Source organism: Oncorhynchus mykiss, chromosome 2 (genome assembly GCF_057628025.1).
Source record: "Oncorhynchus mykiss isolate SJ-2025 chromosome 2, ASM5762802v1, whole genome shotgun sequence".
Classification (NCBI taxonomy): Eukaryota; Metazoa; Chordata; class Actinopteri; order Salmoniformes; family Salmonidae; genus Oncorhynchus; species Oncorhynchus mykiss.
Window position 1 is genome coordinate 96,324,634 of NC_143023.1, and position 144,179 is coordinate 96,468,812.

The following is a 144,179-nucleotide window of genomic DNA, read 5'->3' on the forward strand; positions in this document are numbered from 1 at the left end:
GCAGAACGACAGATTTGTATCTTGTCAGCTCGGGGGATTCGGTCTTGCAACCTTTCGGTTACATGAGGTTCCTTCCCACTGGTTTGGTTCTTCTTCTTCTCTGAGATAGAGGTTGAGGAATCAAGGAGTCAAGGACCGGAGAAATCTTTAGAGATTCATCCCTAGTCTTCTTATCTTCTTTCATCTCCATTGATCTAAAGGGTGTCACCACTACCGTCGCTGTGTTCCCAACACAAGTGTCCCTTGATCATTCTTTTTAATAACAAGCGTATTGGCCAGGTATCCAGACTGAGATGGGGGACCTGAGGAAGCTGTGAAAGGAGAAACCAGTCAGTATTCCAAATTGTGAAGATGTGTCTTCAGTTCCATCAGTATGGAGAGGTCAGTGGCACATCCATCTGGTTCGCTTGTGGTTCCATCCCTGACTCCCCCCGATCACATCCATCATCTTCTCATTTCCCCATCCCACAACCCCTTCCATGGCTTTTAATCTCTCCTCATCCCTCTCTCTGTCTCTCCCTCTCTCTCTCTCTCTCTCTCTCTCTCTCTCTCTTTCTCTTTCTCTTTCTCTTTCTCTTTCTTTCTCTCTCTCTCTCTGTCTCTCCCTCTCTCTCTCTCTCTTTCTCTTTCTCTTTCTCTTTCTCTTTCTTTCTCTCCCTCTCTCTGTCTCTCTCTCTCTCTCTCTCTCTCTCTCTCTCTCATCTACTCTCATCCTGCTTTCTTTACAAACCTACCTCTTCTAGTTCTGATCTGATCACTCTCTCTATCCAGCCACAGACTCAGGAAGATTGTATTACCCAGCCCCGTATGGTGTCTCTACTGTATTAGGTCAGCCAACATTCAACTGTAATTCTGCTATCAAGGAGAGAGAAGAAAGTCAATTGAATGATTCAGCCAGACTGCACAGTCCAAGCGTGACAGATTGTTTTTCATGGACAATTTCAAAATGTCTCCCTCCCCATGAGACCTGTAATATGGAGAAGAAAGGAACTCTATATAAATTAGATGTAACTTAATAAAAAAATAACTTTGTGACCATCCAAGTCTATTATGGCTGTATAGAAATGGAGTCTTAAAATCAAAGTCTGATTCCCAAATTGCACCGTATTTCATATAAAGTGTACTACTTTTGAAATGAGCCCCACCGGCCCTCGTCAAAAGTAGCGCACTATATAGGGAATACGGTGTCATTTAAGACTCAGTCTATGGCCATGGAGAAATGGACAGTTGAGATCAAAGGCTAGCAGATGAAATGGAGTGTGACCTCTAGCAAGTGTGACCTTAATGACATCATTGAGTGGCAATTTCAAAGCAGTGATGGTGAAGTTGACCTCAACGGTTTCAACGGTGCCCGGTTCCTCGGTGCTCTGGTGGAAAATAGTGCAGTACACAAGGGACAGAGGGCCATTCGGCATGCAGCCCTGGGTTCTCCACAGCTCTATCAGTTTACCTATCTACATTTATACACTATATTTTGAACCAAAAAGGGTTCTTTGGCTGTCCCCATAGGAGAACCCTTTTATGAACCCTTTTTGCGTTCCGTGTAAAACCCATTCCACAGAGGGTTCTACATGGAACCACAGAGGGTTCTACCTGGAACCATTTTTTCTAAGAGTATATGATACCGCTGTATAAGTTTACTTATCTTCATTGATATAGGCTTTATATAGGGTTTATAGGATTTATACAGGGTTTATATAGGGTTTATGGGATTTATACAGTGTTTAGATAGGGTTTATAGGATTTATACAGGGTTTATATAGGGTTTATAGGGTTTATAGGATTTATACAGGGTTTATATAGGGTTTATAGGGTTTATACAGGGTTTATATAGGGTTTATATAGGGTTTATAGGGTTTATACAGGGTTTATATAGGGTTTATATAGGGTTTATAGGGTTTATACAGGGTTTATATAGGGTTTATAGGGTTTATAGGGTTTATAAAGGGTTTATATAGGGTTTATAGGGTTTATAAAGGGTTTATATAGGGTTTATAGGGTTTATACAGGGTTTATATAGGGTTTATAGAGGGTTTATATATGATTTATATAGGGTTTATAGGGTTTATACAGGGTTTATATAGGGTTTATAGGGTGTCAATAGAGTTTATCGGCTTTACATAGGGTCAATATAGGATTTATAGGGTTCATAAATGGTTTATAGGCTTTATGAATGGTTTATAGGGTTTATATAGGGTTTATAGTGTTCAAATAGGGTTTATATATGGTTATAGGGTTTAAATCGAGTTTTTAGTGTTTATATAGGGTTTATATAGGGTTTATAGGGATCATCAAATCAAAACAAAATCAAATGTATTTATATAGCCCTTCGTACATCAGCTGATATCTCAAAGTGCTGTACAGAAACCCAGCCTAAAACCCCAAACAGCAAGCAATGCAGGTGTAGAAGCACGGTGGCTAGGAAAAACTCCCTAGAAAGGCCAAAACCTAGGAAGAAACCTAGAGAGGAACCAGGCTATGTGGGGTGGCCAGTCCTCTTCTGGCTGTGCCGGGTGGAGATTATAACAGATGTTCATAAATGACCAGCATGGTCGAATAATAATAATAAGGCAGAACAGTTTAAACTGGAGCAGCAGCACGGTCAGGTGGACTGGGGACAGCAAGGAGTCATCATGTCAGGTAGTCCTGGGGCATGGTCCTAGGGCTCAGGTCCTCAGAGAGAGAGAAAGAAAGAGAGAATTAGAGAGAGCCAATGTGGGGTGGCCAGTCCTCTTCTGGCTGTGCCGGGTGGAGATTATAACAGAACATGGCCAAGATGTTCAAATGTTCATAAATGACCAGCATGGTTGAATAATAATAAGGCAGAACAGTTGAAACTGGAGCAGCAGCACGGCCAGGTGGACTGGGGACAGCAAGGAGTCATCATGTCAGGTAGTTCTGGGGCATGGTCCTAGGGCTCAGGTCCTCCGAGAGAGAGAAAGAAAGAGAGAAGGAGAGAATTAGAGAACGCACACTTAGATTCACACAGGACACCGAATAGGACAGGAGAAGTACTCCAGATATAACAAACTGACCCTAGCCCCCCGACACATAAACTACTGCAGCATAAATACTGGAGGCTGAGACAGGAGGGGTCAGGAGACACTGTGGCCCCATCCGAGGACACCCCCGGACAGGGCCAAACAGGAAGGATATAACCCCACCCACTTTGCCAAAGCACAGCCCCCACACCACTAGAGGGATATCTTCAACCACCAACTTACCATCCTGAGACAAGGCTGAGTATAGCCCACAAAGATCTCCGCCATGGCACAACCCAAGGGGGGGCGCACCCAGACAGGATGACCACATCAGTGAATCAACCCACTCAGGTGACGCACCCCTTCCAGGGACGGCATGAGAGAGCCCCAGTAAGCCAGTGACTCAGCCCCTGTAATAGGGTTAGAGGCGGAGAATCCCAGTGGAAAGAGGGGAACCGGCCAGGCAGAGACAGCAAGGGCGGTTTGTTGCTACAGAGCCTTTCCGTTCACCTTCCCACTCCTGGGCCAGACTACACTCAATCATATGACCCACTGAAGAGATGAGTCTTCAGTAAAGACTTAAAGGTTGAGACCGAGTTTGCGTCTCTGACATGGGTAGGCAGACCGTTCCATAAAAATGGAGCTCTATAGGAGAAAGCCCTGCCTCCAGCTGTTTGCTTAGAAATTCTAGGGACAATTAGGAGGCCTGCGTCTTGTGACCGTAGCGTACGTGTAGGTATGTACGGCAAGACCAAATCAGAGAGATAGGTAGGAGCAAGCCCATGTAATGCTATGTAGGTTAGCAGTAAAACCTTGAAATCAGCCCTTGCTTTGACAGGAAGCCAGTGTAGGGAGGCTAGCACTGGAGTAATGTGATCAAATTTTTTGGTTCTAGTCAGGATTCTAGCAGCCGTATTTAGCACTAACTGAAGTTTCTTTAGTGCTTTATCCGGGTAGCCGGAAAGTAGAGCATTGCAGTAGTCTAACCTAGAAGTGACAAAAGCATGGATTAATTTTTCTGCATCATGTTTGGACAGAAAGTTTCAGATTTTTTAAATGTTATGTAGATGGAAAAAAGCTGTCCTTGAAATGGTCTTGATATGTTCTTCAAAAGAGAGATCAGGGTCCAGAGTAACGCCGAGGTCCTTCACAGTTTTATTTGAGACGACTGTACAACCATTAAGATTAATTGTCAGATTCAACAGAAGATCTCTTTGTTTCTTGGGACCTAGAACAAGCATCTCTGTTTTGTCCGAGTTTAAAAGTAGAAAGTTTGCAGCCATCCACTTCCTTATGTCTGAAACACATGCTTCTAGCAAGGGCAATTTTGGGGCTTCACCATGTTTCATTGAAATGTACAGCTGTGTGTCATCCGCATAGCAGTGAAAGTTAACATTATGTTTTCGATTAACATCCCCAAGAGGTAAAATATATGGTGAAAACAATAGTGGTCCTAAAATGGAACCTTGAGGAACACCGAAATTTACAGTTGATTTGTCAGAGGACAAACCATTCACAGAGACAAACTAATATCTTTCCGACAGATAAGATCTAAACCAGGCCAGAACTTGTCCGTGTAGACCAATTTGGGTTTCCAATCTCTCCAAAAGAATGTGGTGATCGATGGTATCAAAAGCAGCACTAAGGTCTAGGAGCACGAGGACAGATGCAGAGCCTCGGTCCGATGCCATTAAAATGTAATTTACCACCTTCACAAGTGCCGTCTCAGTGCTATGATGGGGTCTAAAACCAGACTGAAGCATTTCGTATACATTGTTTGTCTTCAGGAAGGCAGTGAGTTGCTGCGCAACAGCCTTTTCTAAAATTTTTGAGAGGAATGGAAGATTCGATATAGGCCGATAGTTTTTTATATTTTCTGTGTCAAGGTTTGGCTTTTTCAAGAGAGGCTTTATTACTTCCACTTTTAGTGAGTTTGGTACACATCCGGTGGATAGAGAGACGTTTATTATGTTCAACATAGGAGGGCCAAGCACAGGAAGCAGCTCTTTCAGTAGTTTAGTTGGAATAGGGTCCAGTATGCAGCTTGAAGGTTTAGAGGCCATGATTATTTTCATCATTGTGTCAAGAGATATAGTACTAAAACATTTGAGCGTCTCTCTTGATCCTAGGTCCTGGCAGAGTTGTGCAGACTCAGGACAACCGAGCTTTGAAGGAATACGCAGATTTAAAGAGGAGTCCGTAATTTGCTTTCTAATAATCATAATCTTTTCCTCAAAGAAGTTCATCGTAAATGGTTTATAGGGTTTCTATAGGGTTCAAATGGTTTATATAGAGTTCATAGGGTTTATATAGGGTTCAAAGGGTTTATATAGAGTTCATAGGGTTTATATAGGGTTTATAGTGTTTATAGGGTTTATAGAGGGTTTATATAGGGTTTATATAGGGTTTATAGGGTTTATATAGTTCATAGGGTTCATAAATGGTTTATAAACTTTATACAGGGTTTATATTGGGTTAATATGGGGCATATATAGGGTTTAAAGGGTTTAAAAAGAGTTTATAGGGTTTATATAGAGTTTATATAGGGTTTATAGGATTTATATAGTTTATAGGGTTCATAAATGGTTTATAGGGTTTATGGGGTTTAAATAGTTTACAGGGTTCATAAATGGTTTAAATGGTTTATATAGGGTTTATAAATGGTTTAAATGGTTTATATAGGGTTTATAAGGGTTTATATGGTTTAAATAGTTGATATATGGGTTATATAGGAGTTATAACATAATGGACAGCGGAGACGAGTCCTGAAACATTGATAAACAAGGGAACAAATTGGACAGCGGAGACGAGTCCTGAAACATTGATAAACAAAGGAACAAATTGGACAGCGGAGACGAGTCCTGAAACATTGATAAACAAGGGAACAAATTGGACAGCAGAGACAAGTCCTGAAACATTGATAAACAGGGGAACAAATTGGACAGCGGAGACGAGTCCTGAAACATTGATAAACAGGGGAACAAATTGGACAGCGGAGACGAGTCCTGAAACATTGATAAACAAGGAAGCAAATTGGACAGCAGAGACAAGTCCTGAAACATTGATAAACAGGGGAAATATTGGACAGCAGAGACGAGTCCTGAAACAATGATAAACAGGGGAAATATTGGACAGCGGAGACGAGTCCTGAATCATTGATAAACAGGGGAACATATGAACAACTCTCTTTGCCTGCAATGCTGACATGTGAAGGACACAGAGAGCTCAGCAGAATGTAGATTTGTCTAGCAGAATGTACAGTGCCTTGCGAAAGTATTCGGCCCCCTTGAACTTTGCGACCTTTTGCCACATTTCAGGCTTCAAACATAAAGATATAAAACTGTATTTTGTGAAGAATCAACAACAAGTGGGACACAATCATGAAGTGGAACGACATTTATTGGATATTTCAAACTTTTTTAACAAATCCAAAACTGAAAAATTGGACGTGCAAAATTATTCAGCCCCTTTACTTTCAGTGCAGCAAACTCTCTCCAGAAGTTCAGTGAGGATCTCTGAATGATACAATGTTGACCTAAATGACTAATGATGATAAATACAATCCACCTGTGTGTAATCAAGTCTCCGTATAAATGCACCTGCACTGTGATAGTCTCAGAGGTCCGTTAAAAGCGCAGAGAGCATCACGAAGAACAAGGAACACACCAGGCAGGTCCGAGATACTGTTCTGAAGAAGTTTAAGCCGGATTTGGATACAAAAAGATTTCCCAAGCTTTAAACATCCCAAGGAGCACTGTGCAAGCGATAATATTGAAATGGAAGGAGTATCAGACCACTGCAAATCTACCAAGACCTGGCCATCCCTCTAAACTTTCAGCTCATACAAGGAGAAGACTGATCAGAGATGCAGCCAAGAGGCCCATGATCACTCTGGATGAACTGCAGAGATCTACAGCTGAGGTGGGAGACTCTGTCCATAGGACAACAATCAGTCGTATATTGCACAAATCTGGCCTTTATGGAAGAGTGGCAAGAAGAAAGACATTTCTTAAAGATATCCATAAAAAGTGTTGTTTAAAGTTTGCCACAAGCCACCTGGGAGACACACCAAACATGTGGAAGAAGGTGCTCTGTTCAGATGAAACCAAAATTGAACTTTTTGGCAACAATGCAAAACGTTATGTTTGGCGTAAAAGCAACACAGCTCATCACCCTGAACACACCATCCCCACTGTCAAACATGGTGGTGGCAGCATCATGGTTTGGGCCTGCTTTTCTTCAGCAGGGACAGGGAAGATGGTTAAAATTGATAGGAAGATGGATGGAGCCAAATACAGGACCATTCTGGAAGAAAACCTGATGGAGTCTGCAAAAGACCTGAGACTGGGACGGAGATTTGTCTTCCAACAAGACAATGATCCAAAACATAAAGCAAAATCTACAATGGAATGGTTCAAAAATAAACATATCCAGGTGTTAGAATGGCCAAGTCAAAGTCCAGACCTGAATCCAATCGAGAATCTGTGGAAAGAACTGAAAACTGCTGTTCACAAATGCTCTCCATCCAACCTCACTGAGCTCGAGCTGTTTTGCAAGGAGGAATGGGGAAAAAATGTCAGTCTCTCAATGTGCAAAACTGATAGAGACATACCCCAAGCGACTTACAGCTGTAATCGCAGCAAAAGGTGGCGCTACAAAGTATTAACTTAATGGGGCTGAATAATTTTGCACGCCCAATTTTTCAGTTTTTGATTTGTTAAAAAAGTTTGAAATATCCAATAAATGTCGTTCCACTTCATGATTGTGTCCCACTTTTTGTTGATTCTTCACAAAAAAATACAGTTTTATATCTTTATGTTTGAAGCATGAAATGTGGCAAAAGGTCGCAAAGTTCAAGGGGGCCGAATACTTTCGCAAGGCACTGTAAATGCTTCACAGAGTTCAAGTAACAGACACATCTCAACGCCAACTGTTAAGAGGGTACTGTGTGAATCAGGCCTTTATGGTCGAATTGCTGCAAAGAAACCACTACTAAAGAACACCAATAATAAGAAGAGTCTTACTTGGGCCAAGAAACATGAGCCATCGACATTAGACTGATGGAAATCTGTCCTTTCGTCTGATTTTTGGTTCCAACCGCTGTCTTTGTGAGACGTAGAGTAGTTTAATGGGTGATCTCTGCATGTGTAGTTCCCACTGTGAAGCATGAAAGAGGAAGTGTGATAGTGTGGGGGAGCTTTGCTGGTGACACTGTCTGTGATTTATTTTGAATTCAATGCACACTTAATTGGGCTGAGATCCCGCTAACGGGATCGATATGACAACAGCCAGTGAAAGTGCAGGGCGCCAAATTCAAACTACAGAAATTTCATAATTACAATTCCTCAAACATACAAGTATTTTACACCCTTTTAAAGATACACTTCTTGTTAATCCCACCACAGTGTCCGATCTTAAAAAGGCTTTACAACGAAAGCAACCCAAACGATTATGTTAGGTCAGAGCCAAGTCACAGAAAAACACAGCCATTTTTCCAGCCAAAGAGAGGAGTCACAAAAAGCAGAAATAGAGATAAATGAATCACTAACCTTTGATGATCTTCATCAGATGACACTCATAGGACTTCATGTTACACAATACATGTATGTTTTGTTTGATAAAGTTCATATTTATATAAAAAAAAACTCAGTATACATTGACGCGTTACGTTCACTAGTTCCAAAACATCCAGTGATTTTGCAGAGAGCCACATCAATTTACTGAAAAACTCATAATTAACATTGATAACAGATACAACTATTATGCACGAAATTATAGTAAGAGTAGGGGTGTTAACCCCGGTGTCCTGGCTAAATTCCCAATCTGACCCTCAAATCATCACGGTCACCTAATAATCCCCAGTTTACAATTGGCTCACTCATCCCCCAGGTCGTTGCTGTAAATGAGAACGTGTTCTCAGTCAACTTACCTGGTAAAATAACGTATAAATACACTTGCCTGCCATATGAGTTCTGTTATACTCACAGATATCGTTCAAAAGTTTTTGGAAACTTCTATCCAAATCTACTAATAATATGCATATATTAGCAACTGGGCCTGAGTAGCAGACAGTTTACTCTGGGTACCTTATTCATCCAAGCTACTCAATACTGCCCCCAGCCATAACAAGTTAACCAGCATGTCTACCACAGCATTCTGCAGCACTACATCATCCCATCTGGTTTGCGCTATCATTTGTTTTTTAGCAGGACAATAACCCAACACACCTCCAGGCTGTGTAAGGGCAATTTTGGAAAGCTGTCATCAAGGCTAATGGTGACTACTTTGAACAATCTCAAATATGAAATATATTTAGATTTGTTTAACACTTTTTTGGTGACTTTTATTTTTGGTTACTGCATGATTCTATATGTGTTATTTCATAGTTGTGATGTCTTCACTATTATTCTACAATGTAGAAAATAGTAAAAAAAACTTGAACGAGTAGCTGTGTCCAAATTTTTGACTGGTGCTGTATATATTTGCAGCTGTGTGTGTGTGTCAAACTGATTGTTTTATCAGTGAGTGACAGTGTCTGCTGTGTGAGAGGATCAGTGTCCTCCAGCCTCTCTTAGGTCTGACTGGTGTCTGATTACACACACCGTCTCTCACACATACTGCACACTCCTCTCTGAACGAATGGAGGGACAGGGAGTTGCTGCCTGGAACAGAAGAGACAGACTGTCAACATACGTGGAGAGGTGGAGAGAGAGGGAGAGAGAGAGAGAGAGAGAAAGAGAGAGAGAGAGAGACAGAGAGAGAGAGAGAAGAGGAGCTGCAGCCATGTTGAATTCCCTTCATGCCTTTCTCTGTCCCCTTCCTCCCCTGGTACACTTTAGCCAATACATGCACACTCATTTTCCCTCTGGGGTATCTGAATTCTCAGAGTACAGAGCTGGAATGATCAGAGTAAACAACACATTACAGTCAATTGATATTACTTTCAAGAATGGACCAGACATTAAACACCTTAGCCTACCAGAAGACGGCCTGACCATCTGGTGATTGTAAAAACATTTTACGATCTGTCTGTGGTGAGGAAGGGAATACAAACACATCAAAGCACATTCAACTTGTTTTTTAGCAACAAAAAAAAGCAATCTCAGAGCACAGCTGAAATGGGTATTCACTCAGCCTTTCAGCTCTCTAAAGAGGTGCAGTGTAACCATTTAGAGAAAGAGCCTAAATGAATGCAGGTGACAGAGAGACAGAGACAGAGACAGAGACAGAGAGAGAGAGAGAGAGAGAGAGAGAGAGAGAGAGAGAGAGAGAGAGAGAGAGAGAGAGAGAGAGAGAGAGAGAGAAAAACTATACATACCTCGGGCGAAACATCAGTGCCACAGGTAACTTCCACAAAGCTGTGACGAGCTGAGAGACAAGGCAAGAAGGGCCTTCTATGCCATCAAAAGGAACATATATTTCAACATACCAATTAGGATCTGGCTAAAAATAATTGAATCAGATATAGAACCCTTTGCCCTTTATGGATGTGAGGTCTGGGGTCTGCTCACCAAGAATTCACAAAATGGAACAAACACCAAATTGTGACTGCATGCAGAATTCTGCAAAAATATCCTCCGTGTACAACGTAAAACAACAAATAATGCATGCAGAGCAGAATTAGGCCGATACCCACTAATTATCAAAATCCAGAAAAGAGACGTTAAATTCTACAACCACCTAAAAGGAAGCGATTCCCAAACCTTCCATAACAAAGCCATCACCTACAGAGAGATGAACCTGGAGAAGAGTCCCCTAAGCATGCTGGTCCTGGGGCTCTGTTCACAAACACAAACAGCACCCACAGAGCCCCAGGACAGCAACACAATTAGACCCAAACAAATCATGAGAAAACAAAAACATAATTACTTGACACAAGGGAAAGAATTAACAAATAAACTGAGCAAACTGGAATGCTATTTGGCCATGAACAGAGAGTACACAGCGGCAGAATACCTGACCACCGTGACTGACGCAAACTTAAGGAAAGCTTTGACTAGGTACAGACTCAGTGAGCATAGCCTTGCTATTGAGAAAGGCCGCCATAGGCAGACCTGGCTCTCAAGAGAAGACAGGCTATGTACACACTGCCCACAAAATGAGATGGAAACTGAGCTTCACTTCCTAACCTCCTGTCAAATGTATGACCATATTAGAGACACATATTTCCCTCAGATTACACAGATCCATAAAGAATTCGAAAACAAACCCAATTATGATAAACTCCCATATCTATTGGGTGAAATTCTGCAGTGTGACATCACAGCAGCAAGATTTGTGACCTGTTGCCACAAGAAAAGGGCAACCAGGGAAGAACAAACACCACTGTAAATACAACCCATGTCTATGTTGATTTATTTTTCCTTTTGTACATCAACTATTTGCACATAATATGACATTTGAAATGTCTTTATTTTTTTTGAACTTTTGTGACTTTAATGTTTACTGTTCATTTGTGATGTTTATTTAACTTTAGTTTATTAATTACTTCACTTGCTTTGGCAATGTTAACATATGTTTCACATGCCAATAAAGCCCTTAAATTGAGAGAGAGAGAGAAAGAGAGAGAGAGAGAGAGAGAGAGAGAGACAGAGAGAGAGAGAGAGAGAGAGAGAGAGAGACAGAGAGAGAGAGAGACAGAGGGAGAGAGAGAGAGAGAGAGAGAGACAGAGAGAGGAGAGAGAGAGAGAGAGAGAATGTATTTTTTTTGTAATGTCTTTGTTTTTGCTATTGAACAAAATATTCAAGTAAAAAAATTAATCCAAAATAAATTGATATTCACAAACATCTACTATACAACACATCCAGTGACATGCCAGAACTTGTTCACAATCATATACATTCTTTGAGATGGTCCACAAACGGGTTCCCTAATTCTGTCAAATTTCTACATTTTTTATTTGACTTTATAGTCTATATAATTTAGTGGGATGTAATTACATTTTTTAGTTCTCCAGTTTGTAACTGAGGGTGAATATGAGGCTTTCCAATTGATGACAATACAAATATTTTTGCAGCAATTGGAATACAAAACTTTCTCTGACATTGCTTAACTATATTTACGTTTCCCAACAGACATAGATAATGGTGTTGATGGATGGATAGAAATTCCTCGACACAATGAAACGACAGCACATACAGTACGCCGACATGGTGTCACAGGACCACAGCGTGTGTATTTAAAAAATAACTATTAAACCTTCATTTAACTTGGCAAGTCAGTTAAGAACACATTTCTTCTTTACAATTAAGGCCTCCCCCAGTCAAACCTGTTCACCGCTGGACCAATTGGGGCGGCAGGGTAGCCTAGTGGTTAGAGCATTGGACCGTGCAACCTGAAGGTTGCAAGTTCAAATCCCCGAGCTGTCGTTCTGCCCCTGAACAGATCCCCGGCACTGTTCCTGGGCCATCATTGAAAATTATATTTGGTTCTTAACTGACTTGCCTAGTTAAATAAAGGTAAAATAACAACGATAAAAAATTGTTTGCCACCCTAACGGACTCCCAATCACTGCCAGGTGTGACGCAGGTAGGATGTGATAGGGTTGCAGAGATATGGTTCCTCTCTCGGTTTCTCCCTAGGTTCTGGCCTTTCTAGGGAGTTTTTCCTAGCCACCGTGCTTCTACACCTGCATTGCTTGCTGTTTGGGGTTTTAGGCTGGGTTTCTGTACAGCACTTTGAGATATCAGCTGATGGTAGAAGGGCTTTATAAATACATTTGATTTCATACTTTGTGCATCTTCAACAGAGATGTGATACTTCCCTGTGTATTACATCCATTCTGGCAGGAGTATAGTAATTCCTATAAACTGTCTTAAATTGCAGTAGTTTATGTCTTAGGTTGTAGGAGCAGGTAGGAACATTTTCACAATGGTTCTCCTCAATTTCTTCCTTTACATTCGTTTCCCATTTTTTCCTTACAGGTCCTGAACCAGCAGCTAGAGTTTCAATCAACCCTTGATATAAGTTGGTAATAAACTGATTTGGCGTACAGTAGACAGCTTCTTTCAGTATTTTATTTCTATGCTAGATGCCTTTAGTTCATCCAGATGCTGTTAAAGAGATAGAATAAGATGTCTGAGCTGTAAGAGTTTAAAGAAATCGGATCATTCAACTCTTTCTTGTAATTGTATTGAATGACAGTAGAGAGGCACTTTAGTACACATGCTCAACAGGACTTAAAGGTGCTGTCATTTACCTCTGAAGGTCAGGTAAGGTAAGGTAAGGTGAGGTGAGGTGAGGTGAGGCGAGGCGAGGGGAGGCGAGGCGAGGCAAGGCAAGGTAAGGTGAGGTGAGGTGAGGTGAGGTGAGGTGAGGTGAGGTAAGGTAAGGTAAGGTAAGGTAAGGTGGGGGGGGGGGGAAAGGAGTATTTCAACTATTGGTGGCAAATTTCCATTTCACCTGAGAATAAGGATTAGGATGGAGATCTTATTTTTTTGAGAGCCTTTTTGATTCGTTATCCAGTCTAAAGTTAGACTATAGCATCCTCTTCTGGACAATTTACAAAATGTCTTTGCAACATGTTGTCCCCAGTGTATATAGTATAGAGATAGGCCTAATGCATAATGTCATGTATACAGTACATTCAGAATGTATTTTTCCACATTTTGTTGTGATATAGCCTGAATTTAAAATGGATGAAATTTTGATTTTGTGTCACTGATCTACACACAAAAACCCATAATGTCAACGGGGAATTGTGTTTTTAGAAATGTTTACATATTAATTAAATATGAAAAGCTGAATTGTTTTGAGTCAATAAGTATTCAAATCCCTTTGTTATAGCAAGCCTAAGTAAGTTCAGGAGTAAAAATGTGCTTAACAAGTCACAATAAGTTGCATGGACTCCATAGTGTTTAACATGCTTTTTGAATGACCACCTCGTCTCTGTACCCCACACATACAATTATCTGTAAGGTCCCTCAGTCGAGCAATGAATCTCAAGCACAGATTCAACCACAAAGACAAGGGAGGTTTTCCAATGACTCGCAAAGAAGGGCACTTATTGGTAGAATGGTAAAAAAAAATCATGATGAACTTATTCATTTGACTTTGGATGGTGTGTCAATACACCCAGTCACTACAAAGATACAGGTGTCCTTCCTGCAAATGCAGGAAAGTGCTGTTTGAATGAATGCTTACGAGCCCATTGCTGCCTACCACCGCTCAGTCAGACTGCTCTATCAAATCATAGACTTAATTATAATATAATAACTCACAGAAATACGAGCCTTAGGTCATTAATATGGCCCAATCCGGAAACTATCATTTTGAAAACAAGACGTTTATTCTTTCAGTGAAATACAAAACCGTTCCATATTTCCTCTAACGGGTGACATCCCTAAGTCTAAATATTGCAGTTACATTGCACAACTTTCAATGTTATGTCATAATTGTGTACAATTCTGGCAAATTAATTACAGTCTTGTTAGGAAGAAATGGTCTTCACACAAGTTCACAACGAGCCAGGCGGCCCAAACTGCTGCATATACCCTGACTCTGCTTGCACAGAACACAACAGAAGTGACACAATTTCCCTAGTTAAAATAAATGTATGTTAGCAGGCAATATTAAATAAATATGCAGGTTTAAAAATATATATGTGTATTAATTTTAAGAAAGGCATTGATGTTTATGGTTTGGTACACGTTGGTGCCACAACAGTGCTTTTTTCACGAATGCGCTTGTTAAATCACCCGTTTGGCGAAGTAGGCTGTGATTCAATGATACATTAACAGTCACAGCATTGATTATATGGAACGCAGGACAAGCTAGATGAACTAGTAATATCATCAACCATGTGTAGTTAACTAGTGATTATGTTAAGATTGATTTATTTTTATTAGATCAGATTAATGCTAGCTAGCACCTTACCTTGGCTTCTTGCTGCACTCGCATAAAAGGTAGTCAGCCTGCCACGCAGTCTCCTCGTGGAGTGCAATGTAATCGGCTATGATCGGTGTCCAAAAATGCTGATTACCGATTGTTATGAAAACTTGAAATCGGCCATTCCGATTAATCGGTCGACCTCTAGTTGAGATGTTATGTATCTCAGTGTTTAGGTTGAGCCAAGACATCAGCAGCTTTATTTGCAGTGAAATGGTTAATATCTCTATATTATATCTGATCCTAGAGCCTAGATCCTAGAGCCTAGATCCTAGAGCCTAGATCCTAGAGACTAGATCCTAGAGCCTAGATCCTAGAGCCTAGATCCTAGATCCTAGAGCCTAGATCCTAGAACCTAGATCCTAGAGCCTAGATCCTAGATCCTAGAGCCTAGATCCTAGATCCTAGAGCTTAGATCCCAAGTCCACAATCTAAATGGCAATGCCTTAATACTATGATATACATATGAAACACATTCAAGTTGAACCTTATTTATTAGTTATCATCAATACAATGACAGCGGTTTACTTTCAGCTTAGAATACCGCATGGTCATGGCTTTATTTATGGGCACAGGGATCTTGTTCAAGTTGTTCTCAGGTGACGTCAGAGCTTAAGAGGCCGGGCATGAACAGCTGTTGTGCAGGGCGGGTGGGTGGGTGGGTTCAGAGGAGGGGCTGGGGGTATGTTCCGTCCTGGTCTAGTTCTATTCTACCATATTTGTCGGGTAAGATTCAAACTCTATTTCTGCTAGTTTGGGTGTGTCGACGTGGTTCCCATGTACAGTATAGAAAGCAAGATAACGTTGATTTGACCTAATGATCTTTAGGTGGTCAACTGTGGCGAAGTTCGAAAATAACTTGAGATATAAATAGCGTTTGGCTGCACTGTATTTGTAAATGCATGTTAACAGTGTGCCACTCATGCCGTAGAGCAGTAGGAATAGTTATAGACTATTTCTGGTGTTTCTATTGTCTTACCAACACCAATGTTTCGGTATACATTGTTATGATATCTCCACAGTGCCCACACTGTTACGTAGCTAAATAACCAGTAGTTTCTCTACTCGTCAGATTAGGGAAATTTACTCAGTTGATTAGATGTTTAAAGGAACTCGTAAAGGTTTGCATTCGGTTTAAATTCCATTGATATTTCAACATGGACTCAGTGATAGGAAATAAGAAAGTCAAAAAAGTAAACACTAAACAAAAACAAAAGTAAATTATATTAAGGTAACAGGTATGTTATGTTATCCCTCTGTAATAACTTGTAATCATCACATCACTGTTACCTAGTATAGATTGATAAGAAGTGAATAGTCAGTGTATTGTTGGTCTATCGTCCCTCGCAGTCTTTTTCTGTCAGAACCATATGACACAAACACAGATTCAGGAGACTTGTGATGTTTTGTACATAAGAACCAAAAAAATCTAGCTCAGTTTTGCCTGCTGTATATTGAATTGTGCATTTTATGTATGTATTTACAGCGTTGTTGTTTATCCACAGTGGACTCCCAGCATAAGATGACTCTCCAGTGGACTGTGGTGGCTATCTTCCTTTATGTGGAGATAGCTGTCATTCTGATCCTTTGTCTGCCTTTTATATCTGCCAAGAGGTACTGTGGGGAATCATATCCTAGCATTTAACCAGGTTGAAGTGTCAAGCCTTCTCTTGTGACATTTGGCCAAAACTGTAACATTTACAGTCCAATCCCAAATTATTGGCACCTTTGATGTTTTTTTAGCAATATACAGTGGGGCAAAAAAGTATTTAGTCAGCCACCAATTGTGCAAGTTCTCCCACTTAAAAAGATGAGAGAGGCCTGTAATTTTCATCATAGGTACACTTCAACTATGACAGACAAAATGAGAGAGAAAAAATCCAGAAAATCACATTGTGGGATTTTTAATGAATTTATTTGCAAATTATGGTGTAAAACAAGCAGACTTCCAAAGTTGTGGCAAAATGAGGACAACAAAGTCAAGGTATTGGAGTGGCCATCACAAAGCCCTGACCTCAACCCTATAGAACACTTGTGGGCAGAACTGAAAAAGCATGTGCGAGCAAGGAGGCCTACAAACCTGACTCAGTTACACCAGCTCTGTCAGGAGGAATGGGCCAAATTTCACCCAACTAATTGTGGGAAGCTTGTGGAAGGTTATCCGAAACGTTTGACCCAAGTTAAACAATTTAAAGGCAATGCTACCAAATACTAATTGAGTGTATGTGAACTTCTGACACACAGGGAATGTGATGAAAGAAATAAAAGATGAAATAAATCATTCTCTCTACTATTATTCTGACATTTCACATTCTTAAAATAAAGTGGTGATCCTAACTGACCTAAAACAGCAAATTTTTACTAGGATTAAATGTCAGGAATTGTGAAAAACTGAGTTTTGGCTAAGGTGTATGTAAACTTCCGACTTCAACTGTATATACAATTCAAATACTGAGCTATAATGTAGCAAATTGGGTAATTATATTGTTTTATACTAATAAAATTAATCAAAGAAAGACATTTTATTAAACAAATCACCAGTTTTTGTCTCAAAAAGTTAGGGGTCAAAATTATTGATACCCCTAAACATTCTTATAAATAAAGTAGTCAAATGTTGAGTATTTGGTCCCATATTCCTAGCATGCAATGACCACATCAACCTTGTGACTCTACAAACTTGTTGGATGCATTTGCAGTTTGTTTTGGTTGTGTTTCAGATTATTTTGTGCCCAATAGAAATGAAATGGTAAATAATGTATTGTGTCATTTTGCAGTCACTTTTATTGTGAATAGAATGTTTCTAAACACTTCTATATTCATGTGGATGCTACCATGACTATGGAATATCGGGAATATCGGGAATATCGGGAATATCGGGAATCGGGAATATCGGGAATCGGGAATATCGGGAATCGGGAATATCGGGAATATTGATGAGTGAGAAAGTTACAGAGTATGAAAGATCATCCCCCAAGACATGCTAACCTCTCACCAGGTCAGCATTTCTTGGGGGTGTGATCTTTGACCCTCTGGAACTTATTTACACAGACATATACAAAGAACCAAGTAACTTTGGTACAATCCCTTGTTGTCTATAACTACTCATTCTCTAAGTTTCTAACTCTTACTTGCGCTTTTGCAGATGGCGATCACTGTTCAACCTGAGTATATGGAACTGGTTCGCTCCGTATTGGAACAGGGGATTCTTTACCATGATACTCATCCTCATCATTCTCTTCTGTGGTAAGTCATCATACTTGAAGTATATTGGTTGGGTGTTTGGTATGGCAACACTGAATCTGTTGTAGATAGATAGTCAGAAAGTTTTCCATAATGGCACCTTTTTTTATAGGATTGTGGGTTATTCTCCTTGTTCTATAGTTTCATCTCATGGTCTAGTGACATATTATACACATTACAAGACATACAACTTTTTATTGTTGGACATAAAAGACCAGAAAACCAGCTCCAAGGGATTTTCATTTTGGAAATGTGTTCCAAAGTATTCCCAAGCGTTACAGGGAGATTTACAGTATGTGATCTTATACAAATGTAAACAAGGTCTGAAATTATTATGTTTTTGTCAAATATTACATCTGTCTGGGCTTCATGCAGTCAATTGCAGGCTGGTCCCTGTTACCGTAGCGATGGCCACCTGGTTTATGAGAGTCAAATTGTTTGTAATTATTTTGCGGCCCCCTGACCATCGGCAGCTGAATCTAGTGATGATCCCTGCTGTAATGTGTTATAGTTGCTACACGTCACTGTTACACCTGTTCCCTGTTTCCACCCTAAGATGCTCTGAGAGAGGTGAGAGTACAAATCTGTCGTTCTGCCCCTGAACAGGCAGTTAATCCTAGGCCGTCATTGAAAATAAGAATTTGTTCTTAACTGACTTGCCTCGTTAAATAAAGGTAAAATAAATACAGAAAAAATACACTGTCCCCATGTGAGAACCCTTTGAATAACCTTTTTTTTTTTTAAGAGCGTAGCTATAGACACTAACACAACTGTGCCCTGTACCTCCCTCCTAAGATGCTCTGAGAGAGGTGAGGAAGTACTCCAATGCAGAGCCCATGGGAGAAGCCAAGCTGAACCCCAACCTGTTTGACCACCTCCACATGAAGCTGTTCAGAGCCCAGAGGAACCTCTACATCTCTGGCTTCTCCCTCTTCCTCTGGCTGTGAGTCCTACTTTATATCATCACACAAGAAAGTCAGGTTGGTTTATCATAGATGACATGCAACAACTTCCTGGGGTTAGGGTTGTGGTTGAAGCTAGTTAGGGTTGAACTGGGATGTGACCATTAAGTTAGGGTTATGGTCAGGGTTGCAAAAGGTTTTCCAGAAATCCAGGTGGAGGATTCCTGAATGTTCTGCTCATTCCTTCCTGATTCCACAAATCTTCCAACCGGGATTTCTGGAAAACTAGGGAAAACTAACTTTTTGGGAAAGTTCCCAGAATGTTTTAACCTTAGTTATGGTTGAGGTTAGGGTTAGTTTGGGTTAGTGTGTCACTCATTTATCACTTCTTGCCCCTGTAGTGTGATGCGGCGTGTGGTGACTCTGATAAACCACGTGGCCGTCGCTACGGTAACAGGGACCAGCCTGCAAACCCAGGCGGAGAGCGCCAATCAGGCAGCCAAGAAGTACCAGGAGGACAACCTGCTTCTGAAACAGGTGAACACCAGAGTCAGGAAGAGGGCCTGGAAGGGGCATTATCTGACTTTATATGTACAGTAGAGAGTCATCTCTCCTGGAAGACTTAAAACATAGTTAGAAAAGTTTAGAGTTAAGCTAGCCAAGGAGTTGTGAAGGGTATTTTTGTCAGATGATGTCATTGTTGTGTTTCTTGTTTGTGTGCACTTTATTGCACCATTATGTCACCATGTGATGTACAAAATTGTTTTCCTAACTGACATATAAACCATTAATTCATTCATGAGAACCTTTACCTCACAATAAAATAACTAACAAGAAAGTGCTGTCTGCTCAGGCTCTGCTGGATGAGGAGAAAAACACAACTGCAGGCAAACGGCTACTGAGGAAGGAGGCAGAGAAGTTGATGGAGGAACTGAAGACTGCAGAGGATGGTGGGTAAATCAGGAAGTGAATCAAGAATTAAACTGTTTAATGTTTACTTTGCGTTTTTTTTTTTTTTAACTGAATTTAAATGGAATTGACCGCCGAACCTGTCTTCAAATCAAGTTGTGTGTCACCTGCTTCATAGACTAACAGTGAAATGCTTACTTACGGGCAGCAGTGGAAAAAGTACTCAATTGTCATACTTGAGTAAAAGGAAAGATATCTTAATAGAAAAAGTAAATGTAAAGTCACCCAGTTGTAACGGCTTTCTTTAGGTGAAGTAGAGGCAGACCAAAATGCAGCGTGGTGGTTATTCATGTTCTTTAATTTATAAAGACACTACACATGAAATAACTAACAAAAACAACAAACGTGAGAAAACCTCAAACAGTCCTATCTGGTGCAGGTACAAAGACAGGAACAATCACCCACAAACACACAGTGAAACCCAGGCTACCTAAATAAGGTTCCCAATCAGAGACAATGACTAACACCTGCCTCTGATTGAAAACCATATCAGGCCAGACATAGAAATAGACAAACAAGACATCCAACATAGAATGCCCACTCAGATCACACCCTGACCAACCAAAACATAGAAACATACAAAGCAAACTATGGTCAGGGTGTGACACCAGTAAAATAGTACTTGAGTAAAACTATTTGGTTTTAAATATACTGAACTATCAAAAGTAAATTGGATTGCTAAAATATACTTAAGTATCCAAAGTCAAAGTCAAATTACACATCATTTTGAATGACTTATATTAAGCAAACCAGATGGTGCCGTTTTCTTTCTTTCTTTTTTTTCAGAAAGCCAGGGGCACACTCCAACACTCAGACATAATTTACAAAAGAAGCATGTCTGTTTAGTGAGTCCACCAGATCAGAGGCATTAGGGATGACATGGGGTTATTCTCTTGATAAGTGTGTAAATTGGACCCTTTTCTTGTCCTGCTAAGCTTTCAAAATGTAACGAGTACTTTTGGGTGCCAGGGAAAATGTATGGAGTAAAAAGTACAATGTATGGAGTAAAAAGTACAAAGGTACCAGTACTGAGTCCATGTGCAGGGGTACGAGGTAATAACTTGGCTATATACACAAGGTACCAGTACTGAGTCGATGTGCAGGGGTACGAGGTAATAACTTGGCTATATACACAAGGTACCAGTACTGAGTCGATGTGCAGGGGTACGAGATAATAACTTGGCTATATACACAAGGTACCAGTACTGAGTCGATGTGCAGGGGTACGAGGTAATTGAGGTAGATATGTACATATAGGTAGGGGTCTCGCATAGGGCTGTTGTGATGATTGTATTACCACCACACCAGTGATCTCGAGTAATGAAGGCTGTTAAATTCCACATGACCATTTAGTCACGATAATTAGGTTTCTCCAAGCTCTGATGCTACTGGTGCTCATTAGTAGCCTACCAAACGTGCTAACTGCCTGGTACTCAGCACTCCATTGTCCCTCTAATCACTCTGACATCAATGTAAATGTTTTCAAAATCTAATCAAACACTTCACGAGAGCCCATGAGCTCATGTTGTGCAACATTTCAATAGGCTTTGCAATTGCGTGAGAAAACAGAGTGATGGTCTCTATTAAAAAGAGGAGGATCCTATCAGCTTTCTATAGGCTAGGCCGACTACATTTATTTCTCAACTTTCCTAATACTAAGCACATTGCTTATCTTTTCAACAGGAGTATAGCCTACCTGGCTGACATGAAAATGATCCATGGGAAAAGGGTTCTCCATTTGCTATTTAAATCCAGAGATGACATGTATTTTTCCCCTGCCTCTGTTTCAAGACAGGTGCATGATAATGGCCCATTCTAAAATAAAAACAAATGTCACACATACTATATTATTTAGTATATGTAAAGACAATATTAAATCAAGAATAGTCTGATAGGTGACAATATTAGCCTATCACTTGTGAATTGTATATTAGCACTTCACTTCCCAAAGTGTCTGTCTTCCCCTTTAGCCTGTGGAGAGCCATGTGAGTGAGAGGTCCTTCAGAGCACACAGCACGCAAAAAAACAAACAAAGCAGAGCTTTCAATGCCTTTCAATGCCTTTCAATGCCTTTCAATGCCTTTCAATGCCTTTCAATGCCTTTCAATGCCTTTCAATGACTTTTCTCAAATCATCAACAGAGTCGCATTATGCAGCCTTACAATGTATTAAACATCTATAACATATATATCTATATATATAGCCCAGCGTTTATAGAACGACTAACGTTACATTAATAACTCTAAATGAAGCATATAGGAGTATCTGTGTCTTTGTCAACCGCTCAACACAGAAAAGCCGCATGTGCAACACTCCCTCAAATCGTTTGGAGAAAATATCCTTTCTTTTTTATACAGTTTTGTTCAATTGTATTCTTCATACTATAAAATATTATAAAATAATACCACGGAATTCTAACTAAATCTTGTCTGCTAAATGAACTAGTGAGGCCCACAGCCGTATAGCATGGACAGATCAGGACCTAAGGACAACTCAGAGTAGGCTATTCTGTTCTTCTAAAACAGACTACCTTTTATTCATATCATGTATCTTTAGACCTGTCTAATTTTTTTTACATTTATTGTGAAGATGGAGGCTGTATCACATGGATTTATTAGACTTTTTTTAAATGTAGATGTTCTACAAGTCTGCATCAGTGGCTTGTAGGCTGTGTGTGTGGAAGCCAGGAGATGCTAAATGTGTTTATGTTAATTAACTGTCAATTACCGTGAGACTGACAGTTATTTGATTGACAATCACCAGGCTGACGAAATTGTGTGACCTAAATAGCCCTAGTCTAACACATCAGAATAATAGCTTAACTTCTGCATATGTATGCTGTTGTATCCAGTTTCAAAGACAGTTGTTATGTATAAAAAAATCTATATGTCAGTATACGTGAGTGAAGTGTGTGTTGTCTGTGCAGCTGTGCGTAAGTCTAATGCTGAGGTGGAGGCCATGAAGAGGCAGGCTAACGGTCTGACAAAGGAGTATGACAGACTCTTGACAAAGCACAATGAACTACAGGTAATACACACACAGTCTTGTAGAACTAACCTTGTGGGGACACACAATTCAGTCCCATTAAAAATCCTATTTCTCCTAACCCGTACCCTTAACCTAACCCTAACCTTAACCTTAACCCTAACCTTAACCTAACCCTAACCTAACCTAACCTAACCTAACCTAACCTAACCTAACCTAACCTAACCCCAAAACCTTTACTCTAACCCTAGCTCCTATCCCTAACCTTAACCAAAACCTTAAGCCTAATTCTAACCTTAAGCCTAATTCTAACCTTAAACCTAATTCTAACCTTAAACCTAATTAAGCCTAATTCTAACCTTAAACCTAATTCTGACCTTAAGCCTAATTCTAACCTTAAACCTAATTCTAACCTTAAACCTAATTCTAACCTTAAGCCTAATTCTAACCTTAAGCCTAATTCTAACCTTAAGCCTAATTCTAACCTTAAACCTAATTCTAACCTTAAACCTAATTCTAACCTTAAGCCTAATTCTAACCTTAAGCCTAATTCTAACCTTAAACCTAATTCTAACCTTAAACCTAATTCTAACCTTAAGCCTAATTCTAACCTTAAGCCTAATTCTAACCTTAAGCCTAATTCTAACCTTAACACTATTTCAAACCGTAACCCTAAACCTCCTTGTGGGGACCAATAAACTATCCCCAGTTGGTAAAATGTTTGTTCATTTACTATTCTTGTGGGGACTTCTGGTCCACACACACAAAACACACACACACGCACACACACACACACACACATGTCAATGCATCATGGTAGGCATATTTGTGATTGGTGATTGGTGCTTCTACACCTGCATTGCTTGCTGTTTGGGGTTTTAGGCTGGGTTTATGTACAGCACTTTGAGATATCAGCTGATGTACGAAGGGCTATATAAATAAATTTGATTTGATTTGATTTGGTTTTCAATTAATTTGACCCTAATCTACCCCCAATAAATGAATCGCAAATAACTTTTCACCAACATTGGTAGGACTGATTTCACCACTTGACTGTCTATTTTTATTGACATTTATTCATTTATACTGTATTTTGTTTATGACTATTTGAAACGCAGAATCTTCAGGCTGGAGCTGGAGACAAGAAGGAGCAATAAGGACTAGATCCAAATCGTTGTTCCAGATGACTAGTGTCAAAGACAGAAGGTAGCCAGCCACAGCTGTTATGACTTCACATGGAGACCAGCTTTTCAGCCGAGCAACTCTTCATTCATCTCTGTCTTACGTATACTGTACTGTGCATGGGAAAAGGAGCAGTTATTCAACACTTGTTATTCAATGTTTCCACGTGGTATTTGTATTGTAACTAAGATAGGGAGCTAAAATTGTGTCATGTTTGAAGAAGGAACCGAGGATTTTTTGCGTCTGTAAACGTATAGTCTTAAAATTCCTTCTCTGGAGCTTGTGTAATGTCCTTGGTTAATTGCTTTGCCGTTTTAAGTCATAGCACAGAGTACATTAGTACTTTAAAAGTATAATACTTGTGTCGTATATACTCAAAGTACATTATGCTAATATGCAGAGCTTTCGGCTTATGAAATGCTACATCCTGTTTTACATCTGTATCCAGGGGGGCAAAATGGGTTGCAATGATGTCACAGTTTACAAGCAGAACTGGTTACGTGGAGGGTATACCCTCAGATCAACTGTGAATATGTTTTTGCTGTGTACCATGAAGTGGCATGATCCTCTTGTGTTCAACGATTAAAATACAAACATTTGAACAAATCTGACACTTGAGGCATTATGTACAGTATAAGGAAAGCACGTGGGAAGACAGGACAGGTATTTGGTGATGAGATGTGGGAAGACAGGACAGGTAATGTAGGAAGACAGGACAGGTATTGTAGATGAGATGTGGGAAGACAGGACAGGTAATGTAGAAAGACAGGACAGGTATTGTAGATGAGATGTGGGAAGACAGGACAGGTATTGTAGATGAGATGTGGGAAGACAGGACAGGTAATGTAGGAAGACAGGACAGGTATTGTAGATGAGATGTGGGAAGACAGGACAGGTATTGTAGATGAGATGTGGGAAGACAGGACAGGGAATGTAGGAAGACAAGACAGGTATTGTAGATGAGATGTGGGAAGACAGGACAGGTATTTGGTGATGAGATGTGGGAAGACAGGACAGGTAATGTAGGAAGACAGGACAGGTATTGTAGATGAGATGTGGGAAGACAGGACAGGTAATGTAGATGAGATGTGGGAAGACAGGACAGGGAATGTAGATAAGATGTGGGAAGACAGGACAGGTATTGTAGGTGAGATGTGCGAAGACAGGACAGGTATTGTAGATAAGATGTGGGAAGAGAGGACAGGTAATGTAGAAGACAGGACAGGTAATGTAAATGAGATGTGGGAAGACAGGACAGGTATTGTAGATGAGATGTGGGAAGACAGGACAGGCAATGTAAGAAGACAGGACAGGTATTGTAGATGAGATGTGGGAAGACAGGACAGGTAATGTAGATGAGATGTGGGAAGACAGGACAGGTAATGTAGAAAGACAGGACAGGTATTGTAGATGAGATGTGGGAAGACAGGACAGGTATTGTAGATGAGATGTGGGAAGAGAGGACAGGTAATGTAGAAAGACAGGACAGGTATTGTAGATGAGATGTGGGAAGACAGAACAGGTATTGTAGATGAGATGTGGGAAGAGAGGACAGGTAATGTAGAAAGACAGGACAGGTATTGTAGATGAGATGTGGGAAGACAGAACAGGTAATGTAGATGAGATGTGGGAAGACAGGACAGGTAATGTAGAAAGACAGGACAGGTAATGTAGGACGAACACTAGTCACTTTTTTGTTTATTTGAAATACCAACTTTTCAAATACTCAAGGTAGTCAAATATAGGCAATTGTTTATTTAAAATAAAAAACTAAAGACAATTGTTTATTTTGATATTCAAACACAAGTCTCAGAAAACAATGAATTCTTGAAAGTATTTGAATATATGAAAGTTATTTGAAAACAACAAAAATAAAAATAAATTTAATGTCTGACAGATATTTTATGAAAAACCAAAAACTACAACAGTTAGTTGAATTAGATCATTAGGAGATGAACTGGAGAAAAATACATTTTAAGATTCTAAAACATTAACATGTATCGATCTAAATAATGGAAGTAATGTAAACCAAACCAAAGGTATTTAGCTAGATCTAGGTATTTAGCTAGATCTAGGTATTTAGCTAGATCTAGGTATTTAGCTAGATCTAGGTATTTAGCTAGATCTAGGTATTTAGCTAGATCTAGGTATTTAGCTAGATCTAGGTATTTAGCTAGATCTAGGTATTTAGCTAGATCTAGGTATTTAGCTAGATCCAGGTATTTAGCTAGATCTAGGTATTTAGCTAGATCTAGGTATTTAGCTAGATCTAGGCATTTTTTCTATAAAGGACATGGACTCAACTTCTCAACATCAGAGTAGAAACACTTTTTCATTTTCAAAATAACTCTTAATACATTTTCATAATGAGTGACATAAGGTAATGCAGTAACACTTGACATCAAGTTCTTATAAACATGTAGTAACTTTGTGATCATTACAACGATAGCAACATGGTTGATACATAGGATAGGACTTTAGAGATAATGGAGTTTATTACACAAATGGAATAAGGAACAGTCACGATTGCTTTTGTGTACAGTAGTTACAAAACCACTCAGCTCATTGCTATGCAATTTAAACGCATCATGCTAATAAAATAATGACAGTGTTGTTACACAGGCTCAATATCAGTTTAATATTACTGAGAAAGCTAACAACAACTGTTGAATTATGGCTATTAAGTGTAAGGGGACTAAATATCCCAAAACTGCGTTCTTGAAATCAATGACAGCCAAATAGTTGGAAAATCATGTTCATTTTGTATTCTAAGTAAACTAACCCTTTAAAAGATAGTACAGTGTGTGTTTTGAAACAAGAACATTGACATGGACAAAGATGTTTAAATGTGTTGTTTTTTTTTGCTAAGCATCCAACTTTCTGTTTGCAGTTTTTACAAATGGCTTTTAATTACTCTGCAGTATTTTCAGGTGTCATAATATGAACTGCAACTTTCAACCTTATCAGTGGCATGTTGAAAGAGCCATGCAGTAATTCATTGTCATAACCTATTCATATTTATCTGTACAAAATATTGTTGGTTGGTTGGTTTGACTTTGTACACCTGTGGTATGTTCAGGAGAATGGATATTTACAGAATGTTCCGATAGAAATGTGTTGTGTAGATCAAATATGACTATCAGATAGACTGGAATAGAATAGGAGATTGAGTTTGCTCTATTCATTCTATTTCTATCTGCAACATGCAGTTCCTGATACAGCCCTGCCTTTAGTTGAAGGCAACCAATCCAATAGTTTATGTTTCAGATACAACCCTCCCTTTAGCTGAAGGCAGCCAATCCAATCATTTCTGTTCCAGATACAGCCCTCCCTTTAGTCAACGGCAGCCAATCCAATAATTTTTTGAAAAGTTGTCACTTCCAGAGATCTGTATTCAAATATATTTGTTGAAGTAGTAATTTTGGGGGGGGGGATTTGTATTCAAATAGTCACCTCCAAAGTAACAATTTATCCCCCCCTCCCCCTAAAAATAGATACTTTCCGCGAAGCATGTTAAGAATGGCAGTTATCCCAGGTCTACAATCAGATAGGGTAATAATACAGTGAGGTATTGGTGTGCTTTCTGGCCAACTCCTATGATCGTTGTGGTAAACAGATCTGGGGCAGGCTAGAATCAAGTTAAGGTATGGACTTAAAATGTAACTTTTGTGCGTGAGGTCATTGCATTTTATCTGGTCATTGCACACCTGAAGTGATCAGTCTATGTACGGAACTAGTGTATGGAACTAAAGTATGGAACTAATGTACGGAACTAGTGTACGGAACTAAAGTATGGAACTAAAGTATGGAACTAAAGTTTGGAACTAATGTATGGAACTAAAGTATGGAACTAAAGTTTGGAACTAATGTATGGAACTAAAGTATGGAACTAAAGTATGGAACTAAAGTTTGGAACTAAAGTATGGAACTAAAGTATGGAACTAAAGTTTGGAACTAATGTATGGAACTAAAGTATGGAACTAAAGTATGGTACTAATGTATGGAACTAAAGTATGGTACTAAAGTATGGAACTAAAGTATGGAACTAAAGTATGGAACTAGTGTATGGAAATAATCTATGGAACTAATCTATGGAAGCCGAACTGGAACTGTTCTCACACATTTTTACATTCAATAAATAGAAAATACTAGATAATACTGACACAGTCATGTTGTTCAGATTTTAAACCAAAGCCAAGAAATGAAAAACAGGACCAACCCGTAGATCCCATTTAAAATACAGACATAAAACAACAATTTCTACATAAACCATTAACAAACTAAAAACAACATTATTTTCTACAAAACCAAACTGGTTCCATTTAAGTACAGTGGCTTGCAAAAATATTCACCCCCCTTGGCATTTTTCCTATTCTGTTGCCTTTCAACCTGGAATTAAAATTAATTTTATGGGGTTTGTATCATTTGATTTACACAACATGCCTACCACTTTGAAGATGCAAAATATTTGTTATTGTGAGACAAACAAAAAATAAGACAAATTTTTTTTAAACTTGAGCGTGCATAACTATTCACCCCCCAAAGTCAATACTTTGCAGAGCCATCTTTTGCAGCAATTACAGCTGCAAGTCTCTTGGGGTATGTCTCTATAAACTTGGCACATCTAGCCACTGGGATTTTTGCCCATTCTTCAAGGCAAAACTGCTCCAGCTCCTTCAAGTTGGATGGGTTCCGCAGGTGTACAGCAATCTTTAAGTCATACCACAGATTCTCAATTGTATTGAGGTCTGGGCTTTGACTAGGCCATTCCAATACATTTAAAATGTTTCCCCTTAAACCACTCGAGTGTTGCTTTAGCAGTATGCTTAGGGTCATTGGAAAGTGAACCTCCGTCCCAGTCTCAAATCTCTGGAAGACTGAAGCAGGTTTCCCTCGAGAATTTCCCTGTATTTAGCGCCATCCATCTCTCCTTCAATTTTGACCAATTTCCTAGTCCCTGCTGATGAAAAACATCCCCACAGCATGATGCCTCCACCACCACGCTTCACTGTGGGGATGGTGTTCTCGGGGTGATGTGAGGTGTTGGGTTTGCGCCAGACATAGCGTTTTCCTTGATAGTCTCCATATGTTTTTGGGAGTTTCCCACATGCCTTTTGGCAAACACCAAACATGTTTTCTTATTTTTTTTCTTTAAGCAATGGCTTTTTTCAGGCCACTCTTCCGTAAAGCCCAGCTCTGTGGAGTGTACGGCATAAAGTGGTCCTATGGACAGATACTCCAAATCTCCGCTGTGGAGCTTTGCAGCTCCTTCGGGGTTATCTTTGGTCTCTTTGTTGCCTCTCTGATTAATGCCCTCCTTGCCTGGTCAGTGAGTTTTGGTGGGCGGCCCTCTCTTGGCAGGTTCTTTCCATTTTATAATAATGGATTTTATGGTGCTCCGTGGGATGTTCAAAGTTTGATCTTTTTTTATAACCCAACCCTGATCTGTACTTCTCCACAACTTTGTCCCTGACCTGTTTGGAGAGTTCCTTGGTCTTCATGGTGCTGCTTGCTTGGTGATGCCACTTGCTTAGTGGTGTTGCAGACTCTGGGGCCTTTCAGAACAGGTGTCTACATACTGAGATCATATGACAGATCACGTGACACTTAAATAAAGTTCACCTGTGTGCACTAATTATGTGACTTCTGAGGGTAATTGGTTGCACCAAATGTTATTTAGGGGCTTCATAGCAAAGGGGGTGAATACATATGTACGCATCACTATTCCATTTTTTTCATTTTTTCTTTTTTTAAATACCTTATTTTTTTCATTTCACTTCACCAATTTGGACTATTTTGTGTATGTCCATTAACATTTAACACTCCAAATAAAAATCAATTAAATTTAAATTACAGGTTGCAATGCAACAAAATAGGAAAAACGCCAAGAGGGGATGAATAAGGCACTGTAGTAAAACACAAATGTTGACATTCAAGAAATGTATTTTTGTTCCATACAGTCATGAGTCTACACACCGCAAGCAGTCTTCTTTTGCTGCCTAAAAATACAAAACAAAATGGATGAAATCAGATGGTTTCCCCCTATCGATCTACACAACCTACTTCAAATTTATAAGTGAAATAAATATTACAAATTTATTTTCCAAATGACTAAGAAATATAAAATGAGGATGTTGTGATTTAAAAAAAAAAATAAGATTCTACCAACCTTCCAAACTCTTAGGGCAACATTTATCTATTGTTGTTGTAAAAATGGCTCAAGCTCAGTAAATATTTACACTGAACATGTTTCATGAGCTGAAATAAAAGATCTAAGAAATGTTCCATATGCACAAAAAAGTGTATTTCTCTCAAATGTTGAGCAAAAATTTGTTTACATCCCTGTTAGTGAGCATTTCTCCTTTGCCATGATAATCCATCCACCTCACAGGTGTGGCCTGCCAAGAAGCTGATTAAACAGCACGATACACAGATGCTGGGGACAATAAAAGGCCACTCAAACATGTGTCACACAACAAGATGCCACAGATGTCTCAAGTTGAGGGAGCGTGCAATTGGCATGCTTTCTGAAGGAATGTCCACCAGAATTTGTTGCCACAGGTGAATGTTGTTTTAGAGAAGTTGGCAGTACAAGCACAGACCACGTGTATGGCGTCGTGTGGGCAAGCGGTTTTCTGATGCCAACATTGTGAACAAAGTGCCCATTGGTGCCGGTGTGGTTATGGTATGGGCAGGCATAAACCACGGACAAACAACACAATTGCAGTGACAACATCCTGAGGCCCATTGTCGTGCCATTCGTCCGCCGCCATCACCTCATGTTTCAGCATGATAATGCACGGTCCCATCTTGCAAGGACATGTACACAATTCCTGGAAGCTGAAAATGGCCCAGTTCTTCTATGGCCTGCATACTCAGACATGTAACCCATTGAGCATGTTTGGGATGCTCTGGTTCCCGCCAATATCCAGGAACTTCGCACAGCCATCGAAGAGGAGTGGGAATGATTGCGAAGGAGATGTGTCTAGCTGCATGAGGCAAATGGTGGTCACACCAGATACTGTTTTTCTGATCTACGCCCCTTTTTTAAAAGGTATCTGTGACCAACAGATTCAGTTCTGTATTCCCAGTCATGTGAAATCCATAGATTAGGGTCTAATTCATTACACTTTCCTCATATGAACTTTAACTCAGTAAAATCTTTGAAATAACTTTCGTTCACTTTTTTGAAAATATGGAGTTGTATAGATCTGGAGGAAAAATATCTAATGTAATCCCTTTTTAGATAAAACATGTAATGTAGCAAAATGTGAATACTCTGCAAGGGGTGTGTATACTTTCACTAGGTACTGTATAAACAAAAAACATCAATTTATTTTCACATCATCTACAGGAGTACAGTACAAATATACTTTATACTCTTCTCTCCTCGCTAAATCACTTGTATTCAGGGTGGAAAAATACCGTAAAAGGAGATGTCAGGGCATGTATTGGGTCAGTGGAGCAGGTACACAATGGTATGGAGTACCAGCGCAGGGTACTGACACCTTTCACAAAAAATATTTGTTGAATATTCACCCCAAAAATAATTAACACTGGTACTGTCGAAAATGATTAGCGTTGTAGTGAACGGTGACAAGGAAAACATGGGCTTCTTAGACTGTTGGCTAACTTGCTAAACACAGTCTACTCCGACAGGGTTAACCCACTTGGGGGAGATCACAACTAGCTTTATGTAGGCAAAAGTTGCTCCCCCCGACACCTGTTTCATTCTGTCTTGGAGTCGAGCTATGTTGAGATATTGAGGACCATCAAAGCCGTGTCTCCCTGTCAGGGTTACAGTCCAGCGCTCTTACAAACTGGTCAGAGTGGATAGAGTTGTTGCTTTCCTCTTTCCTGAGAGACTCGAACTCCATCTCTACATTCCCATTGGTCAATGCTATTTTCTCTTCCTGCTTGACGTGCCTCCTGAGTAGAGCGAAGCCCAGTATACACAGGAAGAAAGAGACAGTCCTTAGGCCCATAGTCAGACCTAGGTATACTACCCTAGAACAGAACAGAGGAGAGATTAAGGTTAGGGTTAGGGTCAGAGTTAGGGATAGGTTCAGAGTTAGGGATAGGGAAAGCCAGTATACACAGGAAGCAAGAGATAGTAGCCTAGCGGTTAAGAGTTTTGGGCCTGTAACCGAAAGGTCCCTGGTTCGAATCCCTGCACAGTCAATGTGGAAAGATCTGCTGTTCTGCCCTTGAGCAAGGCAGTTAACCAACAAGAACTTCTCCTCGGGCGCTGACGACGTAGTTTAGGCAGCCCCCTGCATCTCTCGGAATCAGAGGGGTGGGTTAAACGTGGAAAAAACATGTCGGTTGAATGCATTCATTTGTACAGCTGACTACAGTCGGTATCCCCTTTCCAGTCCTTAGGACCCGAGTCAGACCCAGGTATACTATCCTACAACAGATCCAAGGAGAGAGTGAATCGGGGCGGCAGGTAGCGTTGGACTAGTAACCTAAAGGTTGGAAGATGGAATCCCCAAGCTGACAAGGTAAAAATCTGTCGTTCTGCCCCTGAACAAGGAAGTTAACCCACTGTTCCCCTGAACAAGGAAGTTAACCCACTGTTCCCCTGAACAAGGCAGTTAACCCACTGTTCCCCTGAACAAGGCAGTTAACCCACTGTTCCCCTGAACAAGGCAGTTAACCCACTGTTCCCCTGAACAAGGCAGTTAACCCACTGTTCCCCTGAACAAGGCAGTTAACCCACTGTTCCCCTGAACAAGGCAGTTAACCCACTGTTCCCCTGAACAAGGCAGTTAACCCACTGTTCCCCTGAACAAGGCAGTTAACCCACTGTTCCCCTGAACAAGGCAGTTAACCCACTGTTCCCCTGAACAAGGCAGTTAACCCACTGTTCCCCTGAACAAGGCAGTTAACCCACTGTTCCCCTGAACAAGGCAGTTAACCCACTGTTCCCCTGAACAAGGCAGTTAACCCACTGTTCCCCTGAACAAGGCAGTTAACCCACTGTTCCCCTGAACAAGGCAGTTAACCCACTGTTCCCCTGAACAAGGCAGTTAACCCACTGTTCCCCTGAACAAGGCAGTTAACCCACTGTTCCCCTGAACAAGGCAGTTAACCCACTGTTCCTAGGCCGTCATTGAAAATAAGAATGTGTTCTTTAACTGACTTGTCTGGTTAACAAATAAAAATCCTCAGAATAAACTAAAATAGGTTAACATGAAAGCGTTTGAAGTAGACTATTCTAAAGTAACACCTTACAATTAGTGTACATTAATGTTAACTGTTGCCCTAAAATAGAGCAGAGAGCACGAATACTAAAAACATGGCACGGTAAAACAAGAATAGAAGTATTTATAGCCTACATCATCATTCCGTTTAATTAAATTGTTTCATTTATCTTCATTTGGTTCCTCTGTAAGTGCTCTCACAGTTCACGGTTGTGTGGTTGTTGCTGACGATAATTAGTAAAAGTTGATCATATATATATGGGGCGGCAGGGTATCCTAGTGGTTAGAGCGTTGGACTAGGAACCAAAAAGTTCAAATCCCCGAGCTGACAAGGTACAAATCTGTCGTTCTGCCCCTGAACATGCAGTTAACCCACTGTTCCTAGGCCGTCATTGAAAATAAGAATTTGTTCTTAACTGACTTGCCTAGTTAAGTAAAGATAAAAAATAAAAAAAATATATATATACACACACAGTCGTAACAGTTTGAACCGACACATGGCGTAATACTTGGCCTTGTATTAGTACAGTTCTGTGGTTAGTGCAGGCAATAGAACAGGCTATAGCCAACCATTGTACACTAATCTCTCTATTATAATTCTATGTACACTAATCTCTCTATTATAATTCTATGTACACTAATCTCTCTATTATAATTATCTATATTATAATTCTATGTACACTATATCTTCAGACATTACCATGAGCTGAAGAAATGAATGTGGCAATTTTCTGAATTAATCAAACCACAGTTTAATTTATTTCATGCTCTCCAAACCTGTTTATGATTCATTAGTACTTTCCTAACCCTAAAATCTGAGAATTTTTCTAAAAATTGGTTCTGAAACGGAGAAGAATATGCATATATTTAGATGCCTTTCTTTCATTGGTCGAACGAAATCGAACTACAAAGGTGTATTTAAAGGGATGGCCTTGAGATAAATGGACTGAAAATCCGATTGAATGAAAGCCGCAAGAGATAATCTGTTGGCCAGCAAGTGGGAGGGTTTTATGTTTTGATCGCTGGAGAAAAATGTAAAACCAGTCATATGGTATCAAACTGAAACATATCAACATCCCACTGGGCACACACTGGTTGAATCAACGATGTTTCAACCTCATTTCAATTCAATTACGTTGAACCAACGTGGAATTATATATTGAATCATTTTTTTTTCACAGTCAAATTTATAAAATACTGTCTTTATAACCTGCTAGAATGACATTCGGAGAGCCAAGCTATAGACTTCTTTAGCCATGCGTAAGAGACAGTACAGTGCCAAACTTACTGAGTTGATTCATGATTTGAATTATATGCATAGACTTTTAACTGAGGAAGAAGTCTGGGTACAAAAGCATTTCTGTGGAACCCAGCAGAACGGTATCCTAGTGGCGTCCCTTAGTCAGACTAAAAGGGAGATTGGCAGTCGTCATGCTATCAAACTTCGGTTATTGCCATAAATGATTATGCATAGGTTAATAACGCATTACTAACACTTGTCATCTTCTTTTGTTTTCTTGTTCTTTTCAAGTCCCTCACTCTCTTAGGAGCCTGAGGGAGGAAGTCAAACGCTCCAAATCCAACTCCAACGATCAGTAGTTCAATGGGACGGGTAATGGCAGGTAAGAGGGGGGAGGAGGGGGGGGGGGGGGGTAGAGTGTTCTTAGTGTGATTATAAATTCAGACCAGGGCCTTATGCCATGGAAGCAGATTACATAATCAGAGCCCATAAGTCTTGCAGGTGTGAACATACAAATTAATTGTGAGAATATTAAATCATGTTGTTTTCTTTTCTGTTCATTTATAAAGTCATTTCAAAGTTTGTATAATGTTGAACAGTATGGATTTGGATTCTAGCTTGAAATAGGCCTAGTGGTTAGAGCGTTGGGCCAGTAACCAAAAGGTTGCTAGATCAAATCCACAAACTGACAATGTAAAAATCTGTCCTTCTGCCCTTGAACAAGGCAGTTATCCCACTGTTCCCAAGGATGGCTGCCATTGTAAATACGAGTTTCTTCTTTAACTGACTTGCCTAGGTAAATAAAGTTTGAATTATAAAAAATGTAATGAGAGATGTGGAACTCAACTCAAGATAAGGTCAACAGATGAAGAGAGAAGCCACTGCTGGGAGGGGGGGCACAGGGGCCCACCCTGCACACCATCTGATTATAGTCCTATTTCCACACCCATGAGGGTCCTAGACTTAGTCGTGGCCATGACAATACCAGTAAGAGGAACCTGCTAGGAGAAGTCTCCGCCTAGTTGGGAGGTATAAAGATGTGTTGATGGGTCTTTGTAGCTGTATGTCCCAGTGGGTGAATACACTTGGTTAGAGGTTTTCCTTTCCTGTTTCAGTTTTTACTCTGTTTGTTTAGAACCTAGCAACCGTCAGCCACCGTAGCCACCGTCAGTTATACCCACAAACATTTACAACTGTCACTGACTTTAGTGTTAGTTTCCTCACATTTATAACTGTCACTTTAGTGTTAGTTTCCTTACATTCTGTCTCTTTAGTGTTAGTTTCTTTACATTTATAACTGTCTCTTTAGTGTTAGTTTCCTTACATTTATAACTGTCTCTTTAGTGTTAAGTTTCTTTACATTTATAACTGTCTCTTTAGTGTTAGTTTCCTTACATTCTGTCTCTTTAGTGTTAGTTTCCTTACATTCTGTCTCTTTAGTGTTAGTTTCCTTACATTTATAACTGTCACTTTAGTGTTAGTTTCCTTACATTTATAACTGTCTCTTTAGTGTTAGTTTCCTTACATTCTGTCTCTTTAGTGTTAGTTTCCTTACATTTATAACTGTCACTTTAGTGTTAGTTTCCTTACATTCTGTCACTTTAGTGTTAGTTTCCTTACATTCTGTCTCTTTAGTGTTAGTTTCCTTACATTCTGTCTCTTTAGTGTTAGTTTCCTTACATTTATAACTGTCACTTTAGTGTTAGTTTCCTTACATTCTGTCTCTTTAGTGTTAGTTTCCTTACATTCTGTCTCTTTAGTGTTAGTTTCCTTACATTCTGTCTCTTTAGTGTTAGTTTCCTTACATTCTGTCTCTTTAGTGTTAGTTTCCTTACATTTATAACTGTCTCTTTAGTGTTAGTTTCCTTACATTTATAACTGTCTCTTTAGTGTTAGTTTCCTTACATTTATAACTGTCTCTTTAGTGTTAGTTTCCTTACATTCTGTCTCTTTAGTGTTAGTTTCCTTACATTTATAACTGTCTCTTTAGTGTTAGTTTCCTTACATTTATAACTGTCTCTTTAGTGTTAGTTTCCTTACATTTATAACTGTCTCTTTAGTGTTAGTTTCCTTACATTCTGTCTCTTTAGTGTTAGTTTCCTTATATTTATAACTGTCTCTTTAGTGTTAGTTTCCTTACATTCTGTCTCTTTAGTGTTAGTTTCCTTACATTTATAACTGTCTCTTTAGTGTTAGTTTCCTTACATTTATAACTGTCTCTTTAGTGTTAGTTTCCTTACATTTATAACTGTCTCTTTAGTGTTAGTTTCCTTACATTCTGTCTCTTTAGTGTTAGTTTCCTTACATTTATAACTGTCTCTTTAGTGTTAGTTTCCTTACATTTATAACTGTCACTTTAGTGTTAGTTTCCTTACATTCTGTCACTTTAGTGTTAGTTTCCTTACATTTATAACTGTCTCTTTAGTGTTAGTTTCCTTACATTCTGTCTCTTTAGTGTTAGTTTCCTTACATTTATAACTGTCTCTTTAGTGTTAGTTTCCTTACATTTATAACTGTCTCTTTAGTGTTAGTTTCCTTACATTCTGTCACTTTAGTGTTAGTTTCCTTACATTTATAACTGTCTCTTTAGTGTTAGTTTCCTTACATTCTGTCTCTTTAGTGTTAGTTTCCTTACATTTATAACTGTCTCTTTAGTGTTAGTTTCCTTACATTCTGTCACTTTAGTGTTAGTTTCCTTACATTTATAACTGTCTCTTTAGTGTTAGTTTCCTTACATTCTGTCTCTTTAGTGTTAGTTTCCTTACATTTATAACTGTCTCTTTAGTGTTAGTTTCCTTACATTTATAACTGTCACTTTAGTGCTAGTTTCCTTACATTTATAACTGTCTCTTTAGTGTTAGTTTCCTTACATTCTGTCACTTTAGTGTTAGTTTCCTTACATTTATAACTGTCTCTTTAGTGTTAGTTTCCTTACATTCTGTCTCTTTAGTGTTAGTTTCCTTACATTTATAACTGTCACTTTAGTGTTAGTTTCCTTACATTCTGTCTCTTTAGTGTTAGTTTCCTTACATTTATAACTGTCTCTTTAGTGTTAGTTTCCTTACATTCTGTCTCTTTAGTGTTAGTTTCCTTACATTTATAACTGTCTCTTTAGTGTTAGTTTCCTTACATTCTGTCTCTTTAGTGTTAGTTTCCTTACATTTATAACTTTCTTTAGTGTTAGTTTCCTTACATTTATAACTGTCTCTTTAGTGTTAGTTTCCTTACATTCTGTCTCTTTAGTGTTAGTTTCCTTACATTTATAACTGTCTCTTTAGTGTTAGTTTCCTTACATTCTGTCTCTTTAGTGTTAGTTTCCTTACATTCTGTCTCTTTAGTGTTAGTTTCATTACATTTATAACTGTCTCTTTAGTGTTAGTTTCCTTACATTCTGTCTCTTTAGTTTTAGTTTCCTTACATTCTGTCTCTTTAGTGTTAGTTTCCTTACATTTATAACTGTCTCTTTAGTGTTAGTTTCCTTACATTCTGTCTCTTTAGTGTTAGTTTCCTTACATTTATAACTGTCACTTTAGTGTTAGTTTCCTTACATTTATAACTGTCACTTTAGTGTTAGTTTCCTTACATTCTGTCTCTTTAGTGTTAGTTTCCTTACATTTATAACTGTCACTTTAGTGTTAGTTTCCTTACATTTATAACTGTCTCTTTAGTGTTAGTTTCTTTACATTCTGTCTCTTTAGTGTTAGTTTCCTTACATTTATAACTGTCTCTTTAGTGTTAAGTTTCTTTACATTTATAACTGTCTCTTTAGTGTTAGTTTCCTTACATTCTGTCTCTTTAGTGTTAGTTTCTTTACATTCTGTCTCTTTAGTGTTAGTTTCTTTACATTCTGTCTCTTTAGTGTTAAGTTTCTTTACATTTATAACTGTCTCTTTAGTGTTAGTTTCCTTACATTCTGTCTCTTTAGTGTTAGTTTCCTTACATTCTGTCTCTTTAGTGTTAATTTCCTTACATTTATAACTGTCACTTTAGTGTTAGTTTCCTTACATTTATAACTGTCTCTTTAGTGTTAGTTTCCTTACATTCTGTCTCTTTAGTGTTAGTTTCCTTACATTTATAACTGTCTCTTTAGTGTTAGTTTCCTTACATTCTGTCACTTTAGTGTTAGTTTCCTTACATTCTGTCTCTTTAGTGTTAGTTTCCTTACATTTATAACTGTCACTTTAGTGTTAGTTTCCTTACATTTATAACTGTCACTTTAGTGTTAGTTTCCTTACATTCTGTCACTTTAGTGTTAGTTTCCTTACATTCTGTCTCTTTAGTGTTAGTTTCCTTACATTTATAACTGTCACTTTAGTGTTAGTTTCCTTACATTCTGTCACTTTAGTGTTAGTTTCCTTACATTTATAACTGTCACTTTAGTGTTAGTTTCCTTACATTTATAACTGTCACTTTAGTGTTAGTTTCCTTACATTCTGTCACTTTAGTGTTAGTTTCCTTACATGTATAACTGTCTCTTTAGTGTTAGTTTCCTTACATTCTGTCTCTTTAGTGTTAGTTTCCTTACATTCTGTCACTTTAGTGTTAGTTTCCTTACATTCTGTCTCTTTAGTGTTAGTTTCCTTACATTCTGTCTCTTTAGTGTTAGTTTCCTTACATTCTGTCTCTTTAGTGTTAGTTTCCTTACATTCTGTCACTTTAGTGTTAGTTTCCTTACATTCTGTCTCTTTAGTGTTAGTTTCCTTACATTTATAACTGTCACTTTAGTGTTAGTTTCCTTACATTCTGTCACTTTAGTGTTAGTTTCCTTACATGTATAACTGTCTCTTTAGTGTTAGTTTCCTTACATTTATAACTGTCTCTTTAGTGTTAGTTTCCTTACATTCTGTCTCTTTAGTGTTAGTTTCCTTACATTTATAACTGTCACTTTAGTGTTAGTTTCCTTACATTCTGTCTCTTTAGTGTTAGTTTCCTTACATTTATAACTGTCTCTTTAGTGTTAGTTTCCTTACATTCTGTCTCTTTAGTGTTAGTTTCCTTACATTTATAACTGTCTCTTTAGTGTTAGTTTCCTTACATTTATAACTGTCTCTTTAGTGTTAGTTTCCTTACATTTATAACTGTCTCTTTAGTGTTAGTTTCCTTACATTTATAACTGTCTCTTTAGTGTTAGTTTCCTTACATTTATAACTGTCACTTTAGTGTTAGTTTCCTTACATTTATAACTGTCTCTTTAGTGTTAGTTTCCTTACATTTATAACTGTCTCTTTAGTGTTAGTTTCCTTACATTCTGTCTCTTTAGTGTTAGTTTCCTTACATTTATAACTGTCTCTTTAGTGTTAGTTTCCTTACATTTATAACTGTCTCTTTAGTGTTAGTTTCCTTACATTCTGTCTCTTTAGTGTTAGTTTCCTTACATTTATAACTGTCACTTTAGTGTTAGTTTCCTTACATTCTGTCTCTTTAGTGTTAGTTTCCTTACATTCTGTCTCTTTAGTGTTAGTTTCCTTACATTTATAACTGTCTCTTTAGGGTTAGTTTCCTTACATTCTGTCTCTTTAGTGTTAGTTTCCTTACATTTATAACTGTCACTTTAGTGTTAGTTTCCTTACATTTATAACTGTCACTTTAGTGTTAGTTTCCTTACATTTATAACTGTCACTTTAGTGTTAGTTTCCTTACATTCTGTCTCTTTAGTGTTAGTTTCCTTACATTCTGTCTCTTTAGTGTTAGTTTCCTTACATTCTGTCTCTTTAGTGTTAGTTTCCTTACATTCTGTCTCTTTAGTGTTAGTTTCCTTACATTCTGTCTCTTTAGTGTTAATTTCCTTACATTTATAACTGTCACTTTAGTGTTAGTTTCCTTACATTTATAACTGTCTCTTTAGTGTTAGTTTCCTTACATTCTGTCTCTTTAGTGTTAGTTTCCTTACATTTATAACTGTCACTTTAGTGTTAGTTTCCTTACATTCTGTCACTTTAGTGTTAGTTTCCTTACATTCTGTCTCTTTAGTGTTAGTTTCCTTACATTTATAACTGTCACTTTAGTGTTAGTTTCCTTACATTCTGTCTCTTTAGTGTTAGTTTCCTTACATTCTGTCTCTTTAGTGTTAGTTTCCTTACATTTATAACTGTCTCTTTAGTGTTAGTTTCCTTACATTTATAACTGTCTCTTTAGTGTTAGTTTCCTTACATTTATAACTGTCTCTTTAGTGTTAGTTTCCTTACATTCTGTCTCTTTAGTGTTAGTTTCCTTACATTTATAACTGTCTCTTTAGTGTTAGTTTCCTTACATTTATAACTGTCACTTTAGTGTTAGTTTCCTTACATTCTGTCACTTTAGTGTTAGTTTCCTTACATTTATAACTGTCTCTTTAGTGTTAGTTTCCTTACATTCTGTCTCTTTAGTGTTAGTTTCCTTACATTTATAACTGTCTCTTTAGTGTTAGTTTCCTTACATTTATAACTGTCTCTTTAGTGTTAGTTTCCTTACATTCTGTCACTTTAGTGTTAGTTTCCTTACATTTATAACTGTCTCTTTAGTGTTAGTTTCCTTACATTCTGTCTCTTTAGTGTTAGTTTCCTTACATTTATAACTGTCTCTTTAGTGTTAGTTTCCTTACATTCTGTCACTTTAGTGTTAGTTTCCTTACATTTATAACTGTCTCTTTAGTGTTAGTTTCCTTACATTCTGTCTCTTTAGTGTTAGTTTCCTTACATTTATAACTGTCTCTTTAGTGTTAGTTTCCTTACATTTATAACTGTCACTTTAGTGTTAGTTTCCTTACATTTATAACTGTCTCTTTAGTGTTAGTTTCCTTACATTCTGTCACTTTAGTGTTAGTTTCCTTACATTTATAACTGTCTCTTTAGTGTTAGTTTCCTTACATTCTGTCTCTTTAGTGTTAGTTTCCTTACATTTATAACTTTCTTTAGTGTTAGTTTCCTTACATTTATAACTGTCTCTTTAGTGTTAGTTTCCTTACATTTATAACTGTCTCTTTAGTGTTAGTTTCCTTACATTCTGTCTCTTTAGTGTTAGTTTCCTTACATTCTGTCTCTTTAGTGTTAGTTTCATTACATTTATAACTGTCTCTTTAGTGTTAGTTTCCTTACATTCTGTCTCTTTAGTTTTAGTTTCCTTACATTCTGTCTCTTTAGTGTTAGTTTCCTTACATTTATAACTGTCTCTTTAGTGTTAGTTTCCTTACATTCTGTCTCTTTAGTGTTAGTTTCCTTACATTTATAACTGTCACTTTAGTGTTAGTTTCCTTACATTTATAACTGTCACTTTAGTGTTAGTTTCCTTACATTCTGTCTCTTTAGTGTTAGTTTCCTTACATTTATAACTGTCACTTTAGTGTTAGTTTCCTTACATTTATAACTGTCTCTTTAGTGTTAGTTTCTTTACATTCTGTCTCTTTAGTGTTAGTTTCCTTACATTTATAACTGTCTCTTTAGTGTTAAGTTTCTTTACATTTATAACTGTCTCTTTAGTGTTAGTTTCCTTACATTCTGTCTCTTTAGTGTTAGTTTCTTTACATTCTGTCTCTTTAGTGTTAGTTTCTTTACATTCTGTCTCTTTAGTGTTAAGTTTCTTTACATTTATAACTGTCTCTTTAGTGTTAGTTTCCTTACATTCTGTCTCTTTAGTGTTAGTTTCCTTACATTCTGTCTCTTTAGTGTTAATTTCCTTACATTTATAACTGTCACTTTAGTGTTAGTTTCCTTACATTTATAACTGTCTCTTTAGTGTTAGTTTCCTTACATTCTGTCTCTTTAGTGTTAGTTTCCTTACATTTATAACTGTCACTTTAGTGTTAGTTTCCTTACATTCTGTCACTTTAGTGTTAGTTTCCTTACATTCTGTCTCTTTAGTGTTAGTTTCCTTACATTTATAACTGTCACTTTAGTGTTAGTTTCCTTACATTCTGTCTCTTTAGTGTTAGTTTCCTTACATTTATAACTGTCTCTTTAGTGTTAGTTTCCTTACATTCTGTCTCTTTAGTGTTAGTTTCCTTACATTTATAACTGTCTCTTTAGTGTTAGTTTCCTTACATTTATAACTGTCTCTTTAGTGTTAGTTTCCTTACATTTATAACTGTCTCTTTAGTGTTAGTTTCCTTACATTTATAACTGTCTCTTTAGTGTTAGTTTCCTTACATTCTGTCTCTTTAGTGTTAGTTTCCTTACATTTATAACTGTCTCTTTAGTGTTAGTTTCCTTACATTTATAACTGTCTCTTTAGTGTTAGTTTCCTTACATTCTGTCTCTTTAGTGTTAGTTTCCTTACATTTATAACTGTCACTTTAGTGTTAGTTTCCTTACATTCTGTCTCTTTAGTGTTAGTTTCCTTACATTCTGTCTCTTTAGTGTTAGTTTCCTTACATTTATAACTGTCTCTTTAGTGTTAGTTTCCTTACATTCTGTCTCTTTAGTGTTAGTTTCCTTACATTTATAACTGTCACTTTAGTGTTAGTTTCCTTACATTTATAACTGTCACTTTAGTGTTAGTTTCCTTACATTTATAACTGTCACTTTAGTGTTAGTTTCCTTACATTCTGTCTCTTTAGTGTTAGTTTCCTTACATTCTGTCTCTTTAGTGTTAGTTTCCTTACATTCTGTCTCTTTAGTGTTAGTTTCCTTACATTCTGTCTCTTTAGTGTTAGTTTCCTTACATTCTGTCTCTTTAGTGTTAATTTCCTTACATTTATAACTGTCACTTTAGTGTTAGTTTCCTTACATTTATAACTGTCTCTTTAGTGTTAGTTTCCTTACATTCTGTCTCTTTAGTGTTAGTTTCCTTACATTTATAACTGTCACTTTAGTGTTAGTTTCCTTACATTCTGTCTCTTTAGTGTTAGTTTCCTTACATTTATAACTGTCTCTTTAGTGTTAGTTTCCTTACATTCTGTCTCTTTAGTGTTAGTTTCCTTACATTTATAACTGTCTCTTTAGTGTTAGTTTCCTTACATTTATAACTGTCTCTTTAGTGTTAGTTTCCTTACATTTATAACTGTCTCTTTAGTGTTAGTTTCCTTACATTTATAACTGTCTCTTTAGTGTTAGTTTCCTTACATTCTGTCTCTTTAGTGTTAGTTTCCTTACATTTATAACTGTCTCTTTAGTGTTAGTTTCCTTACATTTATAACTGTCTCTTTAGTGTTAGTTTCCTTACATTCTGTCTCTTTAGTGTTAGTTTCCTTACATTTATAACTGTCACTTTAGTGTTAGTTTCCTTACATTCTGTCTCTTTAGTGTTAGTTTCCTTACATTCTGTCTCTTTAGTGTTAGTTTCCTTACATTTATAACTGTCTCTTTAGTGTTAGTTTCCTTACATTCTGTCTCTTTAGTGTTAGTTTCCTTACATTTATAACTGTCACTTTAGTGTTAGTTTCCTTACATTTATAACTGTCACTTTAGTGTTAGTTTCCTTACATTTATAACTGTCACTTTAGTGTTAGTTTCCTTACATTCTGTCTCTTTAGTGTTAGTTTCCTTACATTCTGTCTCTTTAGTGTTAGTTTCCTTACATTCTGTCTCTTTAGTGTTAGTTTCCTTACATTCTGTCTCTTTAGTGTTAGTTTCCTTACATTCTGTCTCTTTAGTGTTAATTTCCTTACATTTATAACTGTCACTTTAGTGTTAGTTTCCTTACATTTATAACTGTCTCTTTAGTGTTAGTTTCCTTACATTCTGTCTCTTTAGTGTTAGTTTCCTTACATTTATAACTGTCACTTTAGTGTTAGTTTCCTTACATTCTGTCACTTTAGTGTTAGTTTCCTTACATTCTGTCTCTTTAGTGTTAGTTTCCTTACATTTATAACTGTCACTTTAGTGTTAGTTTCCTTACATTCTGTCTCTTTAGTGTTAGTTTCCTTACATTTATAACTGTCTCTTTAGTGTTAGTTTCCTTACATTCTGTCTCTTTAGTGTTAGTTTCCTTACATTTATAACTGTCTCTTTAGTGTTAGTTTCCTTACATTTATAACTGTCTCTTTAGTGTTAGTTTCCTTACATTTATAACTGTCTCTTTAGTGTTAGTTTCCTTACATTTATAACTGTCTCTTTAGTGTTAGTTTCCTTACATTTATAACTGTCACTTTAGTGTTAGTTTCCTTACATTTATAACTGTCTCTTTAGTGTTAGTTTCCTTACATTTATAACTGTCTCTTTAGTGTTAGTTTCCTTACATTCTGTCTCTTTAGTGTTAGTTTCCTTACATTTATAACTGTCTCTTTAGTGTTAGTTTCCTTACATTTATAACTGTCTCTTTAGTGTTAGTTTCCTTACATTCTGTCACTTTAGTGTTAGTTTCCTTACATTCTGTCTCTTTAGTGTTAGTTTCCTTACATTTATAACTGTCACTTTAGTGTTAGTTTCCTTACATTCTGTCTCTTTAGTGTTAGTTTCCTTACATTCTGTCTCTTTAGTGTTAGTTTCCTTACATTTATAACTGTCTCTTTAGTGTTAGTTTCCTTACATTCTGTCTCTTTAGTGTTAGTTTCCTTACATTTATAACTGTCACTTTAGTGTTAGTTTCCTTACATTTATAACTGTCACTTTAGTGTTAGTTTCCTTACATTTATAACTGTCACTTTAGTGTTAGTTTCCTTACATTCTGTCTCTTTAGTGTTAGTTTCCTTACATTCTGTCTCTTTAGTGTTAGTTTCCTTACATTCTGTCTCTTTAGTGTTAGTTTCCTTACATTTATAACTGTCACTTTAGTGTTAGTTTCCTTACATTTATAACTGTCACTTTAGTGTTAGTTTCCTTACATTCTGTCTCTTTAGTGTTAGTTTCCTTACATTTATAACTGTCTCTTTAGTGTTAGTTTCCTTACATTCTGTCTCTTTAGTGTTAGTTTCCTTACATTTATAACTGTAACTTTAGTGTTAGTTTCCTTACATTTATAACTGTCACTTTAGTGTTAGTTTCCTTACATTCTGTCTCTTTAGTGTTAGTTTCCTTACATTTATAACTGTAACTTTAGTGTTAGTTTCCTTACATTTATAACTGTAACTTTAGTGTTAGTTTCCTTACATTTATAACTGTCACTTTAGTGTTAGTTTCCTTACATTTTGCATCACTCCATTACATCGTTAGTTTACCTCTCTTTCCTCTCTCACGTTTGTGTGGTTGTCCCTGAAGGATCGCTAACAACAGTGGGTTATGTCAGGCTAACGTATTATAAATTGCGCAATAATTTGGGACATGTAGCCTATTGGAATCACTTTGAAACGCAGATCATACGGAGCAGTTACGACGACTGGACTGTTATGACAGTTCTATGATTAATGATGATCATCAGGGTAGATTTGTAGGACTTACTGATCAACCCTTATTGTACACGTTTGTCAACAACTCGTTTTTCATAGATTAAACGGCAACTTTCAGGAAGAATCAAATCACTACATTTTTTTATTCACCAATATATTTTGCGCGCAAAGGCTCTCCAAACCTGTTTTTTTATTCATAAATACTTTGCTAACCCTAAATAATACACAAGATCAGAGTATTTTTAAATCTACCAAGTGGTGCTGACAAGGACATTAATATTCTTGTATTTACATGGCTTTCTTTCATTGATTCCTAATATTCTGAACCCTTTTCTCCATATATTCTAGTGAGTCTGTCGAGGAATTTCTCATTAAAAAAAGGTACACCGAATTTAAAGGGATGGATTTAGATAAAAATGTACTAAAAAAAACATATTGAATGAAAACTTGACGAGAAAAATCTGTTGGCCAGCAAGGGGGAGGGTTTTCAGCTGTTGAATTACATTTATTCAGCGTGTGCAAGGGAACCACGCCTGCAAAGCCAGTACGCACCGCATAAGGTAAGTCTAAATACCAACTACAGAGAAGTGAATAGTGGAAGGCATAGTTTCCTAAGTCTGAATTGACCACCTAGGTGTTTTACCTGTAGGCTGTTGTGTTGTAGATTCTACACGCTCCTCTTCTTCCGCATTTTGTGTTTCCCCACTTTAAACAGGTAGTGTCTATGACGGCTCCGAAGTAGATAGGTGCAGGGATGCCAGCTAAAATCAATCAATCAATCAATCAATCATTGACTAACTCAATCAATCAGTCAACCGAGGACATAAGTAATACTCACCCAGGGTCCGGGTGGCCAACGTGTGGACTCCAAGAGCAAGGGATTTAAACTCAGGCTTAATGCACCTGTAAGAAGATTATTAGGGAGTTAAGGGAAGTCCTTTTAGGCCAACTAAACTGAATCCTAACTGTTGTGATTAACTTGAACTTGAGTGACTTCAAAGCATGATTTTTACAAAACGGTTTCCCCAAGTTGAACATGTTAGGTAGGATACAACCCATTTTGTATCATTGAAAGCATTGTAGCATTTCTCCAGTCCATCCACTAGATGGCCTCACTGACCTGATGAGAAGCATGAAGCCTGGCGTTCCCCCCAGAGAGATGATGAAGGAAGTGATGACAGACAAGAAGAGGAAGTAGGGGAACATTGTGTCACAGCTGTCTCTGATTGGACAGTGACCCAGGGAGGCAGTCAGGTTACTGGGCTGAGAACCTGCCCCTGTCACCGCCACACACCTGCACTGGTGAAACACCTGGAGGAGAGGACATGGGGAGGGATCACTGAGTAAAACATTACAATAATAAGGGAGTCTGGACTAGCGGTCTGGGGAGTCTGGACTAGCGGTCTGGGGAGTCTGGACTAGTGGTCTGGGGAGTCTGGACTAGCGGTCTGGGGAGTCTGGACTAGTGGTCTGGGGAGTCTGGACTAGTGGTCTGGGGAGTCTGGACTAGTGGTCTGGAGAGTCTGGGGAGTCTGGACTAGCGGTCTGGGGAGTCTGGACTAGCGGTCTGGGGAGTCTGGACTAGCGGTCTGGGGAGTCTGGACTAGTGGTCTGGGGAGTCTGGACTAGCGGTCTGGGGAGTCTGGACTAGCGGTCTGGGGAGTCTGGACTAGCGGTCTAGGGAGTCTGGACTAGCGGTCTGGGGAGTCTGGACTAGCGGTCTGGGGAGTCTGGACTAGCGGTCTGGGGAGTCTGGACTAGCGGTCTGGGGAGTCTGGACTAGCGGTCTGGGGAGTCTGGACTAGTGGTCTGGGGAGTCTGGACTAGAGGTCTGGGGAGTCTGGACTAGTGGTCTGGGGAGTCTGGACTAGCGGTCTGGGGAGTCTGGACTAGCGGTCTGGGGAGTCTGGACTAGCGGTCTGGGGAGTCTGGACTAGCGGTCTGGGGAGTCTGGACTAGCGGTCTGGGGAGTCTGGACTAGCGGTCTGGGGAGTCTGGACTAGCGGTCTGGGGAGTCTGGACTAGCGGTCTGGGGAGTCTGGACTAGTGGTCTGGGGAGTCTGGACTAGCGGTCTGGGGAGTCTGGACTAGCGGTCTGGGGAGTCTGGACTAGCGGTCTGGGGAGTCTGGACTAGTGGTCTGGAGAGTCTGGGGAGTCTGGACTAGCGGTCTGGGGAGTCTGGACTAGTGGTCTGGAGAGTCTGGGGAGTCTGGACTAGCGGTCTGGGGAGTCTGGACTAGTGGTCTGGGGAGTCTGGACTAGTGGTCTGGAGAGTCTGGGGAGTCTGGACTAGCGGTCTGGAGAATCTGGACTAGCGGTCTGGGGAGTCTGGACTAGTGGTCTGGGGAGTCTGGACTAGCGGTCTAGGGAGTCTGGACTAGTGGTCTGGAGAGTCTGCATAAGGTAAGTAAGTCTAAGGAGTCTGGACAATTTTTTTATTTTACCTTTATTTAACTAGGCAAGTCAGTTAAGAACAAATTCTTATTTTCAATGACGGCCTAGGAACAGTGGGTTAACTGCCTGTTCAGGGGCAGAACGACAGATTTGTACCTTGTCAGCTCGGGGGTTTGAACTTGCAACCTTCCGGTTACTAGTCCAACGCTCTATCTAACAACTAGGCTACCCTGCCGCCCCGACTAGTGGCGAGTACTACCTACTCTAGTCTACATAAGGCCCCTAGAGGCAGGGGTTCGATATATTTGTCTCCACCTGATGACTTCACATACACTGAGTATACCAAACATTAAGAACACCTTCCTAATATTGAGTTGCACCCCTCTCTTTTGCCCTCGGAACAGACTCAATTCATTGGGGCATTGAATCTACAAGGTGTCGAAAGTGTTGCTGGCTTAAGTGACGCTGGCTCACGTTGACTCCAATGCTTCCCACAGTTGTGTCAAGTTGGCTGGACGTCCTTTGGGTGGTGGACCATTCTTGATACACACGGGAAACTGTTGAGCGTGGAAAAACCCAGCAGCGTTGCAGTTCTTGACACAAACCGGTGGTCTTGTCCATTCACTCTCTGAATGGCACACAATCCATAGGTCTCAATCATCTGAAGGCTTAATAGTCCATCTTCAACCCGTCTCCTCCTCTTCATCTACTCTGATTTAAAGTGGATTTAACGAGTGACATCAGTAAGAGATAATAGCTTCCCACTGGATCCACCTGGTCAGTCTACGTCATGGAAAGAGCCGTTCTTAATGTTTTGTATAGTCCGTGTATAGGCCCAAGGGGAACGCTAGGATATCATCTCACCGTGTTTTTGCCTGCTCCGGTAGAGGATGTACAGCCAGCCAAACAGGGGGACACGTAAGTGATCCCGTTCTCTCCACAGACAGGGTCCCAGTCACTCCCGGAGCACAGGCAACCGGAGTTACACTCAGAGAACAGAGATGGCTGCTGGTACGACAAACCCTCCACCCTGGACAAACACAGAGACGGATGCAAAAACGACTGAAAAGGTACGGTGTGTATTAGATTCTAGAAAGATCTGTCACAACATCAATGATCAGTGTTCACTCATTTACACAGACTGTTTTCTAGGTCAGTTCATAGCGACTCTGTTTTGACTGACATGTTTTTTTCTCTATTCTGAGTGACTAAGAATAGCTACTCGTTCCCAATAGAGTTTAGTTGAATACATAAAAGACGATGGGGGAGGTTAGTATCCAGCGTGGAGACTTACCCTGTGTATGACATGGTTATCCCAGCCACCTTGGCGTTGTCACAGCCCATGGCGAAGAAGAAGAGGGACAGGAAGTACCCCAGCAGGGAGGTCCCGAAGGCGAACTTAGCAGCTCCCATGACGCCCAGCTTGAACTTCTTCATGAGCACACCCCCTGAGAACATCCCCAGAGCCACTGCAGGGATGTTGACCATGCCTGTAGAGCAGAAATAGACGTCAGCCATGCATGCACAGCACATAGAGGGAAGTTGAAAGAACCGTTCTAATCGTAGTACAGCTCCCCTGAAGCAGTTTTGACGGTTAAGTGTCTTTCAAGGGCACAACGTCAGGCATCTACGATACTGATACCATCAACCCTCCGGTTGCCAGCTCATTCCCAAACAGATTTCCCCATGGGATCTCTACAGACGTCATACGAACAACAAGTTTATACCACAGGAAGGGGAAGTGTGGGATTAGGGGTATAGCCAGGCCTGGCCCTTGGCATATGTGCCATAGGAGACCATTTAGGGCTACAGGCCCCCCCCCCCCCAAAAAAAAATACATTTTTAGGAACTCAGCCAGGGTGTCAACTTACTGTTAAGAGTTAAAGACAATTATTTTTATTTTTTTCACCTTTATTTAACCAGGTAGGCCAGTTGAGAACAAGTTCTCATTTACAACTGCGACCTGGCCAAGATAAAGCACAGCAGTTCGACAAAAAACAACACAGTTACACCTGGGATAAACAAAAGTACAGTCAATAACAATAGAAAAGTCTATATACAGTGTGGAAATGGAGTAAGGAGGTAAGGCAATAAATAGACCATAGTAGCGAAGTAATTACAATTTAGCAATGAACCTCGGAGTGGTATTTGTGCATGCTTGATCCGGAGAATGTGGTCAAAGGCTCCGTGTGGATGTTGTGATGCAATTACGAAGGCACGCGAAGACCAAATTGAGCTCCGTACTGCATCACCATGCGCCTCCCAAATTTTGTAACAATGCGGAGGGCTCCATTTAGCTCTACATTGACATGATTGGTTGACGGTAGAGGGGGGCGGGAGGTCCCGAAAAAAGAAAAAAAAACTCACTTCCTTGACAACTTCCTTGACAACAGCTCTGCGCTGCTCCGCGAAGGCGAAAGAAGCCCTGACTTCTGCAGAGGCCGTATCACCTTAAATGCTGCATGGCCAATGCAGATGTCAGACTGACCTTTTAGAATACTAAAATACACAAGGTGCATCAGCAGTTATTATCTCATGTCAGTCCCTGACAGTCACTCAATTAGCTCATTTCAGCTAACATTTTTTAGATTGGTAAGTTAGTCAAGCCAGCTATCTAAACTTGTAGTAAACAAGCCCAGGGTCCCCTGACCTCCAGGTGGTCTCCATTGATTTTGTTAGTCACTCACACTTACTTAGATATTATGTTAACATGGCATGCATAAATCATGGCAAAATGTGTAGAATTGCGAGAATTTTTGCTTCTCATCTCTCATCCTCCACCCTCTCCATCTCTCTCACCCTCTCATCCTCTCTGTCTCTCTCTCTCTCACCCTCCCCCTCTGTCTCTCTCACCCTCTCACATCTCTCATGCTCCACCCTCTCCGTCTCGCTCTCACCTCTCTCCCCTCCCCCTCTCTCTCTCTCTCGCTCTCTCTCTCTCTCTCTCGCTCTCTCCCTCATCCATTCTCTCCCTCCTTCTTTCCCCCCCTCCACCTCCTCTCATCTGTCTCTCTCCCTCCTCTCTCCCCATCCCCCTTCACCCTCTCCCCTCCCCCCTCCCTCTTCCCCCTCCATTCTCTCTCTTTCTCTCTCTCCTTTCCCTGCCTTCCCCTCCTCTCACCTCGCTCTCTCCTTCCTCTCTCCCACAGACAGGCCGACAGCCAGATAGGCAAGCAGACAGGCAGGAAGGCAGACACACAGTTTTAAAGTTTAAAGTCAATCTAACTTTAAAAAAAAAAAAAAAAAATCACAATATCCTTTTCAGAATGAATTCAATAATTCATAATAATGGTCTTAGTTTCTAGAACTGCAAGACCATTGTGTCCAATGGAGGTCAAAAATGCTTTTGGGTCTATTGACTTTACATTTTATATGCCGGGTTCCCTCCTGGGAACCCACTTTAATAAAGTCCTCAGGTTTTTACGTTGTTGTCACAGGAAGCTGAACCTCAACACAGGGCATCCCTATAAGGTTGTGTGCAAGGACGTTCAACTAGTTCAGTGCCGACGCAGTCAACGGGAGTGTCGTGGTTATGTGAGGACTGTAGACAATGCTTTTCTATGGAAGAAATGCCTTGTTCTCTTGAGAGACCGAGTTTTCACTGTGAAGAGTTAATTTCACATGTCAGATGTAGGCTTGCGTTCATCGGGAGCGTCTGTTGAACGGTCCCATGTGTGAATATTGATTATATTTCTCAACCGTTCTGCCGATGTCACTCAAAAGCACATTAACTCTAGGTCAGGTGAGGCCTACCCTTTTTTAAAATGTTTTTATGTCACCTTTGTTTAACTAGGCAAGTCAGTTAAGAACAAATTCTTATTTACAATGACGGCCTACCCCGGCCTAACACAGACGACAATGGGCCAATTGTGCGCCGCCCTATAAGACCCACAATCACGGTCGGATGTGATACAGCCTGGATACAGAACCAGGGACTGTAGTGACGCCTCTTGCACTGAGATGCAGTGCCTTTGACCGCGGTGCCACTTGGGAGCCAGGTAGATGGGGAGGGGCAAATTAATGATTTATTCAATTGGATTAAGGCTAGGGTTATGTCTAGTGTTGAGGCCCTAACTTCATGTCCACTCAAAGCTCAACCCTAACGGTAACCCTAACACTAACTCTAACCCTAGATTCATGTCCACTCAAAGTTCAACCCTGCTCAACCCTAAACCTAACCTCATTCCTAACCCTAGCTTCATATCAACTTCCAGCTCAATTCTAAGCCAAACCCTAACCCTCGCTTCATCTCAACATCTTGGCTCAACCCAATCGGTTGTCTCTTATCTTCTCCCATTGACTGCTACTGAATGTATTGACATAAGCATCAATCTTGTGACACTCATCTTTTCCCATTAGTTGCAATGTATTGACATATTGTAAACATCAACACTGACATCTTTTCCCATTGACTGCAATGTATTGAGAAAAAACATCAGCTACTGTGACATTTGACCTTTTTTTTTTTAACCTTTTTTGCAAAAACGTGTCAGGATGACGTTTTCAGGCTCACAATGGGCTGGGCAACATGTGTGGAATTACAGAAAATTAGCTGTAAAAACGGCAACAACAAAAAATGTGTGGAATTACAGGAAATTAGCTGTAAAAACGGCAACAACAAAAAATGTGTGGAATTACAGGAAATTAGCTGTAAAAACGGCAACAACAAAAAATGTGTGGAATTACAGGAAATTAGCTGTAAAAACGGCAACAACAAAAGATGTGTGGAATTACAGGAAATTAGCTGTAAAAACGGCAACAACAAAAAATGCCCCTAAATGTCCCCATGGCAAAATATGTGGAATTGTTGAAAAATGGCAGCATTTTCTCTGTGCCCAATGGCAAAGTGTAGAATTGCACGAAATTAACTCTAAATCAAAATCAAAAATCTCTCCACCTTCAAGAGGGGGGCCACTAAAATGTTTTGCCAGCATGGTGGTGAGGGGTCCCCCCCAAAAGTTTAGAGCCGGGCTTGTCTATAGCCATTTTACAGGGAAAGATCTAGCACAATCCACTCTTCCTAGCTGGGATGGTGATTATGCCTGCAATACAATACTAACCTGACAACTCACAATAAATGATTCCGTTACTCTGTTGTTCGCTACATACTTTAGTCTGAAGTCGTTTGTGGTGAAGAGGGGCAAGAGAGGTGTTGTACAAAACAAATTCATCATCGATTGGATCATCTCTAACCCATCCGAGTATCAAAGCCAATGACGAACTTTCAAACCGGCGGTTTGCCCACGTGTGTTCTGAATCTGGACCAATCAGACAGCCCCAAAAATGTGTTCGCATTCGTTGAAGGGTCGGGGAGGTACTCAGATCCAGACTCATTGCAGAGAACAAAACTAATGTCCGTGGGTGCAGTGTAACATTTGGCAGGAGCAAGGAGTCTGGGTAGCCAGGCACGTACAATACAGACATCACAAGACAAAAGGGATCTTTCTCAATTATCATCTTTGTCTCATCACCTCCTCCTCATAATGATCTTCTCCTCCAATATGGTTGAGAAGCGGGCAAGGAGATAGGATGTGGCGAGTCACAGAAAGACGAATTGAGAAAGGACCCAGGTTCTTACAGAGGGGGAGGAAACTGTATTGGGAATCACTCACTGGGTTTTACAGTGAGGCAGAGATGCGACTGTATCTAGCGCAATCCTTCTTCCCAGAAGAGATCAAAGGAAGGAATAGCCTCATTCATATCAAAGTCGTTCATCCATATTTCATGTGAAGTGGTCATGAGAGATGAAACTGTCTTTGATGGTTGAAAGGACAGGGGGAATGCTGAATGTATTTGTGGCTGAGCCCCCAACCTCCTCTCCACTCCCTACTAAACCACTCTTCTCTAATTGAGTACAGAATAAAAGCATATTATTATTATTATTATTATTATTATGTGGTCATCAACAGCACTTTAAATATAATTTAACTTGAATATAATTTAATATCAAGACCGGCTATTTATTATTTACATTATTCAATATTATTTTCTATTAATTTCAAGTCTCTCGCTTTTATCGAGTCCCGTCTCATCATGTCAGTGTTTATTACAGAGAAGTCAGAGTCCGTCTTCTCATGTCAGTGTTTATTACAGAGAAGTCAGAGTCCGTCTTCTCATGTCAGTGTTTATTACAGAGAAGTCAGAGTTCGTCTTCTCATGTCAGTGTTTATCACAGAGAAGTCAGAGTCCGTCTTCTCATGTCAGTGCTTAATTACAGAGAAGTCCGAGTTCGTCTTCTCATGTCAGTGTTTATTACAGAGAAGTCAGAGTCCGTCTTCTCATGTCAGTGTTTATTACAGAGAAGTCAGAGTCCGTCTCATCATGTCAGTGTTTATTACAGAGAAGTCAGAGTCCGTCTTCTCATGTCAGTGTTTATTACAGAGAAATCAGAGTCCGTCTCATCATGTCAGTGTTTATTACAGAGAAGTCAGAGTCCGTCTTCTCATGTCAGTGTTTATTACAGAGAAGTCAGAGTCCGTCTCATCATGTCAGTGTTTATTACAGAGAAGTCAGAGTCCGTCTTCTCATGTCAGTGTTTATTACAGAGAAGTCAGAGTCCGTCTTCTCATGTCAGTGTTTATTACAGAGAAGTCAGAGTCCGTCTTCTCATGTCAGTGTTTATTACAGAGAAGTCAGAGTCCGTCTCATCATGTCAGTGTTTATTACAGAGAAGTCAGAGTCCGTCTCATCATGTCAGTGTTTATTACAGAGAAGTCAGAGTCCGTCTCATCATGTCAGTGTTTATTACAGAGAAGTCAGAGTCCGTCTTCGCATGTCAGTGTTTATTACAGAGAAGTCAGAGTCCGTCTCATCATGTCAGTGTTTATTACAGAGAAGTCAGAGTCCGTCTCATCATGTCAGTGTTTATTACAGAGAAGTCAGAGTCCGTCTCATCATGTCAGTGTTTATTACAGAGAAGTCAGAGTCCGTCTCATCATGTCAGTGTTTATTACAGAGAAGTCAGAGTCCGTCTCATCATGTCAGTGTTTATTACAGAGAAGTCAGAGTCCGTCTCATCATGTCAGTGTTTATTACAGAGAAGTCAGAGTCCGTCTCATCATGTCAGTGTTTATTACAGAGAAGTCAGAGTCCGTCTCATCATGTCAGTGTTTATTACAGAGAAGTCAGAGTCCGTCTCATCATGTCAGTGTTTATTACAGAGAAGTCAGAGTCCGTCTCATCATGTCAGTGTTTATTACAGAGAAGTCAGAGCTATCTTTTGAGCAGCTGTCTGTTTTTTTGTGTGAAAGAACCATACTGCCATGGAAATATGGCTAAAAGACAGAACATGAAACTCTCCAGACAAAACCAGCTAACTGAAGAAAAAAAAAATATATTACACCAATACACAATATTAGCAATGTTATTTTTGATGATGTATGATTTTAAAGACACATTAAACACATGATCATAAAACGACGCAGCACTCACCCATTAGGAAGTTGGCTTTTGATGCTGACTTTCCGTAATGTTGCTCAATGTATTTGGGCTTGTAGGTTACCATGCCGATGAGAGAGTTGAATTGAATAATAGTCACGCAGAGGTAGGTTATATAGACTGGACTTCCCAGTAGGCTCTTCAATGTTGGAACAAATTCTGTGAAAATACAACAACAAACAACAGCGATTATTGTTCCTTGTTTCGTACGGGTTTGGCCGTCATTTTAAATGAGAATTTGTTCTTAACTGACTTGCCTTGTTAAATAAAGGTAAAAAAAAATAGATAATGTACCATTCACCTCCGTATAAAACTGCATTGACATACAGATGGAAAGAGAATGAATAATGCTATTAGAGACGACCATATCTACTTCTTCAGAGGGCTCAGATAGTCCAGAGTGTACTCTCTGAGCCCTCTGAAGTAGAGCCCTCTTAGAAAAAAAGTGTTTTTATCTAGAACCTAGGTTTCTTTGGCTGTGCCCATAGGAGAACCCTTTGTAGAACCCTTTTTGGATTCCAGGTAGAACCCCTTACACTTTTGGGTTCTACACGGAACCCAAAAGGGTTCTACCTAGAACATAAAATGGTTCTTCAGAGGGTTCTCCCATGGGCACAGCCAAAGAAACCTTCCGGAACACGTTTTTATGTTCAAGGGTGTAGTAGATCCTCTCCAATGTGTTACTGTATCCCCAAACTAATTTTACCCTGCCTGAAGTACACACTCATCTGATCATTAGGCCTGTACTCTATGTTGTTATGGGTCTTCTCAAAAGCCAGGCCAGGGGATATTAAGGTACCTTTAGCCATTTGATGGAAGTTGGCTGGTTCCTCTGGTCTAAACTTATGTTCCATGGCTGAGGGAGAGTCCTTGATGAACCGGGTCTGTTCTGGGGTGAAGTTGGCATTAAGTTGCTTATCCACGGGAATAGGCAACGACTTGGGCAGGAACCAGAAGGGTACAGCAGACATGAGGGTGATAGCCCCGGCTATGAGGTACCCCAGCCACCACGCCCCCACCCAGCGGGCATCGCCTGGGGTGATGGTGATAGTCTCTGGAGAAGGACAGGTGTATTAGGATCATATAACTAACAGGGTTGGGCTCAAAGCCATTTAGGATTCAGTTAAATCAGTATGTGAACAGAGAACAATCCAGGGTTTCCTATTCTCAGTCCTGAGTTGGTTAATTAGCTGTGTAGTGCCGGGGGGGGGGGGGGGGCTGCTATAGAGCATAGTGCTTGCAACACCAAAGGTCGTGAGTTCGATTCCCGCTGGGGCGTGACTGTAAGTATAGACGCGTGACTGTAAGTTGCTCTGGATAAAAGCGTCTGCAGTAACAGCACCATGAGTATATAGCAACTGAACTGGATTTATGTCATTACGTAATGACACCACCGTGGCTGTATATACGACGCCAGTAATATGGTAGTTGTCTGAATCGACTCACCCATGTTCACGTATCCTATGTCAACGTATATCTTGGCACACAAGGATCCTAGTAAGTAGCCAAAGACGGGACCTATGATTGATATGGTCTGGACACAGCCTGAAACATTCAAACATAGAAAAGACACAAACTTAATTTAGCGACATGATAGATGACCTATCCTACTTTAAACAAATGTTTCTGAAAGTTATAATGAATATACGTTTTCTTTTTTTGTGAGACGGAAAAAACATGTTATCTTACTAATGTAAAGGGCTGCATTCTCAGACCTGGCGTAGTCGTCTATATAGGAGATTCCCAGCGGATGTACAGGAGTCTCTCCTATCCCTCTTAACACATTACCCAGGAACACATAGATCCACATAGACACACTGGACTCTTGCTCACAGCCTGTCATTTAGAAGAAAGAAAGAAAAAACATGCTTAAATACAGCATTAGATGCAACAATATCATAGTAGAATTTAATGATTTAATGGATGAAAAACTGCCGGTCACAATTCCCTCCTTACCCCTCCCGTTGGTCTTAACCTATCGATGTTCTAGTATCCTGGACATCACCCAGTCTGAATTCCCTCCTTACCCCTCCCGTTGGTCTTAACCTATCGATGTTCTAGTATCCTGGACATCAGCCAGTCTGAATTCCCTCCTTACCCCTCCCGTTGGTCTTAACCTATCAATGTTCTAGTATCCTGGACATCAGCCGGTCTGAATTCCTTCCGTACAACCTCCCATTGGCCCTAACCCTTCAATGTTAGAAAATATGTAGGGTCTGAGTAGATATAAGCAGTGTAGTGTTGGAGCTCCCACTATATTACTTCTTCCATCTTACAGATCTATAAACAGTGAAGAGTTAGGGTCAAGGGGAGGTGGTAGGGATTGAATTTGTACTGCATGTCTGTGTATATGGTTAAGTTACCATGTCTTACCTACAGACGGCAGTATAGAGGCCTTGTCACCTGCCTGTGTGGACTCAGCTGAGCTTGCTGGACATGGACCGAAGGTAGTGGTTGAATTCATGGACCCTCTAACTGACGATTGGAACTTATAGCTGAGTACAAAATACCAATGTGACTGTTAGGCTAGGCGGGTAAAGCATTCATTAGGTGTCATTAGATTTAAACGTGTAATTCCTCAACAAATAAAATAATCTAAACATTCATTTAAAAAAAAGGAAAGCAGTATATTGGCCATAATTGTTTATTCATTGTGTAACTCTGTGTTGTCTGTTCACACTGCTATGCTTTATCTTGGTCAGGTCGCAGTTGTAAATGAGAACTTGTTCTCAACTAGCCTACCTGGTTAAATAAAGGTGTTCTCAACTAGCCTACCTGGTTAAATAAAGGTGTTCTCAACTGGTCTACCTGGTTAAATAAAGGTGTTCTCAACTACCCTACCTGGTTAAATAAAGGTGTTCTCAACTAGCCTACCTGGTTAAATAAAGGTGTTCTCAACTAGCCTACCTGGTTAAATAAAGGTGTTCTCAACTGGTCTACCTGGTTAAATAAAGGTGTTCTCAACTAGCCTACCTGGTTAAATAAAGGTGAAATAAAATATAAAATAAAATAAATACAAATTGCTACCCTTGATTAGTTATCCAACCCACGTCATGGTAATGTTACTGTCATGGTAATGTTACTGTCATGGTAATGTTACTGTCATGGTAATGTTCCTGTCACGTCTACTCGACTCCCAGCGTCTACAGCACAGTTACTTTGTCAGTGACGATAAATCTTTGTGCAACATGTTAACCTAAATTTAAGATTAAACTACTATCTCACTGTAAAAACACAACTGAAATGTGAGCCACCCTGCAAAACACAGGGAGGTCAATACATTCTCATGTTCCGACGACAAGTTGTGCACTCGTCTTACTACTCACCGTCCTAAAATAAAATGAGGCATGGCGATGAGGAACGTCCCAAACGACATCAGGACACATCCGATCGCTATGATCTTAGGTCGGTGAAGCTTGGCACCAAAATAACTCACAAAGGCGATCACCAATAGGTTACCTACAATACAGGGATGAGGGGAAGGGGTGGGGAAGGAGATATGGTTGGGCCCATTTGACAGTTACAGGTGGTCACACTTTCAGAACGGCAACACTATTGGTCAAGAGACGTTTACATCTGAACCACAGATGTGATTCTGTTTTTATACCAGAGAAAATGTAGAGCGTCAGGATGTTATTCTGATATGACTCTATGATGGTCATTTAGCAGACACTTTTATCCAAAAGTGCTTACGAAACTATCAACATTGACAACGGCACATATAGTGTACCAAAAGCTGAAAGGAGAGCCTCACACTCTAGGAGCTCAGATGCAATAATTTAATAGCCAACGTTTGGACAGACACGCTGTCTTCATCAGGTTATAATACAACTCTGATGTTAATCAATCACCTATATGCTCTAACACAGTGAGCCAAAGGATCCAGCATGTGGACATATGATCTCTGCTTTAACAAAGAAGCCCTACTTTTGATGCAATTGTCAACGGAAAACGTACATCGCCAATAGAAACCCCAGCGACTGGCACTACAGACCAGGGTCATATGCTGACAATAAGAGCACTAGTGTAGCAGCATTCAACACCACTGATGCCTTGTAGAAACTACAGGGCTAGAATGAACATAGGATAGGTATTAGCTCCATTAGCTCTTGAGGTTGTATTACACCACCCACCATTGATTACAAGAAGCCACATTTGTTCAAAGGGAAGCTCATGAATTGGCATATAGTGTGTTGGTCCTACGATGACACGCACGGGAAGACGTAATCGTGGCTCATCCAACTGATGCACCCTAACATTTCCGTGAAACATACAGCATGAATAGCTAAGTCGGTAGAAGAAGAAGAGAAGGAGGAAGAAGAAGAAGAGGAGGAGGAAGAAGATAGAAGGAGGAAGAAGAAGAAGAAGAGGAGGAAGAAGAAGAAGAGGAGGAAGAAGAAGAAGAGGAGGAAGAAGAAGAAGAGAAGGAGGAAGAAGATAGAAGAGAAGGAGGAAGAAGAAGAAGAAGATAAGGAGGAAGAAGAAGAGGAGGAAGAAGAAGAAGAAGAGAAGGAGGAAGAAGAAGAGGAGGAAGAAGAAGAAGAGGAGGAGGAAGAAGATAGAAGGAGGAAGAAGAAGAAGAAGAGGAGGAAGAAGAAGAAGAGGAGGAAGAAGAAGAAGAAGAAGAAGAGAAGGAGGAAGAAGAAGAGGAGGAAGAAGAAGAAGAGGAGGAGGAAGAAGATAGAAGGAGGAAGAAGAAGAAGAGGAGGAGGAAGAAGAAGAAGAGGAGGAAGAAGAAGAAGAAGAAGAAGAGAAGGAGGAAGAAGAAGAGGAGGAAGAAGAAGAAGAAGAGGAGGAGGAAGAAGAAGAAGAGGAGGAGGAAGAAGATAGAAGGAGGAAGAAGAAGAAGAGGAGGAGGAAGAAGATAGAAGGAGGAAGAAGAAGAAGAAGAGGAGGAGGAAGAAGAAGAAGAGGAGGAGGAAGAAGATAGAAGGAGGAAGAAGAAGAAGAAGAGGAGGAAGAAGAAGAAGAGGAGGAAGAAGAAGAAGAGGGGGAAGAAGAAGAAGAAGAAGAGAAGGAGGAAGAAGAAGAAGAAGAAGAGAAGGAGGAAGAAGAAGAAGAGAAGAAGGTAGAAGAAGAAGAGAAGGAGGAAGAAGAAGAGAAGGAGGAAGAAGAAGAAGAGGAGGAGGAAGAAGATAGAAGGAGGAAGAAGAAGAAGAAGAGGAGGAAGAAGAAGAAGAGGAGGAAGAAGAAGAAGAGGAGGAAGAAGAAGAAGAGGAGGAGGAAGAAGATAGAAGGAGGAAGAAGAAGAAGAGGAGGAGGAAGAAGAAGAAGAGAAGGAGGAAGAAGAAGAAGAGGAGGAGGAAGAAGAAGAAGAGGAGGAGGAAGAAGATAGAAGGAGGAAGAAGAAGAAGAAGAAGAAGGAAGAAGAAGAAGAGGGGGAAGAAGAAGAAGAAGAAGAGAAGGAGGAAGAAGAAGAAGAAGAAGAGAAGGAGGAAGAAGAAGAAGAGAAGAAGGTAGAAGAAGAAGAGAAGGAGGAAGAAGAAGAGAAGGAGGAAGAAGGTAGAAGAGGAAGAGAAGGAGGAAGAAGAAGAAGAAGAAGAGAAGGAGGAAGAAGAAGAAGAGGAGGAGGAAGAAGAAGAAGAGGAGGAGGAAGAAGATAGAAGGAGGAAGAAGAAGAAGAAGAAGGAAGAAGAAGAAGAGGAGGAAGAAGAAGAAGAAGAAGAGAAGGAGGAAGAAGAAGAAGAAGAAGAAGAGAAGGAGGAAGAAGAAGAAGAGAAGAAGGTAGAAGAAGAAGAGAAGGAGGAAGAAGGTAGAAGAGGAAGAGAAGGAGGAAGAAGAAGAAGAAGAAGAGAAGGAGGAAGAAGGAAGAAGAAGAAGAGAAGGAAGAAGAAGAAGAGGAGGAAGAAGAAGAAGAAGAAGAAGAGAAGGAGGAAGAAGAAGAAGAAGAAGAGAAGGAGGAAGAAGAAGAAGAGAAGAAGGTAGAAGAAGAAGAGAAGGAGGAAGAAGGTAGAAGAGGAAGAGAAGGCGGAAGAAGGAAGAAGAAGAAGAAACACAAACGCATAGCTAGGTAGAGAAGCAAACAAAACATGTACTGTAGATATGCGGGTACAGTATTTACCTATTTCAAAGCTCCCGTCGATAACACCTATCAAATAACTTGGGATATCAAATCTCCTCTCCAGCTGGGTTATCGTACTTTTCATGTAACTCCCAGACAAGGCCTTAGAGAAGTAGGCAAAGGACAGGGCAGCCAGGAACATCTAAAGAGATGGAGAAGAAGAAGAGAGAGAGAAAAAGAGGTCAACAAAATAAAAAATATATATATTACAACAAAATCAGACTAATAAGTGCCTGGTCTAAGAATGCCGAGTCCTAGCTCGTTGTTGATCTCCGTAGGCAGTCTTCACAAAAACAGGATTAAAAGAGGTCTTCAATCTCATGAGTCATAATCTCATGACTCTGACATATTCAGCCTCATGGCAATAACTCAGGACAGTTAATGGGAAACAGGTGAGTGTCAGCATCAGTCTCCGGACTACATTGTTAGGGATGAAAATTGATCGGGATGAAAATAGCCCTGCAGTGTTGTCATCAGTGAGATCCTTTCTTCAAAAGGCAGAGTTGGACACAAAGACTTCACCTCAGATAGACCAGGACATTTCTATTTCGGTCCATCAGAGAAGAAGCACAAAGACACTCATCTGAGTTATCAGTGGTTCAGTATGGCATACATCATTCATATTTCTATTCAAATATTTTCAACAGTAGCAACTTGACCTCAGATGTACTGTGTTTCTCTGAACGCTGAAGATATGACACTGGCCTTGCGATGCAGAGATTCTGCTTCTGGGAAAATGTTTCCGGCAAAGTCGTAACTGAGACGTCACTTGAAATGATTTCCATGCCATTAATTTATGCTTTCATCAATGTCATTAACATACAGTATGTTGTCATCAACTTATGTTGATTCCTTAGCTTTTTACAATAAGACCTTTCTAAGTTCGGCCTGTGACAAATTACATTTCAGCAACAGTCTTCCTGGGAACGAGGCCAGTTCATTCATTCATTCATTTATTTATTCAATCATTCACATAGATAACGGAGAAGCTGTTTACAGATCCAGCAACACCTCAGATACCATTAGTCTGATGGGTCTAAATTGGTTGAATGAATGTATTAATTTCAAATCCAACACACACAACCGATCATTTAACATTTTCCTCACACTAGTCCATCTCAGTCAGTCAGCCAAAATTGGAATGATGCGGGTGGATTTTAGAATACGGTCGTTACATCACTGAGTAATTAGGCTTGGTGGGTTGGGCATGAGGGGACTTCAGTAGAATAGAATAGCCCCTTTGTTTCTGTAAAACGTTCAGCACCAAACTGGGTCACAGTTCAGAACAACACGATAGCTCATCATCGCCTCGCCCCATTGTTTTCCATTGAGGCTGTGTTTTATTCTGATCTTTGTTCCCCCCCCCCGCTAATTGGTCTTTTGACTAATCAGATCAGCTCTGAAAAATATCTGATGCAGCTTTCAGCTGAATACACGTAGGAGCTACAACATAAGGTACTGGGTTCTGCTGTCAAGGTATAGGGGTCCCCCACATTATGTCTCCAAGGCTGTGTTAACACAGGAAGCCCAATTATTATATTTTTTACCACTAATTGGGTCATTTGACCGATCCCAGATATTTTCACCAATCTTTTTCAGAGCTGATCTGATTGGTCCAAATACAATTTAGTGAATAAATTATCCGAATTGGGCTGACTGTGTAAATGCAGTTTTACGCCAGAACATAGGCCAGACCTGGATTCAAATTATTGGAAATCTTGAAAATAATTTTGAGCGTTTGCTTTAGCCTTCCTGGTAGTGCCAGATGGGCAGGATTTTCTCATACATCTATTCTATTAATTCCAGTGCACCAGGCAAACTCAATCAAGCCTCAATCGAGTATTTGAAATGATTCCGAATAGTATTTGAACCCAGGTGTGACAGAGTCCATGGGGAGACTTCCTGAGAAAGGTTTTCACCATGTATAAAAAGTCCAGATTTCCTGAATCCCACAAACTGAATTCCTAGGAGCTGTGATTTAGCTCATGTTATACGTATGTCTGTGTGGCAACCCTGTGTGACTGGCTAGAATACTTGCACATGACCCTACCTTGATCTGGGGTCAAAGTAATACACTCAGGAAACTAACTTCCAGAACACAGCAGGCCTCAGCATCATAAATTAACATTTCACTTACATAAATCTTGAAATTAATTGTTTGTACTTTTAATAATGTAAAAAAAATTAAAGTTTCTGAATCTCTTTTCTACTCCATGAAATCGTGTCCTACTTAATGGAACACCGATTTGACAGTTGTAAGAGTTAAAATGTAAAATACTGAAAATGAGGATAAAAGTACATATATAAAATAAATTAAAAGGAAACAAAGTGAGTCTACAAGCTCAATCAGAGTACATCCCAAATACACTGAGAAACCGTGAGTCTACAAGCTCAATCAGAGTACATCCCAAATACACTGAGAAACCGTGAGTCTACAAGCTCAATCAGAGTACATCCAAAAATACACTGAGAAACCGTGAGTCTACAAGCTCAATCAGAGTACATCCCAAATACACTGAGAAACCGTGAGTCTACAAGCTCAATCAGAGTACATCCCAAATACACTGAGAAACCGTGAGTCTACAAGCTCAATCAGAGTACATCCAAAAATACGTCCTGTTCGAAAAAGTTGTCAAAAAACAGAAACCAAACTTGCTAATTTTATTTTGCAACGTCTATTGTAGGATCATTCAACGAAATGAGTCCCTTTTTTGTCCCTTTGATATTCTAAGTAGAAATTGTCCAACAATATTGTACTTAAAAGCACGCTATATTAAATGAAGGGCCCTTTAATATGTACCACATGGACAATTCTATAAATCAGATTTCCTATATGACTTCTACCTCCCCATTGGGCACACCAAGATCAATGAGATTACAACCGATAATCACCCACTCAAAAAGACAGCCACACGTTATTTTTTTAAATCTATTTATGTGTCATCACTATGCTTTCAAACACCTAAAAGCACAACCCAAATTCCAAAAGAAAAACAATGTCACATTTCTGGTTTAGTTGAATTCTGGGTTGAATTGAAACTATAGCTGTTGTATGCTCACATTTCGTTTGCCCCGTTAAAAAACCTACCCTTTGGAATTACTTTGATAGCAACAGTGAATCTATTTAGTTTTTAAGTGGAGACCTCTCAATAAGCATTCTCACGACAGTGCATTGGTTATAGACAGTGACAAATATCATAGCTAAGCAGGGCTGGACTTTTGTCTGATAGAGGATATAATTTCAACATATTTTATACAAGGTTTGTTTATGTTAATTTTCTTTTTTTACATAATGACATAATCTTGTGTTTGATATTTTAACATCAAAACGACAGTTTACGTTGATTCACTTTTTTTTAAACCAATGTATTTTCCACGTAGATTCCACGTCAACATACGTTGTAACAAAGTTTTTTCCAGTGGGTCGGTGTGTAACAGTATAACTTTAGACTGTCCCCTCGCCAAAACCCGGGTGCGAACCAGGGACCCTCTGCACACATCAACAACAGTCACCCACGAAGCATCGTTACCCATCGCTCCACAAAAGCCGCAGCCCTTGCAGAGCAAGGGGAACTACTACTTCAAGGTCTCAGAGCAAGTGATGTCACTGATTGAAACGCTATTTAGCGCGCACCACCGCTGACTAGCTAGCCGTTTCACATCCGTTACATGTGCACCAAAATCTCTCCAAGTTTTCACCATCATTGTAACATTTTCACCATCATAAATACAGTTATTTTGTTGCTTTGACAAAGTCATTTCTCAAGATTATAATTGTGATTAGTGATTCATTTTAAGGTCAAATCTAAGCTGAGCTGGTCGAGCATAGCACGTCAACCTTGCTACCCACAGACCGATGAGATTTTTTTTTTTTTTTACAATATAATTTGAGGGTTAAAGCTTGCATTCAACTGCCACTCCCTGTTACACACACCAAGCTTCCATTCCCCCTGTCACAAGGAGATGTATGGCTGATTTAAAACCTGTTGGGGCTAGGGGGGCACAAGGAGATGTATGGCTGATTTAAAACCTGTTGGGGCTAGGGGGGCACAAGGAGATGTATGGCTGATTTAAAACCTGTTGGGGCTAGAGGGGCACAAGGAGATGTATGGCTGATTTAAGAAGAAATCATCAACCCTGTTACTTTATCTGGTACTTAATAGGCACTTACTATAGTCATTTAACCTCTTGAAATGGGAAAGCATATATTTTTATGAAGTTGAATATGTGCTCTTCATGAAAGAAGAAACAATTATTTAATTCATGGATTTTTCCAGTAAATTACAATACCCAAAAGAGAATAATTTAATGGAATAACCCTGTAGCTGATGTGGCACTGGTGAGTAGTTAGCTGTGTGCGCAGTGCAGTAGTAGGGTCCATCGCACAGGACCTAGAAGTACTGTAGCCCAAGACATAGAAACGCCTGGGCTTTTCTGGGTCACTGGTGTTGACGGTGCTGCTTGACATATGCCATTTAGCAGAAGCTTTTAGCAACTTACTTTTTTTCGTATGGGTGGCCATTGGACCCACCATCCTGGCGTTGCATCAGGCTCTCACAAACTGAGCAACACAGGACCATGAAGGTCCCTTGTTTGAGCCCAGATCAGGACAAGGACAGGCCCTAAACTCTGTTACAGTAAGTCACTTGCTGCTGAGGGCTACCTCACTCATTTTACAGATGCAGTGCTTGTTTATACACTGTGTAAAGCTAATGCACGGTAAAGTCGTCATCTGCTGCACTAATCATATACCAAGACAACTACTGTACACACACAGTACACAAGCTACTGGCAAACAGTACACAGACATACAAACAGTCTCTCTCTCTCTCTCTCTCTCTCACACACACACACACACACACACACACACACACACACACACACACACACACACACACACACACACACACACACACACACACACACACACACACACACACAGCAGCCCTGGGTCAGGACATTTTTTTCCCACTTTATAATACCCTGCAGGGTATGGGGGAGGGAGGGGGGTTGCAGTTCAAAGGGCACTAAGGGCTAAGTGTTGAGGGCCCATAGTGAGCATTTCTCCTTTGCTAAGATAATCCATCCACCTGACAGGTGTTGCATTTCAAGTAGCTGAATAAACAGCATAATCATTACATAGGTGCACCATGTGCTGGGGAAAATAAAAGGCCACTATAAAATGTGCAGTTTTTGAGACACACAACACAATGCCACAGATATCTCAATTTACATGCTGACTGCAGGAATGTCCACCAGAGCTGTACAGGCTGATCACCTTTGGGAGACGTGTCGCGCTGCATGAGGCAAATGGTGGTCACATCAGATAATGACTGGGTTTTATGATCCATGTCCTTACCTTTTATTTTAAGAGATATCTGTGACCAACAGATGCATATCTGTATTCCCAGTCATGTGAATTACATAGATTAGGGCCTAATACATTTATTTTCCTTATATGAACTGCAACTCAATAAAAATCTTTGAAATTGTTGCATGTTGCGTTTATATTTTTGTTCAGTATAGAAGCTTCATGTTATTTTTGTTTAGTGTAACACCTTGAATGATCATTATTAGATAATATTCACTACGTTCCACTGCAGTCAAGTTCTCTCAAGTTTCTGTTTTGCAATAATCAATTAGGGAAACCAAAGATTGTACAGTATATCATACTTTACACACTGCATACACACTGCATACACACTGTCTTACAGCACACACACACACACTGTCTTACAGCACACACACACACACTCTGTCTTACAGCACACGCACACACACTGTCTTACAGCACACACACACACATTGTCTTACAGCACACACAGACACACACACACACACACACACTGTCTTACAGCACACACACACACACACACACACACACTGTCTTACAGCACACACACACACACACACACACTGTCTTACAGCACACACACACACACACACACACACACACACACACACACACACTGTATTACAGCACACAAAGACACACACACACACACACACACACCCTGTCTTACAGCATGATATACACACTGTCTTACGGCATGATATACACACTGTCTTACGGCATGATATACACACTGTCTTACGGCATGATATACACACTGTCTTACGGCATGATCTACACACTGTCTTACAGCATGATATACACACTGTCTTACGGCATGATATACACACTGTCTTACAGCATGATATACACACTGTCTTACAGCATGATATACACACTGTCTTACAGCATGATACACACACTGTCTTACAGCATGATATACAGTACACACTGTCTTACACTGCCACTAGATTCCTGTAAGAGATGCTTTTAGTATGTTCCCTGTAAGCCAGTCAAATGACTTTCAGTCAGATGACCCCCTGCACTCGCGCTCACACACACACACACACACACACACAAATAAAACCGCATACAAACATGGTCTCTTTTTTGCTCCAAAATGCAGGTGTTTCAGCCTAGAAAATACGGAGCGTAGGTGTGGGTAATGTTCTCTAGTTGCGCCGTGATTGGCTCAGTGTTCTGTCACTCATGGGGACACTACTTCCCCGCCAAGTCTATTCGTAGAGCTCAAAAATTCAAGCTCCTTGGGTGCTGCTATAGAGTTAAATTAGAAGTGCCCATCCAAGAAGGCTCAAGATCATTGACCACTGATGATAAAATTATGTTTCATCACATTACATCTACAGTAGCCTTCATTGGACTGATCATGTCAACATCATACTTTCAAAATCTTAGCTAGCAGTCATCATCATGAATCAAGGCGACAATCTACTGGCAAATCCTTTTATAGATAAATTATAGATAAAACGTATCGTTACTTATCGGCCATTGGACATAAACATTACAAAACAGGTTGATCTTCGCAAATTCAAAAATGAATGGTTTGGAAGGAATCAATGGCTAACTGCAAGCATTGCAAAGCAATCATTGGCTTGTTATTGAGTGGAGTGTCCGTGTGGTACAAAGCTAAAGATGAAGGGTCTCTTTTCCTAGTTTAAAATTATAAACATTCAACATTGGCCATGCTTTCAATGAAGCATGATTTGTTCCGCGCTCAAAACAACTGTTTAACTCGGAACTGTGAAATCTGACTTCAGTGAGTTCAAGACAACTGGGAACTCGGGAAAAACAAGCTCCGACTGGGAAAATAAGTTTTGAACGGTCATCCAACTCGAGAACTCGGGCCTCTTTCTAGAGCTACGACTGAAGATCACTGACATCATTATGATTCATCCTTGCTTTTTTTCCTGGTTCCCAGTTGTCTTGAAAACACCATAAATCCTGATAATGCCAGACTTTGATGACAAAACTTTCCCACGATGGACCGCCGCACCACCTTCCTGTTCAAGTGAGCATGGCACAACAAGGTGAGTCCAAAAATGTCTTGTATGCTGCTGCATTAATGAAGTATTATGCCAGGGAGAAATGTATACTGTAGCCAAGAAAGTAATACTAAGTGTATGTTGTGTAATAAGCTGTTAGTAGCCCATGTGCCTCACCCTAATAATTGGGTCCCTTTTCCGCTCTTAATTTCGACTACTGTTCTGACTTGGTGGTGCACATGTAGCCTATAGCCTGTTTTAGAGAAATGTATTCATTGAATGTTGTACCTTGTCAGCTCGGGGGTTTGAACTTGCAACCTTCTGGTTACTAGTCCAACGCTCTAACAACTAGGCTACCCTGCCGCCCCTCCACTCTAATCACTAGGCTACCTGCCGCCCCTCCACTCTAACCACTAGGCTACCTGCCGCCCCTCCACTCTAACCACTAGGCTACCTGCCGCCCCTCCACTCTAACCACTAGGCTACCTGCCGCCCCTCCACTCTAACCACTAGGCTACCCTGCCGCCCCTCCACTCTAACCACTAGGCTACCTGCCGCCCCTCCACTCTAACCACTAGAATACCCTGCCGCCCCTCCACTCTAACCACTAGACTACCTGCCGCCCCTCCACTCTAACCACTAGGCTACCTGCCGCACCTCCACTCTAACCACTAGGCTACCTGCCGCCCCTCCACTCTAACCACTAGGCTACCTGCCGCCCCTCCACTCTAACCACTAGGCTACCCTGCCGCCCCTCCACTCTAACCACTAGGCTACCTGCCGCCCCTCCACTCTAACCACTAGGCTACCTGCCGCCCCTCCACTCTAACCACTACGCTACCTGCCGCCCCTCCACTCTAACCACTAGGCTACCTGCCGCCCCTCCACTCTAACCACTAGGCTACCCTGCCGCCCCTCCACTCTAACCACTAGGCTACCTGCCGCCCCTCCACTCTAACCACTAGAATACCCTGCCGCCCCTCCACTCTAACCACTAGGCTACCTGCAGCCCCTCCACTCTAACCACTAGGCTACCTGCCGCCCCACCACTCTAACCACTAGGCTACCATGCCGCCCCTCCACTCTAACCACTAGGCTACCTGCCGCCCCTCCACTCTAACCACTAGGCTACCTGCCGCCCCTCCACTCTAACCACTAGGCTACCCTGCCGCCCCTCCACTCTAACCACTAGGCTACCCTGCCGCCCCTCGCCACTCTAACCACTAGGCTACCATGCCGCCCCTCCACTCTAACCACTAGGCTACCTGCCGCCCCTCCACTCTAACCACTAGGCTACCTGCCGCCCCTCCACTCTAACCACTAGGCTACCTGCAGCCCCTCCACTCTAACCACTAGGCTACCTGCCGCCCCACCACTCTAACCACTAGGCTACCATGCCGCCCCTCCACTCTAACCACTAGGCTACCTGCCGCCCCTCCACTCTAACCACTAGGCTACCTGCCGCCCCTCCACTCTAACCACTAGGCTACCCTGCCGCCCCTCCACTCTAACCACTAGGCTACCTGCCGCCCCCCACTCTAACCACTAGGCTACCATGCCGCCCCTCCACTCTAACCACTAGGCTACCTGCCGCCCCTCCACTCTAACCACTAGGCTACCTGCCACCCTTCCACTCTAACCACTAGGCTACCCTGCCGCCTATTGAAAAGTAACCTGCCATAAAGAGTTATTTGGATGAATGACTGTCCTGATAAGAGAATCCCTTTGGGTTACAGGTAAAACCTTTTCACCAAAAGGTTAGTAATGGGGGTGTTTTCGTGGGTGAAAGGGTTTTACCTGGAAGGGAGAAGACAAAACAAGTGTTTTACCTGGAAACTAAACAGTGGAAACTAAACAGTATTTGACCTGGAAACTAACCAGTGTTTTACCTGGAAACTAAACAGTATTTTACCTGGAAACTAAACAGTGGAAACTAAACAGTATTTAACCTGGAAACTAAACAGTGTTTTTACCTGGAAACTAAACAGTGGAAACTAAACAGTATTTTACCTGGAAACTAAACAGTATTTTACCTGGAAACTAAACAGTGTTTTACCTGGAAACTAAACAGTGTTTTACCTGGAAACTAAACAGTATTTTACCTAGAAACTAAACAGTGGAAACTAAACAGTATTTTACCTGGAAACTAACCAGTGTTTTACCTGGAAACTAACCAGTGGAAACTAAACAGTATTTTACCTGGAAACTAACCAGTGTTTTACCTGGAAACTAAACAGTATTTTACCTGGAAACTAAACAGTGGAAACTAAACAGTATTTTACCTGGAAACTAACCAGTGTTTTACCTGGAAACTAAACAGTATTTTACCTGGAAACTAAACAGTGGAAACTAAACAGTGGAAACTAAACAGTGGAAACTAAACAGTATTTTACCTGGAAACTAAACAGTATTTTACCTGGAAACTAAACAGTGGAAACTAAACAGTATTTTACCTGGAAACTAAACAGTATTTAACCTGGAAACTAAACAGTGGAAACTAAACAGTATTTTACCTGGAAACTAAACAGTATTTTACCTGGAAACTAAACAGTGTTTTACCTGGAAACTAAACAGTGTTTTACCTGGAAACTAAACAGTATTTTACCTGCAAACTAAACAGTGTTTTACCTGGAAACTAAACAGTGTTTTACCTACAAACTAAACAGTATTTTACCTGGAAACTAAACAGTGTTTTACCTGGAAACTAAACAGTGTTTTACCTGGAAACTAACCAGTGTTTAACCTGGAAACTAAACAGTGGAAACTAAACAGTGTTTTACCTGGAAACTAAACAGTGTTTTACCTGGAAACTAAACAGTATTTAACCTGGAAACTAAACAGTGGAAACTAAACAGTGTTTTACCTGGAAACTAAACAGTATTTTACCTGGAAACTAAACAATATTTAACCTGGAAACTAAACAGTGGAAACTAAACAGTGTTTTACCTGGAAACTAAGCAGTATTTTACCTGGAAACTAAACAGTATTTAACCTGGAAACTAAACAGTGGAAACTAAACAGTGTTTTACCTGGAAACTAAACAGTGGAAACTAAACAGTATTTTACCTGGAAAATAAACAGTATTTTACCTGGAAACTAAACAGTGTTTTACCTGGAAACTAAACAGTGGAAACTAAACAGTATTTTACCTGGAAACTAAACAGTGTTTTACCTGGAAACTAAACAGTGTTTTACCTGGAAACTAAACAGTGGAAACTAAACAGTATTTTACCTGGAAACTAAACAGTATTTAATTAACCTGGAAACTAAACAGTGTTTTACCTGGAAACTAAACAGTGGAAACTAAACAGTATTTTACCTGGAAACTAAACAGTATTTAACCTGGAAACTAACCAGTGTTTTACCTGGAAACTAAACAGTGGAAACTAAACAGTATTTTACCTGGAAACTAAACAGTATTTAACCTGGAAACTAAACAGTGTTTTACCTGGAAACTAAACAGTGTTTTACCTGGAAACTAAACAGTGTTTTACCTGGAAACTAAACAGTGTTTTACCTGGAAACTAAACAGTATTTTACCTGGAAACTAAACAGTATTTTACCTGGAAACTAAACAGTGTTTTACCTGGAAACTAAACAGTGTTTTACCTGGAAACTAAAAAGTGTTTTACCTGGAAACTAAACAGTATTTTACCTGGAAACTAAACAGTGTTTTTACCTGGAAACTAAACAGTGTTTTTACCTGGAAACTAAACAGTGTTTTACCTGGAAACTAAACAGTGTTTTACCTGGAAACTAAACAGTGGAAACTAAACAGTGTTTTACCTGGAAACTAAACAGTGTTTTACCTGGAAACTAAACAGTGGAAACTAAACAGTATTTAACCTGGAAACTAAACAGTGTTTTACCTGGAAACTAAACAGTATTTTACCTGGAAACTAAACAGTGTTTTACCTGGAAACTAAACAGTATTTAACCTGGAAACTAAACAGTGTTTTACCTGGAAACTAAACAGTGTTTTACCTGGAAACTAAACAGTATTTTACCTGGAAACTAAACAGTGTTTTACCTGGAAACTAAACAGTGTTTTACCTGGAAACTAAACAGTATTTTACCTGGAAACTAAACAGTGGAAACTAAACAGTATTTTACCTGGAAACTAACCAGTGTTTTACCTGGAAACTAACCAGTGGAAACTAAACAGTATTTTACCTGGAAACTAACCAGTGTTTTACCTGGAAACTAAACAGTATTTTACCTGGAAACTAAACAGTATTTAACCTGGAAACTAAACAGTGTTTTACCTGGAAACTAAACAGTGGAAACTAAACAGTATTTTACCTGGAAACTAAACAGTATTTAACCTGGAAACTAACCAGTCTTTTACCTGGAAACTAAACAGTGGAAACTAAACAGTATTTTACCTGGAAACTAAACAGTATTTAACCTGGAAACTAAACAGTGTTTTACCTGGAAACTAAACAGTGTTTTACCTGGAAACTAAACAGTGTTTTACCTGGAAACTAAACAGTGTTTTAACTGGAAACTAAACAGTATTGTACCTGGAAACTAAACAGTATTTTACCTGGAAACTAAACAGTGTTTTACCTGGAAACTAAACAGTTTTTAACCTGGAAACTAAACAGTGTTTTTACCTGGAAACTAAACAGTGTTTTACCTGGAAACTAAACAGTGTTTTACCTGGAAACTAAACAGTGGAAACTAAACAGTGTTTTACCTGGAAACTAAACAGTGTTTTACCTGGAAACTAAACAGTGGAAACTAAACAGTATTTAACCTGGAAACTAAACAGTGTTTTACCTGGAAACTAAACAGTATTTTACCTGGAAACTAAACAGTGTTTTACCTGGAAACTAAACAGTATTTAACCTGGAAACTAAACAGTGTTTTACCTGGAAACTAAACAGTGTTTTACCTGGAAACTAAACAGTATTTTACCTGGAAACTAAACAGTGGAAACTAAACAGTATTTTACCTGGAAACTAACCAGTGTTTTACCTGGAAACTAACCAGTGGAAACTAAACAGTATTTTACCTGGAAACTAACCAGTGTTTTACCTGGAAACTAAACAGTATTTTACCTGGAAACTAAACAGTATTTTACCTGGAAACTAAACAGTGTTTTACCTTGAAACTAAACAGTATTTTACATGGAAACTAAACAGTGGAAACTAAACAGTATTTTACCTGGAAACTAAACAGTGTTTTACCTGGAAACTAAACAGTGTTTTACCTGGAAACTAAACAGTGTTTTACCTGGAAACTAAACAGTATTTTACCTGGAAACTAAACAGTGGAAACTAAACAGTATTTTACCTGGAAACTAACCAGTGTTTTACCTGGAAACTAACCAGTGGAAACTAAACAGTATTTTACCTGGAAACTAACCAGTGTTTTACCTGGAAACTAAACAGTATTTTACCTGGAAACTAAACAGTATTTAACCTGGAAACTAAACAGTGTTTTACCTGGAAACTAAACAGTGGAAACTAAACAGTATTTTACCTGGAAACTAAACAGTATTTAACCTGGAAACTAACCAGTCTTTTACCTGGAAACTAAACAGTGGAAACTAAACAGTATTTTACCTGGAAACTAAACAGTATTTAACCTGGAAACTAAACAGTGTTTTACCTGGAAACTAAACAGTGTTTTACCTGGAAACTAAACAGTGTTTTACCTGGAAACTAAACAGTGTTTTAACTGGAAACTAAACAGTATTGTACCTGGAAACTAAACAGTATTTTACCTGGAAACTAAACAGTGTTTTACCTGGAAACTAAACAGTTTTTAACCTGGAAACTAAACAGTGTTTTTACCTGGAAACTAAACAGTGTTTTACCTGGAAACTAAACAGTGTTTTACCTGGAAACTAAACAGTGGAAACTAAACAGTGTTTTACCTGGAAACTAAACAGTGTTTTACCTGGAAACTAAACAGTGGAAACTAAACAGTATTTAACCTGGAAACTAAACAGTGTTTTACCTGGAAACTAAACCGTATTTTACCTGGAAACTAAACAGTGTTTTACCTGGAAACTAAACAGTATTTAACCTGGAAACTAAACAGTGTTTTACCTGGAAACTAAACAGTGTTTTACCTGGAAACTAAACAGTATTTTACCTGGAAACTAAACAGTGGAAACTAAACAGTATTTTACCTGGAAACTAACCAGTGTTTTACCTGGAAACTAACCAGTGGAAACTAAACAGTATTTTACCTGGAAACTAACCAGTGTTTTACCTGGAAACTAAACAGTATTTTACCTGGAAACTAAACAGTATTTTACCTGGAAACTAAACAGTGTTTTACCTTGAAACTAAACAGTATTTTACATGGAAACTAAACAGTGGAAACTAAACAGTATTTTACCTGGAAACTAAACAGTGTTTTACCTGGAAACTAAACAGTATTTTACCTGGAAACTAAACAGTGGAAACTAAACAGTGGAAACTAAACAGTAATTTACCTGGAAACTAAACAGTGTTTTACCTGGAAACTAAACAGTGGAAACTAAACAGTGTTTTACCTGGAAACTAAACAGTGGAAACTAAACAGTGTTTTACCTGGAAACTAAACAGTGTTTTACCTGGAAACTAAACAGTGGAAACTAAACAGTATTTTACCTGGAAACTAAACAGTGGAAACTAAACAGTGGAAACTAAACAGTGTTTTACCTGGAAACTAAACAGTGGAAACTAAACAGTATTTTACCTGGAAACTAAACAGTGTTTTTACCTGGAAACTAAACAGTATTTAACCTGGAAACTAAACAGTGTTTTTACCTGGAAACTAAACAGTGTTTTTACCTGGAAACTAAACAGTGGAAACTAAACAGTGTTTTACCTGGAAACTAAACAGTGGAAACTAAACAGTATTTTACCTGGAAACTAAACAGTGTTTTACCTGGAAACTAAACAGTATTTTACCTGGAAACTAAACAGTGGAAGCTAAACAGTATTTTACCTGGAAACTAAACAGTGGAAACTAAACAGTGTTTTACCTGGAAACTAAACAGTGTTTTTACCTGGAAACTAAACAGTGTTTTACCTGGAAACTAAACAGTGGAAAGTAAACAGTATTTTACCTGGAAACTAAACAGTGGAAACTAAACAGTGTTTTACCTGGAAACTAAACAGTGTTTTACCTGGAAACTAAACAGTGTTTTACCTGGAAACTAAACAGTGTTTTACCTGGAAATTAAACAGTGTTTTCCTAAAGCCGAGGAATCCTTTACAAACCCGTTTTGAAGAGTGTTTATGCGACAGAATAATTCATCCTAGAACTCTACAGTACAGACAGACAGAACAGTACAGACAGAACAGAACAGTACAGACAGAACAGTACAGACAGACAGAACAGAACAGTACAGACAGAACAGTACAGACAGACAGAACAGAACAGAACAGTACAGACAGAACAGTACAGACAGACAGAACAGAACAGTACAGACAGACAGAACAGAACAGTACAGACAGAACAGTACAGACAGACAGACAGAACAGAACAGAACAGAACAGTACAGACAGACAGACAGACAGAACAGAACAGTACAGACAGACAGAACAGAACAGTACAGACAGAACAGTACAGACAGAACAGAACAGTACAGACAGAACAGTACAGACAAACAGACAGAACAGAACAGTACAGACAGAACAGTACAGACAGAACAGAACAGTACAGACAGAACAATACAGACAGAACAATACAGACAGAACAGTACGTACAGACAGACAGACAGACAGACAGACAGACACACGCAGACACAGAGACACAGAGACACAGACAGACAGACAGACAGACAGACAGACAGACAGACAGACAGACAGACAGACAGACAGACAGACAGACAGACAGAATGAACAGAACAGAGTAGGATCAGTTCTGCCTTTTAGATCTTAAAGAATATGTTTATATGAATAACAGGGACCTGATCCTAGATCGGTACAGGGTTTTAATTTCCCATGAGGTGATCTGAGTAGAGACAAGCACTGTTACCTTCAGACTGGAGCAACTGGACCTCTGCATCCCTGAAGATGATGGGGTAGAGGAGACGTCGTCTGGGGTCCACCTCGCCTTAGATGGAACCTCCATCTTTCTAAGGAAGATAATGGTTTCTTCAGGTGAAGGAATTTCTCTGTTGTAATCTTTCGTCATTGGTTCAACTCACACCTGTTGGAAGATATTATTTTCCAAAGAAAGTAAATTACTGGCTACAGGCATCATCTAAAAATATGGAATTATATGTTGCCTTTCTTTTCCACTTGTTTAGATGGAGGCTGGAGAAATGAAATGAGACTCACACTTCATCAGCCAAATGACATTTACACGGGGAGGACAGACTGTTGGGTCACGGAGGAGAGAGGATGGAGGACAGACTGTTGGGTCACGGAGGAGAGAGGATGGTGGACAGACTGTTGGGTCACGGAGGAGAGAGGATGGAGGACGGTGGACAGACTTTTGGGTCACGGAAGAGAGAGGATGGAGGACGGAGGACAGACTTTTGGGTCACGGAGGAGAGAGGATGGAGGATAGAGGACAGACTTTTGGGTCACGGAGGAGAGAGGATGGAGGACGGAGGACAGACTTTTGGGTCACGGAGGAGAGAGGATGGAGGATGGAGGACAGACTTTTGGGTCACGGAGGAGAGAGGATGGAGGACGGAGGACAGACTTTTGGGTCACGGAGGAGAGAGGATGGAGGACGGAGGACAGACTTTTGGGTCACGGAGGAGAGAGGATGGAGGACAGACTTTTGGGTCACGGAGGAGAGAGGATGGAGGATAGAGGACAGACTTTTGGGTCACGGAGGAGAGAGGATGGAGGACGGAGGACAGACTTTTGGGTCACGGAGGAGAGAGGATGGAGGATGGAGGACAGACTTTTGGGTCACGGAGGAGAGAGGATGGAGGACGGAGGACAGACTGTTGGGTCACGGAGGAGAGAGGATGGAGGACGGTGGACAGACTTTTGGGTCACGGAGGAGAGAGGATGGAGGACGGAGGACAGACTTTTGCCCAAATGAGAAAAGCCTCAAGTTGTAGGCCTATGTGCCTTTTCTCTCTGCCGGAAACACTGTCTCCAGTCAAGGGTACAGTAGCACAACTTCCACCAAAATGGCGCTGCGTTTGTTTACGAGGTCGCTAAAATATTACTTTAGCTTTCAAAGTTTGACCAAAACAATCTAATATCAAAGACAGTGGCAACTTGGTGGTATACATTTTTAGGGGGATTTTCTGAACAATTTATTGAACAACTGAATCATGTAACAGAAGAGATGGCGAAACATCATGTGTGTAAGCCACAAGTGGTTTCTCACGGTAAACAACGCACCCTTTGTTTTCTAACTGGAGCAAACAGACAGAAAGTACAGATAGCCTAAAAGGGCCTATAGCCTACTGTTTACGTGTTACTTGAATTCATAACCCCTTTATTATGGCTTCATCTGATTCATTCCAATGATTTATCATTGTTTGATAGCCTAATTGTTCATTCATAACAACATTGGGCATCCAAATGTTAAACATGATCTATTCTACGAGGGGGCTGACAGAAATCAAAAGTGACGGTTTCCTCGATAAATCAAGATGTAGGCTCAATAATAATCACATATACATGTAGCTGACTGTTTCTCTTCTTTATTTAACTAGGCAAGTCAGTCAAGAACAACATCTAATTTTCCATGACCCCCTAGGAACAGTGGCTCAACTGCCTTGTTCAGGGGAAGAATGACAGATTTTTACCTTGTCAGCTCGGGAATTTGATCTAGCAACCTTTCGGTTACTCGTCCAACGGTCTAACCACCAGGCTACCTGCTGCCCAAAGTTTGGTAATTGGATTTGATAATAGGATGGATTATCTTGACAAAAGAATTGCACAAACAGCCTAGTGAAACCAATATGTTCAAAGTTGAATAATTGGACAACTCTTGAACAGAATGGGTCAACGTAGTTTTTTTTTATTTTTATGTTACATTGTGTGAATAAAATGAAATTTTCATCACTTGGTTTCATGAATGAATCTCAGTCAAGGTGTAAAACAGACCATCCGTCTCTGATCCCAGTACAGACCACAGGCACACTTTAACTAACTAGCTGAATGACACGGTACACTATGACTGAATTACACAATGCACACAGAAGACAGAGAGCTCTCTCTCTTTCTTTCTTTCTGTCTTTCTTTCTTTCTCTCTCTCTCTCTTCCCAATCTCTCTCTCTTCCCCATCTCTCTCTCTCCCCATCTCTCTCTCCCTCTACCAATCTCTTTCTCTCTCATTATCTCTCTCGCTACCAATCTCCCTCCCTCCCTCTCTCCCTCTCTCTCTCTCTCTCTCCCTCTCCCCCCCCCTCTTTCTCTCTCTGTCTGTCTGTCTGTATGTCTGTCTGTCTGTCACTCTCTGTCTCTCTCTGTCTCTCTCTCTCTCTCAATTCCAATTCAATTTAAGGGGCTTTATTGGCATGGGAAACATATGTTTACATTACTAAAACAAGTGCAAGAAATTATAAACTGGAGTGAAATAAACAAAAAAAATGAACAGTAATCATTACACACAAGTTCCCAAAGAATAAAGACATTTCAAATGTCATATTATGTCTATATACAGTGTTGTAACGATGTACAAATGGTTAAAGTACAAAAGTGAAAATAAATAAACATAAATATGGGTTGTATTTACAATGGTGTTTGTTCTTCACTGATTGTCCTTTTCTTGTGGCAACAGATCACAAATATTGCTGCTGTGATTGCACACAATGATATTTCACCCAATAAATATGGGAGTATCACAATGTTGTTTTCTAATTCTTTGTGGGTCTGTGTATTCTGAGGAAAATATGTGTCTCTACTATGGTCATACATTTCGAAGGAGGTTAGGAAGTGCAGCTCAGTTATCCACCTCATTTTGTGGGCAGTGTGCACATAGCCTGTCTTCTCTTGAGAGCCAGGTCTGCCTTCGGCATCCTCTCTCAATAGCATGGCTATGATCACTGAGTCTGTACATAGTCAAAGCTTTCCTTAAGTTTGAGTCAGTCACAGTGGTCAGGTATTATGCCGCTGTGTACTCTCTGTGTAGGGCCAAATAGCATTCTAGTTTGCTCTGTTTTTTTGTTAATTCATTCCAATGTGTCAAGTAATTATCTTATTGTTTTCTTATTCTCTCTTTCTCCCCCATATCTCTCACTTTCTCTCTCTCCCCATCTCTCTCTTTCTCTCTCCCTCTCTCTCTCCCCATCTCTCTCTCGCTCTCTCTCAGCAACCCAAGTGTCTAATTAATAGGAAATTTACTCAGTAGGTCGGCTAAAGGTAATGTCTCTGATTATAGACAATCTGATAGGTCATATCTTAGCTAATAACATTATAGACTGTTTGCCTAATAACCTTTACAAACAAATACCAAATAGTCAGGCCTACAAGTGATCCTAAACTAATCTGTGGATGCAGCAGGCTACACATTTCTCCTTATGCGCCAGTGTCCACATTTAATCATTGTAAATACTGAATATGATGTCGTTTTTTTTCTTCAGATTGTTAATTGCAAGAGAAACTCTGTGTGTCAGGATAAACACACAGTATGTATGGCGTTCATAAAGGGGAGAACAACAAAACAAAGTCAATGACATTTTCACATGTAACTGTTAGCCACAGCAATGCTGCACTTCCTACATTGTCTGTGATCTCTATTTCTCAAGCAGTGACATTTGACGAGAGCATCATTATTATTTTTTTAAGGATCTAAACATAATTGGTTAACAGTCCACCATGATAAAATATAATATAACCTAATATGTTATTCGTTTTTTTTAAATGTTTTCATACACTGGAAATCTCAGGGACTGTGGCTTTCGGCTAAATATGTTGCCATAGCCAATACATATATTTAATTGATTCCTACTTACCCAAGTATTTTTTTCTGAACTGAAGGAGCTCAGAGGCTGCAGAGCTTTTACGTGTCGACGTTATATCCGCTCTGAAACTTCTTCGTAGCAGAACCCTTGCCCGAACGAACCCCCGCTTCCAGTTTTCAGTTTTCCATATTCTTTATTGTCCAATAGCAATATCGCTTTCTTCAATAATCAACTCAATCAATTTCTCAGAATGTTCATTTTTTTGGTTGTGGATTTCAGTCCGGCTTTGACAAGCGACCAACATACCCGGAGAATTGGAGCAATCTGAGCACTTGAAGCCTATAGTTCAGTTCATGGAAACCGCTGAGAATTGAACCGAAACACGTGATGCGCGTCTGAGTAGAACTATAGAAAAGCACACTTAATTCATGCCATTATTTTAGCCGTTCATTAAATCTAGGCTAAAGAGCATCACCGCTAACGCAGGGAAAGTATATCATGTGTGGTAAATCGGAATAGCCTAAACATCGAAAGAGAGAAAAAAATAGATAAGCCTTAGATGTCTTAGATGGCAGATGATGAGTGTGGAACGTGATGATGGGAGGTTGATGACGTGATGATCAGCAAATCTCTAAGTACTGTGAATCATTCATTTAGCTGCAGGTGATCACGTCTCATAAACAGTTTTTTTTGCGACATAACAAGCCATAACATATTTTATTTCTCAGGTTCACATGTTGATGTGAAACATGTTATAATTCAAAACAGTAAAGTATAACATATTTATACTTGTTTATATTTATACATGCCTAATATGTGCCTAATATGTACCATATGAGTTTGTAACAGTTGTACAGCACTTCTACCCGCAGGGATATACAGTGTCAATAACTATTCAAACTTGCACCTGTTAGGCCAACAATATCTCATTGTATTACTGCAACATTCGACGTTTGTCCACAAACATCGAGTTTTTAAGGTTAAGTTTAGGCATTAATTCCGACTGGTTAAGGTAAAGGTTAATGTTTGGGATATAATTATGATTTTTTAAATTGCCCACCACTGGGATTGAAACTGCGATCCTCTGAGCCAGAGCTCGTGGTTTAGCAAGCCGTAGCACGCCTTAGGAAGCCACGAGCTTACTTGATGGGAATAGCGCTCACCGTTGTACCTAGTGGCCAATATAAAAGGCATCTCCCGACATTCTAGGGACCTGGAATAGTTATTTGGGCGGCAGGTAGCTCAGTGGTTCGAGCATTAGGCCAGTACCCGAAAGGTTGCTGGATTGAATTCCTGAGCTGACCATCTGTCATTCTGCCACTGAACAAGGCAGTTAACTAACTGTTCTCTGGTAGGCCTTCATTGTAAATAAGAATTAGTTCTAAACTGACCTGCCTAGTTAAATAAAATAATATTGGATCTGGTGTTACCTGGCTGTTTAACCCTGAAATGGTCCCATGCCACATCTTGATAATAAGCCTAATTGAAACTAATTGGGCACACTTAATGACCCTTGGTAATTCCTATGGCTTTAAAATTCTGCTTCTATCATGGTGTGAATATTCCACACACTGGCAGCATAGCTTAATTTTTTATTTCACCTTTATTTAACCAGGTTGGCCAGTTGAGAACAAGTTCTCATTTACAACTGCAACCTGGCCAAGATAAAGCAAAGCAGTGTGACAAAAAACAACAACACAGAGTTACACATAAACAAAAGTACAGTCAATAACACAATAGAAAAATCTATATACAGTGTGGATATGGCATAAGGAGGTAAGGCAATAGATAAGCAATACTAGCGAGGTAATTACAATTTAGCAAATGAACACTGGAGTGATAGATGTGCAGATGATGATGTGGAAGTAGAAATACTGGAGTGCAAAAGAACAAAAAAAGTAAATAAAAACAATATGGGGATGAGGTAGGTAGTTGGGCTATTTACAGATGGGCTGTGTACAGCTGCAGCGATCGGTAAGCTGCTTAGATTGCTGATGCTTAAAGTTAGTGAGGGAGATGTAAGTCTCCAACTTCATCGATTTTTGCAATTCGTTCCAGTCATTGGCAGCAGAGAACTGTAAGGAAAGGCGGCCAAAGGAGGTGTTGGTTTTGGGGATGACCAGTGAGATATACCTGCTGGAGCGTGTGCTACGGGTGGGTGTTGTTATGGTGACCAGTGAGCTGAGATAAGGCGGAGCTTTACCTAGCAAAGACTTAGAGATGACCTGGAGCCAGTGGGTCTGGCGACGAATATGTAGCGAGGGCCAGCCAACGAGAGCATACAGGTCACAGTGGTGGGTGGTATATGGGGCTTTGGTGACAAAACGGATGGCACTGTGATAGACTGCATTCAGTTTCCTGAGTAGAGTGTTGGAGGCTATTTTGTAAATGACATCGCCGAAGTCGAGGATCGGTAGGATAGTCAGTTTTACGAGGCTATGTTTGGCAGCGTGAGGGAAGGAGGCTTGGTTGTGAAATAGGAAGCGGATTCTAGATGTAATTTTGGATTGGAGATGCTTAATGTGAGTCTGGAATGAGAGATTACAGTCTAGCCAGATACCTAGGTATTTGTAGTTGTCCACATATTCTAAGTCAGAACTGTCCAGAGAAGTGATGCTAGTCGGGCGGGCGTGGGCAGCGATCGGTTGAAAAGCATGCATTTAGTTTTACTAGCGTTTAAGAGCAGTTGGAGGCCACAGAAGGAGTGTTTTATGGCATTGAAGCTTATTTATTTGGAGGTTTGTTAACACAGTGCGTAGAGGTGGATCAAGGAATCACCCGCAGCAAGAGCGACATCATTGATGTATACAGAGAAAAGAGTCGGCCTGAAAATTGAACCGTGTGGTACCCCCATAGAGACTGCCAGAGGTCCGGACAACAGGTCCACCGATTTGACACACTAAACTCTGTCTGAGAAGTAGTTGGTGAAACAGGCGAGGCAGTCATTTGAGAAACCAAGGCTGTTGAGTCTTCCGACAAGAATACGGTGATTGACAGAGTCGAAAGCCTTGGCCAGGTCGATGAAGACGGCTGAACAGTACTGTCTTTTATTGATGGTGGTTATGATATAGTTTAGTACTTTGAGCTTTGCTGAGGTGCACCTGTGACCAGCTCGGAAACCGGAAAGCACAGCGGAGAAGGTACGGTGGGACTCGAAATGGTCAGTGATCTGTTTATTAACTTGGCTTTCGAAGACCTTAGAAAGACAGGGTAGGATAGATATAGGTCTGTAACAGTTTGGGTCTAGATTGTCACCCCCTTTGAAGAGGGGGATGACTGCGGCAACTTTCCAATCTTTAGGAATCTCGGACGATACGAAAGAGAGGTTGAACAGACTAGTAATAGGGGTTGCAACAATTTTTGGCGGATAATTTCAGAAAAGAGAGGGTCCAGATTGTCTAGCCCAGCTGATTTATATGGGTCCAGGATTTGCAGCTCTTTCAGAACATCTGCTATCTGGATTTGGGTGAAGGAGAAGCTGGGGATGCTTGCCCAAGTAGCTGCGGGGGATGCAGAGCTGTTGGCCGGGGATGGGGTAGCCAGGAGGAAAGCATGGCCAGGCGTAGAGATTTTAGTCCCCATTTGGACCAATTTTCCAAGAATCCTTAAACATTAAAATACAATTTATAATACGAACACATTTTCACATTTTTTGGGAGGCTGGGTAGCCTAGTGGTTAGAGTGTTGGACTAGGAACCGGAAGGTTGCAAGTTCAAATCCCCCAGCTGACAAGGTACAAATATTTTATTCTGCCCCTGAACAGGCAGTTAACCCACTGTTCCTAGGCCCTCATTGAAAATGAGAGTTTGTTCTTAACTGACTTGCCTAGTTAAATAATGGTAAAAAATAATATAACACACTATTACAAACATACATGATATACTAACATAATGACCCAATAAATACTCAATCTAAAAAATATTGATTCTTCATCTACTATAGTCCCACAACATTTCTATGTAAAATAATGTTTAAATTTATATATTGAAAGGTTTCTGGTTTGCTCAGTTAATTTATTCCATATCTTTTTTGCTCTAAATCAAAATGCTCTTTTGCCTATTTCTCTTTTCTGTCTGGATAACGCATAGATGGTGGACAATCTATTCCTAGTATTTACTGAATGTCTGTCTCTTACCAACTGAATACCATTGTGAATAGAACTTGGCCGTTTTAAATTATGTATATTATGAAATAAAATAAGCATGTTTTTTTCAATTATCTTGTTGATTGATGACCAACCAAGAACACTGCGCATGACTGCAACAGAAGAACCATATCTCCACCTTAAAACAATCCTTGCTGCTTTGTTCTGTGCATTCTGCAGCCTCCTAACTTCACTTGATGATGCATTTCCCCAGACCACAGAACAGTAGTTCACCTGACTCTCAATTAATACATAGATTAGTTATTTGAGACGACCATGATAAGCAGTTGTCTAGCTGCACTCCCAATAGTTTGGTTTCTGCCACTTCCTCAATTTGTACTCCTCCTATACTTAACTGTTTTGGCATTTCCCCAGTGGAACAGACCAACATAACTTTGGTTTTCTTGGTGTTTAAAACAAGTTTGTTCTGGCAAACCCACTCCCTGATATTCTTCAAATCTCCTTGTAAAGCTTGCTGTACCTGTTGAACCGATTGTCTTGCTGCATAAATTGTAGTATCATCAGCAAATATAGTAGCTTGAGTTTCAGCTAAGGCATAGGGAAGGTCGTTGGTATATATTAAATAAAGACGTGGCCCAAGGCAGCTGCCCTGCGGTATTCCACAGTTTAACACATTAAGGGAAGAAAATGAACCATTGATACTGTATAGGTGGACTGTTTCCTGTCAGTTAGATATGACTGTACCCAATTCAATGCTACCTCCTTAAAACCATAATGTATTAATTTATTTAATGATCCTCTAAATCAAATGCTGCACTGCAATCTAAAAATAGTACACCCACAAACCTGCCATTATCCATAGCATTGAGCCACTGGTCATGTCAACCAATGCTGTGGTAGTGGAATGTTTTTTGCAATAAGCATGCTGATTGGCTGTAATCAGATCATTCTTTTCCATGTACTCCCATATTTGTCAACTCACAATACCCTCCAATATCTTACTGAGTGTAGGGAGTAGACTAATTGGTTGACTAATGGCAGGAGTAATGGGTTCTTTGCAGTCTTCCGGAATAGGGCACAGTTTCGCATGCTTTCATACATTTGCAAACACCCCCTTTTCCAGTGACCAATTAAATATGTATCTCACTGGAACTGCAATCTGGGGAGCAGCACAGCAAAGCAAAACATTATCCATGAGACCATAACCTGTAGATTTACCATCAGGTAATGACTTCAATAGGTTTAACACCTCCTCCACTGACACCGTTTGTAGACTTAAAGAGCAGATCTTGTTGCTCGTAATATGATCATCAATCCATTGGACAATAGCTTGTTTGGAAGAATGTATGTTTACATTGTTGCTCAGTAAATGAATTTTCTTTGTAAAATAATCTGCAAAATGATTGGCAATATCAACTGGTTTTGTTATCATTCTCCCGCCAACCTCCACACTAGATGGGCATGATGAGATAGATGTACCAAGTAAGCCCTTAACTGTGTTCCATACCTTTTTACAATCATTTTTACAATCAATAAAAGCATTGTTGTAAAATTACTTTTTTTTCCTTTTGATTCAATTTAACTGCATAATTACGTAATGTTCTATAATTCTGTTCATCAATTTCTAATTTTGACTTGGCTGCTAAGACTTTTGCCTTATTTCTTTGAAAAAAAGCCTCACCCAGTTCATCATCAATCCATGGAGATGGACGGTTCTCTTTCTTATGCTTAGGCATGATGGTCCATTACCTCAGTGAGCAAATCAATAAAACATTCTGTAGCGTGATTTAAATCATCCTCTAGATAAATCAGCTCCCAGGGTACAGCAGCCAAATCATTTAGAAATAACTCATGATTAAATGTTTGAAAATTTATCTTGACCACAATCCTAGGGGGTTTCTTTGGAACCTTGGTGTTCATGGTTATGGTCACAATATTATGGTCTGTCCAGCCCACTGGCATTGATCTGGCTTTTAAGCGTTGCAATGGTATATTACAGAAGATCAGATCAATGCATGTGTCTGCTTAAGTTGGGATCAATGTTGGGTTCAATGCAACCATTTGTTTCAAACCACAGTTCTTGGCATATCTTATCAATTTTGTTCTATTCAAATTATTGTGATCCTTTCCAATTTATATTAAAATCACCCAAGATAAATACATCGCTGTTGCTATCTGTGGCCTGGTCAAACCCAGGACACACGTCATCCAAATAGGACACCTTAGAGCTAGGAGTACACACATCCTACCAATATGGGTGCCTGGTGAGGCAGATGTACTTGAGTCCATAGTGCCTCTATTTGACCTACATTAAGGTCACCCCTCCTCTTAAAAGGTATATGATTCTGAATGTACAGTGCTACCCCCACTATTCCTATTCCTGTCCCTTCTAAGTAGACTATATCTATGATTCCTGTCCTTTCTAAGTAGATTATATCTATGGTTCCTGTCCCTTCTTAGTAGACTATATCTATGATTCCTGTCCCTTCTAAGTAGACTATATCTATGATTCCTGTCCCGTCTAAGTAGACTATATCTATGATTCCTGTCCTTTCTAAGTAGACTATATCTATGATTCCTGTCCCTTCTAAGTAGACTATATCTATGATTCCTGTCCCTTCTAAGTAGACTATATCTATGATTCCTGTCCCTTCTCAGTAGACTATATCTATGATTCCTGTCCCTTCTAAGTAGACTATATCTATGATTCCTGTCCCTTCTAAGTAGACTATATCTATGATTCCTGTCCCTTCTAAGTAGACTATATCTATGATTCCTGTCCCTTCTAAGTAGACTATATCCATGAATGTTCATTTGCCCATCATTTACAGATGCATCTAAATGCGTTTCGGTCAAAGACAAAATATGAATATTTATGTTGACCAAGTAAAAAACCTCATGTATTTTCTTAGGAAGGCTACATACATTAACCTGAGCTATATGCAACCCTTTCCTTATCAAGAGGAGCTCAATAGGGCATGTATTCATTATAGTGGAGATCAATAGGTCATGTATTCATTATAGTGGAGATCAATAGGTCATGTATTCATTATAGTAGAGATCAATAGAGCATGTATTCATTATAGTGGAGATCAATAGAGTATGTATTCATTATAGTTGAAGTTGTCACGATACACTACAACACACAAACTCAGATTTGAACATTACATTAAAATAGCCAGGGAGTTACTCTAGAGTCCTGATACAGTTGCCCGTTGATATAAAGTTTACCCATCACCATGGAGACTCGTTGTTTCAGGCAACGAGTTTCCTTCATGATGAGATATAGTTATATATATATATATATATATATATATATATATATATATAGGCTCTGCGGTTGTCCTTCTCCGGTATCCCTGAGAATATTAGATTGTCCCGCATTGATCAACACTGCACATCAAGCAAGGTTTCTTTAATAAGTTGTTTGTTAAACTGTGTCATGAATACAGTACCTTTCAGCTCTGTGTTCTCTTTCCTTAGATCATCAATCTGACGTTGGCTAAATTCTAGACGGGCACATAATGCATTAATGTCCTCTCGTAATATATCCATGATATCAAGTTTAGCAAGCCTTTCATTGATGGATTTTAACAAGTCAACATCCATATCAGTAAACCTCTCCCCACTCGCCACACTCTTACTAGGGGATGGTTTGGTTCCATCGTTGATACCTATTGGCCAACCTGGTTTTGGTTCGTTTTGTTGATTGGGTTTGCTGTCCTTAACAATGCTTGAATCCTCCGAAACCAGCGACATGTTTCTTTGAGTTCGTAAGTATCTCTCGTCAGTTCAAGCTCTTCAATGGATTCTGAATCATCCAGCGTGTTTACAGGCAGAGTTAAACACACATAGTCAGTTTGTTGCAACCACAGTTTAGCTTGTTCCGTATTCCGTTTCAACCTTTCCAGAGAAATATTTATTGAAATGATCGATTATCGTGGATTTATCGGTAGTGACAGAGTTTCCTAGACTCGATAGAGTGGGGATCTGGGAGGAGGTACTCTTATTGTCTTTACTTTCCTGTGTCCCAAAACCTTTTGGAGTTAGAGCTACAAGATGCACATTTCTGTTTGAAAAAGCTAGCCTTTGCTTTCCTAACTGACTGTGTGTATTGGTTCCTGACTTCCCTGAAAAGTTGCATATCGCGGGGACTATTTTACGCTAGTGCAGTACGCCACAGGATGTTTTTGTGCTGGTCGAGGGCAGTCAGGTCAGGAGTGAACCAAGGCCTATATCTGTTATTAGTTCTACATTTTTTGAAAGGGGCATGCTTATTTAAGATGGTGAGGGAATTACTTTTAAAGAATGACCAGGCATCCTCGACTGACGGGATGAGATCAATATCCTTCCAGGATACTCGGGCCAGGTCGATTAGAAAGGCCTGCTCGCAGAAGTATTTTATGGAGCGTTTGACAGTGATGAGGGGTACAGTTACATTTCTTATTTTCATCACTCAATTTTAAAACTGAACTATTTCATTGCTATACAGATTGAATGATATACATAAGCCTATTCAAATAAATGAATATTACAGTATGATGTGGGGTAAATTTAGTGAGACGTCTAACACAGATTCTAACAGAGCAGTCCAGTGATGGAATTCGTCCTGTATGTACCTCACTGGGTGATCAATCCTCGATGTCCCATGTTTTCCTGTTGCCATGGAGATAGATACCAAGCCTGCATGACATATAGAGCTTACAGTACTGCATATACATTACATTATGGCTTCACATTACATCCAGGATGTTTTCTGTTTTTGCTATTTAAGGCGAATTTTAAATAAACATAGCTTGGGCACGACCACTATCACAGTTGATGATCGCCTATTGCGAGAGAGGAAGGACTGATACTGTTGTTAATATACTGATCCATATTGAGAGAGAGAGAGAGAGAGAGAGAGAGAGAGAGAGAGAGAGAGAGAAAGAAAAAATTGGGTCTGATAGATAAAATATGCCACATGAGTATAACCTGCTTCTGCAACCATGTTCCTTTGGAAATTAGAACTTTAGTACAATTATTTACCTTAAATCACCCTAATGTATGTAATGTATGTATGTAATTACACAGCAATGAATAGGTTTAAGGGTAACTTTAAGTGTTGTCCAACATTATTACACGTTTAAGGTATAAGAGGAACTTAACTTGTGGTCCTCCATAACTCAGTTAGTAGAGCATGGTGCTTGTAGTCCGTAACTCAGATAGTAGAGCATGGTGCTTGTAGTCCGTAACTCAGATAGTAGAGCATGGTGCTTGTAGTCCGTAACTCAGATAGTAGAGCATGGTGCTTGTAGTCCGTAACTCAGATAGTAGAGCATGGTGCTTGTAGTCCGTAACTCAGATAGTAGAGCATGGTGCTTGTAGTCTGTAACTCAGTTAGTAAAGCATGGTGCTTGTAGTCCGTAACTCAGTTAGTAGAGCATGGTGCTTGTAGTCCGTAACTCAGTTAGTAGAGCATGGTGCTTGTAGTCTGTAACTCAGTTAGTAGAGCATGGTGCTTGTAGTCTGTAACTCAGATAGTAGAGCATGGTGCTTGTGGTCCATAACTCAGTTAGTAGAGCATGGTGCTTGAAGTCTGTATCTCAGATAGTAGAGCATGGTGCTTGTGGTCCATAACTCAGTTAGTAGAGCATGGTGCTTGTAGTCTGTAACTCAGTTAGTAGAGCATGGTGCTTGTAGTCTGTAACTCAGATAGTAGAGCATGGTGCTTGTAGTCTGTAACTCAGATAGTAGAGCATGGTGCTTGTAGTCCGTAACTCAGATAGTAGAGCATGGTGCTTGTAGTCCGTAACTCAGTTAGTAGAGCATGGTGCTTGTAGTCTGTAACTCAGATAGTAGAGCATGGTGCTTATGGTCCGTAACTCAGATAGTAGAGCATGGTGCTTATGGTCCGTAACTCAGTTAGTAGAGCATGGTGCTTGTAGTCTGTAACTCAGATAGTAGAGCATGGTGCTTGTAGTCCGTAACTCAGTTAGTAGAGCATGGTGCTTGTAGTCTGTAACTCAGTTAGTAGAGCATGGTGCTTGTAGTCTGTAACTCAGATAGTAGAGCATGGTGCTTGTAGTCTGTAACTCAGATAGTAGAGCATGGTGCTTGTAGTCCGTAACTCAGTTAGTAGAGCATGGTGCTTGTAGTCTGTAACTCAGTTAGTAGAGCATGGTGCTTGTAGTCCGTAACTCAGTTAGTAGAGCATGGTGCTTGTAGTCTGTAACTCAGTTAGTAGAGCATGGTGCTTGTAGTCCATAACTCAGTTAGTAGAGCATGGTGCTTGTAGTCTGTAACTCAGATAGTAGAGCATGGTGCTTGTAGTCCGTAACTCAGATAGTAGAGCATGGTGCTTGTAGTCCATAACTCAGTTAGTAGAGCATGGTGCTTGTAGTCTGTAACTCAGATAGTAGAGCATGGTGCTTGTAGTCTGTAACTCAGATAGTAGAGCATGGTGCTTGTAGTCCGTAACTCAGATAGTAGAGCATGGTGCTTGTAGTCCATAACTCAGTTAGTAGAGCATGGTGCTTGTAGTCTGTAACTCAGTTAGTAGAGCATGGTGCTTGTACTCTGTAACTCAGTTAGTAGAGCATGGTGCTTGTAGTCCGTAACTCAGATAGTAGAGCATGGTGCTTGTAGTCTGTAACTCAGTTAGTAGAGCATGGTGCTTGTAGTCCGTAACTCAGATAGTAGAGCATGGTGCTTATGGTCCGTAACTCAGATAGTAGAGCATGGTGCTTGTAGTCCGTAACTCAGTTAGTAGAGCATGGTGCTTGTAGTCCGTAACTCAGATAGTAGAGCATGGTGCTTGTAGTCTGTAACTCAGTTAGTAGAGCATGGTGCTTGTAGTCCGTAACTCAGATAGTAGAGCATGGTGCTTGTAGTCTGTAACTCAGTTAGTAGAGCATGGTGCTTGTAGTCTGTAACTCAGATAGTAGAGCATGGTGCTTGTAGTCTGTAACTCAGATAGTAGAGCATGGTGCTTGTAGTCCGTAACTCAGATAGTAGAGCATGGTGCTTGTAGTCTGTAACTCAGTAAAGCATGGTGCTTGTAGTCCGTAACTCAGTTAGTAGAGCATGGTGCTTGTAGTCCGTAACTCAGTTAGTAGAGCATGGTGCTTGTAGTCTGTAACTCAGTTAGTAGAGCATGGTGCTTGTAGTCTGTAACTCAGATAGTAGAGCATGGTGCTTGTGGTCCATAACTCAGTTAGTAGAGCATGGTGCTTGAAGTCTGTATCTCAGATAGTAGAGCATGGTGCTTGTGGTCCATAACTCAGTTAGTAGAGCATGGTGCTTGTAGTCTGTAACTCAGTTAGTAGAGCATGGTGCTTGTAGTCTGTAACTCAGATAGTAGAGCATGGTGCTTGTAGTCTGTAACTCAGATAGTAGAGCATGGTGCTTGTAGTCCGTAACTCAGATAGTAGAGCATGGTGCTTGTAGTCCGTAACTCAGTTAGTAGAGCATGGTGCTTGTAGTCTGTAACTCAGATAGTAGAGCATGGTGCTTATGGTCCGTAACTCAGATAGTAGAGCATGGTGCTTATGGTCCGTAACTCAGTTAGTAGAGCATGGTGCTTGTAGTCTGTAACTCAGATAGTAGAGCATGGTGCTTGTAGTCCGTAACTCAGTTAGTAGAGCATGGTGCTTGTAGTCTGTAACTCAGTTAGTAGAGCATGGTGCTTGTAGTCTGTAACTCAGATAGTAGAGCATGGTGCTTGTAGTCTGTAACTCAGATAGTAGAGCATGGTGCTTGTAGTCCGTAACTCAGTTAGTAGAGCATGGTGCTTGTAGTCTGTAACTCAGTTAGTAGAGCATGGTGCTTGTAGTCCGTAACTCAGTTAGTAGAGCATGGTGCTTGTAGTCTGTAACTCAGTTAGTAGAGCATGGTGCTTGTAGTCCATAACTCAGTTAGTAGAGCATGGTGCTTGTAGTCTGTAACTCAGATAGTAGAGCATGGTGCTTGTAGTCCGTAACTCAGATAGTAGAGCATGGTGCTTGTAGTCCATAACTCAGTTAGTAGAGCATGGTGCTTGTAGTCTGTAACTCAGATAGTAGAGCATGGTGCTTGTAGTCTGTAACTCAGATAGTAGAGCATGGTGCTTGTAGTCCGTAACTCAGATAGTAGAGCATGGTGCTTGTAGTCCATAACTCAGTTAGTAGAGCATGGTGCTTGTAGTCTGTAACTCAGTTAGTAGAGCATGGTGCTTGTAGTCTGTAACTCAGTTAGTAGAGCATGGTGCTTGTAGTCCGTAACTCAGATAGTAGAGCATGGTGCTTGTAGTCTATAACTCAGTTAGTAGAGCATGGTGCTTGTAGTCCGTAACTCAGATAGTAGAGCATGGTGCTTATGGTCCGTAACTCAGATAGTAGAGCATGGTGCTTGTAGTCCGTAACTCAGTTAGTAGAGCATGGTGCTTGTAGTCCGTAACTCAGATAGTAGAGCATGGTGCTTGTAGTCTGTAACTCAGTTAGTAGAGCATGGTGCTTGTAGTCCGTAACTCAGATAGTAGAGCATGGTGCTTATGGTCCGTAACTCAGATAGTAGAATATGGTGCTTATGGTCCGTAACTCAGTTAGTAGAGCATGGTGCTTGTAGTCTGTAACTCAGATAGTAGAGCATGGTGCTTGTAGTCCGTAACTCAGTTAGTAGAGCATGGTGCTTGTAGTCTGTAACTCAGTTAGTAGAGCATGGTGCTTGTAGTCTGTAACTCAGATAGTAGAGCATGGTGCTTGTAGTCTGTAACTCAGATAGTAGAGCATGGTGCTTGTAGTCCGTAACTCAGTTAGTAGAGCATGGTGCTTGTAGTCTGTAACTCAGTTAGTAGAGCATGGTGCTTGTAGTCCGTAACTCAGTTAGTAGAGCATGGTGCTTGTAGTCTGTAACTCAGTTAGTAGAGCATGGTGCTTGTAGTCCATAACTCAGTTAGTAGAGCATGGTGCTTGTAGTCTGTAACTCAGATAGTAGAGCATGGTGCTTGTAGTCCGTAACTCAGATAGTAGAGCATGGTGCTTGTAGTCCATAACTCAGTTAGTAGAGCATGGTGCTTGTAGTCTGTAACTCAGATAGTAGAGCATGGTGCTTGTAGTCTGTAACTCAGATAGTAGAGCATGGTGCTTGTAGTCCGTAACTCAGATAGTAGAGCATGGTGCTTGTAGTCCATAACTCAGTTAGTAGAGCATGGTGCTTGTAGTCTGTAATTCAGTTAGTAGAGCATGGTGCTTGTACTCTGTAACTCAGTTAGTAGAGCATGGTGCTTGTAGTCCGTAACTCAGATAGTAGAGCATGGTGCTTGTAGTCTGTAACTCAGTTAGTAGAGCATGGTGCTTGTAGTCCGTAACTCAGATAGTAGAGCATGGTGCTTATGGTCCGTAACTCAGATAGTAGAGCATGGTGCTTGTAGTCCGTAACTCAGTTAGTAGAGCATGGTGCTTGTAGTCCGTAACTCAGATAGTAGAGCATGGTGCTTGTAGTCTGTAACTCAGTTAGTAGAGCATGGTGCTTGTAGTCCGTAACTCAGATAGTAGAGCATGGTGCTTGTAGTCTGTAACTCAGTTAGTAGAGCATGGTGCTTGTAGTCTGTAACTCAGATAGTAGAGCATGGTGCTTGTAGTCTGTAACTCAGATAGTAGAGCATGGTGCTTGTAGTCCGTAACTCAGATAGTAGAGCATGGTGCTTGTAGTCTGTAACTCAGTAAAGCATGGTGCTTGTAGTCCGTAACTTAGTTAGTAGAGCATGGTGCTTGTAGTCCGTAACTCAGTTAGTAGAGCATGGTGCTTGTAGTCTGTAACTCAGTTAGTAGAGCATGGTGCTTGTAGTCTGTAACTCAGATAGTAGAGCATGGTGCTTGTGGTCCATAACTCAGTTAGTAGAGCATGGTGCTTGAAGTCTGTATCTCAGATAGTAGAGCATGGTGCTTGTGGTCCATAACTCAGTTAGTAGAGCATGGTGCTTGTAGTCTGTAACTCAGTTAGTAGAGCATGGTGCTTGTAGTCTGTAACTCAGATAGTAGAGCATGGTGCTTGTAGTCTGTAACTCAGATAGTAGAGCATGGTGCTTGTAGTCCGTAACTCAGATAGTAGAGCATGGTGCTTGTAGTCCGTAACTCAGTTAGTAGAGCATGGTGCTTGTAGTCTGTAACTCAGATAGTAGAGCATGGTGCTTATGGTCCGTAACTCAGATAGTAGAGCATGGTGCTTATGGTCCGTAACTCAGTTAGTAGAGCATGGTGCTTGTAGTCTGTAACTCAGATAGTAGAGCATGGTGCTTGTAGTCCGTAACTCAGTTAGTAGAGCATGGTGCTTGTAGTCTGTAACTCAGTTAGTAGAGCATGGTGCTTGTAGTCTGTAACTCAGATAGTAGAGCATGGTGCTTGTAGTCTGTAACTCAGATAGTAGAGCATGGTGCTTGTAGTCCGTAACTCAGTTAGTAGAGCATGGTGCTTGTAGTCTGTAACTCAGTTAGTAGAGCATGGTGCTTGTAGTCCGTAACTCAGTTAGTAGAGCATGGTGCTTGTAGTCTGTAACTCAGTTAGTAGAGCATGGTGCTTGTAGTCCATAACTCAGTTAGTAGAGCATGGTGCTTGTAGTCTGTAACTCAGATAGTAGAGCATGGTGCTTGTAGTCCGTAACTCAGATAGTAGAGCATGGTGCTTGTAGTCCATAACTCAGTTAGTAGAGCATGGTGCTTGTAGTCTGTAACTCAGATAGTAGAGCATGGTGCTTGTAGTCTGTAACTCAGATAGTAGAGCATGGTGCTTGTAGTCCGTAACTCAGATAGTAGAGCATGGTGCTTGTAGTCCATAACTCAGTTAGTAGAGCATGGTGCTTGTAGTCTGTAACTCAGTTAGTAGAGCATGGTGCTTGTAGTCTGTAACTCAGTTAGTAGAGCATGGTGCTTGTAGTCCGTAACTCAGATAGTAGAGCATGGTGCTTGTAGTCTATAACTCAGTTAGTAGAGCATGGTGCTTGTAGTCCGTAACTCAGATAGTAGAGCATGGTGCTTATGGTCCGTAACTCAGATAGTAGAGCATGGTGCTTGTAGTCCGTAACTCAGTTAGTAGAGCATGGTGCTTGTAGTCCGTAACTCAGATAGTAGAGCATGGTGCTTGTAGTCTGTAACTCAGTTAGTAGAGCATGGTGCTTGTAGTCTGTAACTCAGATAGTAGAGCATGGTGCTTGTAGTCCGTAACTCAGTTAGTAGAGCATGGTGCTTGTAGTCCGTAACTCAGATAGTAGAGCATGGTGCTTGTGGTCCGTAACTCAGATAGTAGAGCATGGTGCTTGTAGTCCGTAACTCAGATAGTAGAGCATGGTGCTTGTAGTCCGTAACTCAGATAGTAGAGCATGGTGCTTGTAGTCTGTAACTCAGATAGTAGAGCATGGTGCTTGTAGTCCATAACTCAGTTAGTAGAGCATGGTGCTTGTAGTCTGTAACTCAGATAGTAGAGCATGGTGTTTGTAGTCCATAACTCAGTTAGTAGAGCATGGTGCTTGTAGTCTGTAACTCAGATAGTAGAGCATGGTGTTTGTAGTCTGTAACTCAGTTAGTAGAGCATGGTGCTTGTAGTCTGTAACTCAGTTAGTAGAGCATGGTGCTTGTAGTCCGTAACTCAGTTAGTAGAGCATGGTGCTTGTAGTCTGTAACTCAGATAGTAGAGCATGGTGCTTATGGTCCGTAACTCAGTTAGTAGAGCATGGTGCTTGTAGTCTGTAACTCAGATAGTAGAGCATGGTGCTTGTAGTCTGTAACTCAGTTAGTAGAGCATGGTGCTTGTAGTCCGTAACTCAGTTAGTAGAGCATGGTGCTTGTGGTCCGTAACTCAGTTAGTAGAGCATGGTGCTTGTAGTCTGTAACTCAGATAGTAGAGCATGGTGCTTGTAGTCCGTAACTCAGATAGTAGAGCATGGTGCTTGTAGTCTGTAACTCAGATAGTAGAGCATGTTCTTGTAGTCTGTAACTCAGATAGTAGAGCATGGTGCTTGTAGTCCGTAACTCAGATAGTAGAGCATGGTGCTTGTAGTCTGTAACTCAGATAGTAGAGCATGGTGCTTGTAGTCTGTAACTCAGTTAGTAGAGCATGGTGCTTGTAGTCCGTAACTCAGATAGTAGAGCATGGTGCTTGTAGTCTGTAACTCAGTTAGTAGAGCATGGTGCTTGTAGTCCGTAACTCAGTTAGTAGAGCATGGTGCTTGTAGTCCGTAACTCAGATAGTAGAGCATGGTGCTTGTAGTCTGTAACTCAGATAGTAGAGCATGGTGCTTGTAGTCTGTAACTCAGATAGTAGAGCATGGTGTTTGTAGTCTGTAACTCAGATAGTAGAGCATGGTGCTTGTAGTCCGTAACTCAGTTAGTAGAGCATGGTGCTTGTAGTCTGTAACTCAGTTAGTAGAGCATGGTGCTTGTAGTCTGTAACTCAGTTAGTAGAGCATGGTGCTTGTAGTCCGTAACTCAGATAGTAGAGCATGGTGCTTGTAGTCTGTAACTCAGTTAGTAGAGCATGGTGCTTGTGATGGTCCAAGATGGCGTAGCAGTAGGACGTATTGTCGTGTTGTGTCCCTTGTATATATCGTTTGTTTTCGTTTTTTTTTCTTCACATATCTTTAAAACTTTTTGCTGAACCTCAACTTCTTCTAAATACTCTCCTGCAACCCGCCTCACCCAACGTAGCTATTTTTCCTAAAGTATTTATATTTACTTCGGACCTTGGAACCCCTCAACTGAAGCTAGCCAACGAACTACCGGCTTCAGCAAAACATTGCTAGCGGTCTTCAGCTAACCGGTCATCAGCTAACCTTTAGCTCGGAAAGCTCTCGCCAGTTCGAACAACGCGACTCTAACCAGAGCATAACGGACCTATTTATTATTTTATTTTATTTTTCATCCCCGGATTCCCATCGCAAACGGAACATTTTGAGCTCCTGGGCTACAATATCCAGACCCACGACCGGTCCATCGATGTCACTGCATGAAGAGGAATAAACAGATACCCCCATCGCGACGTCCCCAAAGGCTAACTCTCTAGCCCTTGCTATCTCCTTGCTTGCAAATTCGGCCTGCTAACTGCTAGCTTGTTTAGCCCGGTCCGCTAACTGCTACCGTGTTTAGCACCGTCTACTAACTGTTAGCTTGTTAGCACAGGCCTGCTAACCGTCTGAATCGCCGCGTCCCAAACACTCACTGAACCCATATTTACTTTCTATCCCTTTTCGATTTTTTAATTGTTTATACCTTCCGGTAACCTGCCTCACCCAATGTGATACGGAACCGCTATTATCTTTACATTTTTAGAACACACTCAAGAACCTCCAGAAGCTAACCAGCTAACTGGCTACAAGCTATTTGGTCATTGTTAGTTTTCTAACCTGGATAACACTCGCCAGTCCAGCTTCCCTGCCCCATCCACCGCTGCCCCTTGGACACTGATCACTTGGCTACATAGCTGATGCATGCTGGACTGTCCATTAATCACGGTAATCCATTCTGCTTGTTTATGTTTTATCTGTCGGCCCCAGCCGCACTTAGGCTCTGTGTGTAGTTAATCCGACCCTCTCTGCCTAATCAATTGCCATTCTACCTGCTGTTGTTGTGCTAGCTGATTAGCTGTTGTCTCACCTACTGTTTTAGCTAGCTCTCCCAATTCAACACCTGTGATTACTGTATGCCTCGCTGTATGTCTTTCTCAAATGTCAATATGCCTTGTATACTGTTGTGCAGGTTAGTTATCATTGTTTTAGTTTACAATGGAGCCCCTAATTCCACTCTTTATACCCCTGTTACCTCCTTTGTCCCACCCCCCACACATGCGGTGACCTCACCCATTACAACCAGCATGTCCAGAGATACAACCTCTCTCATCATCACCCAGTGCCTGGGCTTACCTCCGCTGTACCCGCACCCCACCATACCCCTGTTTGCGCATTATGCCCTGAATATATTCTACCATGCCCAGAAACCTGCTCCTCTTATTCTCTGTCCCCAACGCCCTAGGCGACCAGTTTTGATAGCCTTCAGCCGCACCCTCATACTACTCCTTCTCTGTTCCGCGGGTGATGTGGAGGTAAACCCAGGCCCTGCATGTCCCCAGGCACCCTCATTTGTTGTCTTCTGTGATCGAAAAAGCCTTGGTTTCATGCATGTCAACATCAGAAGCCTCCTCCCTAAGTTTGTCTTACTCACTGCTCTAGCACACTCTGCTAACCCTGATGTCCTTGCCGTGTCTGAATCCTGGCTCAGGAAGGCCACCAAAAATTCTGAGATTTCCATACCCAACTATAACATCTTCCGTCAAGATAGAACTGCCAAAGGAGGAGGAGTTGCAGTCTACTGCAGAGATAGCCTGCAAAGTAATGTCATACTTTCCAGGTCCATACCCAAACAGTTCGAACTACTAATTTTGAAAATTACTCTCTCCAGAAATAAGTCTCTCACTGTTGCCGCCTGCTACCGACCCCCCTCAGCTCCCAGCTGTGCCCTGGACACCATTTGTGAATTGATCGCCCCCCATCTAGCTTCTGAGTTTGTTCTGTTAGGTGACCTAAACTGGGATATGCTTAACACCCCGGCAGTCCTACAATCTAAGCTAGATGCCCTCAATCTCACTCAAATCATCAAGGAACCCACCAGGTACAACCCTAACTCTGTAAACAAGGGCACCCTCATTGACATCATCCTGACCAACTGGCCCTCCAAATACACCTCCGCTGTCTTCAACCAGGATCTCAGCGATCACTGCCTCATTGCCTGTATCCGCTACGGAGCCACAGTCAAACGACCACCCCTCATCACTGTCAAACGCTCCCTAAAACACTTCTGTGAGCAGGCCTTTCTAATCGACCTGGCCCGGGTATCCTGGAAGGACATTGACCTCATCCCGTCAGTTGAGGATGCCTGGTCTTTCTTTAAAAGTAACTTCCTCACCATTTTAGATAAGCATGCTCCGTTCAAAAAATGCAGAACTAAGAACAGATATAGCCCCTGGTTCACTCCAGACCTGACTGCCCTCGACCAGCACAAAAACATCCTGTGGCGGACTGCACTAACATCGAACAGTCCCCGCGATATGCAACTGTTCAGGGAAGTCAGGAACCAATACACACAGTCAGTCAGGAAAGCTAAAGCCAACTTCTTCAGGCAGAAGTTTGCATCCTGTAGCTCCAACTCCAAAAAGTTCTGGGACACTGTGAAGTCCATGGAGAACAAGAGCACCTCCTCCCAGCTGCCCACTGCACTGAGGCTAGGTAACACGGTCACCACCGATAAATCCATGATTATCGAAAACTTCAACAAGCATTTCTCAACGGCTGGCCATGCCTTCCGCCTGGCTACTCCAACCTCGTCCAACAGCTCCCCCCCCCCCCGCAGCTACTCGCCCAAGCCTCTCCAGGTTCTCCTTTACCCAAATCCAGATAGCAGATGTTCTGAAAGAGCTGCAAAACCTGGACCCGTACAAATCAGCTGGGCTTGACAATCTGGACCCTCTATTCCTGAAACTATCCGCCGCCATTGTCGCAACCCCTATTACCAGCCTGTTCAACCTCTCTTTCATATCGTCTGAGATCCCCAAGGATTGGAAAGCTGCCGCAGTCATCCCCCTCTTCAAAGGGGGCGACACCCTGGACCCAAACTGTTACAGACCAATATCCATCCTGCCCTGCCTATCTAAGGTCTTCGAAAGCCAAGTCAACAAACAGATCACTGACCATCTTGAATCCCACCGTACCTTCTCCGCTGTGCAATCTGGTTTCCGAGCCGGTCACGGGTGTACCTCAGCCACGCTCAAGGTACTAAACGATATCATAACCGCCATCGATAAAAGACAGTACTGTGCAGCCGTCTTCATAGACCTTGCCAAGGCTTTCGACTCTGTCAATCACCGTATTCTTATCGGCAGACTCAGTAGCCTCGGTTTTTCGGATGACTGCCTTGCCTGGTTCACCAATTACTTTGCAGACAGAGTTCAGTGTGTCAAATCGGAGGGCATGCTGTCCGGTCCTCTGGCAGTCTCTATGGGGGTGCCACAGGGTTCAATTCTCGGGCCGACTCTTTTCTCTGTATATATCAATGATGTTTCTCATGCTGCGGGCGATTCCCTGATCCACCTCTACGCAGACGACACCATTCTATATACTTCCGGCCCGTCCTTGGACACTGTGCTATCTAACCTCCAAACGAGCTTCAATGCCATACAGCACTCCTTCCGTGGCCTCCAACTGCTCTTAAACGCTAGTAAAACCAAATGCATGCTTTTCAACCGTTCGCTGCCTGCACCCGCACGCCTGACCAGCATCACCACCCTGGATGGTTCCGACCTTGAATATGTGGACATCTATAAGTACCTAGGTGTCTGGCTAGACTCTAAACTCTCCTTCCAGACCCATATCAAGCATCTCCAATCGAAAATCAAATCAAGAGTCGGCTTTCTATTCCGCAACAAAGCCTCCTTCACTCACGCCGCCAAACTTACCCTAGTAAAACTGACTATCCTACCGATCCTCGACTTCGGCGATGTCATCTACAAAATTGCTTCCAACACTCTACTCAGCAAACTGGATGCAGTTTATCACAGTGCCATCCGTTTTGTCACTAAAGCACCTTATACCACCCACCACTGCGACTTGTATGCTCTAGTCGGCTGGCCCTCGCTACATATTCGTCGCCAGACCCACTGGCTCCAGGTCATCTACAAGTCCATGCTAGGTAAAGCTCCGCCTTATCTCAGTTCACTGGTTACGATGGCAACACCCATCCGTAGCACGCGCTCCAGCAGGTGTATCTCACTGATCATCCCTAAAGCCAACACCTCATTTGGCCGCCTTTCGTTCCAGTTCTCTGCTGCCTGTGATTGGAACGAATTGCAAAAATCGCTGAAGTTGGAGACTTTTATCTCCCTCACCAACTTCAAACATCTGCTATCTGAGCAGCTAACCGATCGCTGCAGCTGTACATAGTCTATTGGTAAATAGCCCACCCATTTTCACCTACCTCATCCCCATACTGTTTTTATTTATTTATTTTTCTGCTCTTTTGCACACCAATATCTCTATCTCTACCTTTACATAACCATCTGATCATTTATCACTCCAGTGTTAATCTGCATAATTGTAATTATTTGCCTACCTTCTCATGCCTTTTGCACACAATGTATATATAGACTCCCCTTTTTTTTTCTACTGTGTTATTGACTTGTTAATTGTTTACTCCATGTGTAACTCTGTGTTGTCTGTTCACACTGCTATGCCTTATCTTGGCCAGGTCGCAGTTGCAAATGAGAACTTGTTCTCAACTAGCCTACCTGGTTAAATAAAGGTGAAATAAAAAAAAATAAAATAAAAGTAGTCCGTAACTCAGTTAGTAGAGCATGGTGCTTGTAGTCTGTAACTCAGTTAGTAGAGCATGGTGCTTGTAGTCTGTAACTCAGATAGTAGAGCATGGTGCTTATGGTCCGTAACTCAGATAGTAGAGCATGGTGCTTATGGTCCGTAACTCAGATAGTAGAGCATGGTGCTTGTAGTCCGTAACTCAGTTAGTAGAGCATGGTGCTTGTAGTCTGTAACTCAGATAGTAGAGCATGGTGCTTGTAGTCCGTAACTCAGTTAGTAGAGCATGGTGCTTGTAGTCCGTAACTCAGATAGTAGAGCATGGTGCTTGTAGTCCGTAACTCAGATAGTAGAGCATGGTGCTTGTGGTCCGTAACTCAGATAGTAGAGCATGGTGCTTGTAGTCCGTAACTCAGATAGTAGAGCATGGTGCTTGTAGTCCGTAACTCAGATAGTAGAGCATGGTGCTTGTAGTCTGTAACTCAGATAGTAGAGCATGGTGCTTGTAGTCCATAACTCAGTTAGTAGAGCATGGTGCTTGTAGTCTGTAACTCAGATAGTAGAGCATGGTGTTTGTAGTCCATAACTCAGTTAGTAGAGCATGGTGCTTGTAGTCTGTAACTCAGATAGTAGAGCATGGTGCTTGTGGTCCATAACTCAGTTAGTAGAGCATGGTGCTTGAAGTCTGTATCTCAGATAGTAGAGCATGGTGCTTGTGGTCCATAACTCAGTTAGTAGAGCATGGTGCTTGTAGTCTGTAACTCAGTTAGTAGAGCATGGTGCTTGTAGTCTGTAACTCAGATAGTAGAGCATGGTGCTTGTAGTCTGTAACTCAGATAGTAGAGCATGGTGCTTGTAGTCCGTAACTCAGATAGTAGAGCATGGTGCTTGTAGTCCGTAACTCAGTTAGTAGAGCATGGTGCTTGTAGTCTGTAACTCAGATAGTAGAGCATGGTGCTTATGGTCCGTAACTCAGATAGTAGAGCATGGTGCTTATGGTCCGTAACTCAGTTAGTAGAGCATGGTGCTTGTAGTCTGTAACTCAGATAGTAGAGCATGGTGCTTGTAGTCCGTAACTCAGTTAGTAGAGCATGGTGCTTGTAGTCTGTAACTCAGTTAGTAGAGCATGGTGCTTGTAGTCTGTAACTCAGATAGTAGAGCATGGTGCTTGTAGTCTGTAACTCAGATAGTAGAGCATGGTGCTTGTAGTCCGTAACTCAGTTAGTAGAGCATGGTGCTTGTAGTCTGTAACTCAGTTAGTAGAGCATGGTGCTTGTAGTCCGTAACTCAGTTAGTAGAGCATGGTGCTTGTAGTCTGTAACTCAGTTAGTAGAGCATGGTGCTTGTAGTCCATAACTCAGTTAGTAGAGCATGGTGCTTGTAGTCTGTAACTCAGATAGTAGAGCATGGTGCTTGTAGTCCGTAACTCAGATAGTAGAGCATGGTGCTTGTAGTCCATAACTCAGTTAGTAGAGCATGGTGCTTGTAGTCTGTAACTCAGATAGTAGAGCATGGTGCTTGTAGTCTGTAACTCAGATAGTAGAGCATGGTGCTTGTAGTCCGTAACTCAGATAGTAGAGCATGGTGCTTGTAGTCCATAACTCAGTTAGTAGAGCATGGTGCTTGTAGTCTGTAACTCAGTTAGTAGAGCATGGTGCTTGTAGTCTGTAACTCAGTTAGTAGAGCATGGTGCTTGTAGTCCGTAACTCAGATAGTAGAGCATGGTGCTTGTAGTCTGTAACTCAGTTAGTAGAGCATGGTGCTTGTAGTCCGTAACTCAGATAGTAGAGCATGGTGCTTATGGTCCGTAACTCAGATAGTAGAGCATGGTGCTTGTAGTCCGTAACTCAGTTAGTAGAGCATGGTGCTTGTAGTCCGTAACTCAGATAGTAGAGCATGGTGCTTGTAGTCTGTAACTTAGTTAGTAGAGCATGGTGCTTGTAGTCCGTAACTCAGATAGTAGAGCATGGTGCTTATGGTCCGTAACTCAGATAGTAGAGCATGGTGCTTGTAGTCTGTAACTCAGTTAGTAGAGCATGGTGCTTGTAGTCCGTAACTCAGTTAGTAGAGCATGGTGCTTGTAGTCTGTAACTCAGTTAGTAGAGCATGGTGCTTGTAGTCTGTAACTCAGATAGTAGAGCATGGTGCTTATGGTCCGTAACTCAGATAGTAGAGCATGGTGCTTATGGTCCGTAACTCAGATAGTAGAGCATGGTGCTTGTAGTCCGTAACTCAGTTAGTAGAGCATGGTGCTTGTAGTCTGTAACTCAGATAGTAGAGCATGGTGCTTGTAGTCCGTAACTCAGTTAGTAGAGCATGGTGCTTGTAGTCCGTAACTCAGATAGTAGAGCATGGTGCTTGTGGTCCGTAACTCAGATAGTAGAGCATGGTGCTTGTAGTCCGTAACTCAGATAGTAGAGCATGGTGCTTGTAGTCCGTAACTCAGATAGTAGAGCATGGTGCTTGTAGTCTGTAACTCAGATAGTAGAGTATGGTGCTTGTAGTCCATAACTCAGTTAGTAGAGCATGGTGCTTGTAGTCTGTAACTCAGATAGTAGAGCATGGTGTTTGTAGTCCATAACTCAGTTAGTAGAGCATGGTGCTTGTAGTCTGTAACTCAGATAGTAGAGCATGGTGTTTGTAGTCTGTAACTCAGTTAGTAGAGCATGGTGCTTGTAGTCCGTAACTCAGTTAGTAGAGCATGGTGCTTGTAGTCCGTAACTCAGATAGTAGAGCATGGTGCTTGTAGTCTGTAACTCAGATAGTAGAGCATGGTGCTTGTAGTCCGTAACTCAGTTAGTAGAGCATGGTGCTTGTAGTCTGTAACTCAGATAGTAGAGCATGGTGCTTGTAGTCTGTAACTCAGATAGTAGAGCATGGTGTTTGTAGTCTGTAACTCAGATAGTAGAGCATGGTGCTTGTAGTCCGTAACTCAGTTAGTAGAGCATGGTGCTTGTAGTCTGTAACTCAGTTAGTAGAGCATGGTGCTTGTAGTCTGTAACTCAGTTAGTAGAGCATGGTGCTTGTAGTCCGTAACTCAGATAGTAGAGCATGGTGCTTATGGTCCGTAACTCAGATAGTAGAGCATGGTGCTTGTAGTCTGTAACTCAGTTAGTAGAGCATGGTGCTTGTAGTCCGTAACTCAGTTAGTAGAGCATGGTGCTTGTAGTCTGTAACTCAGTTAGTAGAGCATGGTGCTTGTAGTCTGTAACTCAGATAGTAGAGCATGGTGCTTATGGTCCGTAACTCAGATAGTAGAGCATGGTGCTTATGGTCCGTAACTCAGATAGTAGAGCATAGTGCTTGTAGTCCGTAACTCAGTTAGTAGAGCATGTTGCTTGTAGTCCGTAACTCAGTTAGTAGAGCATGGTGCTTGTAGTCTGTAACTCAGATAGTAGAGCATGGTGCTTGTAGTCTGTAACTCAGATAGTAGAGCATGGTGCTTGTAGTCCGTAACTCAGATAGTAGAGCATGGTGCTTGTAGTCCGTAACTCAGTTAGTAGAGCATGGTGCTTGTAGTCTGTAACTCAGATAGTAGAGCATGGTGCTTATGGTCCGTAACTCAGATAGTAGAGCATGGTGCTTATGGTCCGTAACTCAGTTAGTAGAGCATGGTGCTTGTAGTCTGTAACTCAGATAGTAGAGCATGGTGCTTGTAGTCCGTAACTCAGTTAGTAGAGCATGGTGCTTGTAGTCTGTAACTCAGTTAGTAGAGCATGGTGCTTGTAGTCTGTAACTCAGATAGTAGAGCATGGTGTTTGTAGTCTGTAACTCAGTTAGTAGAGCATGGTGCTTGTAGTCTGTAACTCAGTTAGTAGAGCATGGTGCTTGTAGTCCTTAACTCAGATAGTAGAGCATGGTGCTTGTAGTCTGTAACTCAGTTAGTAGAGCATGGTGCTTGTAGTCCGTAACTCAGATAGTAGAGCATGGTGCTTGTAGTCCGTAACTCAGTTAGTAGAGCATGGTGCTTGTAGTCCGTAACTCAGATAGTAGAGCATGGTGTTTGTAGTCTGTAACTCAGATAGTAGAGCATGGTGCTTGTAGTCCGTAACTCAGTTAGTAGAGCATGGTGCTTGTAGTCTGTAACTCAGTTAGTAGAGCATGGTGCTTGTAGTCTGTAACTCAGTTAGTAGAGCATGGTGCTTGTAGTCCGTAACTCAGATAGTAGAGCATGGTGCTTATGGTCCGTAACTCAGATAGTAGAGCATGGTGCTTGTAGTCTGTAACTCAGTTAGTAGAGCATGGTGCTTGTAGTCCGTAACTCAGTTAGTAGAGCATGGTGCTTGTAGTCTGTAACTCAGTTAGTAGAGCATGGTGCTTGTAGTCTGTAACTCAGATAGTAGAGCATGGTGCTTATGGTCCGTAACTCAGATAGTAGAGCATGGTGCTTATGGTCCGTAACTCAGATAGTAGAGCATGGTGCTTGTAGTCCGTAACTCAGTTAGTAGAGCATGTTGCTTGTAGTCTGTAACTCAGATAGTAGAGCATGGTGCTTGTAGTCCGTAACTCAGATAGTAGAGCATGGTGCTTGTAGTCCGTAACTCAGATAGTAGAGCATGGTGCTTGTAGTCCGTAACTCAGTTAGTAGAGCATGGTGCTTGTAGTCCGTAACTCAGATAGTAGAGCATGGTGCTTGTAGTCTGTAACTCAGTTAGTAGAGCATGGTGCTTGTAGTCTGTAACTCAGATAGTAGAGCATGGTGCTTGTAGTCCATAACTCAGATAGTAGAGCATGGTGCTTGTAGTCTGTAACTCAGTTAGTAGAGCATGGTGCTTGTAGTCTGTAACTCAGATAGTAGAGCATGGTGCTTGTAGTCTGTAACTCAGTTAGTAGAGCATGGTGCTTGTAGTCTGTAACTCAGTTAGTAGAGCATGGTGCTTGTAGTCTGTAACTCAGTTAGTAGAGCATGGTGCTTGTAGTCTGTAACTCAGATAGTAGAGCATGGTGCTTGTAGTCTGTAACTCAGATAGTAGAGCATGGTGCTTGTAGTCCGTAACTCAGTTAGTAGAGCATGGTGCTTGTAGTCTGTAACTCAGTTAGTAGAGCATGGTGCTTGTAGTCCGTAACTCAGATAGTAGAGCATGGTGCTTGTGGTCCGTAACTCAGATAGTAGAGCATGGTGCTTGTAGTCCGTAACTCAGATAGTAGAGCATGGTGCTTGTAGTCCGTAACTCAGATAGTAGAGCATGGTGCTTGTAGTCTGTAACTCAGATAGTAGAGTATGGTGCTTGTAGTCCATAACTCAGTTAGTAGAGCATGGTGCTTGTAGTCTGTAACTCAGATAGTAGAGCATGGTGTTTGTAGTCCATAACTCAGTTAGTAGAGCATGGTGCTTGTAGTCTGTAACTCAGATAGTAGAGCATGGTGTTTGTAGTCTGTAACTCAGTTAGTAGAGCATGGTGCTTGTAGTCTGTAACTCAGTTAGTAGAGCATGGTGCTTGTAGTCCTTAACTCAGATAGTAGAGCATGGTGCTTGTAGTCTGTAACTCAGTTAGTAGAGCATGGTGCTTGTAGTCCGTAACTCAGATAGTAGAGCATGGTGCTTGTAGTCCGTAACTCAGTTAGTAGAGCATGGTGCTTGTAGTCCGTAACTCAGATAGTAGAGCATGGTGCTTGTAGTCTGTAACTCAGATAGTAGAGCATGGTGCTTGTAGTCCGTAACTCAGTTAGTAGAGCATGGTGCTTGTAGTCTGTAACTCAGATAGTAGAGCATGGTGCTTGTAGTCTGTAACTCAGATAGTAGAGCATGGTGTTTGTAGTCTGTAACTCAGATAGTAGAGCATGGTGCTTGTAGTCCGTAACTCAGTTAGTAGAGCATGGTGCTTGTAGTCTGTAACTCAGTTAGTAGAGCATGGTGCTTGTAGTCTGTAACTCAGTTAGTAGAGCATGGTGCTTGTAGTCCGTAACTCAGATAGTAGAGCATGGTGCTTATGGTCCGTAACTCAGATAGTAGAGCATGGTGCTTGTAGTCTGTAACTCAGTTAGTAGAGCATGGTGCTTGTAGTCCGTAACTCAGTTAGTAGAGCATGTTGCTTGTAGTCTGTAACTCAGTTAGTAGAGCATGGTGCTTGTAGTCTGTAACTCAGATAGTAGAGCATGGTGCTTGTAGTCCGTAACTCAGATAGTAGAGCATGGTGCTTGTAGTCCGTAACTCAGATAGTAGAGCATGGTGCTTGTAGTCCGTAACTCAGATAGTAGAGCATGGTGCTTGTAGTCTGTAACTCAGATAGTAGAGCATGGTGCTTGTAGTCCATAACTCAGTTAGTAGAGCATGGTGCTTGTAGTCTGTAACTCAGATAGTAGAGCATGGTGTTTGTAGTCCATAACTCAGTTAGTAGAGCATGGTGCTTGTAGTCTGTAACTCAGATAGTAGAGCATGGTGTTTGTAGTCTGTAACTCAGTTAGTAGAGCATGGTGCTTGTAGTCTGTAACTCAGTTAGTAGAGCATGGTGCTTGTAGTCTGTAACTCAGTTAGTAGAGCATGGTGCTTGTAGTCCGTAACTCAGATAGTAGAGCATGGTGCTTGTAGTCTGTAACTCAGTTAGTAGTGCATGGTGCTTGTAGTCCGTAACTCAGATAGTAGAGCATGGTGCTTGTAGTCCGTAACTCAGTTAGTAGAGCATGGTGCTTGTAGTCCGTAACTCAGATAGTAGAGCATGGTGCTTGTAGTCTGTAACTCAGATAGTAGAGCATGGTGCTTGTAGTCCGTAACTCAGTTAGTAGAGCATGGTGCTTGTAGTCTGTAACTCAGATAGTAGAGCATGGTGCTTGTAGTCCGTAACTCAGTTAGTAGAGCATGGTGCTTGTAGTCCGTAACTCAGATAGTAGAGCATGGTGCTTGTAGTCTGTAACTCAGTTAGTAGAGCATGGTGCTTGTAGTCTGTAACTCAGATAGTAGAGCATGGTGCTTGTAGTCCATAACTCAGATAGTAGAGCATGGTGCTTGTAGTCTGTAACTCAGTTAGTAGAGCATGGTGCTTGTAGTCTGTAACTCAGATAGTAGAGCATGGTGCTTGTAGTCTGTAACTCAGTTAGTAGAGCATGGTGCTTGTAGTCTGTAACTCAGTTAGTAGAGCATGGTGCTTGTAGTCTGTAACTCAGTTAGTAGAGCATGGTGCTTGTAGTCTGTAACTCAGATAGTAGAGCATGGTGCTTGTAGTCTGTAACTCAGATAGTAGAGCATGGTGCTTGTAGTCCGTAACTCAGTTAGTAGAGCATGGTGCTTGTAGTCTGTAACTCAGTTAGTAGAGCATGGTGCTTGTAGTCCGTAACTCAGTTAGTAGAGCATGGTGCTTGTAGTCCGTAACTCAGATAGTAGAGCATGGTGCTTGTAGTCAGTAACTCAGATAGTAGAGCATGGTGCTTGTAGTCCATAACTCAGTTAGTAGAGCATGGTGCTTGTAGTCCATAACTCAGATAGTAGAGCATGGTGCTTGTAGTCCGTAACTCAGATAGTAGAGCATGGTGCTTGTAGTCAGTAACTCAGTTAGTAGAGCATGGTGCTTGTAGTCTGTAACTCAGATAGTAGAGCATGGTGCTTGTAGTCTGTAACTCAGTTAGTAGAGCATGGTGCTTGTAGTCTGTAACTCAGTTAGTAGAGCATGGTGCTTGTAGTCTGTAACTCAGATAGTAGAGCATGGTGCTTGTAGTCTGTAACTCAGATAGTAGAGCATGGTGCTTGTAGTCCGTAACTCAGTTAGTAGAGCATGGTGCTTGTAGTCTGTAACTCAGATAGTAGAGCATGGTGCTTATGGTCCGTAACTCAGTTAGTAGAGCATGGTGCTTACAATGCCAGGATGGTGAGTTTCATTCCCAACATTACCAGGATGTAAAATGAATGCACACATTTCTATAAGTCGCTTTGGATAAATTAATGGCCTATGTTATTAATGTTAAGCATTACACTCTCAATAAAAATCGGCCAATCTTCAGATGGTAATGACGACTAGATATATATATACATATACTTATATGCATGTACACTGATCAAAAATATAAACACAACATGTAATGTGTTGGTCCCTTGTTTCATGAACTGTAATAAACCATCCCTGAAATGTACATACGCCCAAAAAGCATATTTCTCTCAAATTCGTTTATATCCCTGTTAGTGAGCATTTATTCTTTGCCAAGTTTACATTTTTTTTAACTAGGCAAGTCAGTTAAGAACAAATTCTTATTTACAATGACGGCCTACCAGGGAACAATGGGTTAACTGCCTGTTCAGGGACAGAACGACAGATTTTTACATTGTCACGTCTGGGATTTGATCCAGCAACCTTCCGGTCATCAAATCAAATCAAATCAAATCAATTTTTATTTGTCACATACACATGGTTAGCAGTTGTTAATGCGAGTGTAGCGAAATGCTTGTGCTTACACTTACAGAAATGTGTGCATTCATTTGAGCCAGTTGGGTTACTGGCCCAACGCTCTAACCACTAAAACCCCAAATTATAATCCATCCACCTGACAGGTGTGGCTTATCAAGAAGCTGATTAAAACAGCATGATCATTACACAGGTGCACCTTGTACTGGGGACAATTAAAGGCCACTTAAAAATGTTCTGAGGGACGGCGCAATTGACATGCTGACTGCAGGAATGTCCACCAGAGCTGTTGGCAGAGAATTGGTAGCTAATTTCTATACCATAAGCCGCCTCCAACGTTGTTTTAGAGAATTAGGCAGTACGTCCAACTGTAGACCATGTGTATGGCATCGTGTGGGCGAGCGGTTTGCTGATGTCAACATTGTGAACAGAGTGCCCCATGGTGGCAGTGGGGTTATGGTACGGGCAGGTATAAGCTACGGACAACGAACCCAATTGCATTTTATCGATTGGCAATTTGAATGCACAAAATTACAGCACTGAGATCCTGAGGCCCATTGTGAGGCCCATTTATTATACGATGTCTGTGACCAACAGATGCATATCTGTATTCCCAGTCATGTAAAATCCATAGATTTAGGGTCTAACTCATTTATTTCAATTAGTAACTCAGTTAGTAGAGGTCTAATTTGACTGATTTCCTTCTATGAACTGCAACTCGGTATAACCTTAGAAATTGTTGCATGTTGCGTTTTATGTTTTTTGTTCAGTGTACATTTGAGTATTCAAAAAAATACACAGAGGCCCAAGTACCACAGAAATTAAAGTATTGTAATACAATGTATTTCCCATCACAACATCTACATTGTTCATCTTGTGACAACTTCTACTGATCTGAAAACATATTGACTGTACGATACACATAATACCAATAGGCACTTCCAGTAATTCTGGCAATATAGTAACTACAGAATAGCGTCTAAATTACAAAATGGTAAAAAATAAATAATGTATATCTAAAAAGAGTTTTTTTTTTTTTTTTTTAATATTTACTGTACAGCATAGATATTGTACAAAATGGAGCATCAACCAGCAAGGAAATGAATCATGTTTACTTAACAAATACTGTGTATTTTTTTATTAAGTGTAAATATTGCTACATGTGTTAAGTGCAAGGTACTGGTGAGAGAAAACCATTAGTCATTTAATCATCATCATGTGTCAACTACAGTATATAAAAATACAAGGCTAATGTTCTTGCTTAGAGGATAGGGAAGCATGTTTGGTTCTCATTGTAAAAGATAATACATGTTTGTTTTTTTCAATAATTATGGCAAATAAAGATGAATTTAGACAAAAAGAGTGCTATTTTACATTGGAACTTTCAAAGATGGGTATTTTGGTATGGGGTAGGAACTAGGAACTAGGAACTAGGAAGTAGCCTTGGCTCCCAGGCTTCACTCAAAAGGTGAGTTAGAAGTCTCTGACAGTCAGACAAACAGGGGGAGATTGACTGATCAGTGACCACTGTGTCACAGCAAAACAAAATGAGCTGTGTCAAGGTTGCAAAAATGTGACACATTATTCAAAATAATAAACAAAACTCTACAGTTTCACATGTTTAATGTCTCATAGTTTTGTGTGCATCCATCCGATTGGCAGGCCACACTGACAAGATATCAGAGGCAGGCGTTATCACACACACACACACACACACACACACACACACACACAGACACACAGACACACAGACACACAGACACACAGACACACACACAGACACACAGACACACAGACACACAGACACACACACACACACAGACACACAGACACACACACACACACACACACACAGACACACAGACACACAGACACACAGACACACAGACACACACACAGACACACAGACACACAGACACACACACACACACACACACACAGACACACAGACACACAGACACACAGACACACACACACACACACACACACACAGACACACACACACACATACACACACACACATACACACACACACACACACACACACACAGCTGTTTAACAATCATTCTGTGTACTATCATGCATCAGAAATTAGAATGTCCATAAACATGATCATATTAACATAAGGGGCTCCATACCATAACAAATATTATTTCACAAAACATTCCAGGTATTTTTAAAAACTTTTGTAAATAAATGGAAAAGACGTATCATATTGCAGTTTCACAGGTGGTGGCAACAGCAGAGTTAGATATCACAGACAAACACTGAGCGAGACAGACTATATGTTATGTTCTGGGTGTGATGAAGACGTATCATACTGCAGTTTCACAGGTGGTGGCAACAGCAGAGTTAGATATCACAGAAAAACACTGAGAGAGACAGACATGTTATGCTCTGGGTGTGATGAAGACTTAGACCATATGTTCTGGGTGTGATGAAGACTTAGATCATATGTTATGTGCTGGGTGTGATGAAGACTTAGATCATATGTTCTGGGTGTGATGAAGACTTAGACCATATGTTATGTTCTGGGTGTGATGAAGACTTAGACCATATGTTCTGGGTGTGATGAAGACTTAGACCATATGTTCTGGGTGTGATGAAGACTTAGACCATATGTTATGTTCTGGGTGTGATGAAGACGTAGATCATATGTTCTGGGTGTGATGAAGACTTAGACCATATGTTCTGGGTGTGTGATTTAAGCAATAAGGCCCGAGGGGGTGTGGTATATGGCCAATATTCCACGGCTACGGGTTGTTTTTTTAATGCACGACGCAACGTGGAGTGCCTGGACACAGCCCTTAGCCGTGGAATACTGGAAATATATCACAAACCCCCCGAGGTGCCTTATTGCTATTATAAACTGGTTACCAACGTAATCAGAGCAGTAAAAAATAAATGTTTTGTCATACCAGCCAATCAGCATTCAGGGCTCGAACCACCCAGTTTATAAAAAGACTTAGACCACATGGTAGATGGCAGAATCATATCATGTCAATGGTAACCTGTTGCTCACACAGCGTCATTCAGAATCACATCATGTAAATAGTAACGTGTTGCTCACACAGTGTCATTCAGAATCACATCATGTAAATAGTAACCTGTTGCTCACACAGTGTCATTCAGAATCACATCATGTAAATAGTAACCTGTTGCTCACACAGTGTCATTCAGAATCATATCATGTCAATGGTAACCTGTTTCTCACACAGTGTCATTCAGAATCATATCATGTAAATAGTAACCTGTTGCTCACACAGTGTCATTCAGAATCATATCATGTCAATGGTAACCTGTTTCTCACACAGTGTCATTCAGAATCACATCATGTCAATGGTAACCTGTTTCTCACACAGTGTCATTCAGTTCAATAATAAAGATCATATAGAAAGGACAGATGGTAAAGAGGTCAATGGAACTTGACCAAAACATTGCCATGGAAACGTGTGGGGGAAAGAGGCCATGCGAGAAAGATCCCGAATCTCCTCATTGCCCCCCAGCCAAATGATCCTACATTTAGACTGTTGTTTATATGTGTGTTCCACACTATGTTGAGGTAAAAAATCAGAGTACAATGCTTGTATAGATGTCAACCCCCGTACATGTTGATGTCATCGTCATCAATCAACTGCATTACAATTTAAAAAACGACTTTGACTACCACCACTGATTTCTGTATGCTAGCTACGCTACCAGCTAACACAAACAGGAGTTAGCATTTAGCAGTCACATCTTCTAAACTTGAAAAGGGACGGCTTTTTACATGTTATGAGGTGAATATATCCACATCAGATTTGAGTAACCACATTGTGGGCCCGTTACAATACATCAATGACGGATTTGACCAATATCCACTTCGATGGGATCAGATTGGTTGAATGTCCAGCAAGTCCAGCGTCCTTCTATCACCCACTGAATGCATATTCCATTGACTTCTTTACTGCATCTCTGGTGAAGCCAAGCGTTGCATACAGTGTGGCCTTTGTCTCCGAGGAACATGAATGGATCAAAATGTTTGTGTCTGCTACTAGAAAGTTCACTGAAGTTCTGAACATGGGGGTTCTCTTTTTTCTGCAGGAAGGTTCTGGATTACACTCTACATAAACCTGGATTTCCAATCCCCGTCAAAAATATACATTTGAAAAGGTCCTTTACAACTTACAACCTATAAAGGCTTTATGTAGCATACATAAAGTGTCGCTAACCACTACAACTATGTAGCTTATCCCATATGCTGTACTGAGTATGCTATCGATGCAACGCACTAAACAAGTCATCATATCAATAATCTGCCATTTTCAACTGGAAGAGTTATTAAAAACCTGATTGAGAAAGATCGTGTAAAATAACGATGTCAAATTTGGGATGAAAAGGTGAGGGAATCCAAAATGTACAAGGAGCATAGGCTATTAATTCACCTTACCCAGTTCACCCCCTAAAGTATACACAGTGTTTATAGTAGTATAGTGTTTGGCAGCAGTACACATTGATCTGTTGTGTGTACTGTTATTTACGGTGTGTGCTCACATGTTAATAGAAGGGGGGGGGGGGGGGGCTCTGTAGGGGAGGGGCTCGCTCTGGTCAAAAGTATTGCACTATATAGGGAATAGGGTTATATAAGGCCTTGGTCTAAAGTAGTGCACTATATAGGGAATAGGGTTCTATAGGGCTCTGGTTTAAAGTAGTGCACTACATAGGGAATAGGGTTCTATAGGGCTCTTGTCTAAAGTAGTGCATTATATATAGGGAATAGGGTTCTATTAGGGCTCTGGTCTAAAGTAGTGCACTATATAGGGAATAGGGTTCTATAGGGCTCTGGTCTAAAGTAGTGCATTACATAGGGAATAGGGTTCTATAGGGCCTTGGTCTAAAGTAGTGCACTATATAGGGAATAGGGTGCCATCTAGGATGGAGACTGGCTGTCAAAGCTAGGGCCATTATGGGCTACTCTGCCCGCTCCCTTAAAATCACCTCACAGTAAATGGTTCCTCCTTGTATGGCTTAGAGATTGTATACTGTGTGTGTGTGTGTGTGTGTGTGTGTGTGTGTGTGTGTGTGTGTGTGTGATCCTGTGTTACCATGTACCTGTACGGTCATTACTGTAAAAGAGAATGTGTTCTCAATGACGTACCTGGTTAAATAAAGGCAAACTAAAATGAACTTTTTGTGTCTATTGGAAAGGGAAGGAGGGGGGTTACTGAAACGAGAATCAATAGTCAATAAGTAGTAAAAACAGTATATTGTCTCCTGGTGATCTATGTAGTCAGTTTATCTGGTAGTGGAGGAAGAATCCTGTCTTTGAGTTAGGTTGAGGAACTATGCCTTATAGTCATAGGACCTCATTATCTTACACACTAGGCCTGTTTTCAATTAACTGTATTAGAGAAACACTCATAAGACCTAAAGTACTAGCATGTCTTTTTCTGACTCCTCTCCTCCTCTCCTTTTAGTGTGTTCCAACTTCCTCTGAACGAAGCCATTGGTCAAAAAAGACCCTGTAGTGTGTTCCAACTTCCTCTGAACCAAGCCATTGGTCAAAAAAGACCCTGTAGTGTGTTCCAACTTCCTCTGAACCAAGCCATTGGTCAAAAAGGCTGAAGGCTGAAGTCAAATATGGTCTGTTCACCTGGAGTACCATGACATGAGAAAAGTTACCAGCTGATGGTTCTGCCGATGTCATAGATCCTAGAGGGGCCTATATTAAAAGGGTGTGCTATACCGACCGTTTCAGTTTGTCAGTAAAACCAAAAGATACCTAGAGGGTATGCTTGCGGTCGTGTGCTTACAGATTATAGGTGTGAGATGCAATGTGGAATCCATTAAAGAACAATAATAAAGATGGAAAATGTAGATTTGTATGAAGCTGTTCAGTCAAATTTTTCCCTTCTCAATCCACATAGTTAAAATAGAACCATATTACTGAGATTATCAGACCCAGAGAAAATACTTAAAATCCCCCCCCCTAAACAAAACACATGAGTACAGGTGCATGTGATGTTTAAGTATAATTGCATTTTAGAAAATATTTCGTATATATAAATTGGCGGCAGTCTCTGCAGTCCGTTGTTTACACAATGGGTTTGAGGTCTTCACGACCAAGTCTCAATCCACTCTTGACAGTAGCAAAAAGAGTCTGTGTATTTCGTGAACTATTACACCAGTTTGTTACATCCAGTAGATGATCCTGTAGGTTATTGTAATAATGGAAAGTTACTCAAGAGGATGATTGACCGATGTTTCTGAACCTGACTTGTATTCTGTGTTTTTATATATAAAATGTGTAAAACACAAGTAAATATCTCCCACCCTGTGTTACATTTTCATTAGGCACAATGTCCCAAACTTCTACAGTGTTGTGTCTAAGTGAATGTGCTGGCAAAAAAAAATAAAATCAGTCAGCCTGTTTGTCAATAGGATAGAAAAAGTAATTTCATGTTCTGCCTCGGGATAGGGGCTGCTTTATTTCATTCCCAAGAACCTTTGGTCCTCGCTATCTGGGATCCTTGGGACATCCCTACCCCATTTAAGTTTACATTTAAAATGGTTTAGGTAAGGGGTTAAGGTTAGGTAAGGTTTATGGTTAAGTTTAGGGTAGGGGTTAGGGTTTAGGGTAGCAATATCCCAAGGATCCCGAATAGCACTCGCCACGAGCCTTTGGGGCCCTCACTCTGGCCCAGCCTCTTCTGCAGGTTCAGACTCGTCCTGCGGGGGCGCTGGCCACTCGTCGTCTATTTCCTCCTCTGGCACCTCCCCTTCCTCTTCTGGCTCCTCCCCCTCCACTACATCCTCCCTGCTCCCTGGCTCCTCCTCCTCCTCGTGGATGGATAGGATTGGCTCAGCTACATTGTTTTGCTTGGGCGTTTCCTCTGCGATCACCTTCTTCCACATCTCGTGGTTGTCCATCAGGTGCTGGGTGATCTGACAGAACACTTTCCTCCTCTTCTTGGGAGCTGCTTTGCCTTTCTCTACAGAAGGGTTTGGAGAAAAAAATTGTTAATTGTTTTTTCATGCATTGATTCTGGCTAAATTTGGCAAATTAATAATGAGCATTGTCCCTGTCAACTACACCAAGTAACGTAAAGGAAACATTCTTACGCGATGCCTCTGAGCTAGTAGACCCATCTTCATCCTCTGTCGTATCCTCCTCTTCATCTTCCTCGTGCTCCTCCTCCTCCTCCTCGGGGTTAGGCTCCACCCAACGTCCGGGCATGAGTGCTGCGGAGTCGTATGAGTTACAGAGCGGTCCTACGATGTGGGTGATGAAGGACTCCTGGAGCTTAGCCAGCTGAGGAGCAGAGCGGTCCATGAAGGGGCTGATGGGAAGACCTTGGCTGGACTCCTCGTCACCCTGTGGGAGAGGTGATGACACGTTCACTTTTTAGAATCAGAGGACTTTATTGGTTGCTAGGAGTTTTTTTTGGTGCTATATAGTCAAGAGATAAAAAAAAAAAAACTACATTTAACATCTGTAGGCTCCATGCTGTATAGGTAGATCAAATTATGATAAATGATGATTACACACGACAAGGCATTCACTCACTGCTCTAGAATGTAGTGAAGTGTGGGTACATTCAAGAGGGTGCTAATAAATGTGTCTAAATGTAGTTTTCTGTCATTATGAATCACATTAACAAATAGATTATTCAAATTCAAAGCGTGATGTAATTTTAGTGGACTTTGCAGCTGTTGTTGGTAAGTAATGAATCTGTTAGGTTAGCTTCTGACATGACTTACTGCATCTTTAACCATATTGATTACAGTAACTGCTCAGTGAAAAATATTACTTTTAAAAGTTAATATTGAGTTTACTCAGACCCAAATAATGCTGACTTGTCCGATACTGGTATTTGTGGCCAAGGCATAAATTGGAGAAAAGACACTTTCAAAAGCCTACCTCGAACTTCTATCTCAAACAGACCGTTTAAAAAAAAATGTTTGCTATTTCCTCATAGAACATGATGTCATCATCACCTTGAGGAGGATGGGCTGGCCAATCAGCGGTCTACTTGCCTGAATATTTTTAATTATCAGAATACGCCCATAGCATTCCAACACGGAAAAGCTGCTTCATAACATACTCAATTACCATTGGAAATACTAGGCAGCTACTTTAAATAAGAAGGTTAATTTGTTGTGACCGCTGCTCTTGGTTGTATCTCTTCTATTTTTTGGTGTTGAGAGTTGGTAACATTTGGAGGTGTTTCCGTGCTTTGGATCAATCAAAATCAACTTGATACCTTGGTAATTTTTATGTCATAATGCCAAAAATATTAAATCTAAATTATTGGCATAAAAGTGATTGGCCATGGCAGAAGAACCGATGCATATTCCTTATCAGAGAATTTAAATCGTACCAACATATGTCATATGTCATCATATATCATTCTCCTGTTAAACAGAACACACTAAGTCATCTGTAGTCTGAACATACGTAGATAAATAGAATCTGATTGTCTATGGATCGCATATTCCTTATCCGGACAATCATATTTCATATGTGTCGCATTTCCTACCAAGGTTGCCATTCTATGGGTTATCTCTGTGCAATTGCGGGCAGCAGACAAGCCATTACTATCTCAATTTGTCGGGGAGATGAAATTACTGGGTGAAAATCCATCACGCTTTGGGGTCAGCAAAATTAATGGGACTGAGAAAAGCTTGTGATTTCAACATACTCTGCACTCTATCAAAAAAAAGGTGCTATCTACAGTGGCTTGCGGAAGTATTCACCCCCTTGGCATTTTTCCTATTTTGTTACCTTACAACCTGGAAATAAAACAGATTTTTTTTTGGGGGGGGGGGGGTTTGTATCATTTGATTTACACAACATGCCTACCCACTTTGAAGATGCTAAATATTTTTTGGGTGTGAAATCAACAAGAAATAAGACAAGAAAACGGAAAACTTGAGCGTGCATAACTATTCACCCCCCCCCAAAGTCAATACTTTGTAGAGCCACCTTTTGCAGAAATTACAGCTGCAAGTCTCTTGGGGTATGTCTCTATAAGCTTGGCACATCTAGCCACTGAGATGTTTGCCCATTCTTCAAGGCAAAACTGCTCCAGCTCCTTCAAGTTGGATGGGTTCCGCTGGTGTACAGCAATCTTTAAGTCATACCACAGATTCTCAATTGGATTGAGGTCTGGGATTTGACTAGGCCATTCCAAGACATTTAAATGTTTCCCCTTAAACCACTCAAGTGTTGCTTTAGCAGTATGCTTAGGGTCATTGTCCTGCTGGAAGGTGAACCTCCGTCCCAGTCTCAAATCTCTGGAAGACTGAAACAGGTTTCCCTCAAGAATTTCCCTGTATTTAGCACCATCCATCATTCCTTATATTCTGACCAGTTTTACCAGTCCCTGCTGATGAAAGACATCTCCACAACATGATGCTGCCACCATCATACTTCACTGTGGGGATGGTATTCTCGGGGTGATAAGAGGTGTTGGGTTTGCGCCAGACATAGCATTTTCCTTGATGGCCAAAAAGCTACATTTTAGTCTCATCTGACCAGAGTACCTTCTTCCATATGTTTGGGGAGTCTCCCACATGCATTTTGGTGAACACCAAACAATTTAGCTTATTTTTTTCTTTAAGCAATGGCTTTTTTTCTGGCCACAGTTCCGTAAAGCCCAGGTCTGTGGAGTGTACGTATTAAAGTGGTGCTATGGACAGTTACTCCAATCTCTGCTGTGGAGCTTTGCAGCTACTTCAGGGTTATCTTTGGTCTCTTTGTTGCCTCTGATTAATGCCCTCCTTGCCTGGTCAATGAGGTTTGGTGGGCGGCCCTCTCTTGGCAGGGTTGTTGTGGTGCCATATTCTTAAAATTGTGACTTCTGAAGGTAATTGTTTGCACAAGACATTATTTAGGGGCTTCATAGCAAAGGGGTGAATACATATGAACAAACCACTTTTCCATTTTGTATTTATTTAAACAAGTAATGTTTTTCATTTCACTTTACCAATTTGGACTATTTTGTGTGTCATTTCATGAAATCCAAATAAAATATATTTAAATTACAGGTTGTAATGCAACAAAATAGGAAAAACGCCAAAGGGGATGAATACTTTTGCAAGGCACTGTAAAACCTCAAAGGATTCTTTGTCTGTCCCCATGGGAAAACAGACGAAGAATGGTTCCAGCTAGAACTCTTTTGGGTTCCATGTAGAACCCTTTCCACAGAGGGTTCAGCATGGAACCCAAAAGTGTTCTACCTGGAGCCAAAAAAGGGTGATCCTTCTGAACCCTTCTGGAACTCTTCTTTCTAGGAGCGTAGTAGAACGGTATTACATTGTGCTCCCGAGTGGTGCAGCGGTCTATGGCACTGACTCTCAGTGCAAGACGCGCCACTACAGTCCCTGGTTTATATCCAGGCTGTATCACATTCTGCCGTGATTGGGAGTCCTATAGGGCGGTGCACAATTGGCCCAGCGTTGGCCGGGGTAGTCTGTCATTGTAAATAAGAATTTGTTCTTAACTGACTTGCCTAGTTAAATAAAGGTTAAATAAGTTTAAAAAAAATACTACTACAGTTTTGATTTAATTGAAATGTGTATTATTTTATATTGTTCTACAGTCTATAGTGCCTGATAGCTTTGTAGCACGGGGCAGAGACTTTTCTTTTACAATACTATAGCTATCTGTATTGCAATATTATTTCTAATATTGAACATAACAGCTTTGCCTTTCACAGGAGTTTCATGTCAGATAAACCTTGTACTAGGACATGAAACCTTCGACTAGAACATGAAACCTTCCACTAGCACATGAAACCTTCCACTAGGACATGAAACCTTCCACTAGCACATGAAACCTTCCACTAGGACATGAAACCTTCCACTAGAACACATGAAACCTTCCACTAGAACATGAAACCTTCCACTAGGACATGAAACCTTCCACTAGGACATGAAACCTTCCACTAGGACACATGAAACCTTCCACTAGGACATGAAACCTTCCACTAGAACACATGAAACCTTCCACTAGCACATGAAACCTTCCAATAGGACATGAAACCTTCCACTAGCACATGAAACCTTCCACTAGGACATGAAACCTTCGACTAGAACATGAAACCTTCCACTAGCACATGAAACCTTCCACTAGAACATGAAACCTTCCACTAGGACATGAAACCTTCCACTAGGACATGAAACCTTCCACTAGGACACATGAAACCTTCCACTAGGACATGAAACCCTTCACTAGAACACATGAAACCTTCCACTAGAACATGAAACCTTCCACTAGCACATGAAACCTTCCAATAGGACATGAAACCTTCCACTAGCACATGAAACCTTCCACTAGGACATGAAACCTTCCACTAGCACATGAAACCTTCCACTAGGACATGAAACCTTCCACTAGGACATGACACCTTCCACTAGGACATGAAACCTTCCACTAGCACATGAAACCTTCCACCAGAACATGAAACCTTCCACTAAAGCACATGAAACCTTCCACTAGCACATGAAACCTTCCACTAGGACATGAAACCTTCCACTAGGACATGAAACCTTCCACTAGGACATGAAACCTTCCACTAGCACATGAAACCTTCCACCAGAACATGAAACCTTCCACTAGGACATGACACCTTCCACCAGAACATGAAACCTTCCACTAAAGCACATGAAACCTTCCACCAGAACATGAAACCTTCCACTAGCACATGAAACCTTCCACTAAAGCACATGAAACCTTCCACTAAAGCACATGAAACCTTCCACTAGAACATGAAACCTTCCACTAAAGCACATGAAACCTTCCACTAGGACATGAAACCTTCCACTAGAACACATGAAACCTTCCACTAGAACACATGAAACCTTCCACTAGAACACATGAAACCTTCCACTAGGACATGAAACCTTCCACTAGAACACATGAAACCTTCCACTAAAGCACATGAAACCTTCCACTAAAGCACATGAAACCTTCCACTAGGACATGAAACCTTCCACTAGAACACATGAAACCTTCCACTAGAACACATGAAACCTTCCACTAGAACACATGAAACCTTCCACTAAAGCACATGAAACCTTCCACTAAAGCACATGAAACCTTCCAGTCCCATGAATCTATCGTATGTGTTATTATCTTTCTGTTTTCTGTTTTGCTGTTGGACTTGTGGTTACTTCTGAGAAATGGGATGAGAATACAAACCATCGCCTCGGAATTGAAAGCATGTGACATATTTTACTCCCACGTGTGTGTGTGTGTGTGTGTGTGTGTGTGTGTGTGTGTGTGTGTGTGTGTGTGTGTGTGTGTGTGTGTGTGTGTGTGTGTGGACTACGGTGTAGAGGCTAGAGTGTAGGGGCTAGGGTGTAGGGGCTAGGGTGTAGGGGCTAGGGTGTAGGGGTTAGAGTGTAGGGGCTAGGGTGTAGGGGCTAGAGTGTAGGGGCTAGGGTGTAGAGGCTAGGGTGTAGGGACTAGGGTGTAGGGTCTAGAGTGTAGGGGCTAGGGTGTAGGGGCTAGGGTTGATTTGGATCTCACCTGTTCATAGAACTCATCGGCGATGCCCTTGGTCCACTGTAGGTGCAGGTCCTTGTGTTTCAGTGTCTGTTTGTGTGTGTGTGTGATAGAGAGAGAATCTTACCTGTTCATAAAACTCATCGACGATGCCCTTGGTCCACTGTAGGTGCAGGTCCTTGTGTTTCAGTGGGCCGTTGATGTCAGCTAGCTTGATGCACATCTGACACACCAGCAGTCTGTCATTCTCATTGGACCAATCAATACCCCTCGTCACGTCATCACCTACCTATAGTAACAGACAGAGACAAAACATGTTAACCTATAAAAATGCTTTGTGAACTTATATAGTACATTAGGGCACGTACTATACAAAACCTTTCATCTATCACACATCTGAAAAAATATATAGGTACGCGGTTCAATAACATGGCAAATAGGTTGTCAGTTAAAACCAAGAATGTAAAATTTAAATTGGATTCCTGATTTAAGAATTCCGTAGCTTCAACGTTCCGTATTTTGGATTCACCCTTTAATCCTCTTTAATAATAATGATTTGACCTTTAGGTTGAATAATCATCTTCCTCAACGCCCTTTTTTTAAAATTCAATGTATTCCTCATTTCTGGGTAGGCCCAGTGGTGACTCAGTGCTTGAATCCTACTACACTGGCTCTGACACTCGTCTGATGTAGGCCCAGTGGTGACTCAGTGCTTGAATCCTGCTACACTGGCTCTGACACTCGTCTGATGTAGGCCCAGTGGTGACTCAGTGCTTGAATCCTACTACACTGGCTCTGACACTCGTCTGATGTAGGCCCAGTGGTGACTCAGTGCTTGAATCCTGCTACACTGGCTCTGACACTCGTCGTAGGCCCAGTGGTGACTCAGTGCTTGAATCATACTACACTGGCTCTGACACTCGTCTGATGTAGGCCCAGTGGTGACTCAGTGCTTGAATCCTACTACACTGGCTCTGACACTCGTCTGATGTAGGCCCAGTGGTGACTCAGTGCTTGAATCCTGCTACACTGGCTCTGACACTCGTCTGATGTAGGCCCAGTGGTGACTCAGTGCTTGAATCCTGCTACACTGGCTCTGACACTCGTCTGATGTAGGCCCAGTGGTGACTCAGTGCTTGAATCCTACTACACTGACTCTGACACTCGTCTGATGTAGGCCCAGTGGTGACTCAGTGCTTGAATCCTGCTACACTGGCTCTGACACTCGTCTGATGTAGGCCCAGTGGTGACTCAGTGCTTGAATCCTACTACACTGACTCTGACACTCGTCTGATGTAGGCCCAGTGGTGACTCAGTGCTTGAATCCTGCTACACTGGCTCTGACACTCGTCTGATGTAGGCCCAGTGGTGACTCAGTGCTTGAATCCTACTACACTGGCTCTGACACTCGTCTGATGTAGGCCCAGTGGTGACTCAGTGCTTGAATCCTACTACACTGACTCTGACACTCGTCTGATGTAGGCCCAGTGGTGACTCAGTGCTTGAATCCTGCTACACTGGCTCTGACACTCGTCTGATGTAGGCCCAGTGGTGACTCAGTGCTTGAATCCTACTACACTGACTCTGACACTCGTCTGATGTAGGCCCAGTGGTGACTCAGTGCTTGAATCCTACTACACTGGCTCTGACACTCGTCTGATGTAGGCCCATTGGTGACTCAGTGCTTGAATCCTCCTACACTGACTCTGACACTCGTCTGATGTAGGCCCAGTGGTGACTCAGTGCTTGAATCCTGCTACACTGACTCTGACACTCGTCTGATGTAGGCCCAGTGGTGACTCTGTGCTTCAATCCTACTACACTGACTCTGACACTCGTCTGATGTAGGCCCAGTGGTGACTCAGTGCTTGAATCCTGCTACACTGGCTCTGACACTCGTCGTAGGCCCAGTGGTGACTCAGTGCTTTCTGTGGTGGTGGTGGGGTACGTCACGGCCAAGTAATAAGGGTAGACTACGAATGCCATAGAGTTTACATTAGAAGTGCCCATCCAAGAAGGCTCAAGGTCATTGGCCACAGATAAAATGACGTCAAATCACCTTATATGTACAGTGACTTTGATTGGAGTGATTCTGTCAACATCATACTTTCACAATCTTAGCTAGCAGTCATCATCATGAATCAATTCGATAATTCGATACTGTAGCTAAGAAAGTAATACTAAGTGTATGTTGTGTAGTACGCTGTTAGTAGCCCATGTGCCTCACCCTAATTATTTGTTCTATTTTCAATTTCGCCAGGTGTAGCAGTGGTAAGGTGTTGGGACTTCTGTTGGGTCAGCTGATAGCCAGGTGTAGCAGTGGTAAGGTGTTGGGACTTCTGTTGGGTCAGCTGATAGCCAGGTGTAGCAGTGGTAAGGTGTTGGGACTGCTGTTGGGTCAGCTGATAGCCAGGTGTAGCAGTGGTAAGGTGTTGGGACTGCTGTTGGGTCAGCTGATAGCCAGGTGTAGCAGTGGTAAGGTGTTGGGACTCTGCTGTTGGGTCAGCTGATAGCCAGGTGTAGCAGTGGTAAGGTGTTGGGACTTCTGTTGGGTCAGCTGATAGCCAGGTGTAGCAGTGGTAAGCTGTTGGGACTGCTGTTGGGACAGCTTTATGTCGGCCCTAACAGTTTGTGGGCACCATTTGTCACCGTTATAGTGCAATTAATGTATTGTTTAGTGTTGCGTTGTGACTTTGCTGGCATGAATCCCACATCTTTTTTTTGTTGTTGTTGCCCCAGCAAGATTTACATGCTGAAATTGCCACTCGGTAGGCCTAATGGGCGTTAGTGTAGGAGAACAGAGCCACGACACACACACACACACACACACACACACACACACACACACACACACACACACAACATCCACATTGAGCTAAAGGTAGAGCTGCCACCTTGATGGAAAGGGACTCTGCATAAGAAATCCCGCTATGCCCGCCGATGAACCATCAAACAGGCAAAGTGGCAATACAGGACTAAGCTTGAATCCCACTACACTGGCTCTACCACTCGTCTGATGTAGGAGTGTTAAAAGGAAGCACAGCCATGAGCTGCCTAGTGACACGAACCTACTAAACAAGCTAAAATTACTTCTATACTCGCTTCGAGGCAAGCAACACTGAAGCATGCATGAGAGCACGAGCTGTTCCGGACGACTGTGTGACTAAGCTCTCCATAGCCGATGTGAGTAAGACCTTTAAACAGGTCAACATTCACAAGACCGCAGGGTGTGTACTCCGAGCATGCGCTGACCAACTGGCAAGTGTCTTCACTGACATTTTCAACCTGTCCCTGATCGAGTCTGTAATACCAATGACCAATGTGTTTCAAGCGACCAACATAGTCCCTGTGTTCAAGAACAACAAGGTAACCTGCCTAAATGACTACTGACCCGTAGCACGTCTGTAGTCATGAATTGCTTTGAAAGGCTGGTCATGGTTCAAATCACCAACAGTATCCCAGAATCCCTAGACTCACTCCAATATGCATAACGCCCCAACAGATCCATAGATGATGCAATCTCTATTGCACTCCACACAGCCCTTTCCCACCTGGACAAAAGGAACACCTACGTGAGAATGTTATTCAATGACCACAGCTCAGCGTTCAACACCATAGTGCCCTCAAAGCTCATTACTAAGCTGAGGACCCTGGGACTAAACACCGCCCTCTGCAACTGGATCCTGGACTTCCTGACGGTCGACCCCAGGTGATAAGAGTAGGTAACAACACATCTGCCACGCTGATCCTCAACATGGGGTCCCCATAAGGGTGTGTGCTTAGTCCCCTCCTGTACAACCTGTTCACCCACGACTGCATGGCCAAGCATGACTCCAACACCATCATTAGGTTTGCAGACGACACAACAATGTGTCACCGAGAACAATGAGACAGCCTATAGGGAGACAGTGTGGTGCCAGGACTACAATCTGTCCCTCAACGTGATCAAGACAAAGTAGATGATCGTGGACTATGGGAAAAGGAGTGCTGAGCACACCTACAATTCTCATCAACAGGGCTGTAGTGGAGCAGGTTGAGACCTTCTAGTTCCTTGGTATCCACATCATCAACAAACTGTCAATGTCCCCACCCATTTTTCATGGTCCCCACCCATTTTTCATGGTCCCCATCCATTTTTCATGGTCCCCATCCATTCTCTGTCTAACATCTATTTATTTTTATTTTTACTCAACTAGGCAAGTCAGTTAAGAACAAATTCTTATTTTCAATGACGGCCTACCAGGGAACAATGGGTTAACTGCCTGTTCAGGGGCAGAACGACAGATTTTTACATTGTCAGCTCGGGGATTCGATTTTGCAACCTTTCGGTTACTAGTCCAATGCTCTAACCACTAGGCTACCTGCCACCCCAATGGAAAAATCACTTTACCTCTACCTACATGTACATATTACCTCAATTATCTCGATTAACCTGTGCCCCCTGCACATTGACTCTGTACCGGTACCCCCTGTATATTTCCTCCACATTGACTCTGTACCGGTAACCCCTGTATATAGCCTCCACATTGACTCTGTACCGGTACCCCCTGTATATAGCCTCCACATTGACTCTGTACCGGTACCTCCTGTATATAGCCTCCACATTGACTCTGTACCGGTACCCCCTGTATATAGCCTCCACATTGACTCTGTACCGGTACCCCCTGTATATAGCCTCCACATTGACTCTGTACCGGTACCCCCTGTATATAGCCTCCACATTGACTCTGTACCGGTACCCCCTGTATATAGCCTCCACATTGACTCTGTACCGGTACCCCCTGTATATAGCCCCCACATTGACTCTGTACCGGTACCCCCTGTATATAGCCTCCACATTGACTCTGTACCGGTACTCCCTGTATATAGCCTCCACATTGACTCTGTACCGGTACCCCCTGTATATAGCCTCCACATTGACTCTGTACCGGTACCCCCTGTATATAGCCTCCACATTGACTCTGTACCGGTACCCCCTGTATATAGCCTCCACATTGACTCTGTACCGGTACCCCCTGTATATAGCCTCCACATTGACTCTGTACCGGTACCCCCTGTATATAGCCTCCACAATGACTCTGTACCGGTACCCCCTGTATATAGCCTCCACATTGACTCTGTACCGGTACCCCCTGTATATAGCCCCCACATTGACTCTGTACCGGTACCCCCTGTATATAGCCTCCACATTGACTCTGTACCGGTACCCCCTGTATATAGCCTCCACATTGACTCTGTACCGGTACTCCCTGTATATAGCCTCCACATTGACTCTGTACCGGTACCCCCTGTATATAGCCTCCACATTGACTCTGTACCGGTACTCCCTGTATATAGCCTCCACATTGACTCTGTACCGGCCCCCTGTATATATCCTCGTTATTTTCTTGTTGCTCTTTAAAAACCTCTTAAGGATCCGCCCCTTTTTTTCTGTTTTGGCCTAAAATTACATACCCAAATTTAACTGCCTGTAGCTCAGGACCCAAATCTAACTGCCCGTAGCTCAGGACCCAAATCTAACTGCCTGTAGCTCAGGACCCAAATTTAACTGCCTGTAGCTCAGGACCCAAATCTAACTGCCCGTAGCTCAGGACCCAAATCTAACTGCCTGTAGCTCAGGACCCAAATCTAACTGCCTGTAGCTCAAGACCCAAATCTAACTGCCTGTAGCTCAGGACCCAAATCTAACTGCCTGTAGCTCAGGACCCAAATCTAACTGCCCGTAGCTCAAGACCCAAATCTAACTGCCTGTAGCTCAGGACCCAAATCTAACTGCCTGTAGCTCAGGACCCAAATCTAACTGCCTGTAGCTCAGGACCCAAATCTAACTGCCTGTAGCTCAGGACCCAAATCTAACTGCCTGTAGCTCAGGACCCAAATCTAACTGCCCGTAGCTCAAGACCCAAATCTAACTGCCTGTAGCTCAGGACCCAAATCTAACTGCCTGTAGCTCAGGACCCAAATCTAACTGCCTGTAGCTCAGGACCCAAATCTAACTGCCTGTAGCTCAGGACCCAAATCTAACTGCCTGTAGCTCAGGACCAAAATTTAACTGCCTGTAGCTCAGGCCCTGAATCTCGAATTTGCATATTCTTGGTACCATTTGAAAGGAAACTCTTTGAAGTTTGTGGAAATGTGAAAGGATTGTAGGAGAATATAACACAATAGATCTGGTAAAAGACAATACAAAGAAAAAACTATAATCTTTGAAAGTGTTACGCCCATTCAGTGTGTGTGTGTGTGTGTGTGTGTGCACCACTAAAGCCAACAGAGCAGTGTTGTGTCTTTCACGCTGGCTCTGTTGTACAACAAAGCCTCTCTCTCACACACACACACGCACACGCACACACACACACACACACACACACACACACACACACACACACACACACACACACACACACACACAGAGCAGACTCCTGCAAGCTTCTTCTTCTTATGCTAATGCCATAACCCCTGAGCGTAGGAGCAGCTACATCAACAGCTAATTCAATGGGCCTTTTCAGAGAAAGCTTGATTTGGTTTCTAAGAATTGGAGGGGAAATGAGTACAAGGTGTGTGTGTGTGTGTGTGTGTGTGTGTGTGTGTGTGTGTGTGTGTGTGTGTGTGTGTGTGTGTGTGTGTGTGTGTGTGTGAGAGAGTGGCTTTGTGGTACAACAGAGCCAGCGTGAAGGACACAACATTGCTTTACTGGCGAGCACACACACACACACACACACACACACACACACACTGAATGGGCGTAACACTGTTAGCGTTAGTGGAAGGACAGCAATCTGTTGTATAACTGGCAGTGCCTAACTGCCACCAGCTTCACTGCAGAACAGTGGAAAGGCTTCACTGCAGCACAGTGGAAAGGCTTCACTGCTGAACAGTGGGAAGGATTCACTGCTGAACAGTGGGAAGGCTTCACTGCAGCACAGTGGAAAGGCTTCACTGCAGCACAGTGGAAAGGCTTCACTGCTGAACAGTGGAAAGGCTTCACTGCTGAACAGTGGGAAGGCTTCACTGCAGAACAGTGGAAAGGCTTCACTGCTGAACAGTGGGAAGGCTTCACTGCAGAACAGTGGAAAGGCTTCACTGCTGAACAGTGGGAAGGCTTCACTGCAGAACAGTGGAAAGGCTTCACTGCAGCACAGTGGAAAGGCTTCACTGCAGCACAGTGGAAAGGCTTCACTGCTGAACAGTGGGAAGGCTTCACTGCAGAACAGTGGAAAGGCTTCACTGCTGAACAGTGGAAAGGCTTCACTGCAGCACAGTGGAAAGGCTTCACTGCTGAACAGTGGAAAGGCTTCACTGCAGAACAGTGGGAAGGCTTCACTGCTGAACAGTGGAAAGGCTTCACTGCTGAACAGTGGAAAGGCTTAGTCCCGACCAATGGTAGTAGCATAATTCAGACTGCAAATATGATTTCCTGAAAAGCTGCGGGTTAGAGCCTTCTATTCGTATGGGTTAGTTAAGTTAACGAGAATATAATGAGGATATTTAAGGTCCAGAAATGTACTGGCACACATAATACTGTTCCTCAAAAGCCTTTAAAAAAAATAATATCTAACAAATGTTCTAGAACACTTACGTTTGACTCTGCTATTGCGATAGTGTAACAGACCAATGTGGACAGAGAGTGAGCTGTAATGAGGGCGTGTGGATTATGCAGTGCAGAGGTGAGAGCAAGACAAACCCGCACTACAAAAACCCAGGGGTTAGGCAGTAGAACTCTCACATACAACATGCTACAATAGCTGAAGAGCTCTTACACTCAAAATGAAATACACAGGTTTACTTACGGGTCTGTGACTTAAATTCATTGATTGATTCATTGTTTTTTTACCTTGGCATTGAACTCTGCCAGGAAGTCAAAGTGTTTCTTGAGGTCAGTGGCAAGAATGGCCTCTATGACCAGGAAGCGAAAGCGTTTGAACTCCACGTGGTCCAAGTTGACGAGGAAGTTATACTCCGGACGGGACATGAACAGATTCCAGGCAGAGGCGGCGTGGTGGTTCTCGAGCACCGACCTGTCGTTATACAACACTGCCTGGAGAGGGGAAGATAGGATGCGAGAGGATTAGTCCTGTTGTGGTCCTGTTAAATTCTAACCTGGTCAGAGATCTACCCATACAGTTCCACAACACATAACAACAGCAATCCGAGTACTTTTCAATGTTGTACCACTATTTTCCTTATCCCTAAAATAAAATCTCTGCTCTCCCTGCAGACAACAGTTCAACATATGACCCTGAAGATTTTTTATTTTTTTTCACTTGAGCCGGAAGTGCTTTGACAGAGAAGTGGTGTACCTGTGGTGCACTTGTGGCCACCAGGAAGGCGTTAGTCCTGCCAGGGTGGTCGTAGTCATGCATGGCTGCTGCTACGTAGAGAGCCATGAGCTCCAGGGCTGGGATGAGCCCCGACAGGCAACCATACCCATCCTCCGACACGCTGTAGGTCTTCGACACCAGGTAGCCCATGTGACTGTGCGTGATGCCACTGTCAGAGTCTGGGAGAGCCAAGGAGAAAGAGTGAGACAGAGGTAGAGGTAGAGGTAGAGGGAGAGGGAGAGGTAGAGGTAGAGGGAGAGGTAGAGGGGGAGGGAGAGGGAGAGGGAGAGGGAGAGGTAGAGGTAGAGGTAGAGGTAGAGGGAGATGGAGAGGGACAGGGAGAGGAGTGTAATAACAGTCTACTACCATGTCTGATTCACACCATAGTTCCAACCTGAACCACACTGTACCGGCTCAGGTAGTTTCTTTTTACATTGTCCTTTCCAGCACTATGGTGGCTGAAATGTGCTGAAATGTGCTAAACCGTGGTTTGGCTCAGTAGTGTGAAAAGTGTACCAGCAAGCTCCCCCAAAGGTCCCAAACTCTCAACCTCTAAATCCACTTCTGCTCGGATCAAAGAGTTTGGGGCACTAAAGCTTATAAATTAGGTTATAAATTAGGTTATGAAAATCTGGGGTTGGGAGAACTTTAATCTGGTTGCAATTTCATGCCCGCTCATGCATCGCTGAACTTCAAATAGTATTTGGGTACTCAGAGACGGCATCCCAAATGGAACCATATTACCTTTTATAGTGCACTAGTTTTGACTAAAAGTAGTGCACTAGTTTTGACTAAAAGTAGTGCACTAGTTTTGACTAAAAGTAGTGCACTATAAAAGGGAATATGGTTCCATTTGGGATGCCGCCAGACGCTGAGCCCCCAGTCTGATAAGAACAGCTGAGAGCGTTGGCGTGACTGTAACAAACATGTTGATCTTAATGAGACGACTTACAAAACAGTAACTAGAGATGGTAGGTAAAGGCCGAATTAAACAAAGGGCCAAAGTTTAATCTGATTGTTACCAATTCTATTATAAGAGTCTTGACATAGCAATCTATTATTAAATATACTTGACTAAATCTAAACTAAATCTTACTCAAGTTGACAACCATAACTAACATAATGGTGTTATATTAAACACAGGAGAAAACAAACAATTGGTTGTCTTCTAATAGAGTCAAAATTCAAGTTATCAATTAATAACGTTTCAATCTCCTGATGCCAAATCAAGCAAGAGCCATGATGATTCAATTAGACTGGCTTGTAATTCAAGTCACTTATTAATTTTTTTCATTACATTTTTTATTTAACCTTTTATTTAACTAGGTAAGTCAGTTCAACCCTGGCACCCACCTGAGTCGCTGGCAGAGCAATGGTCAGTGATGAGGCTGGGCAGACCTGGTACGGCCTGGGTAGTGAGGTACCAGACAGCATGGAGAACGTCTGTAGCGTGGATTCTGTTGTGATCTGGATTGATTTAAAAAAATAAATAATAATTGGTACAATTCAATATATTTACCAAGACTAGAGAGCGAAAGGGAGAGAATATGAGACATCTCAGTAGTGATAACTTCCACTAGGCCACACTGTTTCTGTTTCTGCTGTAGAGTGAAAAGGATATGGAGAGATTGTACCGTAAACTAGTGTTAATGGAGAGTTGATAGAAAAATGATGTAACATCGCCCTCTTGTGGAATACTGATGGTATGACACTTTTAACTCAACTTCAATACACTAAGGAAAACAAACGTAAAACAATAAGGGACAGATTAAGTCTAAACTGCTGGACTAAAAATGTACTCTACTAGGCTTAATCTGTGTCTGCAATACAGAGTCATTAAGGTAAAACAGGAGCTTATAAGAGAGCAGAGTCATTAAGTTAAAACAGGTTCTTACATGGTATGTCTCTGTAGCCATTCTCCAAAGCATGGAAGTAGTTCATGAATTCGTGAACCGGGATCTTGAAGGTCTCAAATAGGCCTGTGTCTTCAAAAAGCCTGTGAGAGACCTGGAACGAACACAGAGAGTTTAGAGAGCTCACCGAACCAATCACATTCTCACCCTTCAGACAGACTCTTTGATTTGACACTGAATGGTCTATCGGCTTTATAGACAGCCTCATTCTCATAGACGTCTCAAATCTCGCTTTAACTGTACAGATATTCTTAATTTATTCTGTGACTGCATCCAAACTGACACACATCACAGACTGGGAGCAATGTAGCACCACTGAAACACTTAGGGGTAGAGTGCCTTGCTCAAGGGCACAACGACAGTAGTATGCAGAGATATTGAAGTTGGGAACCCTCCGGCTGCCGGATCACTCCCTGTAGATTTCCTTGCACGCAACTCATAGGGTTCGAACCGGCAACCCACCAGTTACCTGCCCACTTCTCTAACCTCGAGGATACCGCTTCTGTCTCAAACAACCAATCAGATACTCACCAGACAAACACATTGATTGACACAGTGCCTGCTAAATGATAGATGGTTGACCATCAGCCTGTCTAATTGGTTGTTTCTCTCACCTGGCTGAGAATGTTTCCATGGCTGAAGATGAACTATTCTAACCTGTCCTCACCTGGTTACAGCTCACCTGACTAGACTGTACAGTACCTGTCCTCACCTGGTTACATCTCACCTGACTAGACTGTACAGTACCTGTCCTCACCTGGTTACATCTCCCCTGACTAGACTGTACAGTACCTGTCCTCACCTGGTTACATCTCCCCTGACTAGGCTGTACAGTACCTGTCCTCACCTGGTTACATCTCCCCTGACTAGGCTGTACAGTACCTGTCCTCACCTGGTTACAGCTCCCCTGACTAGGCTGTACAGTACCTGTCCTCACCTGGATACATCTCCCCTGACTAGACTGTACAGTACCTGTCCTCACCTGGTTACCTCTCCCCTGACTAGACTGTACAGTACCTGTCCTCACCTGGTTACATCTCCCCTGACTAGACTGTACAGTAGCTGGTCTCACCTGGTTACATCTCACCTGACTAGGCTGTACAGTAGCTGGTCTCACCTGGTTGCATCTCACCTGACTAGGCTGTACAGTAGCTGGTCTCACCTGGTTACAGCTCACCTGACTAGACTGGACAGTAGCTGGTCTCACCTGTTTACATTTCACCTGACTAGACTGTACAGTAACTGGTCTCACCTGGTTACATCTCACCTGACTAGGCTGTACAGTAGCTGGTCTCACCTGACTAGACTGGACAGTAGCTGGTCTCACCTGTTTACATTTCACCTGACTAGACTGTACAGTAACTGGTCTCACCTGGTTGCATCTCACCTGACTAGGCTGTACAGTAGCTGGTCTCACCTGGTTACATCTCACCTGACTAGGCTGTACAGTAGCTGGTCTCACCTGGTTACATCTCACCTGACTAGGCTGTACAGTATCTGGTCTCACCTGGTTACAGCGCACCTGACTAGGCTGTACAGTAGCTGGTCTCACCTGGTTACATCTCACCTGACTAGGCTGTACAGTAGCTGGTCTCACCTGGTTACAGCTCACCTGACTAGACTGTACAGTAGCTGGTCTCACCTGGTTACATCTCACCTGACTAGGCTGTACAGTAGCTGGTCTCACCTGGTTGCATCTCACCTGACTAGGCTGTACAGTAGCTGGTCTCACCTGGTTACAGCTCACCTGACTAGACTGGACAGTAGCTGGTCTCACCTGTTTACATTTCACCTGACTAGACTGTACAGTAACTGGTCTCACCTGGTTACATCTCACCTGACTAGGCTGTACAGTAGCTGGTCTCACCTGACTAGACTGGACAGTAGCTGGTCTCACCTGGTTACATCTCACCTGACTAGGCTGTACAGTAGCTGGTCTCACCTGGTTACATCTCACCTGACTAGGCTGTACAGTATCTGGTCTCACCTGGTTACAGCGCACCTGACTAGGCTGTACAGTAGCTGGTCTCACCTGGTTACATCTCACCTGACTAGGCTGTACAGTAGCTGGTCTCACCTGGTTACAGCTCACCTGACTAGACTGTACAGTAGCTGGTATCACCTGGTTACATCTCACCTGACTAGACTGTACAGTATCTGGTCTCACCTGGTTACATCTCACCTGACTAGGCTGTAGAGTACCTGTCCTCACCTGGTTACAGCTCACCTGACTAGGCTGTACAGTAGCTGGTCTCACCTGGTTACAGCTCACCTGACTAGACTGGACAGTAGCTGGTCTCACCTGTTTACATTTCACCTGACTAGACTGTACAGTAACTGGTCTCACCTGGTTACATCTCACCTGACTAGGCTGTACAGTAGCTGGTCTCACCTGACTAGACTGGACAGTAGCTGGTCTCACCTGTTTACATCTCACCTAACTAGACTGTACAGTAACTGGTTTCACCTGGTTACATCTCACTTGACTGGGCTGTACAGTAGCTGGTCTCACCTGACTAGACTGGACAGTAGCTGGTCTCACCTGTTTACATCTCACCTAACTAGACTGTACAGTAACTGGTTTCACCTGGTTACATCTCACTTGACTGGGCTGTACAGTAACTGGTCTCACCTGGTTACATCTCACCTGACAAGACTGTACAGTACCTGTCCTCACCTGGTTACATCTCCCCTGACTAGACTGTACAGTACCTGTCCTCACCTGGTTACATCTCCCCTGACTAGGCTGTACAGTAGCTGGTCTCACCTGGTTGCATCTCACCTGACTAGGCTGTACAGTAGCTGGTCTCACCTGGTTACAGCTCACCTGACTAGACTGGACAGTAGCTGGTCTCACCTGTTTACATTTCACCTGACTAGACTGTACAGTAACTGGTCTCACCTGGTTACATCTCACCTGACTAGGCTGTACAGTAGCTGGTCTCACCTGACTAGACTGGACAGTAGCTGGTCTCACCTGTTTACATTTCACCTGACTAGACTGTACAGTAACTGGTCTCACCTGGTTGCATCTCACCTGACTAGGCTGTACAGTAGCTGGTCTCACCTGGTTACATCTCACCTGACTAGGCTCTACAGTAACTGGTCTCACCTGGTTTCATCTCACCTGACTAGGCTGTACAGTATCTGGTCTCACCTGGTTACAGAGCACCAGACTAGGCTGTAAAGTAGCTGGTCTCACCTGGTTACATCTCACCTGACTAGGCTGTACAGTAGCTGGTCTCACCTGGTTACAGCTCACCTGACTAGACTGTACAGTAGCTGGTCTCACCTGGTTACATCTCACCTGACTAGACTGTACAGTAGCTGGTCTCACCTGGTTACATCTCACCTGACTAGACTGTACAGTACCTGTCCTCACCTGGTTACAGCTCACCTGACTAGGCTGTACAGTAGCTGGTCTCACCTGGTTACATCTCACCTGACTAGGCTGTACAGTAGCTGGTCTCACCTGGTTGCATCTCAGCTGACTAGGCTGTACAGTAGCTGGTCTCACCTGGTTACAGCTCACCTGACTAGACTGGACAGTAGCTGGTCTCACCTGTTTACATTTCACCTGACTAGACTGTACAGTAACTGGTCTCACCTGGTTACATCTCACCTGACTAGGCTGTACAGTAGCTGGTCTCACCTGACTAGACTGTACAGTATCTGGTCTCACCTGGTTACAGCGCACCTGACTAGGCTGTACAGTAGCTGGTCTCACCTGGTTACATCTCACCTGACTAGGCTGTACAGTAGCTGGTCTCACCTGGTTACTGCTCACCTGACTAGGCTGTACAGTAGCTGGTCTCACCTTGTTACATCTCACCTGACTAGGCTGTACAGTAGCTGGTCTCACCTGGTTACAGCTCACCTGACTAGACTGTACAGTAGCTTGTCTCACCTGGTTACATCTCACCTGACTAGACTGTACAATATCTGGTCTCACCTGGTTACTGCTCACCTGACTAGGCTGTACAGTAGCTGGTCTCACCTGGTTACATCTCACCTAACTAGCCTGTACAGTAACTTGTCTCACCTGGTTACATCTCACCTAACTAGACTGTACAGTAACTGGTCTCACCTGGTTACAGCTCACCTGACTAGACTGTACAGTAGCGGGTCTCACCCGGTTACATCTCACCTGACTAGACTGTACAGTATCTGGTCTCACCTGGTTACTGCTCACCTGACTAGGCTGTACAGTAGCTGGTCTCACCTGGTTACATCTCACCTAACTAGCCTGTACAGTAACTTGTCTCACCTGGTTACATCTCACCTAACTAGACTGTACAGTAACTGGTTTCACCTGGTTACATCTCACCTGACTAGGCTGTACAGTAGCTGGTCTCACCTGGTTACATCTCACCTGACTAGGCTGTACAGTAGCTGGTCTCACCTGGTTACATCTCACCTGACTAGGCTGTACAGTAGCTGGTCTCACCTGGTTACAGCTCACCTGACTAGACTGTACAGTAGCTGGTCTCACCTGGTTACATCTCACCTGACTAGACTGTACAGTATCTGGTCTCACCTGGTTACATCTCACCTGACTAGACTGTACAGTACCTGTCCTCACCTGGTTACAGCTCACCTGACTAGGCTGTACAGTAGCTGGTCTCACCTGGTTACATCTCACCTGACTAGACTGTACAATACCTGTCCTCACCTGGTTACATCTCACCTGACTAGACTGTACAGTACCTGTCCTCACCTGGTTACATCTCACCTGACTAGGCTGTACAGTAGCTGGTCTCACCTGACCAGGCTGTACAGTAGCTGGTCTCACCTGGTTACATCTCACCTGACTAGGCTGTACAGTAGCTGGTCTCACCTGACTAGGCTGTACAGTAGCTGGTCTCACCTGGTTACAGCTCACCTGACTAGACTGTACAGTAACTGGACTCACCTGGTTACATCTCACCTGACTAGACTGTACAGTAGCTGGTCTCACCTGGTTACAGCTCACCTGACTAGGCTGTACAGTAGCTGTCCTCACCTGGTTACATCTCACCTGACTAGACTGTACAGTATCTGGTCTCACCTGGTTACAGCTCACCGGACTAGACTGTACAATAACTGAACTCACCTGGTTACATCTCACCTGACTAGACTGTACAGTAGCTGGTCTCACCTGGTTACAGCTCACCTGACTAGGCTGTACAGTAGCGGGTCTCACCTGGCTGAGGATGCGGCCACATTTGCCCTGGGTCTTCTCCATCAAGCTGAAGATGGGGAAGTTCCATTGGTTGAGGTGGCTCATTAGGGGCTCCAAGTCCTCCATCACTAACGGCTCCGGGGCCAGCTGGGGCTTTTCCTACAGAGGCCATAGACATGTTATAAGCCTTTATAATGTCTTTATGAACCTTTATATTGTCTTATTAAATATCAGAAAATGTTCTCTCTCTCTACTGTAGGTCATAAACATGTCATAAGGGGGTCAGACATAGATGACTGGTGGTGCCAATCTACTGTAGGTCATAAACATGTCATAAGGGGGTCAGATATAGACAGCTGGTGGTGCCAATCTACTGTAGGTCATCAACATGTCATAAGGGGGACAGACATAGATGGCTGTCTGTGCCAATCTACTGTAGGACATACACATGTCATAAGGGGGCCAGACATAGATGGCTGGTGGTGCCAATCTACTGTAGGACATACACATGTCATAAGGGGGTCAGATATAGACAGCTGGTGGTGCCAATCTACTGTAGGTCATCAACATGTCATAAGGGGGTCAGATATAGACAGCTGGTGGTGCCAATCTACTGTAGGTCATCAACATGTCATAAGGGGGTCAGATATAGACAGCTGGTGGTGCCAATCTACTGTAGGTCATCAACATGTCATAAGGGGGTCAGATATAGACAGCTGGTGGTGCCAATCTACTGTAGGTCATCAACATGTCATAAGGGGGTCAGATATAGACAGCTGGTGGTGCCAATCTACTGTAGGTCATCAACATGTCATAAGGGGGTCAGATATAGACAGCTGGTGGTGCCAATCTACTGTAGGTCATCAACATTTCATAAGGGGGTCAGACATAGATGGCTGGTGGTGCCAATCTACTGTAGGACATACACATGTCATAAGGGGGTCAGATATAGACAGCTGGTGGTGCCAATCTGTGCACTGAATGTCATGTTGTTAAGAAATGAACTTTTGTCTTCTGAGGTGGTTGTGCCTCTGCCTGAGGAATAAGCCAATAATAACCCTCAAATCCAAATCTAGACAGCCAGCTCCACTGTATTTGATCATTATTCACCTGTAATCGTGGACTGAATTACACCTGGGACACAAGGTTGGTGCAATTAATTATCAGGTGGAACAGAAAACCAGCAGTATTCCCGGACCTCATAGGGTAAGGGTTGAATACCTCTGGCCTAAAAGATTTAGACCTAGAAGTGTGAAAACTAGGGCTCTAGAAAACTAGAGCTACCTCTATGGTTGCTGTGGCTGTTTCTCACCTCTGCAGGTAGCATGATGAGGTTTTGGGGGGTGTTTTTGCCCCCTTCTGCGTCCCCCTCCTCTGTTGGCGCTACGTCGCTGCTGTCGCTGTGGTTGGCCTCGTGGGTACTGTCGTAGTCTGACGATGCCACCACCTGATCCTCTGATTGGGGTACAGAGAAAGCGTTACCATGGAGATGGGACAACACCTTCAACGCATTCAACACTGCTGCAAAACACATCACACCTCTCTGTTGTGAGACAGGATCAGCCTGGTATCAGATCTGCTTGTGTTGTCCTCCCAACTAACTCCTATGGTCATTGTCTCACCATGGAGACAGGATTCCCACAAAGCATTCAGCACTGCTGCAAAGAATCCAATATTGCTACAAAGCATTCAGCACTGCTTCAAAGCATTAAACACTGCTACAAAGCATTCATCACTGCTGCAAAGCCTTCAACCCTGCCGCAAAGCATTCAGCACTGCTGCAAAGCACACACACACACGTAATATCCACTCTGGGACAGGAGTATCCATTTCATACAATCATTGTCCTCTCTAGCACAGTTCCTGTGATGGACGCATAACCAGGCCAGAGCAGTACAATACAGCTTGGCTCAATGATGTGGAAGGAAAGGTAACACTGGCAGAGATGACAAGCTAAACGATAGAAGAAGGTTGGCAAAACCAGTGGACAGAAGAGTCCATGAGTACAGTACTCGGCTCAATAGTTTGTAAACGGTAGTGGTGTGGAAGGGGAAGGTAGCACTGGCAGAGATGAGAAGCTCAGTTAAAAGGATGGTTGTACCTGTCCGGTGTATCCTGTCCCCTTTGTCCATGGATCCCTCCCCATGGCTCAGCTTTATGTACGGTCTCCCACAGCTGTGGTAAAGGAAAGTTAGAGGTCAGAGGTCAGACAGAAGTGAATATCTTTTCATCAAGTACATCTATCAATGAATGGCGCTAGCTCTTAGATATTGTGGGCACCTGAATATGCCTTATTAAAACACTGGCCTGAGAAACGTTTTGATGTGTACTGTACAGTGTGTCTATGACATACAGTGCTTTCGAAAAGTATTCAGATCCCGTGGCTTTTTCCACATTTTGTTACATTACAGCCTGATTCCAAAATGGATTAAATAAAAAAAAAACTCAACAATCTACACACAATATCCCATAATGGCAAAGCAAAAACAGTTTTTTAGACATTTTAGCAAAGGTATTAAAAAAATCAACATAAATACCTTATTTACATAAGTGTTCAGACCCTTTGCTATGAGACTCGAAATTGAGCTCAAGGTCCTTGGTCAGGGAAAACCAGACTGAAGCCACTCCTCAGAAGAAGGCACATGACAGCCCGCTTGAAGTTTGCCAAAAGGCACCTAAAGACTCTCAGACCATGGGATATAAGATTATCTGGTCTGATGAAACCAAGATTGAACTATTTGGTTTGAATGCCAAGCGTCACGTCTGGAGGAAACCTGGCACCATCCCTACGGTGAAGCATGGTGGTGGCAGCATCATGCTGTTGGGGTGTTTTTCAGCGGCAGGGACTATGAGACTAGTCAGGATCGAGGGAACAATGAATGGAGCAAAGTACAGAGAGATCCTTGATGAAAACCTGCTGTAGAGTGCTCAGGATCTCAGACTGGGGCGAAGGTTCACCTTCCAACAGGACAACAACCCTAAGCACACAGCCAAGACAATGCAGGAGTGGCTTCGAGACAAGTCTCTGAATGTCCTTGAGAGGCCCAGCCAGAACCCGGTCTTGAACCTGATCAACATCTCTGGAGAGACTTGAAAATAGCTGTGCAGCGACGTTCCCTATCCAACCTGAAAGAGCTTCAGAGGATCTGCAGAGAAAAATGGTGGAAACCCAAATACAGGTGTGCCAAGCTTGTCATCAATTCCAAATAACGATGTGACATCACTTGATCAACTCTATTCTACGGCCCAGATTCTATTGTGTTCTAAAGGAGTCAGTTAGAAGACGTGAGGAGAACCATTTGAGTCAAAGGAACAATCGTTTCATCATGCACATCATGAAATCAAGTTAATATTTCCCAGCTCTCTCTCTCTCTCTCGCTCTCATTCTCTCTCTCGTATTGCTTGGTCAGACTGTTCCATCCAACAATCTCTGTAATCTCTAAGCAAACTCATACCACAAAACAAACTGAAAATGCTGAAATTCAACATGACTTCAGTGAAGGAGCAAATATGAATAACCCCCCCCACACACACAAACAAGTGTTGAAAAAATGAGTTTGTTGTCTGTGGCTCCAGCTGTCAGTTGGTCAGACAGTTTACTGGTTTCCAACTGGGCTGTCCACCCAATAAAATTAGCATGGTTTCCTAGTGGGCTGTCCACCCATTAAAAAGAGCATGGTTTCCAACTGGGCTGTCCACCCATTAAAAAGAGCATGGTTTCCTACTGGGCTGTCCACCCATTAAAAAGAGCATGGTTCCTACTGGGCTGTCCACCCATTAAAAAGAGCATGTTTTCCTACTGGGCTGTCCACCCATTAAAAAGAGCATGGTTTCCTACTGGGCTGTCCACCATTTAAAAAGAGCATGGTTTCCTACTGGGCTGTCCACCCATTAAAAAGAGCATGGTTTCCTACTGGTCTCTTTTTGTTTCAAGATTTATGATGAGACTTTGGATTGAGTTGACGGCAACATCCAATTATTTGGATAATGGTGTCTTTAATTGGTGTGGGACTAGTCACTGTCTGCGCAGAAAACTGAACTCTCCAATTCTTCAAAATTTCATTAAAAGCAACAAAATTAATTTAAAGCTCTTTTAGCCCCCAAACCGCCTGTCCCTCCCAACCGCCTGTCCCCCCCATCCGCCTGTCCCCCCAACAGCATGTCCCCCCCATCCGCCTGTCACCCCCAACCGCCTGTCCCCCCCATCCGCCTGTCCCCCCCAACCGCCTGTCCCCCTCAACCGCCTGTCCCCCCCAACCGCCTGTCCCCCCCAACCGCCTGTCCCCCCATCTGCCTGTCCCCCCAACAGCATGTCCCCCCCATCCGCCTGTCCCCCCCAACCGCCTGTCCCCCCCAACCGCCTGTCCCCCCCCAACCGCCTGTCCCCCCCAACAGCATGTCCCCCCCAACCGCCTGTCCCCCCCAACCGCCTGTCCCCCCCAACCGCCTGTCCTCCCCAACCGCCTGTCCCCCCCAACCGCCTGTCCTCCCCAACCGCCTGTCCCCCCCAACCGCCTGCCCCCCCCAACTGCCTGTCCCCCCCAACCACCTGTCCCCCCAACCGCCTTCGTAGCCGACCACCTGACCCCCTGACCCCCCTTCCCCCTGACCCCCTGAAAATAACGGACTAACTGTTTCCCCCTGCCAAACTTTCAAACATGTTTTATTCCACACCTGCTAGGCACACACACACACACACACACACACACACACACACACACGCACACACACGCACACACGCACACATACACACGCACACATGTAGCACACACGCACACACACATACACTGGATTGACCGTGCAAACTGCAACACATCAGCGCTGTCTTTGTTGTGTGCTCAGGGTCATTAGGCTAAGGGTGGGCACCTACCCCCTGACTGAAACATTTCCTCAGAATGAGACACACTACAAGCCTTTGTGCCCTGTGTAACACCATGCTTTAAGGGGCTAATCTACACTTTAAACAATAACAAAGTGCCCTCCCCGCCACTATTTCAGTAAAAAGCTGAAGGCTAGAGAAATGTAACCAATCTCAAATTCATAGACGGGCACTATGAATGCAAGGACCGAGAAATTACAGTTTTCAACCATGTTTTGAGGGTAAACAGTCCAAAAATAGATGTAGCAACAGCCCCTTTAACTGCTGTCACTTCCTCTACTCCAGGTTCTTCAGCATTTGGGAGGAGCTATTCTACCTTAAACCATCTAAAATGCATCAGACGGCAGCTGAGAGATGTGTTTAAGAGGTTTCTGGTGTCCTCAAAGTAACTTTCACTTTGGGGTTGGATGTATGTTCAGGGAAAATAATACTATAAAGTTCTGTATTGTATATTCTTACTCCAATCAGTTTGTGATCTGTCTGAGAGGGAAAGCTTCGTTGGGTTGTTAGTCCGTGTGGTTCAGCTCTGCTTTGTTTTCAGCCTTGGGCCTAGATTCAATACGGACCACGGAAGATCCGCGTTATAGCGAGATTGATATTTAAAGGTCGCTTTCGATTAAGCCGACATACGTAGCATTTACCGTGAATGTGGTCTTGTGAATGAGGAAATATTGATTTAAAAAGATAAATAGCCTTAAAGGGGGAGGGGGTAGATTGAATCTAGCCCTTAGTCTTTGTGTATAACTCAATGTGGTCTAAGACATTGAGTCAGTCAGTCAGTAAGTAGTTTGTTTGG

General features: G+C 41.7%; 3 protein-coding genes across 4 annotated transcripts in view; 1 reads left to right on the top strand and 2 right to left on the bottom strand.

The window, feature by feature from the left end:
• The first annotated feature begins 15,484 nt into the window (after positions 1-15,484).
• On the top strand, positions 15,485-24,752 carry LOC110500533 (B-cell receptor-associated protein 29). The gene is made up of 8 exons (XM_021577940.3): positions 15,485-15,594; positions 16,374-16,482; positions 18,011-18,111; positions 18,904-19,051; positions 19,412-19,547; positions 19,864-19,960; positions 22,906-23,006; positions 24,083-24,752. Exons 1-8 carry the CDS (start codon positions 15,495-15,497, stop codon positions 24,119-24,121), a joined length of 831 nt encoding a protein of 276 aa, XP_021433615.2. The 5' UTR covers positions 15,485-15,494; the 3' UTR covers positions 24,122-24,752.
• Positions 24,753-30,066: 5,314 nt separating this feature from the next.
• Positions 30,067-77,322, bottom strand: LOC110502500 (solute carrier organic anion transporter family member 1C1-like). Its single transcript, XM_036960073.2, has 14 exons — positions 77,040-77,322; positions 61,722-61,863; positions 58,987-59,119; positions 58,034-58,155; positions 57,350-57,496; positions 57,107-57,205; positions 56,460-56,714; positions 55,655-55,819; positions 49,518-49,713; positions 49,088-49,253; positions 46,949-47,139; positions 46,667-46,731; positions 46,472-46,589; positions 30,067-32,153 (listed from the first exon to the last, which is right to left on the bottom strand). Exons 1-14 carry the CDS (start codon positions 77,196-77,198, stop codon positions 31,919-31,921), a joined length of 2,193 nt encoding a protein of 730 aa, XP_036815968.1. The 5' UTR covers positions 77,199-77,322; the 3' UTR covers positions 30,067-31,918.
• A 39,293-nt stretch (positions 77,323-116,615) lies between these two features.
• The window catches only part of LOC110502509 (cGMP-inhibited 3',5'-cyclic phosphodiesterase 3A), a 219,865-nt gene continuing 192,301 nt past the window's right edge, over positions 116,616-144,179 (bottom strand). For both annotated transcript variants that reach the window (XM_036960080.2, XM_090213263.1), the window contains exons 6-15: positions 140,606-140,679; positions 139,817-139,959; positions 138,526-138,663; positions 133,326-133,437; positions 132,784-132,897; positions 131,410-131,609; positions 130,944-131,147; positions 123,240-123,401; positions 117,724-117,976; positions 116,616-117,593 (exon numbers count right to left, since the gene is read on the bottom strand). In XM_036960080.2, coding sequence (XP_036815975.2) covers positions 117,292-117,593; positions 117,724-117,976; positions 123,240-123,401; positions 130,944-131,147; positions 131,410-131,609; positions 132,784-132,897; positions 133,326-133,437; positions 138,526-138,663; positions 139,817-139,959; positions 140,606-140,679 — 1,702 coding nt within the window. In that variant the 3' untranslated portion in view covers positions 116,616-117,291. The remainder of the gene's footprint in view (positions 117,594-117,723; positions 117,977-123,239; positions 123,402-130,943; positions 131,148-131,409; positions 131,610-132,783; positions 132,898-133,325; positions 133,438-138,525; positions 138,664-139,816; positions 139,960-140,605; positions 140,680-144,179) is intronic.

Excerpts from the sequence above, each read along its gene's own strand:
- LOC110500533 (XM_021577940.3), top strand. The coding sequence starts at position 15,495 with ATGAACAGCTGTTGTGCAGGGCGGGTGGGTGGGTGGGTTCAGAGGAGG. Across the intron at positions 19,961-22,905 it reads ACTGAAGACTGCAGAGGATG|CTGTGCGTAAGTCTAATGCT; the intron begins GTGGGTAAATCA and ends TTGTCTGTGCAG. Across the intron at positions 23,007-24,082 it reads CAAAGCACAATGAACTACAG|AATCTTCAGGCTGGAGCTGG; the intron begins GTAATACACACA and ends TTTGAAACGCAG.
- LOC110502500 (XM_036960073.2), bottom strand. The coding sequence starts at position 77,198 with ATGACGAAAGATTACAACAGAGAAATTCCTTCACCTGAAGAAACCATT. Across the intron at positions 57,206-57,349 it reads GAATGCAGCCCTTTACATTA|GCTGTGTCCAGACCATATCA; the intron begins GTAAGATAACAT and ends TGAATGTTTCAG. Across the intron at positions 32,154-46,471 it reads TACAACACAACAGCCTACAG|GGTAGTATACCTAGGTCTGA; the intron begins GTAAAACACCTA and ends GTTCTGTTCTAG.